Source organism: Salvelinus namaycush, chromosome 2, assembly GCF_016432855.1.
Source record: "Salvelinus namaycush isolate Seneca chromosome 2, SaNama_1.0, whole genome shotgun sequence".
In the NCBI taxonomy this organism is placed as follows: Eukaryota; Metazoa; Chordata; class Actinopteri; order Salmoniformes; family Salmonidae; genus Salvelinus; species Salvelinus namaycush.
In genome coordinates this window covers 65,096,288-65,206,713 of record NC_052308.1, presented here as the reverse complement: position 1 = coordinate 65,206,713, position 110,426 = coordinate 65,096,288, and the positions used below count along the sequence as shown (strand labels likewise).

Genomic DNA, 110,426 nt, shown 5'->3' with positions numbered 1-110,426 from the left:
ACCTTTGAACATCCCACGGAGCACCATTAAATCCATTATATAAAAATGGAAAGAATATGGCACAACAACAAACCTGCCAAGAGAGGGCCGCCCACCAAAACTCATGGACCAGGCAAGGAGGGGCATTGATCAGAGGCAACAAAGAGACCAAAGATAACCCTGAAGGAGCTGCAAAGTTCCACAGCTGAGATTGGAGTATTTGTCCATAGGACCACTTGAAGTCGTACACTCCACAGAGCTGGGCTTTACAGAAGATTGGCCAGAAAAAAATCCATTGCTTAAAGAAAAAAATAAACAAACACGTTTGCCAAAAGGCATGTGGGAGACTCCCCAAACATATGGAAGAAGGTACTCTGGTATGATGAGACTAAAATTGAGCTTTTAGGCCATCAGTGAATACGCTATGTCTGGCGCAAACCCAACACCTCTCATCACCCCGAGAACATCATCCCCCAGTGAAGCATGGTGGTGGCACCATTATGCTGTGGGGATGTTTTTCATTGGCAGGGACTGGGAAACTGGTCAGAATTGAAGGAATGATGGATGGTGCTAAATACATGGAAATTCTTGAGGGAAACCTGTTTCAGTCTTCCAGAGATTTAAGACTCGGACAGAGGTTCACCTTCCAGCAGGACAATGACCCTAAGCATACCGCTAAAGCAACACTCGAGTGGTTTAATGGGAAACATTTAAATGTCTTGGAATGGCCTAGTCAAAGCCCAGACCTCAATCCAATTGAGAATCTGTGGTATGACCTAAAGATTGCTCTACACCAGCGGAACCATCCAACTTGAAGGAGCTGGAGCAGTTTTGCATTGAAGAATGGGCAAAATTCCCAGTGGCTAGATGTGTCAAGCTTATAGAGACATACCCCAAGAGACTTGCAGCTGTAATTTCTGAAAAAGGTGGCTCTACAAAGTATTGACTTTGGGGGGGGGTGAATAGTTATGCACGCTCGAGTTTTCTGTTTTTTTGTCTTATTTCTTGTTTCTCACAATAAAAAATATTTTGCATCTTCAAAGTGGTAGGCATGTTGTGTAAATCAAATGATACAAACTCCCCCCAAAAATATTTTTAATTCCAGGTTGTAAGGCAACAAAATAGGAGAAATGCCAAGGGTGGTGAATACTTTCGCAAGCCACTGTATAGGAGGCGCACAGTACTACATGGAGCCATGACTACATGGAACTCTACTCCACATCAGGTAACTGATGCAACCAGTATAATCAGATTTAAAAAGCAAGTAAAAATACACCTTATGGAACAGCAGGGACTGTGAACACAAACATAGGCACAGACACAGACACATGCATACACACATGATAACATATGCACTATACATACACGTACACATGGATTTTGCATTGTAGATATGTGGTAGTGGAGTATGTGCCTGAGGGCACACACTTAGTGTGTTGTGAATTCTGTAATGAATGTACTGTAATGTTAAAAAAAAAAAAACAGACCCTAGAAAGAGTAGCTGCTGCCAAGGCAGCATAAGTCACCATAATGAATACAAATACAAATAACAAACAGCTTTCTCTGTGGTAGTTCAATGTTGGCAATCCTCAATGCAGAACTCTTTTACTTAGGAGAATCAAATCGCTAATAGCCTCAAATTAGTACTTGTGGACCTCAATGAGAAATACCGAAAAATGTAATGAAAGAACATGAGCTTTTGCAAAGGAGCCACCTGGTCCATTCAGAACAATATGTACTTTCTAATGAAAACCGCTGTATGATGTTCCATTCAAAAAACATGAATAGCTTTTCAGATGAACAAGACTGGAGAGGAGCACATTCCCCATCCCCACCCTCATAATCATAGCTTTTCCCCATTAAAAAAGAGTTGTTTATTTTGGACCTGTAATTCCCCCTTTGGTTTTGATGCTTACAGGTTTTGCAGTATTGCTGAAAGTTACCCAAGCATAGCTTAGAGCAGGGTTATTCAACTCTTACCCTAGAAGATCTGGAGCCTGCTGGTTTTCTGTTTTACCTGATAATGAATTGCACACACCTGGTGTCCAAGGTCTAAATCAGTCCCTGATTAGAGGGGAACAATGAAAAGATGCAATGGAACTGGCTTTGAAAGCCAGTTGAATTTGAACGGCTTAGAGTATCTTTAATGTAATTGCTATCCCTCCCTCCCTGTCTCTCTCTCTATCATGTGATCATTTTTAAGGTCAGAGTGGGTTGATGTTAGCTGTTTGTCAACACGCTTTAATTTAATTTCGGTGGCCTTCACACAGGTGTGATGGAGGTCCCTGTCACGTCCCTACACTTTCCGCTTGTTCATGAGTGACACAGCGTACTGACAGATGGCTACTGAACTACTACCCAATGTTGTGTCCTCTAGGCGAAAACAGTAACAGACAGACATAATTCATGCACACTTTGTGCCACACAGACTGTTTACTCATTGCAACACTCATTACAACACACATTTAAAGTGTTCCCATGATCTTATGTGATTTTTCACATACTGTCATTTATCGTTATGACGGTCTTAATTAAGACTGTCTTAATTAACCACGCATGGCCAATTGGGTTGGAGTAGGAGATCCCTGCTATAGGGTGTCCGCTCACATTAGCTCTGTGAATTGAACTGAACTGAAATGTGGATTTGAACCCTTATGAACGTATTAGGCTTCAAAGGATGCAGACAGACAGTATAATTGATCCATTTTACTCCCTGACCTCCGTAAACCACCTTCAGACTTTCAGGGTGTCTTGTCAGGTCTAAGCAGACAGCCCCAGGGACAGGGACATTTTAGGCTGTAGCCCACTTTTTATCTCACTAATTGGTCTGTTGATCAATCAGATCAGCTCTAAACAAGATCTGATGTGAAAACATCTAATGTGATTGGTCAAAATACCAATTAGTGGAAAAGATATCAGAATTGGCTGCCTGTCTAAACGCAGCCTTAGTCTTCTTTCCCCCTGGCTATCAAGTTGTTCACTTGCTCTGTGTGCAGTATTTAAAATTCAATTACACGCATCTACCCCCATGAATAGGCCTATTGGTCAATTTCTACCATTTCTACCAGTACGTACACTACAGTATCAAGGTTATCAATCAATCAATCAAATGTATTTATAAAGCCCTTTTTACATCAGCCTATGTCCCAAAGTGCTGGTTATTGAGGGACCAATCATACAGCGCTAATATAACTGTCTGACACTCCTTGTTGTAGCAAATAATTTGCTCTCTCCAGTGTTGTGGTTGTGTAAGACATGCTTGTCTGACCACAATCCTTGTAATGCTTTTGGGCCAGCCTGCACATATTGTTCTTTTAAGCCCTTAAAGCTAGAATCCATAGTTGAAACAATAACAAAGCCCTCACCCCTCCTCTGTTTTTGTAAAAGCTGAGGAATGGGCCTAGAGAAATGTATCCACTCTCAAATTCATAGACAGATCTACGGATGCAACAACTGACCATCCATGATATCAACATTATATTTTTAACCATGTTTTGAAGCTATACAGTGTTGGTTTACATTTACTTTGTTTATGAACATTGGGGTAAAAAAAACTTATATTCTGGGTTCTGATGGGGTACAACAGTTGAAATGACTCATGCGGCATGTATAAGTCATATTCTTCAAGAATCAATGGGTGCAAATAATTAATTGTTAAGTACAAAAATGGAGGTAGCAACTAAGGATTCTAGCTTTAACCAACTGACCAAGTTGAATTTATCAATTATAATTTAGGAAGGAATGGTTAATCCTAAATCAGTTGTGATGGCCAGAGGGTAGGCTAAACCAGATAATGTCAGTGCACACAGACGCCGCTCCCTACCTTTTGCTCTTCTGGCGACCCCTCCTGCTGTCTATGGATTGCCTTTGCCTTGACTTGTTTGGACATGTGTAAAGTATGTCCCCATCCTTGTTCAACAGAAAGGTGATGTCAGGAAAGTGTGCCACTCCTAGGTGTAATTGTTTTTCAGATCAACAAGGACTCCTAAACCCGGAGGCGCTTTCACAAAACCATGTCGAAGAAGATTATGATATGGCCTAATCATTTTTTGTTGTTCCTCTCTCCTCAGCTTTAACACTATAAGTGCACAGAGCGTCATGTGGACGCAAAACTAATTTACATGCCCCCCCCCCCCCCCCCCCCCATCCTTGGGTTTTCCTAAATAAGTCTATATAACACACCATCGTTGTTAGAATCTTAATATCACAAACAGAACCGGTGTTATGACCAGTTTTAGGAGGATATGTCATTTTTTGCATGGTTTTCCCCCGCTGCCCCTCCTACCCCCAAAAGTTGAAGGTGTCCTGCCCAGTTGATAATCACTGAACCTAAACAATATCAAAACTAATTTCACACATATAACAGAAATATAGTATGGTGGGAGAGAATGTGTGAGTTGATGAGCGAGGGGAAGCGAACGATGCATTATTATATAATCACCAATTGTGAATGACGAACAGGGCGGGCCATTCTATTGTGGTGGGCCGATGCACTCGGAACGCCCCTGTGTCACCTGCAAGCGACATGTTTGTGGGACGTGTGGCAAGCAAGTGAATGTGACGAAAGATTTGTCTCAAACAAGGGATAACAGCTAAATGAGATCCAACTGATGCCATTGCGTGAAGATGCACACCGTACTGTAAGACAAGCACAAGCGAGGCCATGAACAATGTGTCCAATAACAGACAATAAGGGACTATTTTTGACTGCTGTCATATCAACACTTACAGTGCTGGGAAAAATGTTCTCTACTTTTGCATATTTTTGATACTGAATGTTATCAGATCTTCGACCAAAACCTAATATTAGATAAATGGAACCCGAGTGAACAAATAACACAACAATTACATACTTATTTAATTTATTTCATAGACAAAGTTATGCAACACCCAATTCCCCTGTGTGAAAAAGTACTTGCCCACTTACACTCAATAACTGGTTGTGCCACCTTCAGCTGCAATGACTCCAACCAAACGCTTCCTGTAGTTGTTGATCAGTCTCTCACGTCGCTGTGGAGCATTTTGGCTCACTCTTCCATGCAGAACTGCTTTAACTTAATGACATTGGTGTGATTTTAAGCATGAACTGCTCATTTCAAGTCCTGCCATAACATCTCAATTGGGATTAGGTCTGGACTTTGACTAGACCATTCCAAAACTTCAAATGTATTGCTTTTTAGCGATTTTCCTGTAGACTTGATTGTGTATTTTGGATCATTGTCTTGCTGCATGACTCAGCTGCGCTTTAGCTTCCGCTTACTGACAGATGGCCTGACATTCTCCTGTAGAATTCTCTGATACAGAGCAGAATTCATGGTTCCTGTAGAATGCAGTGTTTGGTTTTTGCCAGGCATAATGGGACCAATATCAACCAAAAAGTTATACTTTTGACTCATCTGTCCATATAACATTCTTCCAAGAGTCTTGATGACATCCAGGTGCTTCCAGGTGCTTTTTGGCAAACTTGAGTCAACTTTTTGGATGAGATGGGTCCCGTTATGTCTGGCGAAAACCAAACACTATACTCCACAGTAAGAACCTCATACCAACGGTCAAGCATGGTGGTGGTAGTGTGATGGTTTGGGGATGCTTTGCTGCCTCGGGACCTGGCTGGGTTTTCCGTGCATCGGCAAGACAGAACAGCTACCTCCAGTAAGAAGAGGGGTGGTGGTCTGTGTCTGTTTGTCAATAACAGCTGGTGCGCGATCTCTAATATTAAGGAGGTCTTGAGGTTTTGCTCGCCTGAGGTAGAGTACCTCATAATAAGCTGTAGATCACTCTATCTACCTAGAGAGTTTTCATCTATATTTTTTGTAGCTGTCTATTTACCACCACAAACTGATGCTGGCACTAAGACTGCACTCACCGAGCTGTATAAGGCCATAAGCAAACAAGAAAGCAGAAGCAGCACTCCTAGTGGCCAGGGACTTTAATGCAGGAAAACTTAAATCCGTTTTACCTAATTTCTACTAGCATGTCACATGTGCAACCAGAGGGAAAAAAGCTCTAGACCACCTTTACTCCACACACAGAGATGCGTACAAAGCTCTCCCTTGCCCTCCATTTGGCAAATCTGACCATAATTCTATCCTCCTTATTCCTGCTTACTAGCAGAAACTAAAGCAGGATGTACCAGTGACTCGCTCAATAAGTGGTCAGATGACGTAAATGCTAAGCTACAGGACTGTTTTGCTAGCACAGACTGGAATATGTTCCGGGATTCATCCAATGGCATTGAGGAGTATACCACCTCAGTCAACCGCTTCATCAATAAGTGCATCAATGACATCATCCCCACAGTGACCATGGGTACATATCCCAAACAGAAGCTATGGATTACAGGCAACATCTGCACAGAGCTAAAGACTAGAGCTGCCGCTTTCAAGGAGCGGGACACTATTCCGGACACTTATAAGAAATCCCGCTATGCCCTCAGACGAACCATCAAAAAGGCAAAGCGTCAATACAGCACTAAGATTGAATCCTACTACACCGGCTCTGACGGTCGTCGGATGTGGCAGGGATTGCAAACTTTTACGGACTACAAAGGGAAACCCAGCCGCGAGCTGCCAAGTGACACGACCCTACCAGAAGAGCTAAATGCTTTTCATGCTCACTTCGAGGCAAACAACACTGAAGCATGCATGAGAGCACCAGCTGTTCTGGACGACTGTGTGATCATGTTCTCCATAGCCGATGTGAGTAAGTATTCACAAGGCCGCGGGGCCAGATGAATTACTAGGACGTGTACTCAGAGCATGCACGGATCAACTGGCAAGTGTCTTCACTGACATTTTCAACCTCTCCCTGACTGAGTCTGTAATACCTACATGTTTCAAGCAGACCACCATAGTCACTTGTGCCCAAGAACGCCAAGATAACCTGCCTAAATGACTACCGCCCCGTAGCACTCACGTCTGTAGCCATGAAGTGCTTTGAAAGGCTGGTCATGGCTCACATCAACACCATCATTCCAGAAACCCTAGACCCACTCCAATTCGCATACCGCCCCAACAGATCCACAGATGACGCAATCTCAATTGCACTCCACACTGCCCTTTCCCACCTGGACAAAAGGAACACTTATGTGAGCATGCTGTTCATTGACTACAGCTCAGCGTTCCACACCATAGTGCCCACAAAGCTCATCACTAAGATAAGGACCCTGGGACTAAACACCTCCCTCTGCAACTGGAACCTGGACTTCCTGACGGGCCACCCCAGGAGGTAAGGGTCGGCAACAACACATATGCCACATTGATCCTCAACACGGGGGACCCTCAGTGGTGCGTGCTTAGTCCCCTCTTGTACTCCCCGTTCACCCACGACTGTGTGGCCAAGCATGACTCCAATGCCATCATTAAGTTTGCTGACGACACAACAGTGGTAGGCCTGATCACCGACAACGATGAGACAGCCTATAAGGAGGAGGTCAGAGACCTGGCAGTGTGGTGCCAGATTAACAAACTTTCCCTCAACGTGAGCAAGACCGTGAGATGCTGACCAAACCGGACGGGCATCTGCGTCCACGTGCTCATGCACCATCGCGCGTACGTTGATTTTCTTCACCCTCACCAGAAGATATCAGGACACGCAGGTTGAAATATCAAACAAACTCTGAACCAATTATATAAATTTTGGGACAGGTCAAAAAGCATTAAACATTTATGGCAATTTAGCTAGCTAACATGCTGTTGCTAGCTAATTTGTCCTGGTATATAAACATTGGCTTATTATTTTACCTGAAATGCACAAGGACCTCTACTTCAACAATTAATCCACAGATGAAACCAAATTCATTTCTCGTTATCTATCCTCCTTCCTTCGGTCTTCTTTTTCTTCTTTGGACTTCATGTGGCGGTTGGCAACCAACTTTACAGCATTACTACAACCGACCGGAGTGTGGACATTAGTTCATTTTTCAATCACCCACGTGGGTATATGCTCTTAAAAGCAAATGAGGAGATTTTTATTTTATTTATTTTGCAACGCTCGCACACACGACGCAAGTGGTGTGGTCAGCATGTAAGGCGCTACAGAGGGTACTGCGTACGGCCAAGTAAATCACTGGGGCCAAGCTTCCTGCCATCCAGGACCTCTATACCAGAGCGCCAAGTCTAGTTTCAAAAGGCTCCTTAAACTTCTTCGGGATCGGTGTCCCGTCCACGGGACGGTTGAGCTAACATAGGCTAATGCGATTAGCATGAGGTTGCAAGCAAAAATAACATTTCCCAGGACATAGACATATCTGATATTGGCAGAAAGCTTAAATTCTTGTTAATCTAACTGCACTGTCCAATACAGTAGCTATTACAGTGAAAAAATACCATGCTATTGTTTGAGGAGAGTGCACAATTTTGAACATGGAAAGTTATTAATAAACAAATTAGGCACATTTGGGCAGTCTTGATACATTTTGAACAGAAATCCAAGATGGCGTAGCAGTCAGACGTCTTTTGTCCTCATTGTGTCCCGTGTATATATATTTTAATATCTTTTTATTCGCATATCTTTTTATATTTTTTTCTAAAACTCAACTTCAAAACATTCTCCTGCAACCCGCCTCACCCAATGTGCTGCGGATCATTTATATTATTCACCTCGAATCCGGAATCCCCCCCAACAGAAGCTAGCCAGCTCACTAGCTACTAGCTAGTAGTCAGCTAACCACTGCTAGCGGTCATCAGCTAACCTTTAGCCCGGAAAGCTCTCGCCAGTTTGTACAACGTGACTCAAACCAGAGCATACCGGACCTATTTTCTCTCCATATCCCCGGATTCCTACCACAAGCTCTGAACATTTTCACCTGGATCTTCGCAGCTAGCTAGCTGCTATCTGAGTACTGGCTAACGTCGGTCCCGGAGCAAGCACCAATTAGCCTGGAGCTAGCCCATGCTAGGCCCTTTCTCCCGGCTAGCTAAAGACGCCCATCAGCCACTCCTGGGCTACAATACCCGGACCCCTTCTACTGCCGGTACGGGGCACGGAAACCCGCAGATCCTTCACGACTGGACTATGACGTAATCTGCTCGAGGGGGTACTCAACTGGCCTCTACATCGCGACCACCCCTGAATGACCATCCGCCTGCTAGCTGCTAGCTGTCTAGAGCATATTGGAATGTTATCCATCGGCCAATTTCTTGGGCCAATATACCTATTTTGACAATTAGACTTGGACACCCCTGCTACTCGGAACCCTACTAATCCATCAAGACTGGTCTATCGACGTCACCGTACGCGGATTCCAAAACAGACTTTCCTCCGTCGAGACGTCCCTCTAAAGCCCTTCTGCTAGCTTGTTAGCCCCGGCCTACTAGCTGTCTGGATCGCCGTGTCTCCAGCCAGCCCAACCACTCACTGGATCCCTATTGATCACCCGGCTACGCATGCCTTACCCTAATATCAATATGCCTTGTCCATTACTGTCCTGGATAGTGATTATTGTCTTATTTCACTGTAGAGCCTCTAGCCCTGCTCAATATGCCTTAACCTACCATTTAGTTCCACCTCCCACATATGCGGTGACATCACCTGGTTTAAACGTCTCTAGAGACAATATCTCTCTCATCACTACTCAATGCCTAGGTTTACCTCCAATGCACTCACATCTTACCATGCTTCTGTCTGTACATTATGCCTTGAATCTATTCTCTCACGCCCAGAAACCTGCTCCTTTTACGCTCTGCTCTGAACGCACTAAACGACCAGTCCTGATAGGCTTTAGCCGTACCCTCATCCTACTCCTCCTCTGTTCCTCTGGCGATGTAGAGGTTAATCCAGGCCCTGCAGTGCCTAGCTCCACTCTTACTCCCTAGGTGCTCTCATTTGTCAGACTTCTGTAACCGTAAAAGCCTTGGTTTCAAACTTCTTCTGGCTGCAAGCCCGAGGCCGCCCACAATATGACAACAGCCACTTCAAGTGCAGGGCGCGAAATTCAAAATATATTTTTTAGAAATATTTAACTTTCACACATTAACAAGTCCAATACAGCAAATGAAAGGTACACATCTTGTGAATCCAGCCAACATGTCCGATTTTTAAAATGTTTTACAGCGAAAACAGCACGTATATTTATGTTAGCTCACCACCAAATACAAAAAAGGACAGACATTTTTCACAGCACAGGTAGCATGCACAAAGCCAACCTAACTAACCAAGAACCAACCAAACTAACCAAGAAACAACTTCATCAGATGACAGTCTTATAACATGTTATACAATAAATCTATGTTTTGTTCGAAAAATTTGCATATTTCAGGTATAAATCATAGTTTACATTGCAGCTACAATCAGAAATTGCACCGAAAGCAGCCATAATAATTACAGACACCAACGTCAAATACCTAATTACTCATCATAAAACATTTCTGAAAAATACATAGTGTACAGCAAATGAAAGACAGGCATCTTGTGATTCCAGCCATTATTTCCGATTTATTAAGTGTTTTACAGCGAAAACACAATATAGCGTTATATTAGCTTACCACAATAGCCAGAAACACAAGCCATTTCCCAGTAGCAAAAGTTAGCGATCGTAACAAACAAGCAAAAGATATATAATTTTTGACTAACCTTGATATACTTCATCAGATGCCAGTCCTATAACATCAGGTTATACATACACTTATGTTTTGTTCGAAAATGTGCATATTTAGAGCTGAAATCAGTGGTTATACATTGTGCTAACGTAGCTACTTTTTCCCACAACGTCCGGATATTTTTCTGACACTTTTTCTGACACACATATTCTGACCAAATAGCTATTCATAAACATAACTAAAAAATACATGTTGTATAGGAAATGATAGATCCATTAGTTCTTAATGAAATCGCCGTGTTAGAATTCTAAAAATAACTTCATTACGACATACAGCTTCGGTATAACTAGAGAGTACCCAAAAGCTGGGTGCCGACGACTAGTTCACATGTACGACAGTAATATGAAATAGCATCATAAAATGTTTCCTACTTTTGCTGATCTTTCATCAGAATGTTGGACAAGGGGTCCTTTGTCAAGAACAATCGTTGTTTGGATTTAGAACGGCCTCTTTCCCTCTCGATTTAGCAAGCACACTAGCCAAGTGGCACGAATCTCTCCATGTCAACAAACGGAAGAGAACGGAACACGGCAAAACTCCCGAAAAAATTTCAATAATCTGATTAAACTATATTGAAAAAACATACTTTACGATGATATGGTCACATGTATCAAATAAAATCAAAGCCGGAGATAGTAGTCGCCTATAACGAAAGCTTTTCATAAGGCAAATCCAGGTCCCTCCTCGCGCCTTCCTGAAAACAGGAAATGGGTGACACGTCATTCCAAGAGCTTGTATTCCACTTCAGACCAAGATAAACACTTAATTTCTTCTCTCACCGCCTCTTGACATCCAGGGGAAGGTGTATGACGTGCATGTATACTAATACGTATCATGCCCATTTATAGGCAGGACCTAGAAGAGAGCATCGATTTCAGATTTTCCACTTCCTGGTCAGGAAGTTTGTGCCAAATGAGTTCTGTTTTACTCACAGATATAATTCAAACGGTTTTAGAAACGAGAGTGTTTTCTATCCAATAGTAATAATAATATGCATATTGTACGAGCAAGAATTGAGTACGAGGCCGTTTGAAATGGGCACCTTTTATCTGGCTACTCAATACTGCCCCTGCAGCCCAAACAGGTTTTAACATTAGAAGCCTCCTCCCTAAGTTTTTTTTTCACTGCTTTAGCACACTCTGCCAACCCGAATGTCCTAGCCATGTCTGAATCCTGGCTTAGGAAGTCCACCAAAAACCCTGAAATTTCCATCCCTAACTATAACATTTTCCGACAAGATAGAACTGCCAAAGGGGGGCGGTGTTGCCATCTACTGCAGAGATAGCCTGCAGAGTTCTGTCTTACTATCCAGGTCTGTACCCAAACAATTCGAACTTCTACTTTTAAAAATCCATCTTTCCAGAAACAAGTCTCTTACTGTTGCCGCTTAGTGACCTTGTTGATTAGTGACCTGACAAGTTCATGCTTGAAAACCCACAAATGTCGCTGAGTTAAAGCAGTTCTGCATGCAAGAGTGGGCCAGAATTCCTCCACAGCGATGTGAGAGACTGATCAACAACTACAGGAAGCATTTGGTTGCAGTCATTGCGGATAAAGGTGGCACAACCAATTATTGAGTGTAAGGGGACAATTACTTTTCAAACAGGGGTATTGGGCTTTGCAAAACTTTGTTAATTAAATAAATAAAATAAGTATCAATTTATCTAATAATAGGTTTTGGTTGAAGATCTGATAACATTCAGTATAGAAAATGGGCAAAAATAAAAGGGGCTAATACTTTTTTTTATTGCATGAAGAAGGCAACTGAAAAAGTTGTCATGATTTAGCATTTTTTTACTCATGTTTTATCACTTAGAAATGTATCATATTCTATATTTAATTCAATAGCGATAGTGATGAGTAAATTCATTAATTTTATCAACCTTTATCGGCCCACTTATCATTTACAATTTTATTCTTGATATTAAAAGGTCTTAGAACCCAAGGAACTTTGGAACACTAAGTGAATAACTTTATCATGACTCAGTTGTGTTATATTTGTAACGGGTGTTGTCGTCGGATGTGGAGGAATCGGACCAAAGCGCAGCGTGGTGTGTGTTCATGACTTTTATTGAAACTGAACAATTAAACAAAAATAACAATGAGAATATACGAAACCGAAACAGTCCTGTCAGCTGAAGAACACTAAACAGAAAACAACTACCCACACAAAACATAGGAGGGAAAATGCTACCTAAGTATGGTTCCCAATCAGAGACAACGATAGTCAGCTGTCCCTGATTGAGAACCATACCCGGCCAAAACAAAGAAATACAAAACATAGAAAAAGGAACATAGAATGCTCACCCAAATCACACCCTGACCAAACCAAAATAGAGACATAAAAAGCTCTCTAAGGTCAGGGCGTGACAATATTATGTATTAAGATCAACAGTCTCGGTCATAAAACGGATATTGGTTTTACAGTCCACATTTATTGTCCGAGATCTGAATCATAAATTTACAAGAAAAGGAAGTAACAGATAAGAAGACATATGAAATAAAGACATTATAGTAGAAATATATATCTTTTGCATGTAATGGATTACAAAAAAAACGTTAACTGTAATCCGTTAAATTACCAGCAAAAATATTGTAATCAGATTACAGATACTTTTGAAAAACTAGATGATTACTTCGAGGATTACTTTTAAATTCAGAAAGGATGTTAGCAAAAGAAGCACGACTTTTATTGCTCAATCTAATTCATGTTGATTAAAAAAAAGAAATACATAGGCCTAATGGACACATAATCAAACTTGCACACTTTTGATAGATTTAAAGGGGCAATTTGTATTTGCTACATCCATTTTTGGACTTATAAATTATATATATATATATATATACAGTACAAATCAAATGTTTGGACACACCTACTCATTCAAGGGTTTTGCCTTTTTTTTACTATGTTCTACATTGTAGAATAATAGTGAAGACATCAAAACTATGAAATGACACATATGGAATCATGTAGCATCCCAAAAAATGTTAAGCAAATCAAAATATATTTAATATTTAAGATTATTCAAAGTCGCCAACCTTTGCCTTGATGACAGCTTTGCACACTCTTGGCATTCTCTCTACCAGCTTCATGAGGTAGTCACCTGGAATGCATTTCAATTAACATGCGTGCCTTGTTAAAAATTAATTTGTGGAATTTCATTCCTTCTTAATGTGTTTGACATTAGACCGGTGGAAATCTGTCCTTTGGTTTGATGAGTCCAAATTTGAGATTTTTGGTTCCAACCGCCATGTCTTTGGGAGACGTAGGTGAACAGATGACCTCCGCATGTGTGGTTCCCACCGTGAAGCATGGAGGAGGGGGTGTGATGGTGTGGAGGTGCTTTGTTAGTGACACTGTCTGTGATTTATTTAGAATTCAAGGCACACTTAATAGCGCTAGGGGTCAGAATTATTTTTATTTTTTTAATAACGTGCCCAACGTAAACGGACATTTTCTCTGGCCCAGATTGTAGAATATGCATATAATTTACAGATTAGGATAGAAAACACTCCAAAGTTTCCAAAACTGTCAAAATATTGTCTGTGAGAATAAGAATACTTATTCTGCAAGCGAAATCCTGAGAAAAAGTAACCCGGAAGTGATATATTTTTTTTTAAATCTTTGTTTCCTGGCCCGTCTAACCTCCATTTAAAGGGGTATCAACCAGATTCCTTCTCCAATGGCTTCCTCAGGCTGTGACCAGGCTTTAGACATAGTTTCAGGCTTTTATTTTGAAAAATGAACGAGTTTTTTCAAAACTAGTAAGGTGTCCTCGGAATATTTCCTGCGCGCGCGGGAGGAGCTCACCATTTTCCTTTTCTCTCTTAATGAATAGGTTATGCTCCGGTTGAAATATTATCGATTATGTTTGTTAAAGACAACCTGAGGTTCGATTATAAAAAACATTTGAAATGTTTCTATGACCATTTCGGATACTTTTTGGGATTTGTCGAACGGAACACGGCTTTTGTTTTCTCATCATAACGCGCAACCCAAATGGCGTTTTTTTGTGATAAAAGTAATATTTATCGAACAAAAAGAAGATTTCTTGTGTAACTGGGAGTCTCGTGAGTGGAAACGTCCGAAGATTATCTAAGGTAAGCGATTCATTTTATTGCTTTTCTGACTTTCGTGACCATGCTAATTTGGGGCTAGCTGATGTAGCATTGAAAGCTACACTCACAAAAGCTTGGATTTCTTTCGCTGTAAAATATATTTTCAAAATCTGACACGATAGGTGGATTAACAACAAGCTAAGCTGTGTTTTGGTATATTTCACTTGTGATTGCATGATTATAAATATTTTTAGTAATATTTTTGAATTTGGCGCCCTGCAATTCAGCGGTTGTTTAGGAAAGTGAACCCGTATTCGGTATCCGTAGCGCAGAAAAGTTAACCAGCATGGCTACCACAGCATTCTGCAGCAATATGCCATCCCATCTGGTCTGCGCTTAGTGGGACTATCATTTGTTTTACAAGAGGACAATGACCCAACATACTGTACCTTCAGGCTGGGTGATCTGTCACACCCTGATCTGTTTCACCTGTCTTTGTGATTGTCTCCACCCCCTTCCCCATTATCCCCTGTGTATTTATACCTGTGTTCTCTGTTTGTTTGTTGCCAGTTTGTTTTGTTTTGTCAAACCTACCAGCGTTTTTTTCTCTGTTCCTGTCTCTCGATTGTTCCCGTTTTCTAGTTTTCCCGGCCCTGACCCTGAGCCTGCCTTCCATCCTGTATCTTTGCCCCACCAATCTGGATGACTGACTCCTGCCTGCCCTTGACCTGTCTTTTGCCTGCCCATGTTGGATTAATAAACTGGTGTTAATTCGGCGTTGTCTGCATCTGGGTCTTACCTTGAAATGTGATAGTACGAACTGGCCATGACTGACCCAGCAGACCCGGGCCAGCTGTGCAACGCCATCTCCTTCCAAGGAGCCACCATCGGTAGGCACAAGGAATTGCTTTGTGATCTTATGGAGGTGGTCCAAACGTTGGCTGTACGCCATGACCGGGTGTTGGGCATTTTTCTGGAGCAATTCCGTGGGTTGTCTGGGAGACAGCCTACCATGGTGGTAACCCCACAGCCCCTCATTAACTCAGCTGCTAGCAGCGCCGTCTCATCGGTCACCCAACCTTCTCGGGAGCCCAGCTTACCTCCCCCGGAATGCTTCAATGGAGAGCCGAGTGTTTCTAGCTCAGTGTGCCCTCGTCTTCGAGATTCAGCCCTCCTCGTTCCCCTCAGATCGCTCCAAAATAGCCTACCTCGTCACGCTGATGTCTGGGAGGGCTCTCACCTGGGCTAATGCTGAATGGGAACAATAGCCGGCCAAATGCATTAGTCTGGAGGGGTTCATGGGAGAGGTGGAGAGGTGGTTTTTGATGCCCCGGTCTCCGGGGGAGAAGCTGCCTGGAAGCTAATCCAGCTTCAGCAGGACTCCTGATTACGAGAACGACGGAGGTAGAGGAAATTTGATTTCGCTCGCACATCCAGGGATTCCACCAGTCCTCCGAGTCATCCCCGAAGTCCCCGATGGTCCCGTTGCCGAGTGAACCCAAGGCTTCCTGACCTCCCCTGAGAGTCACCATAGAGGGCCGAGTCACCGCTTCCCGAGCCTATGCAACTAGGCAGAGCTGGGCTGTCACCAGTGGAACTGCAATACAGGATCAACACGAAGAGTTGTATGTATTGCGGGACTCTTGGTCATTTTGTGTCCTCTTGTCCTTTAAAAAGACCAGGCTCACCGGTGGGAGCGAGTACTCTGGTGGGCCATATGGAGAACTTTTCTGCTTCCCTTGCTCGCACCCCTTTTCATGCCATTCTGCTGTGGGGAAACCAGTCTAAATCTCTCCGGGTCATCATTGACTCTGGGGCCAATTAGAGCTTTGTGGACGCTACCCTAGCTTCCAAGCTGAATATCCCCACTCAGCCCCTCTCCATTCCCATGGATGTTAGAGCTCGATTTCTGCTCATCAAGTCTCCTCAGATTCCCGTGGTTTTGGGATTCTCCTGTCTCCAGCAACACAACTGGTCTACGTGTGCCATCATGGGCTGGAGTTCGTTCTGCCACGCCCATTGTCTGAAGTCAGCGCAACCTGCCTTGGGACATGTTCCTGGGGGCTCCGAAGGTGCCCCGGACCTCTCCGACATCCTCGCGGAGTGCCAGGACCTCCGGGAGGTGTTCAGCAAGGCCCGAGCCACTTCACTTCCGCCGCACCGACCCTATGACTGCAGGATTGACCTTCTCCCTAGCACCACGCCGCCCCGGGGACGTCTGTACTCTCTGTCGGGACCGGAGACCAAGGCAATGGAGACCTACATTGGGGACTCCCTAGCTGCAGGATTTATCCGTCCCTCTTCCTCTCCCGCCCGTGCATTGACTACCGGGGACTCAATGACATTACTGTTAAGAACCGTTACCCACTACCAATCATTTCCTCGGCCTTCGAGCCGCTCCAGGGGGCCACTGTGTTTTCCAAGCTAGATCTACGGAATGCCTACCACCTGGTGTGGATACGAGAGGGGGATGAGTGGAAGACCGCGTTCAACACGGCCAGCGGCCACTACGAGTATCGCCCCTGCTGTGTTCCTGGCTCTGGTAAATTATGTTCTCAACGACATGTTGAACCGGTTCATCTTCGTCTACATTGATGACATCCTCATCTTCTCCCGCTCCCCCCAAGAACACGTGCTCCATGTCCGGCAGCTTCTTCAACGCCTTCTGGAGAATCAGCTTTTTGTGAAGGTGCTGAAGTGCGAGTTCCATCGCTCCACCATCCCCTTTCTGGGTTACATCATCTCTTCTGGGAGTGTCCAGATGGATCCCAGGAAGGTGAGAGTTTTGGTGAATTTACCTCAGCCTACGTCCAGGGTGCAGCTGCAATGTTTCCTGGGGTTTGCCAACTTTTATCGACACTTTATCCGGGGTTAGAGCACCCTGGTTTCTCCCTTTCTGCACTCACCTCTACCAAGGTTCCGTTCACGTGGTCCTCTACCGCTGACCAGGCGTTCCGGGACCTCAAACACCACTTCACCACTGCTCCCATCTTGGTTCATCCTGACCCTTCCCGTCAGTTCGTGGCAGAGGCCGATGCTTCGGATGTTGGAGTGGGGGCTGTCCTGTCCCAACGTTCTGCCCTGGACCTTAAGCTGCATCCCTGCGCCGCCTTCTCCCACCACCTCAACGCCACGGAGAAGAACTACGATGTGGGGAATCGAGAGCTTCTCGAAGTGAAGATGACATTGGAAGAATGGAAGCACTGGCTGGAAGGGGCGGAACATCCGTTCATTGTGTGAACCGGCCACAAAAACCTGGAGTATCTCCGCACCGCCTAGCGCCTCAACTCCAGGTAAGCGAGATGGGCCCTGCTGTTTACCCGGTTCAACTTTTCCCTCTCTTACCGGGCGGGGTCCAAGAACGTCAAGCCGGACACCCTGTCTCGCCGCTATAGCCCCACAGTTACCACCCCGGAGCCCAAGACCATCCTTCCCATCTTGTGCCTGATGACGGCACTCAGCTGGGGTATAGGGAAACAGGTCAGGGAGGCGCAGCAGTCCCAGCCGAACCCTGTGGGGGGCTCAGACAACCGGATGTTTGTGCCTGATGCTGTTCACTCTGCGGTCCTGGAGTGGGCCCATTCCTCCAGGCTTGCCTTCCACCCGGGCTCCCGTCGGACCCTGGACTTCGCGCGACAATGCTTTTGTCGCCGCCTGCACAGTATGTGCTCAGAACAAGACTCCTCGGCAAGCTCCGGCTGGTCTTCTGCAACCACTGCCTGTCCCTCGCCATTCCTGGTCCCACATATCCCTGGATTTTGTCACGGGTCTCCCCCCGTCTGAGGGCAACACTGTCATCCTGACAGTGGTCGACCGGTTTTCCAAGGCCGCCCACTTCATTCCTCCTCAAAACTACCCTCGGCCAAGGAGACGGCCCAGCTCATGGTGCAGCACATCTTCCAGATCCATGGACTGCCCATGGACATGGTCTCCGACCGGGGCCCTCAGTTCTCGTCCCGGTTCTGTAAGGCGTTCTGCACCCTCATTGGGTCGTCAGCCAGCCTGTCCTCTGGGTTCCACCCCCAGTCCAATGGCCAGTCAGAGCGAGCCAACCAGGACCTCGAGACTACTCTGCGTTGCCTGGTCTCCGCCAACCCCACCACCTGGAGCCAGCAGCTTGTGTGGGTGGAACACGCCCGCAACACCCTTCCCTGCTCTTCCAAGGGCCTATCGCCATTTGATTGTTCCCTGGGGTATCAGGCCCGCTCTTCCCCAGGCAGGGAAAAGAGGTCGGCATACCTTCTGCCCAGATGTTTGTCCGCCGCTGTTGTCGTACCTGGAGGAGAGCCCGGTCGGCCCTCCTCAAGACCACCTCTAGGTATCAACAACAAGCGGATCGCCATCGGACCCAGGCTCTGCGGTATCGTCTCGGGCAGAAGGTATGGCTATCCACCTGGGATCTGCCCCTCCGGGTGGAATCCCGCAAACTCTGCCCCCGGTTTATCAGCCCGTTTCCCATCTCTAAAATTATTAGCCCCTCTGCTATTATTCTTCTGTTGCCCCGTACCCTTCGTATACACCCCACCTTTCTTGTGTCCATGAAAGGACACATATCTCACAGCCCTTTGTCTCCTGTTACTGACCCCTGCCTGCCTTTGACCTGCATTTTGCCTGCCCCTGTTGGATTAATAAACTGTTGTTGATTCGACGTTGTCTGCATCTGGGTCTTACCTTGAAACGTGATAGTATCAGATGACCTGGCCTCCACAATCACCCAACCTCAACCACATTGAGATGGTTTGGGATGAGTTGGACCGTAGAGTGAAGGAAAAGCAGCCAACAAGTGCTCAGCATATGTGGGAAAAACTTCAAGGCTGTTGGAAAAGCATTCCAGGTGAAGCTAGTTGAGAGAATGCCAGGAGTGTGCAAAGCTGTCATCAAGGCAAAGTGTGGCTACTTTGAAGAATGTAAAGTCTGAAATAAATTTTGATTTGTTTAACACTTTTTTGGTTACTACATGATTCCATATGTGTTTTTTCATAGTTTTGATGTCTTCACTATTATTCTACAATGTAGAAAACAGTAAAAATACAGAAAAACCCTTGAATGAGTAGGTGTATCCAAACTTTTGACTGGTACTATATATATATATATATATATATATATATATATATATTTATATAGATAGATATGTCTAAAACAGCATGTACAGCAGAAGGCACATTTATGCTCTAATGGTTTTCCGTCCTTCAACTCAACCACCTTTTAACACTTTCCCCATGTCAATTCAACATCACCTGTGGCTTTTGTCTGTATAGTGCACTGGAATGTGGTCTCTTTCCCTTGCCTTCGTCTCTAATATAAGTCTCTCTCGTGCAACAAGAAATACCTCACACACACAACACTCTGGCTGCAAATGTACGGAATGACTAGTATGTCTGCCACCTACAACCACAGAAATGGTTGGATCTCACCTGTCTGAATACCTGTCGTGGTTATCATTTATGTCTAAGGTGTGGCAGGGAGAGTAGATAAAAGCATGTACTATCTGTGATTCAGTAGAGTCATCTGATGGGTGTGTTCACCTGTAGTAGGATTATAAGGGGTTTAAGGTTAACGGCTGTCACTACAGTATATGCAAACTATCTGAGGTTCAGGGAACTAATCTGATAAAAGGGCGTTCACTCTGGATTAGAATGGGTGTTGGATTTAAGGGGCGTCGCTCCATGCAAGTGGTCTAAAACGCAACACCCCTGCACACTCCCTTAGTGACAGGAGAGATGGACCCAATGCATACAGTAGGCCTTACTCTAGCCTTTTGAACTCTCTCTTGATTTATTGACTAAACGACTGAAGCCCAATGGTTCATGATGAATTAAGATTGCAAACTAACTTGTGTGAACTTTCAAAGGTTTGTGGCCCACCAAGTGAAGAGATCAGATGTTTTCTAACCAGGACCCAGTCAGCAGCCGTGAAACGCTGCTCCATATGGTTGGCCTCGGCCAAGGAGACGGCCCAGCTCATGGTGCAGCACATCTTCCAGATCCATGGACTGCCCATGGACCGGGGCCCTCAGTTCTCGTCCCGGTTCTGTAAGGCGTTCTGCACCCTCATTGGGTCGTCAGCCAGCCTGTCCTCTGGGTTCCACCCCCAGTCCAATGGCCAGTCAGAGCGAGCCAACCAGGACCTCGAGACTACCCTGCGTTGCCTGGTCTCCGCCAACCCCACCACCGAAAAGACATCCATTTTCACAATGTGGTATAGCTTCGAAGTAAGCTATAACAACATATTTTACAGCAGAGCCCTGTGGAGCATTGCAGGAGGACTTAGATAGGTTTTAAATGAGCCATTTGGAAGTTGGGGATAATTAGGTGGCCATGGTAATATGGTAGGCCAGTTTAGGAATTTGGCCGAGACAGACATTATTACCCCTACTCTTAAAAAGTGTGTTTATGAAGTATTGTAAATGTATGTATGTCCCAAACCGTCTTCAACAGTATAATAATGGTTTACTGGTTTACAATGGCATGTCAGGTATGTGGAAGAAAAAACGTGACCAGTTACTAAGAGATAATGCTAAAGAGTTGAACTGCAGTTAATCCTTTGAACTGGTTTGGATTAATACCATAATAACCTACAAATCAGGGCTCTAGTCTCAGAGGTTGCATAAGGATATCATGCTCCGACAAAACCCTCTAGGCGTTAACACAGTACTGTGTGCTACAGTGTGTTTCAAATGATACCTGCAGGTCCCACTGTTGGTTTAATAAAGCTTAAATGCCTAAAGGAATATGTAAAAACAAAACATATGTCAGTTGTCAGAATTGCTTGTGCTCTTTTGCTGCAGAAAACATGTGGAGCAATGAATTTAATGTAAGAGGGGCAACGGGTTAAGGAGTATGAACTAAAGGTCTTCAGTAGCACTGTCAAGGTCAAGATCAACACTCGATCAGGTGTTTACTTGTTTGTCCCTGCAAATGTCGTGCGACGAAACTGCTTCCTCGGCTTGTGGGAGCAACGCAACGCAGTGTCCTGACTGGAACAGGCTAGGCCGCATTCCCGGTGTGCATTCACTCACATTTTGTGATCGGTTGTCCCAGGCACACACACAGAAGAGCTTGCTTCCTGTATTGTTTTCATCCTGTTAACGACGGCACTATCAATCGCCCTCATCGTAGACATCAAACCATCAACGCCCTCTATACCAGGGGGATAGGCTGCGGGCCAGCGCTGCGTGGGCGGGTGTGTGTGATGGTAAGAGCCCTAACAGCCACCTGCTCTAGTTTTCCCTTTGACATGCTTGTTAGGTCTCACCTGGTTTCACATTTTGGTCTGGTGGATGTGTGGGTCTAACCTTTCTCACCTCTCTCTTGTCCCTGTCCGAATAGACTGTCCTAGGACTCTCTCTAGTAGTATGCACTTGTTATGGACCAAAGCCAAAACCACAGCACTGGCAAGCTCTGAGGGAAACACTTCAATTTGAACCAAAAAATGTGATCATATTACTCCAGTGCTAGCCTCCCTACACTGGCTTCCTGTTAAGGCAAGGGCTGATTTCAAGGTTTTACTGCTAACCTACAAAGCATTACATGGGCTTGCTCCGACCTATCTTTCCGATTTGGTCCTGCTGTACATACCTACACGTACGCTACGGTCACAAGATGCAGGCCTCCTTGTTGTCCCTGGAATTTCTAAGCAAACAGCTGGAGGCAGGGCTTTCTCCTATAGAGCTCCATTTTTATGGAATGGTCTGCCTGCCCATGTGAGAGACGCATACTCGGTCTCAACGTTTAAGTCCTTACTGAAGACTCATCTCTTCAGTAGGTCATATGATTGAGTGTAGTCTGGCCCAGGAGTGTGAAGGTGAACGGAAAGGCTCTGGAGCAACGAACCGCCCTTGCTGTCTCAGCCTGGCCGGTTCCCCTCTCTCCACTGGGATTCTCTGCCTCTAACCCTATTACAGGGGCTGAGTCACTGGCTTACTGGTGCTCTTCCATGCCGTCCCTAAGAGGGGTGCTTCACTTGAGTGGGTTGAGTCGCTGACGTGGTCTTCCTGTCTGGGTTGGCGCCCCCCTTGGGTTGTGCCGTGGCGGAGATCTTTGTGGGCTATACTCGGCCTTGTCTCAGGATGGTAAGTTGGTGGTTGAAGATATCCCTCTAGTGGTGTGGGGGCTGTGCTTTGGCAAAGTGGGTGGGGTTATATCCTGCCTGTTTGGCCCTGTCCGGGGGTATCATCGGATGGGGTCACAGTGTCTCCTGACCCCTCCTGTCTCAGCCTCCAGTATTTATGCTGCAGTAGTTTATGTGTCGGGGGGCTAGGGTCAGTCTGTTATATCTGGAGTATTTCTCCTGTCTTATCCAGTGTCCTGCGTGAATTTAAGTATGCTCGCTCTAATTCTCTCTTTCTCTCTTCCTTTCTTTCTCTCTCTCGGAGGACCTGAGCCCTAGGACCATGCCTCAGGACTACCTGGTATGATGACTCCTTGCTGTCCCCAGTCCACCTGGCCGTACTGCTGCTCCAGTTTCAACTGTTCTGCCTGCGGCTATGGAACCCTGACCTGTTCACCGGACGTGCTACCTGTCCCAGACCTGCTGTTTTCAACTCTCTAGAGACAGCAGGAGCGGTAGAGATACTCGCAATGATCGGCTATGAAAAGCCAATTGACATTTACTCCTGAGGTGCTGACTTGTTGCACCCTCGACAACTACTATGATTATTATTATTTGACCATGCTGGTCATTTATGAACATTTGAACATCTTGGCCATGTTCTGTTATAATCTCCACCCGGCACAGCCAGAAGAGGACTGGCCACCCCTCATAGTCTGGTTCCTCTCTAGGTTTCTTCCTAGGTTTTGGCCTTTCTAGGGAGTTTTTCCTAGCCACCGTGCTTCTACACCTGCATTGCTTGCTGTTTGGGGTTTTAGGCTGGGTTTCTGTACAGCACTTTGATATATCAGCTGATGTAAGAAGGGCTATATAAATAACTGTGATTTGATTTGATTCAATGAGAGAACATTATTTTTGCCCATGAAGTGTTTCCATGGTGATATTGTACTATAGACTCTAGACAGATGCAGTGTTTGTAGCAGGTTTATGTGTGACCTTATATTAATGATCCCTAGATCCTGTCTGTGAATGGTACAATGCAGGCGTGGCTGTTTACACAGAAAGGAAGAGAAACCCTTTATTAATCCAACAAGTAAATCCCACAGTCATCTGCTGCCTTTATCACATAATGAGGTAGATTGGGAGTGCAAACGACTGGAAAGGACTTGAAAGTGCCTACTCCAAGAGAGAGAGAGAGAGAGACGAATAGAGATGACTATGAGTTGTGTTACCTTGATTCACATTCCAAACACCCTGTCAGAGTGGCTTAAACTGGATGTTTTATGTGCTTTTTCCGTCAGACGTTCACCGGCTCCTTTAGATGCCGCACCCACACCTTAACTACCGTAACCATACGTCTTATCTTATTACCTCACCTGACTTAAAGCTTGCATTGTTATGACGTATGTGCTGGAGCCAAAATGTCTAAGATCTTGGTTAGATTAATTGATCATGGAAATAACACCCTCACATTACTTACTGAGGTAAGTCATAAAAAAAAGTCAGTGAAAGACTGAAAGAAAGCTTGATGGTTGCCATGACGAATCAACACACATTTGGTATCTCCTATACAAGTAGAACATTGTTGTCAACTTCAAGAAGATGAAAAAGTCGTGACCTGCGAGAATGTCTGGTAAATGATCTCACTTGCCCCTCCCAGACAGACAAACACACACAGACACACACACACACACACACACACACACACACACACACACACACACACACACACACACAGACACACACACACACACACACAATCACAAAACAGGCCAATGAGAGGGTAGTGGTAGTCAAGGGAGGAATTGAGCAACCCATGTGACACAGCACAAAGTTCAGTGTTTATTACAGGCTGTTGATCTGATGAGTCAGTGGATAGACAGTCGTTTCTGAATATTAATTATTGGTAGATACTAGATATGTTGTTTACACACACACACACGTGCAAACAAATGCGCACATACGCAAACGCACACAAACACAGACACACTCACACAAACAGAGAGTGTTGTCGCAGTGTGTGCCTGAACTTTCCCTCCACACAGGGCTCAGTAATCCTGGATCAGAGAACACAAAGGGCCTCAGAGCGCTGGTGATGTATAAGCAACAGAGTGTCCAGCAAGTGAGCGCTTTGCTGTACCCCAGCACTCACCCCTACAGCTCTGCTGCAGGCTGTGTTCGGGGCAGCAAGAACAGGGACAGTACCACTGGCCCTGTCATGGCTGACCCCATGACAGCTGGCACATAGTTGGCGCGAGAGCGATAGCGAGACTTGCCCTAACCTTACCATTCCTATCTGATCTGTCACAGACAGGGGACCGTCTCTGACCTGGGACCCAGTGGGAAAGTGAAAGTTGTTGAAGCAGTGGAGAAGAATGTGGTCCAGCTCCGTCTGGGAGGGGAGGATCAGGAGCAGCTTGCTGCAGTGACCAGAGGCTACTGAGACTGGTGCTTAACTTACCACTGCCAACACATGGTGCTGCCGAGAGAGAGAGAGAGAGAGAGAGAGAGAGAGAGAGAGAGAGAGACCACATTGCCTCACGGGTGAGTATTGCTGGGTAAATATTTACCCAGTAACCACCTCATGGGTCTGTAATCTCACCAGTATCGGTGGCAGACAGGGTACCGCCTGGGGTTTAAGTGATTGTGGTGTGGACGTATGCTGCAATAGTAGTGAAAGAGTTTTTGGATAGCATAAGTAGTTACCGTACGTTTGGGTTGACACTTTGTATCAGACACTCTCCTGAGTTGGCGAGCCTGTAAGTGTTTGATAGCACCCCTGAGAGGATTCTGTGTGTTTTTTTGGGTGTACACTGCATAGGAGCACCATGGATTTGCTGCAGGACTCTCGGTGGACCATGCAGGGCCTCAACAGCCGTCTGAAGGGCTTCCTGGAGCAGGTAAACAAGCTGCAAGAGGCAAACTGGCATCTGGAGGGCCAGATTGCAGACTGGGGTCTGAGGAACGCCCCGCACCCCCAGGAATGGACGCAGCAGGAAAGGACTGTGGACGATCTCCGTGCCCAGGTGAGACTGGCATCTATTACCTTTTTAATTGGTCCAAACAATGAGCCCTGAGGGACCCCAACTCATTAGACAGTGTTTTTCTTATGTCCACCGACAGTACCTTTGTTTGCCAGTGATTATGCTGAGGTACTGTAATGCCTAGATTTGTTTGAGCTGCTGTGTTCTGGCCATACAGTAGCTAGTAGGACTGACTTGGACTAACTTGTATTGAATATTATCCGTATAATTTTTTACCAGAGTAGAGCAAAGCAGACGATATGTCTCTGAAATAGCTGGCAAAGCATCTTTACTTCAAAGGTGTTTTCTTGCGTGCAGAGTTTTGGCTTTGAGACAGATACAGCACTGACTGAGCAAACCAGTTATTAACGATTTTCAGTCCTAGCGATGATTACACTTAATAGCAGTCGAGTTAAAACAGACATTTGACAAGTAGTTCCTATCAAGATAATGTCAACTCTTCCAGAGGGTGAGAAATAGTGTCATACTGTATGTCAGGACATTTGGAAACAAGCCATCACTCCATTGTCACACTCAAGAATGTGGATCCTTTTATTGCTTTAAAGGCCGTTGCCCTAGTAGACCATTAACACAGGCTGCTGTAATTGTCAGCTCCCTCGCATGAGCTGATTGGAGGTTTTGCAACCGCTCCTTGATTTATGGTCTCTGAATGTGAATGGAGACAAAGGCAAAGAAAGCACCAAGATCTGACCTATTAGTATTGAAGCCAACGGGAGGGTTGACATTTATGCCCAATTTCACTTTCAGTGAGAGTGTTGCGTAAAATATGAGCGATTGCCAATCCATTGATCAATATAAAGATCCATCATGCATAGCAGCACTGATACGATACCTGCAGACTTTACCATGTGAGAACATGGCATGTACAAATGTACATATGTAGGACATTTCCTCACATTTTCGCCTGAACTAATACCTGGAATGTTGACTTCTACGGAACCCAGGACTCCCTGGAAAACAGTGGCAATTGTTACTGAGTGGACTATCCTGGCTAAATAAATCAAATCAAATGAAATAATGTGTGACTTGACATACACATAACTGATAACGTTCTTCAAATCTTCCTTTGACATGAATGCGTGATTGATAGTAACACTTGTCTTTGTTATGTGCATCTTCCTCAAGTCCGGTTTCAGTCCTAGACTACTGTTATTGTTGTGGGTTTAGGTTTTAAGACCTGGCGCCACCCTCATTCTATTGAGGGGAAGCATTGAATAACAAGCCATAATAAGGAGTACTGGTACCCGTGTATATAGCCAAGTTATCATTACTCATTGTGTATCTATTCCCTGTGTTATTATTTTTTTATTTCTCTGTTCATTATTGGGAAGGGCCTGTAAGTAAATATTTCACTGTTAGTGTACACCTGTTATTTACAAAAAATTTGATGTGATTTAATTTGAAATCAATCAGTTAATGTTCAGTTGGAGAAGTGCCCTGTAGGAAGAAAACGTGCTGATATCTGGTTTGTACTCTCTCATGGCTAGGAATCAACAGGGTCAGACATGAATAACTGGCAGAGCTAAGATAATGGAACGGGTACTTACAATGAAAATATGATTATAATCGTTGAGGCACTTCTGTGAGAAAAAAACACAATATTGTCCAAGTTATTCCAGGTTTTCCTCCTTCAAAATGGGTGTGTTTGTCTTGAGTAAGCATTGTGATATTGTGATTGGCAAAGGAAGAGTCAGCATTGAAACTCAAAAATGGCCCTAGGTTATACAGTAAACATTTCCATATCAAAGATGCAAGGGATTTTGGATAACATTTGTTTAGGTTTCATGTACTTACATTGCAGTTAACGCCAAACATTTGGGGGTTTTGACGTCAAGTACTAGAATTACTGTGAGAGGCTCTTTGGCTTTAATATCTGTGCCACAGATGCTTCAGGCCTTGTCTTAATGAACCCAAATCGTGGGACGTCATGATGTAATAAAACTGACTCACTGAGCTGGTGGCAATCTGACAAGCATGAACAGGCAGAATATAATAATGCAGTCTTTTAAATTAATGTGAAGTGGATCTATGGAATGCTGGTAAATACCCATAGACTTCCAGTCATTGCTCTAACGCTAGTTAGCGTTGGCTCGCAAAACTACCTCTAACTTCCTTCATACTAGACACAGAGACATAACAATGGTATCCACGATTTCATCTGACTCTGGGGAAGTAGATAAAGGGCCTCATTGCCCAAAATCCCGAAGTATCCCTTTATCTTATTCTATCTTATCTCTGCTCCAACTTCCTTTCTTTGATGATATTTCAAAGGCTTCTATCTTCATGCTTGTGCTAGTGTATTAGCCTTGTCCCATACTCTATGTGCTATAGCCAACTCTTCCATTGGTCAATGTCATGCCACACAGTATGAGACGAGGCCAGTGTAATTCAAGGAAGCAAAACCTTTATTACAGTTGTTCTATTGTGATAAGCCTCACCCACATGTTTTCATATTTTGAGAAAGACTCTGATGCAGCACCTGGTAATGTGAACTTCCAGTGTACTGAGGTGTATTCGTATGTGATTTCATGTTTCATTGTGTTTTTTTTCTACCTATTGGGCCAATGACATTAGATGGATCAACAAGATTGAACTCATTCTGAAATCGATCATGTTTTTCACGCATCTTATTCACTTCCTTGTTATTTTGTCTTGTGTGTGTTGACTGTGTTTTGGTTCTGTAGGTTGGTAAACTGCTGATGGAGAACGCAGAGCTGGTGCTGCAGTCTGACCACATGATGTCCAGGGCTTCTACCATCCAGGCCAGGTCAGTCGTGTTTGGGACATTATAGGTGAGGCCTAGAATACTATACTAATACAGTAACACATACCCTCATAGTATTTATTTTCATCATAATTAAAGAAAACACAGATATACCATAGCAGTTGTGAATGCCTTCTGGAAACATCTCTTTTAAGAGCAAAAATCCATGAAATCCTACACCTACTGTTAGTATAATACTAACAGTAGGTGTAGGATAATACTAACAACCAATTTCAGTCTATAACACTTTAAATGCACCTCTTGAATAACAATCAGATATTTTATTTTCCCCTGCAGCGATACTTGATCTCTTCTCTACTGTAGCAGCAGTACAGTCCGCACTTTGTTATAACTCGGCTAGTTCCCACTCCTGTTCAACAACCTGCATACAAATCGCAGCCTGGCTGTGTTGTGCCTGGTCGTCACTTTCCCATCTGTATTGATGCAGAGTGACACACCGGCCCCTCTGCTACTGCCAGAGATCTGCGTCCCAAATGGCACCCTAATTCTTATTTAGAGCACTACTTTTGACCAGGGGCCATCAGGGTACCCATAGTGTGTGGTCAAAATTAGTGCACTAAATAGGGAATAGGGTCCCATTTGGGACGCAGTTGGAGATCCATTAACCCCTGAAGGGCAAGGGAGGGCAACAACATGCAGGCAGCTATGAGCTATGAATATACACCTCCTCTATTTATATACTGTGTCCTACTGGCCTTACATGGGTCACTGTCATAATGTTGTCTGCAACTCTGTGTCGCAAGGTTTATATTGTATTTAAAAAATATTTAGATATTCTTTGTGTACTTTTTGACATTTTGCTGCATTGTTAGGAGCTAGTAACATAAGCATTTTGCTGCCCCCGCTATAACATCTGCTAAACTGTGTACGCAACCAGTAAACTTTGATTTGATGTCTGTGACTGTGACTTTAGCATCTGTTGGGAAGTGAGGACTATTGCAACTACTGAATGACTGTTGCACGATATTTTTCCCACTGTATGATAAGGTATTTTACAGGATTAGGTCAGATCTGATGAAGGGTCACTAAAACACATGGGAGCAAAGATTGCAGTGTGCAGTCTATTTACCTTGACCTGAAAACACTTGTATATCTTAAAACCTTTTACTAAAGTGGGCTAAATCAGGGTCACACAGAGTGATTCTTGGTAGTCTTAAACAAATCTACTTTGTAACAAAAGTATACACCTCACACACATGGATATAGGCTTAAGAAAAAAGAAAACACCTATACCATGTCAGACATATGAAATGTATTCAATTTTGAGTTTGCATCCCAATATTACACATTATATGCATCACAGAAGACTGAAATATAACAAAACCGTCTGACATACTGTAGAAACACTGGATTTTCGTCAGTAAAAAAAAAAAAATACTTGATTAATTAAGACATTTTGAAAAATATGAATAACATTTCAGCCGTGAGACCAAAGAGGGTGCTTTAAGTCATTGACTGAAGGAAAGGCCTAGGCACCTGCTTAGATACAATGGATGTGCCGCTGTAACATTTCCATATACTGTGTCACAGTGTTTACCTACAGTACATGCACAGTATGTGTAGCTGTTTCACCACCCATGTAAAGTACCCTGACTAGTTGACCCAGAGTCGGGTACATTCAGTAGCCTTACATTGAAAAACACTTCCCTATGTGACCATCACCACCTCTTGGTAAAGTGTAGGCCTATAGCTGCTTTGCATAGACCACTGTGGTCAAGGCTAATTACTAGTCAATATCGCCGACTGAAACATGGTAACAGGAACTACCTGTCCAGTAAGAAACACACTTTTTTTTTCAGTTTTCCCATTTCAAAAAGTTTTAAAACATTTTCTATTGAGTGCTCTAATGAACATGACCCAGTTAATAGGATGAGATGTGTTCTGTGTCCTGTCATAGATGTGAGTTGGAGGAGAGGCTGACCAAGTGTCTGGAGCAACAGGTGGCTCTGCTGAGGGAGAACAAGACGAGGGTGGAGCATACCAATGTGCAGGTGGAGGCGGAACTACACAACTCCATGGCAGAGCTGCAGGACATGCACCAGGACTATGTGGTACGGTCTTGTGCCAGTGTCCGTGCGGTTCCGTACACCTGCATTCGTTCAGTAAAGACATCCGTAGAAAGGTTGAATAAACGTGGCCATGGATGTGTTACTCATTTTAAGGTTGAACGTTACATTAGTTTGTAAGATAGCCTTAACATTAGGCTATTTACTGTAAAAGTAATATTGAATTGTGCTTGGTTGACAATGCAACAAAATATCAACATTTAAAGGAGATGTATCTACTGCTTGGATAGTTCAATCTGAGCCACTGGTTTAATCCCATTCTTCAACTTGTATTTTTGGTTGAGTTGGAAACATGAATCCAACACATAATTTGTTAACATGTCGACAAGTTAATAGGCTATTTATTGTATTTCAAAAGTAATATTGAATTGTGTCTGGCTGTTAACGCAGGACATGCACCAGGACTGTGGTACGGTCTTGTGCGAGTGTCTGTGTGCATGTTGCAAGGGTCGGTACGGTTCCGTACACCTGCATTCGTTCAGTAAAGACATCCGTTAAAAGGTTGAATATATACTGTTACATTCGTTTGTAAGACAGCCTTGACTTTTGGATATTTACGCTATTACAAAAGTAATATTGAATTGTGTTTGGTTGACAATGCAACAAAATATCAACATTTAAAGGAGATATATCTACTGCTTGGATAGTTCCATCTGAGCCACTGGCTTAATTCTATTCTTCAACTTGAGTTGGAGACATGATTCCGACATTATTTGTTAACATGTCGCCTATTGTATTTCAAAAATAATACTGAATTGTGTTTGGTTGTTAACGCAACCAAATATCAACATTTGAAAGAGATTTATCTCTTGCTTGGATAGTTCCATCTGTGTCAATGACTTAGTCTGGCTTTAATTCCAGTTTGTCTCCAAATTAATAATTGATTTGTTGGATTCACGTCTGCATCTCAACCAAAAATCTAAGTTAGAAAATAGGACTGAATCAAAACAAACTTTGATTAATGGGCATTTAAATGTTGGTTTGTTTTGATTCAGTCCTTTTCTTTAACTTTGATTTTTGGTTGAGATGCAGATGTGAATCCAACTTATCAATGATTCATTTGTAGACAAAATGGAATAAAAGTCTAACTAAGTCATTGGCACAGATGGAACTATCCAAGCAGAAGATACATCTCCTTTAAATGTTGATATTTGGTTGTGTTGACAACCAAAAACATTCCAATATCACTAAATATCATTACATTTGAAATCAACCAGAGCTTGAAGCCATTGGCCTATTTTATTGTCTATTTTTAGTTCTGGGTTGAATTGAAACAATAACTATTGATGAATATCGTAGCTAAGCAGGGCTGGGCTTGGGAGACCAAACGGTAGCTGTAGATATATACATTCTCCAGTAGGAGGTGCTGCCCAGCCTATAGTATTTTTTTCTGATACTGGATATAATGTTGAAGATCTGACATTGTTTTAAAGTTACAAATTCAACATATTTTAAACAAGGTTTGTCTACGCTGAAATTTGGTTTTCATGGTTACATAATCCTGTGGTTGATGTTTCACCCTCAAAACAACATATTACGTTGATTTCTTTTTTCAAATCCAATGTATTTCCCACGTAGATTCCACATCACAACATGTTGAAAAATGACATTGCACCAGTTTGTGCCCAGTGGGAAGTGACTCTGGCAGGGGTTATCCAACTCTGTCTTGTTCCAATTAGGAGGAAATTCGTTAACTTTTGACTGATCAGCATCCAGTGTGTTTGCACAGTATATTCCACCTTTGATAATTCCCATTGTCTCATTCTTTTTTTAATGTTTATGTGTGGAAGTTGAGAGAAAGGTGTGACAAAAAAGAGAGAAAAAGAGAGAAGAGAGAAAGAGAGAAGGAAGAGAGAGACACATTAGAGAGGTGAGAGAAGAGAGAGAGAACGCAAGAGACAGAAGAAAGGTGAAACAAGAGAGAAAGACACAAGACAGCTAGTGTAAAGAAAGAACAACGTCTCAGAACACCTTCTCCTTATTAGCCCATTAACCAGAAGAATGCCTACTCCTGTTTTCTCACACCTCCCCTATTGATCTCAGTGGAAAGGCGTGTTAGGTTTCACACCATCCTTTCCCTCTCAATGCTTTCCTGTCATCCTCCCGCCCTCTCTCTTTCTCTCTTTCTCTTTTACTAACCCCTTTTTATTCCTGCTGACTAATATTCCCCTTCCCTTCCTCCACTCAGATCTTTACGTGATCCAGCTTCTCTCTCCCACACACACACACACGCACACACACACACACACGTGCACGCACGCACGCACGCACACACACACACACACACACTGTCCCAGACTCACAGACTCAGGCTCAATAACAGACTCTACCCCTCCCCTGCATTGCGTGTGTCTGCTCTCCCACTGTTCTCTCTCTCTCGCGCTCTTCCTCTGCCCTCGTTCTCTCTCTGTTCCCTTTTCTCCTTCTCTCTCAGATCCATCCCCTCTCGCTGTCACACACACACTCTTGCATACTCTCTTATATTCATATATCTCCCTGTCTCTCTCTCCCTCTTCTCTCTCCCTCTCTCTGGTTGGCTCATTGTGCAGGCAGCCCGTGCTCTGCAGCAGCAGCAGGCCGACTCCTGTGATGCGCTGCTAGTGACGGCCACAGCGTGGGAGGAGGATGGCACAGGGATGGAGCTCTCCCAGCTCCTCGACCGAATCAGGACGCAGTGCGACCGCCTCAGCCTCACCGGCCTAAATCAAGTCCCAGATGACCGACACCCCGGCCTGGCCGCCGGCCCAAATCAAACTCCATACTCTGCTGCTGGGCCGAGCCGTTTCGGAGCCACACTCAGACCCCGAGCCCATGGAGGATCTCTCCCACAGGTACGCAGTGTCCCACTGCCTTTGTCCCTCCCCCAGTTTTTATTTCCTTCCTTCCATCCATCCATCCCTCTCTCTGTCTTTCCTTTCATCCTCCCTTGGCTTCCTGCCACCTAGTCACACCCTGATCATAGCTCTACCTCTGCTGTTTCCAGGCAACGCAGTGATATGTGGTAAGATAAGAAGAGTTGGTTTGTTTTGATATGTTGTACTGAATTAGTGTCGGAGCTCTGAGGTGGTCTGAGGTCTGAGATGGGTTGTTTACCTCTCTCCCTCTTTCTCTCTCTCCTTCTCTTTCTCTCTCCGTCCCTCTTTATCCTCATCACACCCCTACCAAACACAGAAAGGTGCCCCATAGACAATCCATTACCTCCAAAGAAGAGATCAACTTTTACTACGATTTTGAAACGCTGCTTTAGATATTGATACGTCGTCAACCACAACCGCAGCATTGTAATACATCACTTGTAACGGGCCTCTCTGATCTGCTTTCTGCTAAGTCCTTATAAGGCATCAGCTTAGGACAGTATTCTTTTCAGTCTTTGAAATAGGAGCATTTGGAATTCAGTTGGAAAGGATAACTTGCAATTGGCAGGTAGCATATAGCCACCTTCCATAGCTGTTGGTTTCGACAACATCACATCGGATGGGGACAGTATTTCAGGCTTTGAAACAGTAGCATTTTGATTTCAGGGAATATGATATATTTAGCAAATGACCTATAGCTTTCTCTCATAGCTATGTTGTCTTCCACAATAATGCAGCCCGTCTAGTCAGTTTGGCTTATTACCCATGAGATGCTATTTCCGCTCATGTTTCAGGTTTTGAAATAGGAGCATTTCGGTTTCAGTGGAATAGGGGCAATAGAATGAGTCACTCATCATGGCTGTGTTGTTTCCGTCTGGTCAGTTTTACCGTCTGTGGCACACTGGCTGCATCCAAATTGGCACCTTATTCCTTAGTTAGTGCACTACTTTTGACCAGAGCCCATAGGGCTCCTATAGGGCTCTGGTCTAAAGTAGTGCAATTTTTAGGGAATAGGGTTCCATTTGGGATGCAGCCAGTGACTTTGATGTGACAGGCATGATTAAGCATCTTGGCCCATGGCTCCAGGCAGGCAGCGACTGGTACTTAACCAGCGTCTGCTCTACAGAATGACTTTGTTTGTTGCGCTCCTAGTTAGAGGCCCTTTATGTCAGAGTGGACTGGAGTCTGGAGTGGAATACAGCCCTGTTACAGCCTGGTTCCAGATCTGTCGGGGAAGCAGAGTTGGATAAAGCACATACAATGCATTCGGAAAGTATTCAAACCCCTTGACTTTTTCCACATTTTGTTACGTTACAGCCTTATTCTAAATTAGATTTTTTTTTTTTTATAAATCCTCATCAATCTACACACAATACCCCATAATGACAAAGCAAAAACAGGTTTTTAGAAAATGTTAGAAATGTATTCAAAATAAAAACAGAAGTATTCAGACCCTTTCTATGAGACTTTGAGCTTGAGCAAATTGAGCTCAGGTGCATTTTGTTTCAATTGATCATCCTTGAGATGTTTCTACAACTTGATTGGAGTCCAACTGTGGTATATTCAATTGATTGGACATGATTTGGAAAGGCACATATCTGTCTATATAAGGTCCCACAGTTGACAGTGCATGTCAAAGCAAAAACCAAGCCATGAGGTCAAAAGAATTGTCCATAGAGCTCCGAGACAGGATTGTGTCGAGGCACAGATCTGGGGAAGACACTCCTCAGTAAAAGGCACATGAAAGCCCGCTTGGAGTTTTCCAAAAGGCACCTAAAGGACTCTCAGACCATGAAAAACAAGAGTATCTGGTCTGATGTAACCAAGATTGAACTCTTTGACCTGAATGCCAAGCGTCACGTCTGGAGGAAACCTGGCACCAACCATACAGTGAAACATGGTGGTGGCAGCATCCTGCTGTGGGGATGTTTTTCAGAGGCAGGGACTGGGAGACTAGTCAGGACCGAGGGAAAGATGAACGGAGCAAATTACAGAGATATCCTTGATGAAAACCTGCTCCAGAGTGCTCAGGACCTCAGAGTGGGGCGAAGGTTCACCTTCCAACAGGACAACGACCCTAAGCACACCGCCAAGACAACGCAGGAGTGGCTTCGGGACAAGTCTCTGAATGTCCTTGAGTGGCCCAGCCAGAGCCCAAACTTGAACCCGATTGAACATTTCAGGAGAGACCTGAAAATAGCTGTGCAGTGACGCTCCCCATCCAACCTGACAGAGCTTGAGAGGATCTGTCGAGAAGAATGGGAGAAACTCCCCAAATACAGGTGTGCCAATACCCAAGAAAGCTCAAGGCAGTAACCGAAGGTGCATCAACAAAGTACAGAGTAAATGTCTGAATACATAGGTAAATGTCATATTTCAGTTTCAAAATCTAAAATCTAAATAACAGTTTTTGCTTTGTCATTATTGTGTGTAGATTGATGAGGACATTTTCTTTAATCCATTTTAGAATAGGGCCTGAGTGGGGGTCTGAATAATTTTCCAAATGCTCTGTACATACTGTATGGGACAAATTAACTAGCTATTATGTTATCCTTCTTACTGTAAAATGACTGGTTAAGGTTAACACTTACAATAATTGCCCCTAATACGTTCTTGTTTACACGGTAATTACAGACTAATATTATGATGTCCACAGTTTCGAGGAATCCACTGAGCACAATCGTCAGTTTCATGTTTAACTAACCAACTTGATTCAACGTGTTTGTGCCCTGTGGGAATCTGTGGGGGAAATGATTACAGGTAGATGTATAAAGGTGTGAAGCCTATTTACAATGTTTCATCAAGTTTAAGTCTTGGTTTAGAGTTGTTTTACTTTGTGTGCCTGATAGTTCATCAGTTCGTGTCAACGCCTAGGGTGTCAGATTACCCTCATCGACCTGTCCCACATGTGCCCGGAGTCCTCTGGCTCTGTGCCAATGTGTGTGGGCACCAGTTTTTATGAGTGTGTGTGTGTGTGTGTGTGTGTGTGTGTGTGTGTGTGTGTGTGTGTGTGTGTGTGTCCCTGAGTTCCATGTGAACTGTTCCTGTTTGTGTGTGTGTCAGCATCTATCTCCATCAGAACTTTATTTTTGTGTTCTTCCATGTGAATGATGTGTGTGTGCAGGTGCGTGCATGCGTACTTGCGTGCGCACGTGTAGGTGTGTGTATGTGTGTGTGTTATATGACCTCCTTCTCTCTCCCCCAGCTCAATGCAGAAGAGGCAGCATGGACCCAGGTGAACCTCGGAGGGACTGCCCTGAGGGAGGCGCGGGCAGAGCTAGCCGAGGCCAGGAAACAGTGGCACTGCCTGCAGGTGGAGATCGAGTCCCTACATGCTCTGGTGAGCACACACACACACATGCACAGACACACCACTGTAGCCTCAGCATTGCGGCAGACACATACAGTACTTTTCTGTCTCTGCCACACACCCATAATGGATCAGTAGAGTTTGGAGAACATTCATCTTTATTGATTCTGAAACACTATTGGTGATTCTCTCACTCTTGTTCTCTTGCCTCTTCCCCCTCTACCCCGTCCCCTCTCACTCTCTCTTCTGTTCCACATTCTGTGTCATCCTCTCATCACCTTTTGTTCCTATCCACCCTCTCCTCTATCATATCCCCTCTTTCCCCTCTATGCTGTCCTCCCTCTCCATCGCTGTGCTCCACCTTCTTCATCCACTCTCTGCTCTCTCTTCCCCTCTCCATTTTTACAATGATTTAATCCCTCTGATCCTGCTATTTCCCTCTCTCCTCCATCCCCGCTCCCCTCTCCCCACCTCTCCCCTCTCTCCTCCATCCCCTCTCCCCTCTCCCCACCTCTCCCCTCTCCCCTCTCTCCTCCATCTCCTCTCCTCTCTCCTCTCCCCTCCATCTTCTTTCCCCTCTCTCCTTTCCCCTCTCTCCTCTCCTCCATCTCCTCCATCTCCTCTCCCTTCTCTCCTCTCCCCTCTCTCCACCTCTCCCCTCTCCTCTCCCTTCTCTCCTCCATCTCCTCTCCCCTCTCTCCTCTCCCCTCTCCTCCATCTCCTCTCCCTTCTCTCCTCCATCTCCTCTCCCCTCTCCCCTCCCCCCTCCATCTTCTTTCCCCTCTCTCCTCTCCTCCATCTCCTCTCATCTCCTCTCCTCCATCTCCTCTCCTCCATCTCCTCTCCTCCTCTCCTCCATCTCCTCTCCTTCATCTCCTCCCTTTCCTCTCCTCCATCTCCTCTCCCCTCTTTCCTCCATCTCCTCTCCCCTCTCCACTCTCTCCTCCAACTCTTCTGCCCTCTCTCCTCCATCTCCTCTCTACTCCTCTCCTCTCCCCTCTCTTCATTCCCCTCTCTCCTCCATCTCCTGTCCAATGTCTCCTCCATCCCCTCTCCCATCTCTCGTCCATCTACTCTCCCCTCTCTCCTCCATCTCCTCTCCATCTGCTCTCCCCTCTCTCCTCCATCTCCTCTCTACTCCTCTCCCCTCTCTTCTTTCCCCTCTCTCCTCCATCTCCTCTCCACTCTCTCCTCCATCCCCTCTCCCCTCTCTCGTCCATCTACTCTCCCCTCTCTCCTCCAATGTCTCCTCCATCCCTTCTCCCCTCTCTCCTCCATCTCCTCTGCCCTCTCTCCTCTATCTCCTCTCCCCTCCATCTCCTCTCCCCTCTCTCCTCTCTCCTCTGCCCTCTCTTCTCCATCTCCTCTCCCCTCTCTCCTCCATCTCCTCTCCCCTCTCTTTCCTCCTCTCCACTCTCTCCTCCAACTCCTCTGCCCTCTCTCCTCCATCTCCTCTCTACTCCATCTCCTCTCCCCGCTCTTCTTTCCCCTCTCTCCTCCATCTCCTCTCCAATCTCTCCTCCATCCCTTCTCCCCTTTCTCGTCCATCTACTCTCCCCTCTCCCCTCTCTCGTCCATCTACTCTCCCCTCTCTCCTCCATCTCCTCTCCACTCTCTCCTTCATCTGCTCTCCCCTCTTTCCTCCATCTCCTCTCTACTCCATCTCCTCTCCCCTCTTCTTTCCCCTCTCTCCTCCATCTCCTCTCCACTCTCTCCTTCATCTGCTCTCCCCTCTCTCCTCCATCTCCTCTGCCCTCTCTCCTCTCCCCTCTATCTCCTCTCCCCTCCATCTCCTCTGCCCTCTCTTCTCCATCTCCTCTCCCCTCTCTCCTCCATCTCCTCTCCCCTCTCTCTCCTCCTCTCCCCTCTCTTCTCCATCTCCTCTGCCATTTCTCTCCCTTTTCACCTGCTCCCTATCTCCTCTCTCTGTCCCACATCATTTTCTCCTGTCCACCCTCTCTCCCCCATCCTTCCTTTCCCCAGGAGAAAGGTCTAGAGAGTTCCCTCCACCATACCAAGCGTCAATACTCCAGCCAGCTGCAGGGCCTGTCAGAGGTCATCCAAGACCTGGAGAGCGAGCTGGAGCAGGTGAGGGGCGGCCTGGCCACACAGCAAGAGCGCCACGGTCAGCTGCTCAATACCAAGATGAGGCTGGAGAAAGAGATCGCCACCTACAGGCGCCTGCTGGAGCGCGAGGAGGGCAGGTGAGGGGGCTAACGGTCACAGACAAGGGCTATTAAATAGGATGCCATTTGGGACAGATCCTTGGGCAGATGTAGCAGAAGAGGTTTGGTGAACTACATGGTGATGAGTAACCTTTCCTGAGATTTGAGATGTTTAACTGTAACCCCCAGAGCAAAAGGCTTTACTCTAGAATGGAGCAGCTGAGTCAGATTTGATTTCTGGTCAATTACACAGACATAGATGCTCACAGATGAATACACACTTACTAAGGGTGAGGTAGCTGGTATAAAGGTATTACGTTATATTGTGATATAAAACCGTTTCAAGCTACAGGGCATATTCACAGCAATGAGCTGGCAGGTCTTCGTCCAAAACCGTAAACCTGAACTATAAATAAGAACTATAAAGCGATGAGAGGTATAAAATTGCATGACCCGAATGAACTTCTGCATTAAGAATGGAGATGGCTGAAATTAACAGGCAGGATAAGCTTTCGTACAACATTAAAATGTCCAAACAGAAATTGTATCACAGTGAAGTTCTTAGTTCTTAACGAGACAGTGAAGGAACTTGAAGGTATTTTGCTAGAGAAACTTTTTGAGGGCACTATACATTTTAAAGAAAAGGGATCGAAAGTGAAGGTTGTGAATCATTAGTCAAAATGAGAAAGAGGGTCTCCGGATCTATGAGGACATGAGGAAGGGTGGAGACCGTTTAAGTTGCATGAACTCTCTCCTTCAGTTTGCAAATGAAACGAAATGAAGATGCCCCAGTTGTTTTTAACAGATCATGAAAACATGCTATAAAAACTCTCCCATGAGCGTCCCACGCCTATAATGATCTATCTTTTGTTTCCCATGCACATTCAGACAGTCAAAACCTCATCAAAAAAGCACCACCTTGTTCTCAAACATTTTCAATGAAATTAAACATCCAAAACCGTCCAAAAGGAGCTTAAAGGATGAAGTTCATTTAAAAAAGGATTCCTCTTATTTTAACCCTTTTGTTTCTCTGTCAAAACAGCTACATTTATATGTTGTCTTTCTCTTTTGTTGAGGAGTGTGACAGATGACTTTCTTTACTGTTGCAGCTTAAGAAAGCCTTATCTGCATAGAGAATCAAGAATAATTGCAGGTTGAGACAGAGATGTTCTGGCGGTGACTCAATATAATAGCGAAACTGTTGGTTACTGGAAATTCCCCAGACTTGTGCTAATGTACACTGAGTGTACAAAACATTAAGGACACCTGCTCTTTCCATGACATAGTCTGACCAGGTGAATCCAGGTGAAAGCTACGATCTCTTATTGATGTCACGTGTTAAATCCACTTCAATCAGTGTAGATGAAGGAGAGGAGACCGGTAAAAGAAGGATATTTAAACCTTGAGTGGGGTATGGTAGTAGGTGCCAGGTTTGTGTCAAGAACTGCAATGCTGCTGGGTTTTTCACGCTCAACAGTTTCAAGAATCAAGAATGGTCCACCACCCAAAGGACATCCAGCCAACTTGACACAACTGTGAGGGTGTGCCCTTAATGTTTTGTACACTCAGTGTATTTACCTACATACAGTACAGGCAGACAGACAGCCATGCAGGAAGGCAGACAGGCAGGATGACAGGCAGGTAGACAGACAGGCAGGCATGCAGGAAGACAGGCAGGAAAACAGGCAGACAGACAGACATGCAGGAAGACAGGCAGACAGACAGGCAGGAAGACAGACATGAAGAAAGGCAGGCAGACAGACATACAGGCAGACAGACATACACATTTCTCTGCATTGTGTGTACAGATATAAGACAGTTTTAAACTGCCAGCTGTTCTGTACCAGACATCCCCACATTCACCTCAAGGCGTTCATTCACTCAGATCTTTAATGTTGTTTCCTCTTAACATTTATTAGGGAAGATTCCATTCAATTTACAAGCCTAAAGATAATACTCAATTATCATCACTGAGGCATTCAAAGGCTAGTCACACGAATGTATTCAAGCACAGACAGTTCACGGCCATTATGTTTGTACATCGCAGATCTGTCCCTCAATTTAGCACACTCACCCCAGCAGGCTCATAATTATGTTTTCATTACCACCTTTTATTTATCTGGGAGGTGCCCGGCATTATCTAGTTTTATGACCATCCAGGTTGAGAAAGATGACGCTCGATGATGCATCCTCGATCTTCTCCCAGTCTATTGGATTTATATCTATATTCTCAGAAGATCACAATGCACTTGCTCAACTTAAGATGCCAGGCTCTGTATTGATTCAATCTGCTCTGTCATATCATGATTCGGATGTGCTGACCGCACTATAAGATATCCTTCCGCCACGCAATTTCTTTGCGTGCACAGAAATGGCTATAGTTATCCATCAAATATGTAGACAGCATATGAGACAGCTGCCGAAGGAGTGTCCCCCCCACACAGATGCCATTGAGTCCTACTCACCATGTTTTCTCATCTATTCACAGGTACCCAGGTGGGCGTAACGGACAGGTCATGGGGCTGCGGCGCTGGAGGGGCCCCAAAAGAGAGCCAGGCCCCATAGGGGAGGAGCCCAAAGAGAATGGAGTGGAGGAGAACGGCCTCAGTGATCCCGCGGTGACCCCTGAGGAGCCACTGTCCGAGCCCCTGCCTGAGAGACCTCAGCGGTGGTCTGTGACAGAGAACGGCCTGAGGAAGAGCCCTGCACTAACTCTGCATAGGCAACAGAGCCTGGTCATCCTTACAGGTGGGGGACATGGTCAGACACATACACAAACAGAATGGTATACACATATTCATGTTAATGGTCATATACACACTCGTATACACACAATCAGGCAGGAGTACCATACACACACACACATTCAGTATGCTAAATACACTATATATACAAACATTTGTGGATTTGGATATTTCAGCCACACCCATTGCTGACAGGTGTATATAATCAAGCACACAGCCATGCAATCCCCATAGACAAACAGGCAGTAGAATGGCCTTACTGAAGAGCTCGGTAACTTTCAAAGTGGCACCGTCATAGGATGCCACCTTTCCAACAAGTCAGTTCGTCAAATTTCTGCCCTGCTAGGGCTGCCCCGGTCAATTGTAAGTGCTGTTATTGTGAAGTGGAAACGTCTAGGAGCAACAACGGCTCAGCCGCGAAGTGGTAGGCAACACAAGCTCACAGAACGGGACCGCCGAGTGCTAAAGCGTATAGCGAATATAAAGCGTATAGCGCATAGAAATCGTCTGACCTCGGTTGCAACACTCACTACCAAGTTCCAAACTGCCTCTGGATGCAACGTCAGCACAATAACTGTTCGTCGGGAGCTTAATGAAAAGGGTTTCCATGGCCGAGCATCCGCACACAAGCCTAAGATCGCCATGCACAATGCCAAGCGTCGGCTAGAGTGGTGTAAAGCTCGCCGCCATTGGACTCTGTAGCAGCGGAAATGCGTTCTCTGGAGTGAGGAATCCCGCTTCACCATCTAGCAGTCCTACAGATGAATCTGGGTTTGGCAGATGCCAGGAGAACGCTACCAGCTCCAATGCGTAGTGCAAACTGTAAAGTTTGGTGGAGGAGGAATAATGGTCTGGGGCTGTTTTTATGGCCCGGGCTAGGACCCTTAGTTCCAGTGAAGGGAAATCTTAACGCTACATTATTCAATGACATTCTAGACGATTCTGTGCTTCCAACTTTGGGGCAACAGTTTGGGGAAGGCCTTTTTCTGTTCCAGTATGACAAAGCCCCCATGCACAAAGCGAGGGTCATACAGAAATGGTTTGTCGAGATCGGTGTGGAAGAACTTGACTGGACTGCACAGAGCCCTGACCTCAACCCCATCAAACACCTTTGGGATGAATTGGAACACCGACTGTGAGTCAGGCCTAATCGCCCAACATCCATGCCCGACCTCACTAATGCTCTTGTGGCTGAATGGAAGCAAGTCCCCGCAGCAATGTTACAACATCTAATGGAAAGCTTTCCCAGAAGTGTGTAGGCTGTTATAGCAGCAAAGGGGGGACCAACTCCATATTAATGCCCATGATTTTGGAATGAGATGTTCGACGAGCAGGTGTCCACGTACTTTTGGTCATGTAGTGTATGTGTGTGCGACCAATCAAATTTGATTTGATTTGAGTATGTTTTTTATGTGCAGAGCCAAAGAGAGACAATGATCTGAGGATTTCCACAGTGAAGACCCAGGAGATCTTCCAAGGCAACGTGGTGAGGGAGAGTGCAGAGGGCACTGGTACCGTGGAGTAAGTATTTATCAGACCTAGGGCTGTCGCGGTGACCGTATTACCGCCACACTGGCGGTCCCAAGTCATGAGGACAGTCAAATTCCACATGACCGTTTAGTCACGGTAATTAGGCTTCTCTAAGCTCTGATGCTGCTGATGGTCATTAGTAGCCGACCAAACTTGCTAACTGCCTGGTACTCCGCACTCTATTGTCCCTCTAATCACTCTGACATCAATATAAATGTAATCAAACACTTCATGAGAGCCCACGAGCTCATGTTGCGCAAAATTTCTATAGGCTATGCAATTGTGTGAGAAAACAGAGTGATGGCCTCTATTAAAAAGAGGATCCCATCAGCTTTCTATAGGCTTGGCCTACTATATTTATTTCTCAACTTTCCTAATATTAAGCACATTGCTTCTCTTCACAACAGTATAGCCTACCTGGCTGGCATAAAAAAATTTACCACGGGAAACGCATCCTCCATTCGTGCACAGATAACATGTGCACAGATAAGTGCACAGATAACATGTATTTTTTCCCCTGCCTCTGTTTCGACACAAGCGCATAATAATGGTTCATTCTGAATCAAAACAAATTACACACATACACTACCATTCAAAAGTTTGGGGTCACTTAGAAATGTCTGTGTTTTTGAAAGAAAAGCTAATTTTTTTGTCCATTAAAATAACATCAAATTGATCAGAAATACAGTGTAGACATTGTTAATGTTGTAAATGACTATTGTAGCGGGAAACGGCAGATTTTTTTATGGAATATCTACATAGGCGTACAGAGGCCCATTATCAGCAGCCATCACTCCTTTGTTCCAATGGCACGTTGTGTTACCTAATCCAAGTTTATCATTTTAAAAGGCTTTGTCTTTTTTTCATCTTTTTCAAACCATAGCCACACACCTCATGTAGCCTTGCCCATAGGCCTATATTTTGATACGATTTGTATCAAAACTAAAGTGGCCAAATAACTTCCTAAAATTAAGCACATTAATCCACTTTACAAGGGGTATAGAGCCTAACTGGCATACATAAGCAGCGAGTGAGTTTCAAGTTTGGGGAAGATCCTTTTCATCATAAAAATGCACATTAATAATAAAAGCATTACATGCATAATCGCATTTGCGGTCACTTTTGATAATGGTGTTTTCCCGCTACTGGGGCATTTGCGCTTATAGCCTACTGCCATGTGTGCATTGCTGTGCTTATAATGTGAAGAAACAGCCTAATAGATTATCAACATTTTAAGCTAAACGTTCTGATCTGTTGCGTCAGCCTCAATGCGTAAAAAAGTTTTGATGCTAGTGGTTGCATTAATTTGGAATCTATCACATCCCACAACTGTCCCAGACTATGTTTGGAATATGTATTTCTTGCACAGAATAGAATATGTCAACTTTTGGACAATGGGGGATAGTAGATTGACATAGGCTAGTGCTTTTGCTTGTCGTTAGGCCTAGTCATCTTGTTGGCTGACAAAAAGTAAATGTGGACAAGGATAAGGACGTGTGCAGTTGCGTCCCCGATGTGTCTGTCTTCACTTGCAGCCTATGAGAAAGACCTGATCATGTGATTGAGAGCCATGTAAGTGAGAAGTGCTTCGGAGCACGCAGCACTTAGGGAGAAGGGAATTATAATTATTATATTTAGCCCAAGGGCACAACGGCCACAAAAAGCATGGATTTTTTAAGAGTGCATTACGGTCACACAAAGGGGATGCCGCCGGGAAATGTTAGGCATTATCAAGTGCCTCGAATTGAATGAGAGACTGATGAAGTGTGTACAGCCTCTGCATAAAAACAAAACAGAGCTCATGCCTTTCAAGCAACTTTTTTCAAATCATCATTAGAGTGGCGTCATGCAGCCTTACAATGTATTATGAATCAAAACATATAGCCCAACGTTTGTAGAACAACTAAATGTACATTAATAACTCTAAATTAAGCATATAGGAGTACCTATTTCTTTGTTAACCGCTCAACACAGAATAGCTGCATGTGCGCACTCCCTTAAATCGTTTGGAGAAAATATAATTTATATTTTATTCAGCTTTGTTCCATTGTATTCGTCATACTATAAAATAATATAAAATAATGCCACGGAATTCCAAGCAATTCTTGTCTGCTAAATTAACTAGTGTAGCCCATAGCTATATGGCATAGCCAGATCAGGGTCTAACATAAGGTCAACTCAGAGTTTGCTATTCTGTTCTTGTGAAATAGACAAAATAAATCTTCATATGAGGTTTCTTTATACCTGTCTAAAATAAAGAATGGATTTATTGTTAAGGTGTAGGCTATATTACATGGATTTATTAGACTTTTTAAAATGTAGATGTTCCAAAGGTCTGCATCAGTGGCTTGTAAGCTATGTGTGGAAGCCAGCAGATGCTAAATGTGTTTATGTTAATTAATGGTCAATTACCGTGAGACCGGCAGTTATTTGGTTGACAATCACCGGCTGACAAAATTTCGTCATCACCACATCCCTAATCAGACCTATTAATCGTGATCTTTGACCCAATGTCACCGCCTGCTTCAGTCAGTGTGAAAAGTAATCGTGCCTTAGTGTCAGAAAGTGTCAACTACAATGAAGGGAGCAGGGATGCTTTACTTATGATGTTATTCAAGAGACTATTATGGGATATGTTTACAAACTGTCAAATGAGGTATTCTAAGTATAATTCAGGACAAAGTGTTACCACTTTAGGTAGCAGCTGAACGCATCTTTCACATGAACCACCTTTCCCTGTGTATTGTCTTTGTTAGACTAATGATGACACCAATAGTCACACCCAACCACAGGGAAGTACCTCTGCATGCCTAAGCCAGGAGTGATTAACAGCAGTTTATTCAGTTGCGAAATGTGGCATAAATTTGTCATGAGCTCTCGGTCTGGGGGTTGTTGGGAATCTTTTTCATTGAGAGACATTCCTTAATGAGCTCCATTAGATGTGGAGACAAGAGGGAGCGGCGTCTGTCATTCCTAAATTCTTTGTGCACACATCTGGTGTTAAAACCACACACCGTACCAACTGGGATGGGAATGGCCGCATACATATTTTTGCTTTCAGAGTCTTCGTCGCCCAGTTGTTTTACTAACCGTGTCATCTCGTAAACTTTCCTTGACTCTGAATTAGATCATTATCACAATTAACTGTTAACGAGGCATGTACAATCCTTGTGTGTGTTTGGGAAGGGTTCTCTGACTTATACCTATACCTGTAAAAGTCCCACCCATACAATCATATAGGACTAATCATCAGTTAGAGATACCATATTACAATTTACCCCAGGTTTACTGTGGCCAGGGTACAACTCACAACACCAGCTTTGTAAAGGATGGTTTGTTTGATTGTTTATATACATGTAGTCTACATTTCTAGTTGTAGTCTAGCATCTATTGCATTTTAAAACCGAACCCATTGTTTCCCCAACCCCTTCCAGGACGGACAGGATCGACAAGGTGATTAAGCAGTGGGAGGGCTCCTTCTTCAAGGGGAACCCCAAGCTGCGGAAGAAGTCGGTGTCGCTACGATTCGACCTGCACATGGCGGCGGCGGATGAGGGCTGCGCCCAGACCAGGCAGGACAGCCTGCCTGACGTGGAGGTCCGCCTGGTGATGAAGAGGTCCCGCAGTATCCCCACCATCGCGGCAAATGTCGAGGCAACAGTATAGTCGAGGCAACAGTACACCTATCATTGATAGGTGATATCATCATTGAATTGCCTCCCTCATAAATGTTGTGATCTGGCAACAGCATCCCTACCCTTGACTGTGATATCACCATGAGATCAGCATTGCTTCCTATTGCCCTAGGTTGAAGATGGGAAGGTTAAGACAATGAAGTAATTCCATGCGGAAGCTTTCGAAAATATGGGACCGACCAGCTCCATTAATAACTATTAGCGCCATTGCTAACTAGCAATGCTGGTTTTATGAATTGCAAAGAGTTATGAAATATTATAAACTGGGTGGTTCGAGCCCTGAATGCTGATTGGCTGACAGCTGTGGTATATCAGACCATACACCACGGCTATGACAAAACATTTGTTTTTACTGCTCTAATTATGTTGGCAACCAGTTTATAATAGCAATAAGGCACCTCAGGATTTGTGGTATATGGCCAATATACCACGGCTAAGGGCTGTGTGCAGTCATTCCGCGTTGCGCATAAGAACAGCCCTCAGCTGCGGTATATTGGCCATACACCACACCTCCTCGGGCCTTATTGCTTAATTAGAATCCTCTTGTATTAACCTGTATATTTTGAACCTAGCCATTGACCAGAGTGGTATTGTCATGTCATCAATGCTCCTGCAACTCCACTATCACCCACAATCATCATTGTGACATCAGCATTACCAGCAGCCATTTTGCAACCCCCATGACCAAACCATCCTGGTGACATCCATACAAAACCACATACATGAGAGGTTAATGTGTGATTCAGAAAAGTGAATGCCATTAATTTGATATATCAGCATTTCTCAATCATGTATAAAAGTAGAAAGTCATATTGCCTACTTGTGATTTTGCCATCAAGGTAAATGTGACAACATGCCATGTTCAAGAGATTTCCCCTGTGGTCAATAATACATCATACCAGTGTATAATACTCACTGTTGTCACCACATTTAACAAATGTATAATCCAACCATCCCTCAGTAACAACTAACAATTTATACAGGTGGTGAAAAATATAAACATGGAAAAAGGCTGAGCCATCAGAGTTGTATGTGGCATTCTACTGTGGACTATTTAAGGGTGGTTATTTTCTTCTCAATTCGCTGTGTGTAAAATGCTAATGGTTTTGCTATGCTGTCATGGATCAACCCAGCACTGAGAGTTTGCCTATGGCTGAAACCTGCTTTTTACTTATAATGCTGTAAGTTAACTGTAGTCTATATATTATCTATATATGGACAATATGGCCACAGTCAAAACAAAGCAAAGAAGATAGAAATGTACAGTAAAGAAAATAGCTATTTATTTCCCCCATACTGCTCACTGTGACCCGAAATTGCAGTGAGGCTTCTTCCTGGAGAGCAACCCTCCTGTAGGTTTTCATTTCAACCCCAGTTGTAACTAACCTGATTCAGTTTATCAACCAGATAATTTTTAGAATCAGGTGCGCTAGAATAGGATAGGCGCGAAAACCTACAGGACGGTGGGTCTCCAAAAATTGGAGAGCCCTGTTCTAATCTAACCCTCCTCTTGTATCGCAGAGATATACCCTGGTTTAGCCAGCAGGGGTCGGTATTTGTAAATAGTTGTTCTACAGTATCCTGAATGCTTTATTTTGGTGTTGTTGTGTCGTATACATAATATCTATATGACTGATTACACTCTATAAGACAATATCTTTATTTTATTTTTTTGCTATGTTTTTGAGTTGGCACCAAATATATGACGTGAAAATAATACCATTGTGCATTGCAGTTGGGTCCCTCCTGTGTACAAATGTTAAAAACAATTATCTTCTTTGCAGTTCTTCATGCGCTTGATTTGCTCTGCTTCGTGGAGTACTTGGGACTAAATCTTCTTTTCGTTTTTGGGGCTCTTTAACTTTAGAATGAAGAATTATGCTTTTATCTAACAATGTATTCATTTAAATAAAACACCAAAAACGCTGTCTTTAGTCATTTTTTTTATCAATATAGAATAGTATATTTCTCTAGTCATGGGTTTTGTACAAATGCTGCGAATTTTTCAGATAATGTATTTCCACAGAGTCCGATTATTTTATGTATTTCCAGAATATTTAATGTATTTGGCAGGTATGTGTTTTGGATATAGGTGCAGCCTGCAGGGATATTAAAGATCCATTACAGGACAAGACACAAACACTCTTGTCACTTTAAGTTTATTACTATCCTAAATATCAAATAAATATGACAAAATATGAAATAGATACGTTTTGTATTTAATACACAAGAATATACAACGTCTGAGAAAATAGATATGATAAAGTTAGTGCAGGAAAAAATATAATTCTTGTCATGAAGCATAGCAATAGGCTATACATAATCAAATTACCCATATTAGGGCCGAATTCTAACTTGCATGCCCATAACTCGCATTTTCTCATGCATTAGTGTAAATGGGAGAGTTGTGCCAAAATGCAAGTGACACATGGATCTCAAGTTAGAATTTGTCCCTGAGAGGATATCTCTACTTATCTAATGAACCTCTAGTGCTTTTCAACCTCGTTATGATAACTACTACAGATTTATATCACAATTTCCTGTAGAAATTAAGATAGCTCCAGTTACTGTGCCCTCCACATAACCAGGGGGTGACTATTAAATAAGGTACTGATCTACAGTTCATCAGCAGTGTACTTTGTGGAACCCTTTCCATCCAAACTATAAAATGTTATAGCTTGCAACATCTATGACCTATCGATTTTGAAATCTACAGTATCTTCCTACCTTGTATGAAATTAATTGGGGTACCACATATTTATGAACGGACACCCCAGTCTTAGCTTTGGTGGAAATAAAGCTTTTTGGCCTCAGTGGGTCATCAGATCTGCAACATGCTACAGGAATCCCTGTTACGTGTCTTTATGACACATCAGAGTATCTGTATCAGGTCTGGCTCTGGGCGCCCTCGTTGACGGAAGTGACTTAAAGGGTTTCCGGCATTCAGTCTGGTGATATTGTCTTATCTCACCTTCCCAAACTGGACAGAGTGAGGTTATGGTTTGAAAATGATGCCCTGTGTCAACTCAATGGTCGGATTACAGGGCTGAAGAGGGTCGTATTCTGCGAAGACGTGGCACACATTCTCCATACCCGCTTCAGTGCCCTTTGCCACTATACCAAATATCCTGGAGGGGAAAAAAATAATCAAAGTTGGATATTTGCCTACATCGTTGTTAGCTTTCCTTCACAAAATCATACCTATTATAATATGCGCATATGCATGCTGAAGCTATCTAATAATGAAGAACATTACCTTGCTGGTTTGGAACTCTTGTGCCACCTGTGAAGATTAAAGGGGTATAATTAGAGATTAAAACTATGTTTAAAAATGGATAGGGATACAGTCCATTCAAGTGGACTTTATTTCTGATTTGTAGGCCCAGAGTTTTTCCTGACAACATGACCTTACCAGGAAAAACTCAGGGCCCTTAAAAACAAGCTTTTGAAAGAATCAACTCACAGTCTCTTGTCTGGATCTTCACCACTGTAGCTGAGCAGGTGTGCAGGGTAATGACGTCTGAAGAAAAGTCTAATGGGAACACACACATTCATCAGATTTCATTTAATCAAGAAAGGTCATTACCATAATTTGATCATCGTTAAATGCTCAAAAGAAAATTTAATTCAGAAAAATTCCATATTTTTCTTACTTTCTCTGGATGTCTGTCAAAGTGACACCTTTGGGTGACACCTTCAGGTTGACTATGGTGGGTGTGATGGTGCCCTGGGCCATCGTGAAGGTGGAGGACACAGCCTTTTGTACAGCACACGGCCCTGTCAACATCTCAGTGGGGATAGCACTCAGGTAGAGGAAATTGCAAGCTAGGGAGAAGACAAGGAAGATCATTAATTCATTTGAGAGAAGAGAAACCAGTGTGATGCTTTTTATCACAGCTGTCTACTGCGGCATGTAGGACAGGAGGACAACCACTACATTGCACTGCAGATTTCTACACTTACCAGTCATTTCCTAAATATTGTAGCGACCCGCACAGACAGCTGTGTGTTATGTGTTAGGCTAGTAGGTGGTTGTGTTGTACTGACCAGTACCCAGTGTTCGCGGGGTCCGACATGTCAATCAACCTGCTATCTGCCAATCACGGGAATGCCTGGAATGTTCTGATGCCGGGCATCCTGGCGGTTGGCGGAGTGTCGTGGAGGGGGGTTGGGCAGGGGGATGGAGCATTGGAAGTTAAGACCAGTTTTCGCCTTTGTTCTCTCTCTTACGTCTGGGCTTCACAAGAGAAGGTCACGATTGGCTTGTGGGTTATCTGTCATTTATTTGGCGTGTGCTACGGCCCAAACAGTAGCCTGTGTAAAGTTGGTTTAATAAACCGTCAATTCGCAAACTCAAGCCTCTGTCTGGACAATTGTTCATTTATGATCTAGTCAGGTCATTACAATATTATAGGAGTTCAAATGCTGTGTGCAATGTAGCCTACTGTGACTGTTTATAATGTAGCATAAATTATTTAATGCAAGAAGTTGCGACATTGTTGAAGCTTGTGTTGCACTCATACCACACTGTATAAAATCTGTCCACGTTAAGCAGATTCTTAATTAATAAGCAGGTGAGGAGTTTTTGTATGAGAGGCAAGGAGTGTTGAATTTAGTCAAGATAAACATTAATTGCTATTTTGATACGTGAGGCTTATTTGATCAAATATAAGTTTCATAACGTTTAGGTTGTTACGAGTGTACTGATATAAGTGTGATTCACGTGACATCCTGGCAACTTTGAGAAAACTTTATAGAGTTGTCCCTGTTGAAATTCGAGACGGTCTATGCATATTGAGGCGAGCATAGAATCTCACTCTCCATTGAACACAGGCGGTTGACGTCAATACCCCTCATCGAATATTCAAAATAATTTTTAAATAACTAAGTGTATCCACCAATCCAAATAGACGATTAGGTGGGAACTTGACAGCACGCCATTCCGCTCTGTGGACAACGAATTCATTGTTGAGCAGTAGACATAGGTATTTCGTCAATATCGTGCTTCTACACCTGCATTGCTTGCTTTTTGGGGTTTTAGGCTGGGTTTCTGTACAGCACTTTGAGATATCAGCTGATGTAAGAAGGGCTTTATAAATACATTTGATTTGATGATATACACATTTCTGGCTGAATCAAGAATACTGCCATGATCCAGATAATTAGCGGGAGTCGCGAGAGGTCAGGTGGTCACCTCACCTGTGAGCTTTCTAAAAAACATGCCACTTTGATTCAAGTGACTTTTTTAGCAGGTTAGAAAGCATTTTCGCTAACCCTAACCTACTACACCAAAGTCGGAGCTGTATCAAAGTGGCGTGTATTTAGGGAATCTCTGCACGGCTTACCTGAAGATGCCGTTCGCTAACTTTGTGAACATTTAAATATGTTCCTTAAGTATATTACGGGGAAAATAACAGTTGAACTGTAACAAGTTCAAGATAAACAATGCAGAAATGTTTACCCTATATGGGAAAAGATTGCAGTATAACTGCAGTATGCTGCAATTCTTTCTTCCAAAATACCACAGTCAACTGCATTTACTGTTCTTTTACTGCAGTTTCAAAACGGCAGTATTTTTTGTAAGGGCCAGTTTACTCAGGTAAGCCATTAACAGATCATTAGCTAATATTACAATGAAACGCTGGCTACTATAGCTAGCTAGCTTGGACTATTTCTTTAGCCAGTCACCATTAAGGCCTACCAAACTTGTTCATGAAATGATGTTGCATGTTATTCTTTAGAGACAGAATAATATAAAACTAGCTAGCTGATTGGCAAATTGATACCACAACTAGATAACCTAATGATGAATGCTGGGGGCACAATTCTCACCAGTCTTGGTCTTGTCTTCTGGTGCTGACCTGTCAGTTGTTCCCTCCTGTCCTTTGTTCAGATCTGTAGACCAAACAGATACCATTTAATTGCCTGGTTTTATTAATAAAAAGGTTGTCTTATATGTGGAATATGCGATTATTCACATCATCATACAATTTATGTAAACATCATGTGGCTTGTTGCCTAATAGATTTAGGCTATTTGTTAAATTATTATAGCATACCATGTGATTGGAGCAGAAGTTTGCAGGGTAGGGCATATGCAGTGATGGTGTGTTGGAAGACCAGGGCAGACAGACTACCTGCAAGGGGATACAAAACACAGTCCTGTTGTTTTGACTAAAAGTGGTTGAATATACATATCAAATGATAAAGTATTAATGTTGTTTCAAGGAATGTCCACAAGAGGGCGTGGGTGATCTTTCTGAGTCATGGCATTACATCCATGCATCAGAGTAGCCTTGATGATCCAAGGCAACAGCAAAGCAACCTCAACATCACAAATGTGTTTGAGATCTACATAGATTATCACAATCAGACTCAACTGTTGTTTTTCTATAGTGTGATTGTTTGATTTGCGGTACAGCCAATATAAATCTAATCTACTTTCTTTCTTACAGGACATAGGATAGAAGCCCACATCTCTCAAAACCCTGAAAAGCAATCAGCTCCATCCCCCTGCCTCACAGTTTTCAGGACACCGACCAGACATGGCTGACTCAAGTCTTGTGATTCATGCTTCTCCTAAACCAGGGTGTGGGCCTTTTGTCAAGATTGACAGATTGTTCATTCATGGTAAACAAAGAAGTATGGGATTGATAGATTGTCACACTATGAATGAACAAAGTTGACTTCTTACCGAAGTATGGTTCCTGTGAGGAGCCCTTGATACGGACGCCCTTGGCCGACGATTCAATGAGAAAGTGCCTCACGAGCTCTGAGCTGCCCTCCACTACAATGAAGAAGCCAAGAGTCAGTAAAAGAGACAAGGCAGATAGGCAGTGTAGTATTTACTGTGAATGAATCTGATATGAGATATGACAGTTAGACAACATACGGACAGATGCCTTTGATTCTACTGTGACTGTGGTATTGTTAATGATGTGGTGTTGTGATAATAGTATAATATTGATAATAGTTACTGTTGATATAAGAAGCCAGGATTTAAACACTATAATAACATTCTGGTAATTAAATGCTATGGAGTGTTTGCACTGCCACAGAGGTAGACATGAGTAATGAGCGGATAAACACAGACAGACAGACATGCCCACTCAAGTCAGCAGCAGAGAGAGTTAGGTAAGTCCTACCAGGTCTTTTCAAGACACACTGGTATTGATCGTGTGCTTTAGTTGTGTATACTCTGTTTATAGGACTGTGTGATGTGGTGTGTGTGTGTGGTTATTCTGAGTAGCAGTGTTGAATGGTGAGAAGGACTTCAGGATTGTTTACCTGGTTGGCCAGTAGGGGATATATTGATGGGCACCTGGTCCACCTTCATAGCCAGCCCGAAGGAGCCTCTGAAGGACGTGCTGTCTCTCACCACGAAGGTCCCCGGCTCCTTATCTATCACTATGGCCTCAGCTACAATCACACAGGTACCACAGATACAGCTCAGACAGTGCAGAGGTGTCACCATTGTTTGTCATTGTTGTAGACCGAGTATTAATAAAATCATTCATTTTAGTCTAAGATAAGTTTTGGTTTTCTGTTTAAACATACATTTGCTTTGCGTCTTTAACTTAATATAGGACATAAAATGCAACAATGTACATACAGTTGTGGCCAAATATATTGGCTCCCCATTTCTTCTCAAAATGCTTACCCTGAACTCTGTTGATGTGTGGGCGGAACCAGAACTGAGAAGTGTCCATGACAAACTTCATGGAGTGCTGGTTGCCTTGGAAATGGCCTTGGAAAGCTAAGGGACCATGAAAATGAAATGCACATTATTTTATTATTGAATACGCACAAATCTTTTCCCAGCAGAGGGCACTGGACAGAGATTTTAGATTTTAAACAGATTGACGAGGATCATCATCATCAAGACTCACAGTGAGAGGGAGATGGCGAGGATGGCCTGGAGCTGTGCCTCTGCTTGATCTGTACGCCTGGGACCATTGCCTCTGGAGGTGACTGGGGGCTGAGCTCCCGCTCTGGAGCTCCGTTGACCAACACCACAGGGATGTCTGTCAGTGAACCGGCCAGGGAGGCAGGGCTGCTGTGAGGGCTGCTGTGGATCCCCTGGAAGTGGCCGAGTGGTGATGGGCCGGTCGGCAAAGGCTTGTTGGTGAACGGCCTGGTCGAGGACCTGGACACGTCGCTGAAGGAGCTGGATGTGCGGTAGAGGAGGACAGACTCGGGGCTGTCGCCTTCACTGTCACTGAGCAATGACTGATAGCTGTGGAAGAGAGATGAGTTGAAGAGAAGATGTTTACGGCACTGTGGAGTCCAGACGGGATTGGTAGAACTTTCAAGTGTCAAGCTGTGACAACACCAGTTAGTGTTGCTCTATGGAGTCAAGGCTGGTCTAACTTGCCATTATCTTTGCATAAAACTAAGATATTAAAGTAATTTCCAAAAGCATGTATTAACAGAGTGTGAAGGGGTCTGACCTGCCCATCATGTAACTGGTTTCTGAGCCGGGCGACGTGGAGAGCATCGAGACGGCACTGTTCCTGTGAGAGTGTGACATGCGCAGGGTAACCGGGGATGAACACATGCCCACATCGCCTCCCTGCATTGAGGGCAGCCGCCGGCGAACGACACTTCCACACGGCAGTGGGGGGCGAGAGGAGGCATCAGAGAACACCAGGGAGCTTTGGGGGCTGCACCTGGAGCCAGAAGCAGAGGACAGTGGGATGGGAATGCTGCAGGAGGGGGAGACGGAGGAGAAGGAGGTGGAGATGTTCCTTGGAGAACAGCTTCTGGGGACCAGCACACAGTTGGAGACGTCTTCATCTGGAGAGAAGTCATCTGGAGAGGAGAGAGGGAGTACGCCAGAGGAAGTTGGAGCAAATGGTGCTAAATATCGAATAGATAAAGGGATTGGAAAACCTAATAGGTCTATGCAATTTCTTATATCGTTAATGTTGTGTTATCTGAGAGGAGAGAAAGAACATCCAAGAGAAGCGTGAGAAAGGAATGTTCAGTGGCTTAACCAGTGAATGAACTGAAGTTCCCTTTTCGGCAAGCAATACGTCACACAATTCGTGGTATTTGTTCTCCTATACAGTCACTTACGAGAAGTGATCACACATATTTAAAATTGGAGGTCTTAAACGTTTCCTTCCCCATAATATGAATGAGAAGTGTTGAAATAGTCTTCTTATGATCAAAAATCATATCCATTGCGTGCCGTTACAGATAAAAATGTATCGCCTTTTCAAGACCCACATACTCTACAGTCAGAGCAGATTGTGGAGACTCGTTTAATCTCATACGTGTACTCACTCATACATCCCATTCCTTTCCCTTCTATGGCTGTGTGTCTGTATTAGATGGGCGTGGCTTTATTATGTCAATACTACACTGAGTATACCAACATTTAGAACACCTTCCTAATATTGAGTTACACCCCCTTTTGCCCTCAGAACAGCTTTAATTCGTCAGGGCATGGACTACAAGGCATTGAAAGCATTCCACATGGATGCTGGCCCATGTTGACTCCAATGCTTCCCACAGTTGTGTCAAGTTGGCTCAATGTCCTTTGGGTGGACCATTCTTAACCAGGGACATCGATAAGGGATCATAGCTTTCATCTGGATTCACCTGGTCAGTCTATGTCATGGAAAGAGCAGGTGTTCGTAATGTTTTGTATACTCAGTGTATACCACACAAGTGTTTTCCTGGGAGGCTAAAGACGGAAGGTTGAAATTCCTCCACGTCATGCAGGCTTTTACTTGTTCAAGTGAGTCCCAACCCTCCCTATTCAAATACACCAAGCAAACACTGTGTTCTTGCTGTGAGGGTGAGAATGCAGTACTTTGCCATGGAGAATTTCCTAGATAAGTTTCAACTTGTCCCCCAAAAATTCTGTCTGACTGTATGATCTACCCGCCTGTCAGTAACGGCGGGAACCTATTGAAATAGATGAGTCTGTTGCCCCATGCCACTGAGGTGAGGTGTCCTGTGGTCAGGGTGAGTGAGACGGGCGGGTCACTGTTATGTAGTGATGAGAGTTAACGTGGAACGGTGACAAGTACTAAGGGGGATATCCATTGATGAGTAGGTAGTAACAGTAAATATATCCATCACAATTACTGTGACCTCATTCAGTACATCCCACGCCATTTGTTCTTTGGTTGTCTAAGAATGAATACTTCTATATATGGAATTGTGCTCACTTCTGTTTTTCAGTTCAGACCGTGTCAGACAGTGACTGTTAAAGGTTGACTGTATTTAAAGCACCACTGTGTGTCTCCCTCAGATGTTCTGGGTGTGGTATGTTTTTTTGTCTGGGCAGTAACCCCAGATAAATGTACTCTATTTTGTAACATTAAACTGATGTGAAATTATGGGTGGATTTTTACATAGCCCCGGGCCATGGGTACATGAATGGGGCACAATGGGAGTTGTTATTCAAGGTTCTCAGGCTTGGTCTCCAGCCAACGTAACTGCAGATGTTTCTAGCCATGTTTTACGATGGAAAAGTACCCTAGGTCTAAACTCCTTCATTGACTAAGTTTGACATTTTTCTATGTTCAAAACTGTTGAGTTGAATGACCGAATGTAATTCAGTAGGCGTAGGCATCCTGACAGGTCTACGTAGAAATATCAATTAAAAAAAATATATGTAGATAAACTACAGTTTAAATAAAGCATGTGAGCTTGTACTGAAAGAAAGTAAATAGGCCTAGCCTATATTACAGCATATGAATAACTATTGGGCTCTATATGCCCTCTCACTCATTGTCCTACCTGTGTGAAGGCTGCTGGACTGGGACCTCTTGTTGAAGTGCATGGGCTCAAACGTGGGGTCCAGTTCCAGAATGAGCTGGTTCAGGTTATCTAGGGAGATGTCCAGGTCGTCCTGTTCACTGCAACTCCCGTTGGGGTCCATCATGGCGCTCGGACTGCACCCCAGAGCCGCCTCATGAGCGGAGCCCAGGCAGGTACTCTGACCCACCCTCAGAATGTGATTGGGTATTATGTGGGACATGACTCCAACTATAGGCATCACGTAAATCTCTGAAACAGACACACCAGTAGGATTAACTCACTCTAATATATCTATTGCTGTAAATATCATTCTTAGTACATATTGTGTAAATTCATCCGGTGCATATACAGTACCAGTCAAAAGTTTGGACACCTACTCATTCAAGGGTTTTTCTTTATTTTTTACTATTTTCTACATTGTAGAGTAATAGTGAAGACATCAAAACTATGAAATAACACATATAGAATCATGTAGTAACCAATAAAGTGTAAAATGTATTTTATATTTTAGTTTCTTCAAAGTAGCCACCCTTTTCCTTGATGACAGCTTTGCACACTTGGCATTCTCTCATCCAGCTTCAGCTGGAATGCTTTTTTCTACAGTCTTGAAGGAGTTCCCACATATGCTGAGCACTTCTTGACTGCTTTTCCTTCATTCTGCGGTCCAACTCATCCCAAACCATCTCAATTGGCCCAAGCAAGTTTCTTCTTCTTATTGATGTTCTTTAGTAGTGGTTTCTTTGCAGCAATTGAACCATGAAGGGCTGATTCACGCAGTCTCCTCTGAACAGTTGATGTTGAGATGTGTCTCTTACTTTAACCCCTTGAAGCATTTATTTGGGCTGCAATCTGAGGTGCGGTTAACTCTAATGAACTTATACTCTGCAGGGTCTTCCTTTCCTGTGGCGGTCCTCATGAGAACCAGTTTCATCATAGTGCTTGATGGTTTTTGAAACTGCAAGTGAAGAAACTTTCAAAGTTCTTGAAATGTTCTGCATTGACTGACCCTCATGTCTTAAAGTAATGATGGACTGTCATTTCTCTTTGCGTATTTGAGCTGTTCTTGCCATAATATGGGTTTGGTCTTTTACTAAATAGGGCTATCTTCTGTATACACCCCTACCTTGTCACAACACAACTGATTGGCTCAAACACATTAGGAAGGAAAGAAATTCCACTAATTAACTTTTAACAAGGCACCCCTGTTAATTGAAATGCATTCCAGGTGACTACCTCATGAAGCTGGTTGATAGAATGCCAAGAGTGTGCAAAGCTGTCACCAAGGCAAACGGTGGCTACTTTGAAGAATCGCAAATAAAAATATATTTTGATTTGTTTAACACTTTTTTGGTTTCATATGTGTTATTTCATAGTTTTGATGTCTTCACTACTGTTATACAATGTGGAAAATAGTAAAAATAAAGCAAACCCCTGGAATGAGTAGGTGCTTCCAAACTTTTGACTGGTACTGTACATATAGATTGAATTTGGATTACTGTTACAGTGCTTTTTGAGTTGTTATTTGGTTTCGTTCCCACGTCCCATATTAAACTTTGATTTGATTAGCATAGGCGAGATCACTAACATTGGTGTGTCAATGGGATGAATGGCGGTTATTACACTGTGTCCAAACTGACCTAAATAGGACAGCTGTGCCTACCCTACACTTGACCCTTGCTACTGTACAAATTATATTTACACTTTGCTAAAATGTACATGTATGTATACAAATCTCCATTACAGATCAAATGTTTAGTAACCCACCGGGGAACATTTATTAAAACTGTCTTGTTGTAAGGAACGTAATTTCAACCAGAGTTGCCTACTAGGTAAAAGCTGTCAGTTAGAGGACATTGCAATTCAACAGAACCCAAGTAGAAGGCTCAGTACTAAAAGTTCAGATATTGTAGATGATTTACGCGTTTGTTTTATGATTCACATCATATTGCCTTTTCATTGGATTCACACACATTGTTATCGTGACACAATGTTATCTTGAGTGAATTAAGTTCAAATATCACTCTTCCACATTGTGTGAACTCCACCCAGCCTTTCCCAGTCTCAATAGACCTGCAGCTGTCCCGTGAACTATACGAACCTTCCACAAACTTTCATTGTATTGTTGATAGTATTGTCAACAAAGGTCAACTCTTTGTGAACCCAGTGAAAGGAGCTGCATCTAAATATGAGTAATACTTAATTATATGAGACCTGTTTACTGTTGGCTTAACAGCTACTGGCGATTAACAAATACTCATATCCTTCTCTTCAGGTTTTCTGCCTACCAGTTGCTTACCAATACTGTGGTTAACTTTACAGCATCACATATGCAAGAGTATAGGAAAGGGTCATAGTAATTTGGAAAGTTACATATTTGACCTAGAATTATGACGCAATCTCTTGAGAAAGTGTAAGGTTTGCTTACAGTGATAGTTGAGGGGATAAAGGAAGGGTGTGGAGTGTGTAAGAGGGAGATAGAATCTACCCCCTCCTCCCCCTCGTCTCAGACAGGGCAAGGCACCCAGTGAGTCACAGGGCCAGAGGGAGTCACCATGACAACACAACCCTTGTTGACCCCCCAACACTTCCATTGCTGATACAGCAATCAGAGACCATACGTTTTCTATCCTGATTTACCACTGGTATTTACAGCAATTAAAAGATGTGCAGATGTTACATCTAAGAACTGCTTCCTATTTTATTTTTATTTATCCTTTATTAAACTAGGCAAATCAGTTAAGAACAAATTCTTATTTACAATGAAGGGCTACCCCAGCCAAACCCTTCCCTAACCCGGACGATGCTGGGCCAATTGTGCGCTCGGGAGGCCCTATAAAGACCCCTTTAGTGTTGCTGTAGTGTACAGTAGCCTACTATTTCCATATTCCAGACAGAGTGAGGAAAGTTGATGCCTGAGGCTCACTGTTATGTGACACACTTCAACATCGTTCTATCAGCCTTGGGGGCAACACGTACTGTAGTTGCAGTAGCATGAGGTTGTAGCATTAGATTGCGACCCTGCGAAGGACGTCCAATCTCTATGTGCAGGTAGCGTGTGCATGAGGTCCTGACCCACCTTCACCACAATATACTTATAAGAATAATAGATATGTCTATTACTGAAAAATCACTACCCTAACATTTGGAAAGACACAATTATCTATCCTTGATGAATACAGAACTAATGTTTTATGATACTTGTTTGCATAAATCAATTTTTTTCTCCAAAGTGTAACAACAGAAGTATAAGTAAACACAGTATACATATTCTAATTAAATGCATTCTGAATCTCCGTCACGTATGAGATTCTGTATACTGAAATATAGTTGAGGTATCTTACCTGTTTTTGTTGTTCTCTTGTCCTCAATGTCTAAGGAAAGGGGTTGTCTATATCCCTGAGGTTTCAAAGTAAATTAATCCAAGAGTAGAATGCTTTTATTGATAGCTCCCAACTCCTCCTACTGTCATCCAGTCAGCCGACTGTTTCACACACCCTTGCTTGCAGCTCTAATATTCTGGGTTAGGTCTGATGATGTCATCAGTTGTAGGATATTAATTTGAGGCAGAAACAGGAATTATTCATTATTATGAGGAATATAATTCATGGAGATTTTGAATTTTCTAAGTGGATTTTACAGATCTAACTAGAATGAGTGACATTTAAAGGATGGGTAGTGTTCTAGAGAACACATTCGTGAAGAGGGCACGAGTGTAACCCATGTCTTTTACTGTATTTTTTGGTGCAAATTTTGCACTCAGAGATACAGTAAATTGGCCAACTTCCATAAGCTATACATTTTATGTTGAAAGCCAATAAATGTTCTATAAAACTTTATTTTGAATTATCCATGTCTTACAATTGCTCTCCATGTCTTTTAGCATCTGTAAAACAAAATGCTGTGGAATCAATAAAAGCTTATCTTATCACTATTACAGTTGTTAGAAAGGAGTATTAGGTAACTTTCAGAAAGGATGTAAAGGGATAACCCCTTTCTTACAAACAATAGCCTATTGTCATTTGCATTTCTTGGGAACCGAGTCATTTGCTTTTCTGGGGAACTGAACTCCCAAGGTTTGTTTTGAAACGAGTAAGTGAATGAGACGATGTCCGGCAATGTCTGACTTGTGCTAACCTCCTCTGTAACGCCCTAGTTTGAATGCAAACCATTTATTAACCATGCCATGTGATGTTCTTTTTGTCCTGTGGAAGACTTCAAGGTCACACTTTATTTGGATAGTCCATCTGTAGATGCTCTACAGATAGTTTGTTGATAGCATGACCATCTGTTGATAAGCAACTGCTTGCTACGGTTACGGTTAAGGGTAGGTTTAAAATATGGGTTATGGTAAGGGTTAAGGTTAGTAGATAGTTAGCTGAAATGTTACTGATAGTCTGTCGATAGTCCATCTGTAGATGCTCCACAGACTATGCAAATAAAGTGTTATGGGCTTCAAAGACCCATATTGAAGCAAGGTACTGTAAATTGGTTGAAATCTAACATGTCAAATAGCCTAGAAGCAGGGTTCCCACATGAAAAAATACTACAGTTTACTATAGAATACTACAGTACTTACTATATAATTCTATTGTAAACTGTAGTATACTGTTAATCAGTTCAGTGACTGCCTAAATTCAACACACCTGGTCTTCCAGGTCAGTTAAACCAAAAACATGAAGTGCCTGTGGCACTCCAGGACCAGGGTTGCTACCCCTGCTGTAGAATACTATACCACACTGTAGAATCCCTCGATCATGTGTAGTACTTAATATAGAATATTGTAGTATATAGTAAATACTACAGTATTAACCGCAAAAGAAGCACTGTAGTAAATACTACAGCAATGTCAGTAAAAACACTACAGTCCACAAAAACACAACTTTTTTTTACTATATTAAACACTGCAGTGTTTAATTTGCATATACCCTGCCCATTCCCCTCCCCTGTATCGCAATTTGTGCCACCCATAAGTGAGAAACATACATGCCAAGTATAGACCATATATTAATTTCCCTTCAGGTTACTGAAAAGAGCAGAAGCACTGAACTAGCTGTTCAGACCCCAGTCCTACCTACATACAGGTTATGAAAAATGTGCTGTTTTAGTATTTCTCCAGTAGGTTTCTTGAAGGAGAAAGCCTCCACTTCTATTTCAAAGTGTAACGCTCATCTGATGAAGACAGCTGCCTCTGATTGAGAACCACACCCGGCAAAACACAAAGAAATAGAAAACATAGAAATAAAGAAACTAGAATGCCCACCCTAGTCACACCCTGGCCTAACCAAAATAGAGAGTAAAAGCCTCTCTATGGCCAGGGCGTGACACAAAGATAGTAAAACAAAAACACCATGTCTGCAAAAACAGTAATACTACAGTATACTAGTCTTCGTAAATACTACAGTATACTACAGTCTGCAAAAACACTACAGTAAATACTACAGTATACTACAGTCTGCAAAAACACTACAGTAAATACTATAGTACAATACGCAAAAACACTGAATTAATTACTATAGTATTTTTTTTTTTTATACTTCAGTATTTATACTATAGTTAACTGTAAATACTACAGTAAAGTATGCAAAACACTGCAGTGAATACCACAAATCACTACAGTATTTATACCATAGTATACTTTAGTATTTTTTCATGTGAGTTGTTGAACAAGTGGTCAAATGAGACCAGAGTACACCTTTTTTAAATTATTATTTATTTACAAGACTTTGGAAATAAGACTCAAAACAACACAGAAATAATACAAAGACATTGAGTATTTACAGTGCTAGTCCTCCACTGGCAGCTCTATAACAGGAAAAAATGGAATGGTACAGACTTGATCTAAATCAATACCTGGTGGCGACAAGTAAACTGCCTGATACATTAAACATATATGTCCTTTAGACCTTTTCAGTGACCTATAGAACACTTACATGAAAACAATTTAAATATAATCAGAAATAAACATAGGCTGTGTACAAGGTCTTATCCATGTTGAAAAGGCTGACAGATTAGGCAGCATTGGCAGCTTTAGGGGGAGAAAGTGGTTGTGGTCTCGGTTTCCATGGCGGCCGCTGAGCTCCTCCTCTTTCCGCAGGTGTACTGGAAAAATTTCTCCTGCCTCATACAGCCCAGATCCTTCAGCAGCTTCAGGAGGTCGCGGCGGAACTTCACTCCGATGAACGCATACACAAAGGGGTTGAGGCAGCACCTCAGGAAAGCCAGGCACTGGGTGATGTCAGAGGCGTAGAGGAGGCTGTTGTCGTAGATGCACTCCTTGCTGCCACCCTTAGCCGCGTCGAGAGTGGTCAGCAGCAGTACCAGATTATAGGGCACCTGGCAGAGCAGGAAAACCGCCACCAAAGTGAAGATCACCTTGATGGCCTTGTTCTTCTCAAAGCTCCGGGCCTGGCACAGGGTCTTCACAATGGCGCCGTAACAGAAGGCCATGATTAGGAGCGGCAGAACAAACCCCAGGACCATCTGGCTCACCTGGATGGCCACGCGCACCTGGTCTGAGCCGGCGGTGTAGGGGGTGCAGGTATTGTTGCTGATGTTTGTGTAGGACATCTCGGGCACAGAGAAGACCAGCGCCATCACCCAGATGACCACAGAGGTCACCTTGCTAATGAACACTGCCATGGAGCGGTGGCGGTGGGCAGAGACGGCCTTGGAGATGGCGAAGTACCTGTCGGAAAAATGACAAAAAGTAGGCTTTATATAGCAGGCTCATATAATACTTTAGTGAACCATATACGAATATTTACAGAGATAGAAACAGATCAGCCTATTCGGTCACAGCAGAGATAAGAGCAGATAAGCCTATTAGGTCACAGCAGAGATAAGAGCAGATCAGCCTATTAGGTCACAACAGAGATAGGAGCAGATCAGCCTATTATGTCACAGCAGAGATAGGAGCAGATCAGCCTATTAGGTCACAGCAGGACGCACACTGCAACACGTTTCGATCAGGATTTTATTTAACCAGGTTAGTCTTTGAAAACGCTTTCTCATTTGCAGTAACGTACCTGTCCACGCTGATTGAGGTGAGGAGGAACATGCCGCTGTAGAAGCTGACCTTATAGATGGTGTGCATGGCCTTGCAGATGAACAGGCCCAGCACCCATTCTGTCATGGAGTTGGTCGCCCAGAGGGGCAGCGACACGGCGAACAGCAGGTCAGCGATGGACAGGCTGAGCAGGAACACATCGGTCCCGGTCTTCAGCCGGTTGAAGTAGACGTAGGTACCGATCACCAGGATGTTACCGACCAGACCGAGGAAGCAGATGAGGGAGTAGAAGGTGGGCATGAACCAGGAGCGGAAGTGGCGGTTGGATTCCTTCTGGCATTGCTGGGTCCAATAGTCATAATCCAAGTCAGTCTTGTCCATGGGGTAATCAGTGTAATCAGTGATGGACTCTGTAGTCATTTTTTCATTCTGAGAGAAGCAAGTCTGAAAAATAGACAATGGGACATACTGTAAATCAGGATAATTGATGATTGACTGGTGTAATCGTATGCCTTGAATTCTAATAAAATGTCATTCAAATAGATTAGTGTTCAGGTTCAGGTAACTGGGTCCAATATAAAGCAGACACAATGTACCCTGCATCTGGCCCCTTGATAAACTGCCATGCTTTCAGATAAGTATACCACTTCCTGAGAGGAAGTTGTTCTATACAGTATGCTCTTGAATGAAAGACTGTGGTTAGTACCAGTGTAGTGTTTGTGCGTTTCTGGGTAGATTATGTGTTATTAAGTGAGTTATAAACATATCAGTTAATTGATTGTCTAAAAAAAATTATATCAAAAGACTATTAATACTAAATACAAATGATATTGTATGATATGGTATACTGAAGACTGTTCATCCATTGTTCTTACCTCAAAGTAGGTCCAGATCAGCAGAGCTGGTACTAAGATTCGTATATCTGAAAATCAGATAAGGTGTGGTTAAAGCTCTAGAGTATCAGTTGATCGATAAATAGACTGATATGTTAGTTGACTAGTGCCCTGCAAAAGTATTCATCCCCCTTGGCGTTTTTCCTATTTTGTTGCATTACAACCTGTACTTCAAATTGATTTTTATTTGTATTTCATGTAATGGACATACACAGAATAGTCCAAATTGGTGAAGTGAAATTCAAAAAATTACTTGTTTAAAAGAATTCTTAAAAATGGAAAAGTGGTGCATGCAAATGTATTCACCCCTTTGCTATGAAGCCCCTAAATAACCTCTGGTGCAACCAATTACCTTCAGAAGTCACATAGTTAGTTAAATAAAGTCCACCTATGTGTAATCTGTGTCACATGATCTGTCACATGATCTTAGTATATATACACCTGTTCTGAAAGGCCACAGAGTCTGCAACACCACAAAGCAAGGAGCACCACCAAGCGGCACCATGAAGACCAAGGAGCTCTCCAAACAGGTCAGGGACAAAGTTATGGAGAAGTACAGATCAAGGTTGGTTTATAAAAAATATCTGAAACTTTGAACATCCCATGGAGCACCATTAAATCTGTTATTAAAAAAATGGAAAGAATATGGCACCACAACAAACCTGCCAAGAGAGGGCCTCCCACCAAAACTCACGGTCCAGGCAAGGAGGGCATTAATCAGAGAGGCAACAAAGAGACCAAAGATAACCCTGAAGGAGCTGCAAAGCTCCACAGCGGAGATTGGAGTATCTGTCCATAGGACCACTAAGCCGTACACTCCACAGAGCTGGGCTTTACGGAAGAGTGGCCAGAAAAAAGCCATTGCTTAAAGAAAATCATAAGCAAGCACGTTTGGTGTTCTCCAAAAGGCATGTGGGAGACTCTCCAAACATATGGAAGAAGCTACTCTTGTCAGGTGAGACAAAAATGTAGCTTTTTGGCCAAACGCTGTCTGGCGCAAACCCAACACCTCTCATCACCCCGAGAACACCATCCACACAGTGAAGCATGGTGGTGGCAGCATCATGCTGTGGGGATGTTTTTTATCGGCAGTGACTAGGAAACTGGTCAGAATTGAAGGAATGATGGATGGGCGCTAAATACAGGGAAATTCTTGAGGGAAACCTGTTTCAGTCTTCCAGAGATTTGAGACTGGGACGGAGGTTCACCTTCCAGCAGGACAATGACCCTAAGCATACTGCTAAAGCAACACTCGAGTGGTTTAAGGGGAAACATTTAAATGTCTTGGAATGGCCTCGTCAAAGCCCAGACCTCAATCCAATTGAGAATCTGTGGTATGACTTAAAGATTGCTGTACACCAGCAGAACCCATCCAACTCGAAGGAGCTGGAGGAGTTTTGCCTTGAAGAATGGGAAAAAATCCCAGTGGCTAGATGTGCTAAGCTTATAGAGACATACCCCCTCACGACGCCAGGACAGCGGAGTCAATCACCACCTTCCGGAGACACCTGAAACCCCACCTCTTTAAGGAATACCTAGGATAGGATAAAGTAATCCTTCTGACCCCCCCCCCCCCCCCCCCCCTTAAAAGATTTAGATGCACTATTGTAAAGTGGCTGTTCCACTGGATGTCATAAGGTGAATGCACTAATTTGTAAGTCGCTCTGCTAAATGACTCAAATGTAAATGTAAATGTAAATACCCCAAGAGAGGTGGCTCTACAAAGTATTGGCTTTGGGGGGGATGAATAGTATTGCACGCTGAAGTTTTCAGTTACTTTGTCTTATTTCTTGTTCGTTTCACCCCAAAAATTATTTTGCATCTTCAAAGTGGTAGGCATGTTGTTTAAATCAAATGATACAAACCCCCCAAAAATCAGTTTTAATTACAGGTTGTAAGGTTACAAAATAGGAAAAATGTGAAGGTGGTAAATACTTTCGCACGCCACTGTATAAGAATAACCTTTGGAAAGAGTTCAATACACGTCACTTATGATAATACATAGGAGTTGATGTCCCTTGTTATTAGCATATATTGTTTTTCTAAGTGTAAATAATGAATTTGAGTTGTCTCAACTGTTAGGTATTTAGCTTGTACCGCAGGATTCCCCAATAAGTGGCCAATAGGCCAAATTCATCCTACAGGTGATTTTATTTGGCCTCTCAAGTTTTCTGAGCATGTTTGTTTTTGGACATAAAACACTGGAAAATCACCAGGAAGTCAGCTCAAAGTGTTTGGGATTTCTGCAGTTAATTTGCAGTGTGCAAATCATTTACAACTATGTTCTGGACCCGTGACCATTCACTCAAGGAAAAATATTCACACGGATGAATGTAATTGAGGAGCCCTGTTGTCCAGTGTGCAACAAAGACATAGCAAGGACATCTGGTGGTAACAGAAGGGGATGCACCAATTGATTGGTTGTTCAAAGATATCATAGCATACCCAAATATGAAAAGCATTAAAACTATAATTTTTTTAGAGACAAAAAGAAACAAACAAACAAAAAACACGATCAAAAATACCCCTTTGGCTCGTCCCCCTGAGGCCCATCTGCTAGCCTGCTATCCCCGGCCTGCTAGCTGTCTGAATCGCCGTGCCTCCAGCTTGCCTAGCTACTCACTGGACCCTATGATCACTCGGCTACACATGCCTCTCCCTAATGTCAATATGCCTTGTCTATTGCCTTGTCTATTGCCTTGTCTATTGCTCTTTTGGTTCGTGAGCTAGCCCTTTTGTTCCACCCCCCACATATGCGGTGACCACACCTGGCTTAAATGGTGCCTCTAGAAACAAAACCTCTCTCATCGTCACTCAATGCCTTACCTCCACTGTACTCACATCCTACCATACCCTTGTCTGTATAGTATGCCTTGAATCTATTCTTCCGCGCCCAGAAACCTCCTCCTTTTACTCTCTGTTCCGAACGCACTAGACGACCAGTTCTTTTAGCCTTTAGCCATACTCTTATCCTACTCCTCCTCTGTTCCTCTGGTGATGTAGAGGTAACCCAGCCCCTGCAGCCCCCAGCATCACTCCCATTCCCCAGGCGCTCTCATTTGTTGACTTCTGTAACCGTAAAAGCATTGGTTTCATGTATGTTAACATTAGAAGCCTCCTCCCTAAATTTGTTTTATTCACTGCTTCAGCACACTCCGCCAACCCGGATGTGCTAGCCGTGTCTGAATCCTGGCTTAGGAAGGCCACCAAAAATCCTGAAATTTCCATCCCTAACTATAATTTGTTTCTGACAAGATAGAACTGCCAAAGGGGTGGAGTTGCAATCTACTGCAGAGAAAGCCTGCAGAGTTCTGTCATACTATCCAGGTCTGTGCCAAAACAATTCAAGCTTCTACTTTTAAAAATCCACCTTTCCAGAAACAAATCGCTTGTTATAGGCCCCCATCTGTGCCCAGGACATTGATCGCCCCCCATCTATCTTCAGAGTTCGTACTGTTATGTGACCTAAACTGGGACAAGCTTAACACCCCGGCTGTCCTACAATCTAAGCTAGATGTCCTCAATCTCACACAAATTATCAAGGAACCTACCAGGTACAACCCTAAATCCGTAACCATTGGCACCCTCTTAGATATCATCCTGACAAACTTGCCCTCTAAATACACCTCTCCTGTCTACAACCAGGATCTCAGCAATCACTGCCTCATTGCCTGCGTGCGTAATGGGTCCGCGGTCAAACGACCACCCCTCATCACTGTCAAACGCTCCCTAAAACACTTCAGCGAGCAGGCCTTTCTAATCGACCTGGCCCGGGTATCCTTGAAGGATATTGACCTCATCCTATCAGTAGAGGATGCCTGGTTGCTCTTCAAAAGGGCTTTCCTCTCCATCTTAAATAAGCATGCCCCATTCAAAAAATGTAGAACTAAGAACAGATATAGCCCTTGGTTCACCCCAGACTTGACTGCCCTTGACCAGTAAAAAAACATCCTGTGGTGTTCTGCATTAGCATCGAATAGCCCCCGCGATATGCAACTTTTCAGGGAAGTCCGGAACCAATATACTCAGTCAGTCAGGAAAGCTAAGGCTAGCTTTTTCAAATAGAAATGTGCTTCCTGTAGCACTAATTCCAAAACGTTTTGGGACACTGTGAAGTCCATGGAGAATAAGAGCACCTCCTCCTAGCTGCCCACTGCACTGAGGATAGGAAACACTGTCACCACCGATAAATCCACTATAATTGAGAATTTCAATAAGCATTTTTCCACGGCTGGCCATGCTTTCCACCTGGCTACCCCTACCCTGGCCAACATTTTAGCAACCCCTGCAGCAACTTGCCCAAGCCCCCCCCCCCCCCCCCCCCCGCTTCTCTTTCACCTAAATCCAGACAGCTGATGTTCTGAAAGAGCTGCAAAATCTGGATCCCTACAAATCAGCTGGGCTAGACAATCTGGACCCTCTCTTTCTAAAATTATCCGCCGAAATTGTTGCAACCCCTATTACTAGCCTATTCAAGCCTACTCTCTTTCGTATCATCTGAGATCCCCATAGATTGGAAAGCTGCCTCGGTCATCCCCCTCTTCAAAGGGGGAGACACTCTAGACCTAAACTGTTATAAACCTATTTCAGCCTTTCTAAAATCTTCAAAAGCCAAGTTAATAAACAGATCACCGACCATTTAGAATCCCATCGTACCTTCTCCACTATGCAATCTGGTTTCCGAGCTGGTCATGGGTGCACCTCAGCCACGCTCAAGGTCCTAAACGATATCATAACCACCATCAATAAAAGACAGTACTGTGCAGCCGTCTTCATCGACCTGGCCAAGGCGTTCGACTCTGTCAATCACCGCATTCTTATCGGCAGACTCAATAGCCTTCTCAAGTGACTGCCTCGTCTGGTTCACCAACCACTTCTCAGATAGAGTTCAGTATGTCAAATCGGAGGGCCTGTTGTCCGGACCTCTGGCAGTCTCTATGGGGGTGCCACAGGGTTCAATTCTCGGGCCGACTCTTTTCTCTGTATACATCAATGATGTCGCTCTTGCTGCTGGTGATTCTCTGATCCACCTCTACGCAGACGACACCATTCTGCATACATATGGCCCTTCTTTGGACACTGTGCTAACAAACCTCCAAACGAGTTTCAATGCCATACAACACTCCTTCCGTGGCCTCCAACTGCTTTTAAATGCTAGTAAAACTAAGTGCATGCTCTTCAACCGATTGCTGCCCGCACCCTCCTGCCCGACTAGCATCACTACTCTGGACGGTTCTGACCTAGAATATGTGGACAACTACAAATACCTAGGTGTCTGGTTAGACTGTAAACTCTCCTTCCAGACTCACATTAAGCATCTCCAATCCAAAATTAAATCTAGAATCGGGAAATTCTCAAACCTTCAAAACAGAAGTGACTCGGTTACGAAACGTATCATGAGTAAACCAGGGCTGTACCTGCAACCATCTCAGTCTTACAAACCTGGTTCCAGTTTCAGTCTTTCTACACTCAATTGATTTGGAACACTTAAAAAGTGAATTAACAGTTCAAAAACATGAATTAAACAAGTGCAGCAGATGTCAGCGATTCACAGATATTGTGTTAATAAGAAGTAGAAGCTCAATTGAATGATTACAGCCTACTGTAGCTATACAGCTGTATGGCTTGTTATCAGCCTTTCTATCTTAGCACCCTACACCACATACACTATGTTCACCTAACGGAAGCACATTTACTAATTTCGTATATCATTGTCTACATGCATGCAGCAATTGACTGGACACACTGTTTTGCTAAACTTCCCCCATAGTAGTGCTTTTTTAGTAATTTAATTCAATATAACCCATACTTATACAAAACATATTTATCTATTTATTTATTGGACAAATAAATCTTAGAACAAAACTTATTTATATTCCTTTTGATAAAAGTGTTAGTTGTTATTAGTTGAAAAATTGCAGGAAGCTAATATCCTGATCAACTATTTAAGATGTTCAAATCACTTTTCCGCAGTTATGAAATTGTATGAAACATTGAATGATGTGCTCACCTTTGACAGCGGTCATGTTGATTGAGAGTTACTACTGTGCATTCTCTCAGTACACAGGTTGTGAAAGTAGAGAGACAGCCCGCTAGTCTAGATGAGGCTGTGTGAGGCGCTAGTTTCCCCTTTGAACTATACTAAAAAAAGTGCCCCTGGTTCATAGTTACACTCCCGGTGTCTTGTAAAAAAACAATGATTAGGAATGAGAGTCAATGCAAATGTTGTTGGTTTTACGCATTGTGCAGGAGTGTGTGTGAAATTGACTGAATGAACAATTTGAGGTAGTATAATCTATATGACATTACAGAGAGATAGAACTGCATCCCGCTTGTAGTTGGTGATTTACTACCCATTGAACATTGCTGTTGAACTGTTGCATACAGCTATTGCACACTATGAGAGGAAATCGGTGTACATGTTGTTCAGCACAGACACTCAGACACACAAAGATCTCAGTGACCACTGTGGTCGAGGGAAAATGTATTGTCTGTTCTATTTTCAACACACAGTCACTAGAAAGATAACACCATTACACTTGTGCTGTTGACGCTTACTTTTCTTTGTAGTCTACAGTGAGGAATAGGCTACATCAGTTCATTGAGAACACAATATATAGGTCCTAAATTGGTATATATTTGGTTTCTCATCTCGCCATTACAACCCCATTACTTATCAATAGGCTTAGATGTTGATGAAATTGGCCATGCCGTCTCCGACTGAGTTTACAGCTGATGTTGGATTAAAGGCCATTAGACATTGATTTGAATTGTATTTTTTACTTTTGTCTACTATTTTCTATTGTCTGCAGTTTATCCCCACACCTGCATGTACTTTCAGGTGGAGCAGGGATGAAGGTGAGGAAAAGCTCAGTGTCCGGGTCAAACAGGGCATACTGCTTATCATTACAATACATGTACTGTATGTACTCTTAGAAAAAGGGTTCCAAAAGGGTTATTCGACTGTCCCCATAGGAGAACCCCTTTTGGTTCCAGGTAGAACCCTTTTTGGCTCCAGGTAGAACTATTTTGGGTTCCATTTAGAACCCTCTGAGACCATACGGGTTCAACATGGAACCAAAAAGGGTTCTCATATGGGAACAGACGAAGAACCCTTTTAGGTTCACCTTTTTTTCTAAGAGTGTACTAATATGTTGGATGAAAAGGCTGTTTTACAAAGTCTGTATTACAATGAAATCTTTAGCATAGCAAATAACCCACTTTGAGTTACATTTAGCTAGAATAAAAGTACAAATATAACTAAAAAACAAATACTGAAAAGTATTTATTGCACAAGTAAGTAACAAACAAGATGGATGCTCATTCTGTGAACAGCATGCATTGAAGGGACTATTTTTAAATGTCTTACCAATTCTGGGTGTTTGCCAAACCAACAGCTACAAAACAGGCCTCCCAGAGCAAGTGAATGATATGTAGAGTACTTCTAAGGTGAGATAGACTCATTACAGTCAACGCTTCATGTGTGTTTAATCCAAAATATTATAGATATACTAATGTTTCTTCATGTCCCCTTTGACAACTTCGACAAATAAGTGATTTACACAAAAGTCATTTCTCCAAAAGTCCCTTTCACCAATACTCATACGGTATACGTTGGTCATTGTGTTTACCACCACAACACTTTTGTTTAGGCAGTGGTGGCAGTTCCACTGCTGTCTTGGTTTATCTTGGTCAGTAAAGGGCACGTTCAGTCTTATTCTCCCCTACTCTCCACCAACTCTGCACAAGCTGCACACCTCTCTGCCTGTGCGGTTGCGGCTTTGAGTTTAAGGCGCTCAGGAAAAGAACCCAGCAAAGAAACACTAACCACAATTCTGTGCAACAGGTGACTGCTGCAGAGGGACGACTGTGCATATCTGCACCTACAGTAAAGTTGTGACAAATCTCATCACTATTGCAAAAGGCTGATCATAGAAATATAGTTATTATAACAGACAATTATGAGCTGCAACAATTTGACTGGTTCACTCATGGGTAAACTCAATAGGTCACCGGCCCACCCATCATGGATGTTGATTTGAATGAGAATGTCTTTTCTACCAATTAAAATTATATGGGGCTGCTGGTATGGTTCCTGCACATGGAATCTAGCTGCAAAAGTGACAGACATTTTTTAAGTGTGCTAGCAGGAAGATGACTGTAGCTGTACCTTTATCTAGGGTGTTAACCCAGAAGCCAGCCACACCAATGTGTCAGAGGAAACACTGTACACCTGGTGACCATGGGACAAGGACATCCCTGCCGGCCAAACCCTCCCCTAACCCGGACGACGCTGGGCCAATTGTGCACCGCCCCACAGGTCTCCTGGTTGCGGCCTGCTGCAACAGAGCCTGGACTCGAACCCAGAAGCTAGCACTGCGATGCAGTGCCTTAGACCACTGCGCCACTCGGGAGGCCACAATCATCACGTTTGCAGACGACACAACAGTAGTAGGCCTAATTACCAACAATGACGACACAGCCTACAGGGAGGAGGTCAGGGCCCTGGGAGTCTGGTGCCAGGAAAATAACCTCTCACACCAACATCAACAAAACAAAGGAGCAGATTGTGGACTTCAGGAAACAGCAGAGGTGGCACCCCCTATCCACATCGACAGGACCGCAGTGGAGAAGGGGGAAAGCTTCAAGTTCCTCTGCGTACACATCACTGACAAACTGAAATGGTCTACCAACACAGACAGTGTGGTGAAGAAGGCGCAACAGCACCTCTTCAACCGCAGGAGGCTGAAGAAATTTGGCTTGGCACCTAAAACCCTCACAAACTTTTAAAGATGCACAATTGAGAATATCCTGTTGGGCTGTATCACTGCCTGGTACGGAAACTGCACAGTCCGCAACCGCAGGGCTCTCCAGAGGGTGGTGCGGTCTGCCCAATTCATCAACGGGGGCAAACTACCTGCCCTCCAGGACACCTACAGCACCCGATGTCACAGGAAGGCCAAAAAGATCATCAAGGACAACAACCACCCGAGCCACTGCCTGTTCACCCCGCTATCATCCAGAAGGTGAGGTCAGTACTGGTGAATCAAAGCTGGGACCGAGAGATTGAAAAACAGCTTCTATCTTCTATAAGGCCATCAGACGGTTAAATACTGTTAAATAGCCATCACTAGCACATTAGAGGATGCTGCCCTATATACATAGATATGGAATCACTGGCCACTTTAATAATGTAACACTTGTCACTTTAATAATGTTTACATATTTGCATTACTCATCTCATATGTACAGTTGTCGGAAGTTTACATACACTTAGGTTGGAGTCATTAAAACTCGTTTTAATTTAAACAATTTAAAGGCAATGCTACCAAATACTAAATGAGTGTATGTAAACTTCTGACCCACTGGGAATGTGATGAAAGAAATAAAAGCTGAAATAAATCATTCTCTCTACTATTATTCTGACATTTCACTTTCTTAAAATAAAGTGGTGATCCTAACTGACCTAAGACAGGGAATTTTTAGTAGGATTAAATTTCAGGAATTGTGAAAAACGGATTTAAATGTATTTGGCTAAGGTGTATGTAAACTTCCGACTTCAACTGTATATACTGTACTCTATCGTATTCTACTGTATCGTAGTCTATGCCGCTCTGACATTGCTCGCCGAAATATTGATGTATAATTCCATTTCTTTACTTTAGATTTGTGTGTTGTGATATTGGCTAGATATTACTGTTAGATTTTACTGCAGTTAGAGCTATAAACACAAGCATTTCGCTACACCCGCAATAACATCTGCTTAACACATGTATGTGACAAATACATTTGATTTGATTTTAATTCCAAAATGGAATTATCCTGTCACCTCAGCCTGAGTGTGGGAATAACTGTTAATATGAACAAACACGCCACCTTAAATGATTACCTTTTCTATACGCAACGCGTGAGACATTGAAAACAAACCTATCATCAACAACTACATGTCAGGGTAGAAAAGTTTATTGGTATAAATATGTCAAACAAAATCGATTTTAAGACAGTATGTTGATGACTCACTCTGCTCTTCCAGTTGCTTTAGGATGAGATGGAAAACCACTCACGTTCACGCAAACCTTGCAACCCTGCTTATTACATTGCATATGAACATTTAAGAGTTTGTTCTGGGTTGAACATTGTACTACCGGTCATAATCACATAACACTGAAAGGTTGTTCTAAGCGTACAGCTTTTGATTTGATTGAGAGCTAGCAGACTTTGGAACACTGACTGGTAGAACTGTACAGCATGGATGAACTCGTAGCGTACAACAGGTTGGTGGACGGATGGACTGGGCCCAGGACTCTAAATACACAAGAATAATAATAAATAATGAAAACAATTACTTATTTCTATTAACTCCTGAGACAATACTGTCACTTAATACTGATACTTAGAGTAAACATGAAAGAATATTGGGCAGAGGAGAGTCGCCCCACCCCTTCCGCTACTAAGCAAACTCTTCCATTTGAGTTGCGACACCATGCAAAAATAACATTGAAAGCAACAATAACATTACACTCCAAAGAACAAGTAATTAAACATTGAACAACTTATTTTTTTGCGACAGTTTTTACAACCAGCCTCAATTGGTAAGATCTGGTGTCTGCCAGATATAGTACCATAGAATAAGACAGGAGATATGTTTTGATATATTGACAGGTGATGGATGGTTGCTTTCGACTGGCACTGTGGTCTGTGATGGAATTACGGTGAATTCACGTGGGCTTATTGTGACTCGGTTTAGATGTCATTCACTTTAGTTGGGATAATTACTTTGCTTTGTGGACTTGAAGCGCTTTGCAAATTGACAGCAGGTCTATTTTGACCCTGCCAACAGAGCTCTGAAGATTCAACCAATTGCATAAAACTTCCTAGCAGAAATAAAAACCCATCTAAACACAGCTTTTGTTCACATAGATACTAATGTACAATGTGTTATCATCAAAGTGTGACTGTAGAGATGGAGTGATGCATCATGGACATTTCTCGGCCCAAAGGTCATAGGTCGAAACCTCAGTGGGCGGTAGGGCGTGCCCTGCTCGGCCCCTCTGAGGCTGCTGGCTCGCTGGGCGGGGCGTCCTCCGTCACGGCAGAGGTGGTCTCCGACCCCGTGTTACTGTCACTGGTGCCCTCCTCCATCACCCCTTCCGGAACACTCTCCTTGTCCTCCGACGGCGCCCCCTCCTCAACCTCACTGGCAGGACGAGCCATCGACTCCTCCGAGGCCTTTGACTTCTCTGTAACCAAGAAAGCAGGAAATATTAGGAGACAGCAAACACGTTTGGACCAATGTAGTTTCAAATATGAAAATAACATTGTAAAATAGAGAATACCTAACTCAGGGGACCTGACCAGAACCATACATTAAAAGACCATACGGTTTAGTGATTAATACTGTTGGGCCTCACCACCAGTATCCATGGGGCTGGGTTCCGTCTCCTCTCTCTCCTTGTTGCTGCTGTCACTGAAAGACTCCTGCTGGCTCTTGCTGCCGTTTGACGGGCCAACTGGTTTCTCCTCCTCCTCCAGGCAAGAGGACGTGGACGCCTCCTTCTCCTGCTCCGACATACGCCTGCGGGATGCATCCTCTGCCGCAGCGACCTCTGCAGATATCTTCTCCATGTCCACCTCCACTTTCATACAACACAGCTGGGCACAGAGTGGCAACATGTTGAGTCTCCCCACCGGGGGATTAATTTTGGGGATTAATGCTCTTAATTTCACAATCAATCTCACACCTGTGCAACTGTGATTAGTAACATTGCTTGTGATTAGTGAGTACACCGTGATTAATGTTGACACCTTGATCAGATTTGGCACAGTTCCTGTTTCCTCTACAATGATACTACATTGCAAGGCAGTTAACCCACTGTTCCCTGGGCGCCATGGATGTCGATAAAGGCAGCCCTCCGCACCTCTCTGATTCAGAGGGGGTTGGGTTAAATGCGGAAGACACATTTCAGTTGAACGCATTCAGTTGTACAATTTACTTGATATTCCCCTTTCAATCATTTTATTTCATTGAATTGCCCATTGTGAAGCATAGAGGAAGTAAATTGACTAAGTAAATGGCGCCACCTGGGGTATGGACTACACAGTGCATTCACTATACAGTGCAGTATCTGGATTCAGAACTGCAACGAGTCAGTCGACAAATTACAAGTGATGACGCCGCATGTTAGCCAGGACACATGGATAAAGTTAGCAGCTGCGGATCTCTACAATGCAGAAGTGGTCTGAGGTCAACACTGTAATATTTACTATGTGCAACACAATGGATTGCGTACAAGTTCCTGGATGATGATCCCATACCCTTTTCAGCTCGCTGGTGAAAGACTCTGTGGCATCGATGAATTTCCTTTTCTTGTCCTGGTGGCGGTCTTCAATCTGAAGTAGCTCCGCCTCCAGCTTCCTCTGTGGACCAGACACACAGAGAGAGACCTGCCAATTTACCTGACTGATTACCTGTTTTTAATGATTACTCAATTATCAAATAAGAAGAAAGGATCTGATATCCAGGTTACCATGACAATAACACCATGACTGGGAACATCCAACTTAATAGTGCTAAGTAGAGTAATATCTGCATTTATGTAGGAAGACTGATAGACGACTGACTGAAGACTGACAGACCCAGCTTAGCGTACCTGGTGCACCATAAGAGACTGGACCTGCCGTTTCAAGACCTGCATGCGGGCGGTAGTGACGACGGAGCGCACGTCGGGGACCACGCTCTCGCTCAGGATCTCGCTGATCAGTCGGTGGTTGCGCTGGAAACGGGCGGCAGCCGAGTGCTTCATGGAGAATCCGTCGTCGTAATCTGGGAAGGAGAATGGAAAAGGCCTGTGGCGGGTGCTATGTGTCTATCAGAGCTCAATGAATACAACTGTCAATGGGTAAAGAGCGGAGAGTTCCCACCCAACAAGTATAGATGTGGTCGGCCTCAGGAAAGAAATCTGATCTGGCATATCTTAATCGGACATAGCTTAACATTGACATACCTACGTTTGGTTAAATCATTTATAGCAGTAGGAAATGTCTGCATATTTGGCTGTTTGTATGTTTGTTGTATGAATATACTTTAATATACACATTTGCAAAGGAAGTTTCAACATTGTTGTGGTGAATGGTATTGATATTCATGTGTGGGTAGAGAGTTAAAGATACATCTTTCTCTCTCTCTAACTCTGAAAAACCTTACTCATTTACTCCATAAACGTCTTAGTGTTTTTTACTGGCGCTCATGCTCTTATTATTTCCCAGAAAAAGTAGAGAATATTGCGAAACTAAGTGAACATCCAAGCTCTAAGTACATGACACTTTTCTTTTAAATCCAGAGTCAAATGAAGCTGTCCTCTATAACACTCACATCAAAGTAAGTCATAAATGTAGGAGAAGAAATTGTCTCTTTTAATAAGGTCAACTTCTTATTGAACACATGGAGAATTCATTCATTCCACGTTGGACCAAAAGTCATTCAACTGACAAAAAAATCCCAAACTGCAGTGAGTAAATAAATAAAGTGATTTATTGTAGTAGTCAAACACCCATTTCATTTGAAGTCTGTGAAGGATGCTACCCTTTGAAAATAGCAGTGGGGGTAAGATGGTGCATTTGATTGTCTGTGCATTTGGGAGCAAGAAATACAATTTTGGCTTCATAATGACATCGTACATTTTATGGTGGAGAAAGACGTCATTCGAAAATGATCATCTCCATCCAACGCCCCGTTCCATCGGTTGATCTTCACTTATGATTCTTTGGGTGCTTTTTCTCCCAAACCAACGGAACAATTTGTTCAGACTCTCCCCATTCTCTGCATCTATAAAGCAACTGATGTGGTAAATCTTTTTGAAGTCATCAATGTACAGCTTGTTGAGAAATTAACCCATAAGGATACTAACTATCGCATTTTTATATCTTGGGTGTTTCCAATTACCACAAGATTTTTGATCCATTTTCTGTATACCATTATCCAGCTCGATATGAGACAAGCATCATTTCCTATAGGGTGTAATTCAGAAGTCCAGTTTTGATGTATGTTTCTATGTGATATGTGTTGCCTTCTTTCTTACTGGAACTCAGTGAAGCCACTGATCTCAAATACAGGGCCCAGACTTATACTACAGAACTGAAATGGAGTGTGGCCTATAAGGTGAAGTAGCAAGTGTGACAAACATGAAGAGGTAGTGAAGGGATAGAAATTGACACCAAGGTGATGTCACAGTTGCTGAAACATGGTGTGGTAACCAGAGTGTGACTGACATGGTAATACTAGTAGTGCTGAGAGCGTCTTACCATCTGGGTCGTCTGCTGGCTGGATGCTCATGTACGGCTCGCCCTTGTCGAGACGAGACTGGCGCTGTCGGCTTTCCTCCTCCAGAGCGGCTTCGGCGCGGCTCTTAGCGTTGACGTAAGCCAGGTAGGCTGGAGAGTTGTGGTAGGCCTTCATGCTCTCATTGTACTCAATCTGTAGAGGAGAGACAAACATGTGACACGTGCCCCTTCAATGCAAAACAAACTATTCAACATTGAAGAAAAGTTACTCAGTGTTTTTACAAAGGAATGAATGATGACAGGAGGGACCCTTCTGACAACTGCTGGAGACACTTGTTACTGGTCACCCATAACAACCCCGTAAATAAACACCCCGGTAAAACAAACCAACCTTCTCTGCTTCGTAATCATTCAAGTAATCCTGTTTCTCCTCATCAGTGAGGTCCCTCCACATGCCACCGATTATCTTCCCAATTTCCCATAGCTTCAGATCAGGATTGGAGGCTTTTACTTGATCCCAAACCTGGTGATGAGAACCAGACAGGGGCTCATTATCTCTAAGCAGAAAGGTCACAAACCTATGGAGGCCGTGTTTAAACTCCATCTCCAGGGAGATATCCCATAGTCTGTCTGTAGTGCTCTTAATGGCTAGGCTGCTGTATGTCTAGTTTCACAGTTCACACCTACCTCCATGGACAGGCAGATGATGTGTAGTGTACATTAAAGAGTGCTCGTCCCTAACCCTGGCTAAAGTGCTGCGTGTTGTAAGGGTATAGTACAGTATTTTAATATGTCTTGCAATGGTGCACACGATGGAGCAGTTTGGGTGTAAGTAATGTTACGTGTAGACAACTTACCTTGCGACTATATCGCATGTACGGCATCAACGGCTTGTCTGGCGGCTTGGGTGGCTTTGGAATGTTTATTCCTGAAGAATTCTGGGAAATAAAAAGGCACTTATTAGATTCAAAGTCAAAGTTAGGACACCAACAGGTGCTAAAAACGTCTAGTCATACAATTTTACACTATGCAAAGTCTCGACTGAGAACCACCCTGCAGGAAAATATGCATCCGCGTAGTTGATCATCCAAAGTACATGTAAAAATCCCAACAAAGACGCATCAAACTACAAAACCATCAGTTCAATCACCTTCATTTAATTCAAGCCTGTTTGAGCCCAGCCAGTGCACAGAAGTCACACAGAGACCATGATTGAGTAACGCTGATTGAAGAAAATACAAAATCTCCCTAAAGCTGAGATTTGCACACTGCGTGACATGATGCCATTATTAGAATCCGAATGCCAACAACAGCTTACATGCGGCGACTGTATTATTCCCGTAGCAGCCCGAAACCCATGCCAAGCATTGGGTCTATAATGCCATGGCAACGCTGATGGCATGGGTTACTTAGCATGGCTATCAGCAATGCAGACTTTGAAGGGCAGGATCGAGCGATTTTGAATATACACAGATGGACACTTGGCCAGTCTGCACTAGTATGATGAAGGCAGCAGAGGAACGTTGGGATGGCATACATCTCAGAAAGCCTTGGTAATGGAATGGGTTAGACGAATCATACTGTCTGTCTGTTCAAGAATGTCTGCTCTTATTAGCCCTGGAAAAAGTACTATTTCTAAACAAAGCCAAAGAGCAAAGTTGTCAAGAGCTGTTATAGCTCATATCTGCATATACGTTATTACTGGGTTTTACTAAGCAAGCTAGATTAGGCTGTTTCAATCAAACTAGATAGTTATTTTCAATATTGATGTTAGTTTCCTTCTGTGTCTCGTGTTTTATCCCGGTGTTTTCTCTACGGCATTATTCCTACCGTTGCCCGGCTGTTGTTGCTTGTTGTCCCTCCCAGCCTGTAGTTGTTGTAAGCCAGATGGCTGTAGGGGTTGTACCCCACAAACCCGGGGGTGTTGGGCAATTGCTGATGGAAACAAATGAGACAGAAACACAGATGAGAAATGACCATAAAATAATGGGGTAAAGCATGACAAAATCAATGAAAAACTGGTGAAAACATGAATGTTGAAAAGCTGTAAAAATCAACCGAAAAAGACTTGCACTCATGCTAAACCAACAAGGATAATCAAGACAGCAATGCTATCTATACATTAGTGTTGTTTGTAAGGAAAATAATGTATAGTCTACCGTATGTTGTATATGGTACCTCACATCTTTGGGAGTGGAGCTTATTATCTGAGACTGCAAAGCTTATTGCAGTGACCAATTCTACTGTGGTAACAGGACTATCTGCAGGGTATACCATATTAATTGGGCAAATGGATTCCACTTTTAAAAACAAGTTAGCCACCAAAAATGTGTGCCTCTCAAAATGGACAGTAGCAAGTTAACATTGAAAGATAATAGCTGGCATGAATGTTATTATTGGACATCCCTTTCCAAATGGCTTCCCATGTGCCATCAGAAATACTTACTGTTGTAGGGGCTGGGGGAGGGGGAGGGGCATATGGCCTTTCTCTTTCTCTTTCTGTTATGAAAGAAAAGGTGAGATGTTAAAATCAGGCAGAAAGGCCCCTTTTACATCTCTCAATGTTCATTAAATCAATTCCATCAAGGTAGATCTGAATTTTGTGATTTTCTATTTCTCTCTCAGCAAATACATGACGGATAATTATTAACCTATCAATTATAATACAAGGAAATCATATAGCCAACCAGAAACTAATATTTCATGCAGAAACTACATTTATTTTATTGTGATAACTTTTGTAGCCATATTTGCTCAGCTTTGTCAGAGACCTAACAAAAGTACTCATATTTTCATTATCTGATGGCTAACTTGTATAATTGCAAACAATTCCTTACTTGACATCTTGGCAGAGAGGAAGAATTCTATCAGTTTATTCCAGTCATTGGGTCTGTAATAAACACATTATAATGGGGGAAAGCATTTAGGTGTTTCATTAACTTCATTTGTTATTACAGTACTTTTACAATTGAATAGGAAAGAAAGCAAATAGCTTGAGAGGGAGAACAAAAGAGATGTTGGTGCCAAAATGATGTCAGGCGACGTATGTGCAACATCACAACAGTGCCAGTGGACAGGCATGAACATGACAGAGGTTTGATGTGACGACTAGCAAGCTGTTCGCGTCCAAAAACATCGCTTACACTATTTGGAATGGCATTTGCTTATAATTGCACATACGCAAATAAATCAGATAAATGGAAATGCATTTGCTGAAAAATAAAGCGCTGTCATCTTGCGGAGTTGGCTGACACCCAGCTGTGCTAGCTAGCGAGGCTAGTAACGTTGAGCTAACTACTTCATCAGTAGTATGCAGCTACTAGCTATAGCTATCCAGCTGGCTAACTTGGACCATCTGATCAATAGATGATGAGCATGCAAACGTAGATAACACAATCAGTTAGCTTGCTAACTTGTGGAGAAGGCGAATAATCTGCAGTTTAAATTATTTAACAAAAGCTAAAATACAGAATATTGTATTTGATACTCCACATACGTTGTCAGGTAGCTAGCATTAGTAGCTAGCATTAGCTAGCTACTAAGCATTCAGATTTAAGCAAGCTAACGTTTGATATCTAGCTGTCACTGAAACATTTCAATTTTGATTTGAGGCGTTCAAACAGCAGATTAACAGTGACTATACCCGAACCGTTTTGGATGTGGATTTTGCAGTGGAAAACCTTGGATCAGAGAATTTAGCAAGCACCATGCTAGCTTGATAGCCACTACCTCATACGCTATATATGAATAAGCGCTATTTTCTAGCTTGAGCTGTCACAATGTAGTCATATCATCACCTTGCATGTATCTGTAAATCTGTTATTCAAACAAAAGTGGCATTTTACATAAATTCTTGACATACAATTGAAAGACTATTCAACATAAATCAATTAATGAATATTACTGCTTTTCATATTTTGGTTAGTTCACATAGCAAGCAAGTGAAAGTAATGGCCAGCAAACTCACCCCAAAATCCTTTGTCCCCCACCAGTGTGTGTGTGTGGCTAGAATCAGGTTTAGTTAGCTAGCTAGCAGAAACAGTCCTCAAAATGAAAAAATAAATAAATAAATGATATGGGGTTCACACAGATTTCAGTCGAATTTTCCAGAACTATTCCTTTCTCCTCTGTTAAGGGCATCATGTTTGCATTACACCCCAAGGCTAGCCTACTCTAAATTGAATCATCTAATTTAATTGCTAACATCTTTCAATCAATCTATTACTAAAATAATTGCTACGTCATGAATACACATTTGTGATGATTTTGCATTATAATACTGAATTTGAGACTATCAAATTCATAATTAACCAATTACTGATTTGGAATCAAATATTCTGAATACACGGGTTTAATATAATGAACTATGAATGAATCAGTGATGAACATGAACATACAATAAGGAGGACAGAATTCAATAACAATGTATAATTTATACATAACCCATATAAACTGCACTAATTAACCTATGCTGCTGCAGTTACATGATGACAGGTCTTGTCATTGGTGCACTGATCCAAGGTTGAGCTGCTGCTGATTATGGCAAAAGAATGCATCTTGCTAATTCATTCTGACCATACATTTTCATATTCCATTGCTTGCAAAGAGCTATTATCCTCAGCTTCAAATTCCATATGATAAAAATGCCCAAAAATATTTATTATGTCACCCAAGCATGAAATTTAGCTGCATTCATTCTGCATCACTGACAAAAAAAGGGTTTTGAGAAAAGCCAAGGCTGGTCCATTCGTATCTTCTATATTGTTAGCAGTGGTGACCCGTTTTCAGGGCAGGTGGGGCTTACCTTTTTTGTATGTTATTTTGGCATTAATACGTGTCACATATCAGTTTGCAGACAATGTAAGAAGTAAAAATAATAATTATTGAGTTCATAAAGTCGCATACAAACATGGTCTCTTTTTTGCTTTCTTGAGTAAGGCAGCTCCAAAATACAGGTGTTTCAGCCTAGCTAAATGCTTTCTGTGGTGGTGGGGCAGCCAGCAGAAAATACAGAGCGTAGGTGTTGGTAATGTTCTCGAGTTGCACCATGATTAGCTCAGTGTTCTGTCACTCGTGAGGACAGTACGTCACCGCCAAGTTTAAGGGTAGACCTCTAAAATTCAAGATCCTTGGGTGCTGCCATAGAGTTACATTAGAAGTGCCGATCCAAGAAGGCTCAAGGTCATCGGCCATTGGACATAAACATTGGAAGTTGGAAATCGCAAATTCAACAATGAGTGGTTTGGAAGGAATCAGTGACAGTGGCTAACTGCAAGCATTGCAAAGCAATCACTAGCTTGCTATTCAGCGAAGTGGCTGTGTGGTCCCAAATCTGGGATTAAGTGTCTCTTTTCCAAGTTTAAAATGGTAAACATTCAACATTGGCCATGCTGTCATTGAAGCATGATTGGTGCTGCACTCAAAACAACTATTAACTCGGAACAGAGGAAACTTGACTTCAGTGAGTTCAAGACAACTGGGAATTCCGGAAAAAACAAATGAGAAATATGTTTTGAACGGTCATCCAATTCGGAATTGTAAGTTGGGAACTCTGGCCATTTTCTAGAGCTATGACCTGAAGATCAATGATGTCATCATGATTCAACCTTGTTCTTTTTTCACCAGTTCCCAGTTGTCTTGATAGCACCATAAATCCAAAGAATGCCAGACTTTGATGACGACATTTTCCTACGAAGGACAGCCATACCACCTTCCTGTTCAAGTGAGCACAGAGCCCAAAAATGTCTTGTATGCTGTTGCATAAATGATGTAATATGCCAGGAAGATACAGTTGAAGTCAGAAGTTTACCTACACTTAGGTTGGAGTCATTAAAACTCGTTTTTCAACCACTCCACAAATTTCTCGTTAACAAACTATAGTTTTGGCAAGTCATTTAGGATATCTACTTTGTGCATGACACAAGTAATTTTTCCAACAAATGTTTACAGACAGATTATTTCACTTATAAGTCACTGTATCACAATTCCAGTGGGTCAGAAGTTTACATACACTAAGTTGACTGTGCCTTTAAACAGCTTGGAAAATTCCAGAAAATGATGTCATGGCTTTAGAAGCTTCTGATAGGCTAACTGACATAATTTGAGTCAATTGGAGGTGTACCTGTGGATGTATTTCAAGGCCTATCTTCAAACTCAGTGCCTCTTTGCTTGACATCATGGGAAAATCAAAAGAAATCAGCCAAGACCTCAGAAAAAAAATTGTAGACCTCCACGAGTCTGGTTCATCCTTGGGAGCAATTTACATACACCTGAAGGTACCACGTTCATCTGTACAAACAATAGTACGCAAGTATAAACACCATGGGACTACGCAGCCGTCATACTGCTTAGGAAGGAGACGCGTTCTGTCTTCTCGAGATGAACGTCCTTTGGTGCGAGAAGTGCAAATCAATCCCAGAACAACAGCAAAGCCTTGTGAAGATGCTGGAGGAAACAGGTACAAAAGTATCTATATCCACAGTAAAATGAGTCCTATAACGACATAACCTGAAAGGCCGCTCAGCAAGGAAGAAGCCACTGCTCCAAAACCCACCATAAAAAAAGCCAGACTACAGTTTGCAACTGCACATGGGGACAAAGATTGTACTTTTTGGAGAAATGTCCTCTGGTCTGATGAAACAAAAATAGAATTGTTTGGCCATAATAATCGTTATGTTTGGTGGAAAAAGGGGGATGCTTGCAAGCCGAAGAACACCATCTCAAACGTGACGCACAGGGGGTGGCAGCATCATGTTGTGGGTGTGCTTTGCTGCAGGAGGGACTGGTGCACTTCACAAAATAGATGACATCATGAGGGAGGAAAATTATGTAGATATATTGAAGCAAAATCTCCAGACATCAGTCAGGAAGTTAAATCTTGGTCGCAAATGGGGCTTCCAATTGGACAATGACCCCAAGCATACTTCCAAAGTTGTGGCAAAAGGGCTTAAGGACAACAAAGTCAAGGTATTGGAGTGGCCATCACAAAGCCCTGACCTCAATCCTATAGATCATTTGTGGGCAGAACTGAAAAAGCGTGTGCGAGCAAGGAGGCCTACAAACCTGACTCAGTTACATCAGCTCTGTCAGGGGGAATGGTCCAAAATTAACCCAAAGTATTGAGGGAAGCTTGTGGAAGGCTACCCGAAACGTTTGACCCAAGTTAAACAATTTAAAGGCAATGCTACCAAATGCTAATTGAGTGTATGTAAACTTATGACCCACTGGGAATGTGATGAAAGAAATAAAAGCTGAAATAAATAATTATCTCTACTATTATTCTGACATTTCAAATTCTTAAAATAAAGTGGTGATCCTAACTGACCTAGGACAGGGCATTTTTACTAGGATTAAATGTCAGCAATTGTGAAAAACTGAGTTTAAATGTATTTGGCTAAGGTGTATGGAAACTTCCGACTTCAACTGTATGTATACTGTAGCTAAGAAAGTAATACTAAGTGTATGTTGTGTAGTAAGCTGTTAGTAGCCCATGTGCCTCACCCTAATAATTTGGTCTATTTACCCCTCTTCATTTTGCCTACTGTTCTGACTTGGTGGTGCACATGTAGCCTATAATCTGTTTTAGAGAAATGTAATCATCGAATTTTGTAAGAGCTTTCATTGTCTGCTTATATACTCCCTTTATTTATCCTATGGTTCTGACTTGGTGTACAGGGAGAACACTGTAAGAACGGCCCATGTTCTGAATTTTGTCGCTGTACATTTCAAAAGTGCTAAACAAATAGTTATATTGATTACGTCCGTCCTAGCTCGCTCATTCATGTCTTAATCGAAATTACAGATTGCCTCTTATCTGCTTGTCATCACCTTATTCCATTGTTTGTACATCTCAATTGTCATTAGGAACCACATTTGTTTTTAGCAAGTCAGCCAAATCAGTTATGTTTTTTAAAAGGCAGTAAATGAGGCTGAATTAACTGTTTCGCTGCCAGCAAAGGCTCCGCTGATCGCCAGGTGTTGGGACTGCTGTTGGGACAGCTTTATGTAGGCCTTAACAGTTTGTGGTCACCGTTAAAGTGCAATTAATGTATTGTTTAGTGTTGTGTTGTGTAGTGGCTTTGATGGCATGCATCCCACTGTTTCATTTTTTTTTTTTGCCCCACCAAGATTTACATGCTAAAATCGCCACTGATTGTTAGAACTCAAATACTTTGCATTCTTGCTCACATTCTTTGCAATCTGTACAATGTCAGCAGTAATGCTTTATTTGCTTGTTGCCATCTTTATAATAACACAGTAAGCCTCTTCTGACCTGGATTGACATTTTTGTCATTTTTTCTTTATGGCTCTGCCATAATCCACTTGTTGTTTGATTTGTCAGGCTATTGATCATGGTGCGACCCTCTATTTGTATTGTCTTCCAACACGACCTTGAATACAGTTCAAATACCTTGAATACAGAAAAAAAAAAGATTTTCTCTGCGACAGTTATTTAGATAGGCCCATTGAGATAGCACTGTTCGATATCTATGGATAGGCCAGCTTGCGTACATTGACCTCCATCACTGCATCACTTACTTGATGTGTGACACCTGTTATGCAGTACTCCATTATATTTCATAAGTATTTCATATAGCCTATTGTTCATGTACTGGGCAGAAGTGTGCAGAGATGGATGACCCCTAGACTAAATGCCAGATGTAAGGGGCTTAACTGACACACCCCCAGGCCTCCTAGGCACAGCTCTGGGATTCTGGATGCCTGCAGGCTGGGAAAGTCCAATCCCATTTTAAATCAAGCAGAGGATTCCACGTAAATCCCTATTGACTTCCCATTTTGGATTAGGCACAGGAATTTTTTCTGAAACTTCTGGGGTATTCTGATTCAGGCTCAGTTCTTCTTAAGCCTGTAGGGCTCACCAATAGACTCGGGCAGTGGAACTAAGCAGCCATGAAAGTTTACTCTGGTGGTGGACCATGCAGGTATTTTTAGAAGCGATGGCAGTCACATTATTATGATGTATCATTCCTACGGTATTCGTTGGACATGCCTTGAGTATTACTGTTAACGACGTGTATATTTAAGTGGAGTTAGAAAATATATTTCTGTTAACAAGTCTTCAAAAGTTACATCCGGCAAAATACATTCTTGAGATTTTTCAGATGTTCAGTTGACAGGAACTTCAGCCTTTCTGACTCGGTTGGTTGACCTGTAGCTATGATTGTGTGGTGGACCTGGAAAATAGTAATGAGATGATGTTTTTCTTAGCCTTTGATGGTCCAGACATAATGATTGAAACAACCCGTTTAGAAGTGCACCCTCAGTTCTTGTGCAATCAGTATGGCCTACACTTAGCACAGTATGCACTTTCCCTGAACTCAGTATTTGATTTTTATTTAACTAGGCAAGTCAGTTAAGAACAAATTCTTATTTTCAATGACAGCCTGGGAACAGTGGGTTAACTGCCTTGTTCAGGGGTAGAACGACAGATTTTTACCTTGTCAGCTCGGGGTTTTGATCTTGCAACTTTTCAGTTACAAGTCCAACGCTCTAACCACTAGGCTACCTGCCGCCCCAGTATCTCCTGTGTGGTGGAATATTTTACATGCCATGCAGCCGTTTAGAGAGGAAAAGAATCAGGCAAGAGATCAGATGCTACACGTTTATGATTTCATTCAATCTAACACAATGTATACAATTCTCTCATAGACTAAACATTTCTAAGGTAACCAAATCAAGCACAAATGCTTGGTGCATGTTCTTCAATGTTTGTAAAGCATGGCCCTGTTCTGGACCAGACATACAAGATCCTGACATGTTTAAACCCAGTATATAGTTAGGCTACACATGCAAAAGTTACTTTGAATCTTTTTACAGTAGAATTAACAGGTAAAGTCCAAGGCAAACAGGAATATCCCTCAGAAATACAAAGACAGTAGAGCAAAAGTTAGAGATCAAGTAATATAGTGTACGTATACACAGTTGAATGTAAATTAAACACTGAAGGTCTTGGATCCAAAAGGAAAACCCGGACCATTGACTTGAAACACAGCACTATTTTATCTAGAGATAATATCTACAGTAGCACAGAAATGGAATGTTCATGTGACTTTATTTTAACCTTTATTTAAGTAGGCAAGTCAGTTAAGAACAAATGTTTATTTACAATGACAGCCTGCTTGTAAAGATAAGGCCTTAGATTTATGTATAGTGTTTTTTCATTCAGTACATGACAAGGGAATATAATGTAATGTACACAAAGCCCTCCTATAGTTTTTGGGGTTTCATGCCTCAAACTACCCTCGTTACATCTTTGGAGATGCCTTTGATTGTTCATGTCACTTCATTGTGTTTGGAATACAATCAACTCATCAGCTACAGTATATCCTCCTTCCATAATACCATTTCCTATGTCTTTCTAGTTGGGAATGACATCATTAGCTTTGTTGAAGTTATGTGTGATTACGGTTAAGAACAAGGAATTTTTAGAATGACAAGTAAAATATGACCAGCTTTTGGAAGATGGGCTTTTCATTGGGGGCTGCTGGGGCGGAACTGCTCTTATGTAGTCTAGGGGAATAGTGGATGTCATGGTGGAATGTGGTGGAAAGTAAGAGCATCCCGTTTTATTGAATAGCCTAAGAGAGCCAAAATTACATTTTAGGGACTTGTCTATTGAGAAAAAGCTAATATGAACTATTAGTGATCATCAAGAGGCTCAGTGTCAAGGTTAATGACCCAGAAGCAGGCATAACTGGACGTCGGTTCAACCAGCCCACTGGGGATGTTTGTTTGTTGGTCACAGTTTTGGTCAAAGTTTACCATATGTAGGTTAAGTAAATGTCTACAGGTTAGTAATTAGTTCAGAAGATAAGTCATTGATTGAGGGACTGCTAGGTAAACTACAACAGTATTACCATACAATATCCCATAGATCCTTTGGATAACTTTGGCAGTTTTTTTATTATATATATTTTTTTTACAAGGAAGCAAGTTACAGATACAGTACAGTTGGCTAAGTCCGCAATAATTGTCTTTGGCCTGGCTCATGTCAGGTCATGTCACACATCGACCCAAATGTCTTTGATATTGTGATTCTGAATGGCAATGTAATACAGCTGGTTTTCTATCTACAGGCCCCGTGTGGCTCAGTTGGTAGATGCTTGCATGGCGCTTGCAACGCCAGGGTTGTGGGTTCGATTCCCACGGGGGGCCAGTACAAAAAAAAGTATGAATGTATGTACTTGTAAGTCGCTCTGGATAAGAGCGTCTGCTAAATGACTTAAATGTAATGTAAATGTACTTTGTCCCCGGGCTGGGAGGTGTGAATGTTCAATGTTGCCTAATGAAATGAGATGTTTCTGTCCCAACATTTACTACCCATGGTAGCAATGACAGCACAACCATGATGAAGGGCGTTGCTATGTTGGGCTTAGTTGGACTTGCTACAGTATGTGTTCTGCTGCTCTGGATAACAGCCAAAGGAAAGGCCTTGAATGACTTCTAGGCTCCTCTGTCAAACCAGAGGGGTACGTGAGAGAAAGAGTGAATGGTAAAAGTTGTGTGCCTTACAGACACAATGTGGCTTTGTGAGAGCAAATCAGTGCAATCCCAATGTAGCTTGGACTCTCTAGCGCTCTATCACTCACACTGTCTCCCTCTCCCTCTAGTCTATCTACTCACATCTCTGCTGACAAAAAGAGCTGCCTATCATTTGTAGGAGTCAGTTTTCAGACAACCTGTCCTGCACTCTTCTTTCAGTTCTTGAAAGAGGAAGCAGGACAACTGCTGCCCACGTCCGTCTGGTTTACCCCCTCGGCACTGTCCCCTCGCCTCGCTCTACATGAAGCTAACTGTGCCAGTGTACTGTTAACACCAATAATGAATGTCCAGGCGAGATGAATCCTTCCTGGAGTCAGTTAGTAACCCAACTCTCTCAGGGGAGGATTAAGTGCACTATCCATTTCTAGAAATGACAAACGACCGACCTCACTGAACTCACTGATCAGACTGTCCTGTATTCAAGGGTCGTCTTCTCTCCTGTACTCCCTGTGGTCCACAGGTTTAGCCTGAGTCAGTCAATCAACCAATCACATCATATATCATAGCCCGAGGGAACCAATCATGATCTTTTCCACCCATTTGCAATACAGTACAATCAAATCGCTGTAGGGATGTTAACAGTCTTGTCCATGTAGTATATGTGGACGGTATGTAGAGTATGATGCACCAGTAAGTTTGTCAACATAATAATACAAATCAATGATTCCTTGGCTCATATACTGCTTCATCGATGATGTCAAACCTGATAACTGGCTCTGCCAGAGTAAAAGTCAAGGGTGTTCACTTATTTATACTGGAGGGAGTCCATGTATGACCATGATGCTATCTCTCTGTGAGGTTTCTAATGTTATTATATAGACATCTGATGTTTCTCCAAACATTTCAACTAGCTAGCAATTACAAAGGCTGTCTAGAGCGTGTTTTTTCATCATGCAGTCATTAAGTCCTCTTCTCTTATAGCCGTAAGAAGTTTTCACTAGCCACACATGCTACAATCATGCAAAGTCACTACATTAGTCCATGAAACAGTCAGGCGGTTAACTATAGTAATGCTCCCACTGATATCTGTGTATTTACTTGGATGTTTTATTTCATCAATGTAGTATAAAAACTTGGAGATATTTGTGTGACAGCTAGACAGTATTTGTGGTCAGTCACACATTTAGGCCATTCTAAGATTGTCCCCCTCATCTCCTTCTAAAAACAATCCCCCAAAAAGCACAGGGGGAAAAAACATTTTTGGCACAATGAGTGTATAGCACCACTATAAACTACACAATACTGCCAACAAGCAGTCTCTTGGTTGGAAAGAAATCCTGTATATAGAAGCATATTCATACAAACATGAGAGCAGCAGCACTGGCGTCTTAGCACTTCAGCCCCAGCTGGAGAAACAAGATTATCCTATCAGCAGTGTACAGAGTCGTGAGCCCAGCTATGCTGCCAGTCCCCCTGGACAAATAAGCCAGGGAGAGATCTCCCAGTCAAAGAGAAGGGGGGATGCGGAGAGGAGGGAGAGAAGGGGGATAGCGATAAATCACATCTATTCTGGGCTCCTCTCAGAGGTACAGTTTATTCTTTCAAAAGTAATCTCTCTTTTCACTACATTTCTCCCAAGTGTTGTGAAAAGCTGCGGCTTATCATCAATTGGTAATTCTCTCTCTCACAGACTCCCAATATTCATTTTTTTCTACATCTGCTGCTGAATGGTCGATGTTGAGCCATGTTAGGACACTTAACTCATGCGTAAAGTTTTTATGTTTTTTGTTTCAAAGATGCTAAGAGATGGAAATCAGAGTTCAACTAAACTATACAAAACCAATGTTGTCCTGTTTTGAGAAGAATGATTACAACACTTTTATTCGGGGGCCTGTTGTTTGCCACCTGTTATTTAAAGCAAGAGCATCTTCCCAACTTCACCGAATCGTAAAACACACATGTGCTCAAAAAGATGCATACAGACATACACTCACACACGGAAACAAACAATAATAAAATAACTCAATTCTATGGTTTCCTTTTATCTTTTTCATATCAAGCAAGTACCGTTAGCCTCACGTGAAGTGAGGCTTTAGGGTTAAGTCCTTTCCTTCCATAGTTGTAACTAAACAGCACCAGTAGAATTTGGCTGGCCCTAAGCCCTAGCCCTGGCCCCCCAGGGGCCCCGCCGGTCCCCTCCTCACTCTCTCATGGTTGCAGTCATTAGCTGGTGGCAGTCCAGTTCCCCCCGCAGCTCCAGGGGCCCCGGCAGCCTCATGCCCGTCTTCTGGTCGACACACCAGCACTTTCCCCGCTGCCCGTCACGTGCTGGCTGGCACTATAGACACAGGAAACAAGACAGGTATCAGTCACAAGCCAAATGATATACTAGTTTATACTAGTTGACAAAAACAGAATCATTTCAAACCTTGATTACATTGTGATACGATCACATACGCCTCTCTATGTATGCATGGGAATACTTGGGAACAGATTTCCTAAATTAAAATCTCTTTGAGCTGATTTCCTGGTGATTCTATAGTATTTTATGTCCAACAGCGAAATATATATTTTTGTCTCAGAAAGCTTCAGCACAGCATGGAGCTTGAGGAAGACCAGTGGAATTAGTCGTAAATCTGTTAAACAATCATTCCGCTCCTTGCCACTCCTGTCATGCTAATCTTTGGCATATGACACGGAGTACAAGGAGTGGAACGTTAGCTAAACAGACTGGTACCCAGGCTAGTGTGGCCCATGTACAGTTGAAGTCAGAAGTTTACATACACCTTAGCCAAAATACATTTAAACTCAGTTTTTCACAATTCCTGAAATTTAATCCTAGTAAAAATTCTTAGGTGTCTTAGGTCAGTTAGGGTCACCACTTTATTTTAAGAATGTGAAATGTCAGAATAATAGAGAGAATTATTTATTTCAGCTTTTTTTTCTTTCATCACATTCCCAGTGGGTCAGAAGTTTACATACACTCAATTAGTATTTGGTAGCATTGCCTTTAAATTGTTTAACTTGGGTCAACCTTTTTGGGTAGCCTTCCACAAGCTTCCCTCAATAAGTTGGGTTAATTTTGGACCATTCCTCCTGACAGAGCTGGTGTAACTGAGTCAGGTTTGTAGGCCTCCTTGCTCGCACACACTTTTTCAGTTCTGCCCACTAATTTTCTATGGGTTTGAGGTCAGGGCTTTGTGATGGCCACTCCAATACCTTGACTTTGTTGTCCTTAAGCAATTTTGCCACAACTTTGGAAGTATGCTTGGGGTCATTGTCCAATTGGAAGACCCATTTGCGACCAAGCTTTAACTTCCTGACTGATGTCTTGAGATGTTGCTTCAATATATCCACATCATTTTCCTCCTTCATGATGCCATTTATTTTGTGAGGTACACCAGTCCCTCCTGCAGCAAAGCACCCCCACAACATGATGCTGCCACCCCCGTGCTTCACGGTTGGGATGGTGTTCTTAGGCTTGCCAGCCTCCCCCTTTTTCCTCCAACATAACGATAGTCATTATGGCCAAAAAGTTATATTTTTCTTTCATCAGACCAGTGGACATTTCTCCAAAAAGTACGATCTTTGTCCCCATGTGCAGTGGCAAACCGTAGTCTGGCTTTTTTATGGCGGTTTTGGAGCAGTGGCTTCTTCCTTGCTGAGCGGCCTTTCAGGTTATGTTTATATAGGACTCGTTTAACTGTGGATATAGATACTTTTGTACCTGTTTCCTCCAGCATCTTCACAAGGTCCTTTGCTGTTGTTCTGGGATTGATTTGCACTTTTCGCACCATCTCTAGAAGACAGAGCGCGTCTCCTTCCTGAGCGGTATGACGGCTGCGTGGTCCCATGGTGTTTATACTTGCGTACTATTGTTTGTACAGATGAATGTGGTACCTTCAGGTGTTTGGAAATTGCTCCCAAGGATGAACCAGACTTGTGGAGGTCTACAATGTTTTTTTCTGAGGTCTTGGCTGATTTCTTTTGATTTTCCCATGATGTCAAGCAAAGAGGCACTGAGTTTGAAGGTAGGTCTTGAAATACATCCACAGGTACACCTCCAATTGAACCAAATGATGTCAATTACCCTATCAGAAGCTTCTAAAGCCATAACATCAATGTCTGGAATTTTCCATGCTGTTTAAAGGCAGGGTAAACTAAGTGTATGTAAACTGACCCACTGGAATTGTGATACAGTGAATTATAAGTGAAATAATCTGTCTGTAAACAATTGTTGGAAAAATGACTTGTGTCATGCACAAAGCAGATGTCCTAACCGACTTGCCAAAACGATAGTTTGTTAAAAAAAAATTGTGGAGTGGTTGAAAAATGAGTTTTAATGACTCCAACCTAAGTGTAGGTAAACTTCCGACTTCAACTTTAGATGTTTGGAAATGTACGCCCATGTTTGCTCATATACGTCCATGTAGGTATCTGGAAATGGCAAACAGTTTTATACTACCCTTTGTTGTTGGTTTCAGTGAACACCTGGGTTACGTTTCATGACATGACCATTAAATGTTGATGGCTGCAAATAACGAATAGGTTACATGCCTTTTGTAACCTAACTGCTAAGCTCATGGATTTTGATCTGTAAAATAGTCATTGAAAACACCTGTTAGACACAAGAAACAAGGTATCAGTCACAAGCCAAATGGCACTTATTGCATGATAAGCATATGATAGAGATAAATGGAATCAGGTATGGTGCCCAAATACATTCAGCCGTGGACCGATTTTTCTTTGAGAGGATGGTCGGAGGCTGGAACATAGTTATAAATAATTTGTACACTGCAAATTGCCCGCAAAAATCTCAAACAGATATACTATTTGACAAAAACAGAATAATTTCAAACCTTGATTACATTGTGATACGATCACATATGCTTCTCTATGTATGCATGGGAATGCTTGGGAACAGATGTCCTAAATTAAATTCTCTTTGAGCTGATTTCCTGGTGATTCTATAGTATTTTATGTCCAACAACGAAATATATATTTTTTGGCTCAGAAAACTTGTCTCAGAAAACCACAGGAACTCTGACGTAAGGTATTGCAGTTTCTTAATAGCACTTAGGTCCCTTAAAGCTGGATTACTTAATGGTGAAAGAGCCACGTCCGTTTGTGATATTACAACAACAAAGAAATTACTGCAAACAACAAACACTTTTTGTCATCCTCGGACATCATTGCACGCACGATAGAAGAGAGCAATATGTACTGCAATCATTTTTTTACCATGCTGCACGACTCTCCTCAGCTCAGAAACAAAAACAATAACAATAACAACGGTGGTAGAGCGGCCAGTGGCGATGTTTCCCCCTACTGCGGATTCCATCTTTAAGGTACCTTAAAATTCAAACCTGAGGTACCTTAAAAATCAAACCACTGTTATATTTGACATTGTTCCCTTAGTTAATAACTTTCTCTCAAGCACCTCATTCTCACCAGTGCGAATATGAATCAATTGAATAGAAACTCAAAGCTGTATGAATCATAACCACTGAGTGATAAGTTTCTGTACATAACCTTGGGTGGTTTTGAAACACCCCATCAGCTTGGCTCAACTTTCCTATTGAGATTCCTCCTGTGCAATGAAAAGATGCCAGATGACCTCTCATAACCTTAGTTATGCTCACAAAGGGTGCCGTAAAGTTCTACCACAATGCAATTATAGATAAACAGTAAACAGATGCCTTTTACACACTATACCGAGCAGACGAGGGTACTTTAACTGTGTTACACAATCAAGCCTAACCCCAGACTCTGATGCCCTTGGCAGGGTAAGCCTTTTATCACTGACTGACTCTGCTACGCCTGTTGCTTCGTAGCGTTTTCAGCTCTACAGAGCAACAAGCCTTATCTAGCTCCATGTTCTCAGATTCGTCCCAGTCTTATCTACAAAGTCGCCCATTTCAGACATAGCAAGAAATAATTGCTTCGAAAAGCTAATGACATCTATCACAGCAATGAAGCGATTACTGTCAACCATTTTAGGTTAACCAATGTGTTGTGTGTAGACGGTTCAGCTCGAATTTTCTTTGATAAATCACTGCTTGTCTGTAGATGTAGAGTCTTGGCAGGAGAAAATGCTCACATAAAACAATGCTGTTACACAGACATTTTGTGTTTTGGCTAATAGAGCAGTGACGAAGTTAGAGGGGATTGTTTGCGTAGTGTGTTTGTATGTGCCTGTCTGATACCAGACCGAGTGAATGATAGATGATCGGATCTCGCTTGCTAAAGACCTTCTCCACAGACTACCTGGATAAATGTCTGCATCCAAAAAGGCACGATATTCCTTATAGTGGTCTACTTTTTTGGTTGTGCCCAATATGGCTCTGGTTAAAAGTAGTGGACTGTATAAGGAATAAATAAGGTGCCATTTCGGAGTATGTCAAGGAGTACTTCCTGAATAGTGCATAATATAGATAACAGTGGGATAATGACTACTTGTCAGTCGACAAACCTGCTTGGCATGGAAGTCTCCGTTCTTGTCACAGTTGGGTATGGGGATGCTGTAGAGATCCTCGTGAGTGCGAGTGTTGGACACCAGTCGGTCCAGCGCTCTCTGCAGCTCAGCACGACATGGAGCCTGAGGAAAACCAGTGGAATTAGTCGTAAATCTGTTCAGCTATCATTCCACTCCTTGCCACTCCTGTCATGTTAATCTTTGGCATATGAGACGGAGAATAAGGAGTGGAAGGTTATCTAAACAGACTGGTACCCAGGCTAGTGCGGCCCATGTAGATGTTTGGAAATGTACGCCTATGTATGTGTAACAGTATTACTTTAATCCCTCCCCTCGCCCCGACCCGGGCGCGAACCAGGGACCCTCTGCACACATCAACAACTGACACCCACGAAGCATCGTTACCCATCGCTCCACAAAAGCCGCGGCCCTTGCAGAGCAAGGGGAACCACTACTTCAAGGTCTCAAAGCGAGTGACGTAACCGATTGAAACGCTATTAACGAGCACCACCGCTAACTAGCTAGCTATTTCACATCCGTTACACTCACCCCCCTTTCGACCTCCTCCTTTTTCCACAGCAACCAGTGATCCGGGTCAACAGCATCAATGTAACAGTATAACTTTAGACCGTCCCCTCGCCCCAACACGGGCGCGAACCAGGGACCCTCTGCACACATCAACAACTGACCCCCACGAAGCATCGTTACCCATCGCTCCACAAAAGCCGCGGCCTCTGCAAGGGGAACCACTACTTCAAGGTCTCAAAGCGAGTGACGTAACCGATTGAAACGCTATTAGCGAGCACCACCGCTAACTAGCTAGCTATTTCACATCCATTACATATGCTCATATACGTCCATGTAGGTATCTGGAAATGGCAAACAGTTTTATACTACCCTTTGTTGTTGGTTTCAGTGAACACCTGGGTTACGTTTCATGACATGACCATTAAATGTTGAGTGCTGCAAATAACGAATAGGTTACATGCCGTTTGTAACCTGACTGCTAAACTCATGGATTTTGATCTGTAAAATAGTCATTGAAAACACCTGTTAGACTTGTGTCGGTCTAGTAACTAGACTCAACTAGACTCTAGTTGAAAGTTATGGGGCGACATTATTTTTTACATCCAGCACCTGCTCAAATACTTTAAATGTGCGTATGTAATGTTTTCCTATAGGTCATCTTTATGTGTAATCTTTTCTTATACGGAGGTGAACAGTGGTTGGTGCGCTCACCAGGGCAGCCTTTGGGTCCTCCCTGGCGTTATTGCTTCTCTGATTGGTGGATTTGGCAGGGTGGCGGGCCAGGGTCTTCTGGATGCAGCGCTTGTCCTGGGGACTGCAGCGGATGTTGCTGTTATTGGGGTGCTCAGGGATGATCTCATCCTGTCTGTCAATCGCTGTGGGACACAAGAGTTAACATTGAGTCACAGCACTACAAGTCACAGACTTTTTATTTAAACCTTTATTTATCCAGTAAGTCCTATCAATGTCAAGAGACCTCTTTTACAAGGGTAACCTCTAGAGCTACAACCTACACAACACATGAAAGACTCGCAATCCCAACCCGTACAAAGTCGCAAATCATACATGTCACAACACAAGAGTTAAAACAATAGACCATGCCATTTTTGGCAGGCTTCTCTGTAAATTACACTGCCTCTCAGAGGCTTTACGCAATTTGTTGATTGCATGAAAATTTATAATTTAATGTACCTAATTTACAGCATATTACTGATCTGACCCAACGCAAATGTTGTCATACCAACACAGAGCTATCTTTCCATTAATATGTGTATGGGACCAATAACACTTGATTTGATGTGATGAAAACACAATGGGGAATTGTAGGCTAAGAACCGGGCTTAGCATCAAGGACAAACAGTGGTGTTCCCACTCAGGGGGGTAAAGTACAGTAATCTCAATTTGGACCTCAGCTCTCTTGGTCTTCCTTTAACCACTGGCACCATACTTCTGCCAAGGAGAGCTATTGATGCATTTGAAATGACTACCCCCTCTCTCCTCATTGCCTGCCTACCCATTGTGGCCTGTGCCACATTTACCTTGCAACAATCCTCCAGTTCTTTGGCCCTGCAGGCAGCCAGCTGTTTCCTAAGGAAACTGTCCCCCCCCCCCTCCACCTCCCCTACAGCAAAAGAAACCCTCACTGTGCCAGATGGAGATTGGAAGAGGGTATTTTGCAGTGTCACAAGATGCCGGTGGGCAAAGGTATGGAGTGTGGAGAGATTTACAGCTGTTTTGTTCTGGCTTAACTGTTCACCTGTGGCCTTTGCAGGGTTGGTTGGTAACCCAAACAACTTTTTCTCCCACCAACTGTTCTTTGCTGTTCTGCTTGTGACCTGTGGCATTTCATGGGTTGGCACTGCAACCATAGCACCCAGAGCCTGGGCTTTAGTGCTGCCTTGGGCTTTGTCTGTCAGATCACTGGAAAGATCAAAGCACGAATGGCGTCTCACGTCAGTGTGGCATAATACCAGTTGCTTCTGGGATCCTACTTTCTCTCATAGTCAGATCTTCTGCATTGCCCTCTCTGACCTTTCCACGTTTTCCAAGGGAATTCACTCTGTAATTAGGATTAAATAGCAATTAGCTTTCAACAGGTTTTGTTGTGAAGTTATTTTTGTTATTGAACAACTCATGAGGTAAGGTGACCTTTTTCTGTTTCAGACTTGGGGTAAAGGGCTTTGCCATTAGCTATTCTAGTCATATTTTAGTAATGAGACGAGAGGTTTACATTTCTATACCGTACCTCTCTACATGAGGTTGAGGTGAGGGAGTTGCTCTGAAATTGATTGACAGGCTGTGCTCTGCTGACCGGGGGTTTGTATATTTCTGTTGGCCTTACTCATCAGCACTTTCCGCCAGACCCAGTACGACTTCAGCTGTTTTCCCGTCTCCTCATAAGTTGTTCTTTCCCTCCATTTAACGGTTTGACGAATCCATGCTCTTTTGGAGTGCCATTTCATACAAGCCCAAAGTTATTTAAAAGTAGGTCAGGGGTGCCATGTCCTGTTTGCTGCCACCTCTGTTCTCCGGGGAGGAAGCTGCTGCTTCATTGTGTGGTTTCTGGTGGATTGTATCAACATCTCAGTTTCAAACACAGGCAGGCTAAGGCACAAGGCAGGCTGCAATGATGAGGAATAGAAAGGGTGGGACGCACTCCAGGAAAAAATCCAAGTATAATCTTCTTTCAATTCAAAATTATAATGTTAAACAAACAGAAAAAAAATCCAGGGCCAACCATTTCAGCTAGATTCCTTTGTCAAGAGTTATGATGGAGAACACAGGTATGGACAGTGTGCAGTATGCACTCGCATCCAACCCCAGCCACAGGTGCATAGCCAAGATAAAGAAAGACTCGATTTTACGACTGTTCTGATAAAGGTTCTATCATTTCCCTCTGTTTTGACAGCGTTTAAAAACCAAAGGCCATGAACATGTCAACAGGGAGGTTTATGTAAAGTTAATGTGTGTTCAAGAGCCCGCTGGATCCCTCAAACCATTGTCATCTTCCATCATATGATTGAATTAGTGCAGACTAGTCTACAACCGACCGAGTTGCGAACCATTTTTCAGTCATTTTCTCTGACTTAACCTTCCTCCAGTGAGGTGTTTGCCAGGGAATGTTGGTGGTGTGTTCCCACTCCCAGCCCACAGAGGTTCAGAGGGTGGCATGGAACTCCAATGTTCCAGTTGCAGCTGTCACTGGGAGTCTGGATGGAGCATGTGTACTGGTCTCAACACTGTCCTGGGGGACATGTCTTGCTCCGTAGGCTGGACTTTGTTACACTATATAGCAATATAGTATGTCAGCTAGCGAGATGCTTATCGTCAGCCGTCATTGCGTCAGTGGAAATCTGGGTGAGGAGACAGTGGGCGTTTGGCACGCTTAAATGTAAATAGTGCACGTTTGACACAACTTGTCTCCCACATGTATATCCTATGTCAATTCATTGCTCTATATGTAAGCTGGCATTAGCAATAATGTGTACAATCTGTTTAACTAAAGTGTTACCCTCCGTTTTGGGGGGGTATTTTAAGCGTATTGGTCCATAGTGCTTTGTGTGGCATATTTCTATACTGTAAAATAATACATGTGGACATTATTACAATAAAAAGGGTAGTGCTCAACTACCCTTCACTTTTTTTTTTTTCAACTTTCATTTGACTTCTCTGCTTAAACCATGTAGCAGCCATAAATAGAGGTAGGTACCCCACAAAAGTGGGCCGAAATGAATTATCCATGAAATAACAACTGAACCATAATCACTGGTTGGTTGGGGTTGTTTTTGCTCATCCACAGTAAGAATATCCCACAAAACAGGATCACGCACCAAAATACAACAACATAAAACATTACAGCAACACACTACTCGTGCCAATAGCAACAGTGTTCGTAGTGATTAAGCACATTTTGATTGCAGTATATTTGAGGCTCTAGTGTGCAAACCGTGCGTAAATACATAACAGGCTCAGTTCAAAATGAATGAACGCCTGTTCAAACAATGCACCATTGGCTGAATCCCCTGCCAGATGTTTGTAATATAAGTGTTTGCATTGGATGTGTCGAAACAAAGCATGATGGGAGCGGTTGCTGTTTAATACGTTCACACATGAACTCACACAGTTCGAGGGACTTTGATTTCACTGTGCTCCGAAAGATTAGGCGTATTTGAATTCGACGGCCAGCTAGCGAGCGCTCACCATCGCTCTGTGTTGTTACTCAGCGTCAGTTGGTTTGCTTGTGTATCTCTGTCTCCACAGCTCCAACACCAGGAGGGGGTCCTAAATCCATGGTTCCATGGAGGGATCAATTAGCTAATCACATTTACTGAGTTCTGCTGCAGAAGGCCCAGCTGTACAAATGGGATAAATACCCAAAGTAAGCAAATAATGACCAAAACATGCCATCAGGGACATCTGCAATTGGTTTCCCCAACATATCCTCATTGGCCACAGAGAAATGATTGAATCAGTTTCATAATTCCAGTGAGCACACAGACAAGTGTTTTCCTCACATCGTAAGAGTTGTGGATGGTTGACAAAAACAGATGGTTGACTAGAAGTGCCACTGATAGGCCTTCCTAAAATGCAGATACATACTGTGCATCAGACACATGGAGCTCCTTTAAGCTTATCACCAGCGTGAATGGCATTCTCAACACCTTATTTCAGTAATGACATTTCCATTGACATCTGTATCTGCTTGTAAATACTATACATGTCCAAGTTTAAAAGGTTCGTGAAGCATTTGAATATGACACCAAAGGAGACCCAGTCGGAATGTTTGAATGGATTCCAAGCCCTCATAATGATTTCTAAGAATTAGAATTGAGAGAGCGTTTCTAAGAATCAGTTATTAAGGAAGGAGGACATGATAAGATGCAGACTGTACTCCAGTACTTACAGTTGCTATGGAAATTGAGTTTACGAATACTGCAGCTTTGAACTTGAAGGAAAGTAAAAGTACAGTAGATGTATTCCTCAGATTTAAATGGTCTGTGCGTCGGTCCATGGAAATGGCAGGCTAGCTTTGGGAAATGTTTATTGACAGAACCTATGAAAATGTTATATTCTGAGTATTGACCGTTTCATTTGGGATATGAGGCAACGTCTCAGTCTCTGGGACTGCTGCTTGATGGTAGCATTTCATCTGTACACATACTGTCAATTCAGGATCAGTCATACACCTTCCCCCTACGGTGTCCTTTTCTTTGGGAATCCGTTCCATTTTTTAAAAACCCTCTTCTATTTTTATCAGACATGTTCACTGTTGCTAGGTCTGGGGCAGTGCGGGAAGCGTCTCAAGGAGATGTACCCCTCGGTTTAATAATGGATAAACCCGGCAAATGTGCCACAAAGGAACTCGTATACTTGTGGCTTGGGTTTTTCTCTTCCTCCCTCTCTCTTCCTCTCTCTCTGTTCTCTCTCTCTTTCCCTTTTCTTCCTGTCTCTCTGGTGCATGGGGTTTCAAAGGCGCTGCACCGAAGTGTTGATGTAAGACTTATTGAGTAGGGCTACGTTGGGGGGTACTTTCCTTCATGACAGGACCCAGGGGGGGTCAACCAAAGCTCAACACTGGGATAGTGGGATTCCAGAACACTGAAAACAAAACATCCAAACATTTCGACACCATTTAGCATTTCATCAATCACTGACACCCCCTATCTTGTTGAGAGAGTTTACGAACTCCCAAACCGCTGAACATTCACACTTTAGCCCACTTCTGCTTCAGCGCTGCTCGCCTCAAACAGACAACACAATGGTGTGGATGGCGAAGTCAGTCAGTAAACAATGTTTAGGGAAAAACATTCAGCTAGATTAAGGAATGCAGAGGACAGTACGAAGCCAAAACCAAGACAGTCAACCTTTTATCATGCACTAAACAGCTTTCCCCCTCTCTCTGATTCCGTTTAGTCACGCTATGTGCTGGCCTAACCTAGGCTGGCCTCGCACAGAGCAGAAGGCTCTCATTTCTGCTCTGGCAGCAAGCGTGCCGATGAGCTCATCCTAGCAGAGCTGGACGGTGGGCGATGCGCTCCGGGGCAGGGGGGGGAGAGGAGCAGCAACTCACCCAGACCCAGGCGGAAACTGATGCAGCAGTGCTGGAGACGACTGGAGACTTGAGTCTCTGGAAATGCATCCAAAATGGCACCATATTCTCCCTAAAGCAGAGCACTACTTTTGACCAGAGCCCTGAGAATAGGGTGCCATGTCAGACGAAGCCTGGAAGTTGAGGGCTGTTCAAGTCTGTCCAAAGTCTTGCCTTGCTGTGCTGCTTGGAACTGGGAAATAGTTCACCTTCATTACCGATAACCGTTGGAGGTCCCGGCAGCAGCGGTGCTGGTGGAAGAAGCGATGTTGGAACAATCAGTGTGGATGAGATCTGGAACAAATGAGTGAATTGCTTCGTTCGCGGTGCGTTTTTACGATCGCTACTAAACTTCTTTGGCATAATGGAAATCGCCACCGTGAAAAACTGCCTACGAGTTCCCCCTGCTTTGGAAGGGGAGAGAGGATTAAAAAGCAGGAACAGTTTCATCTGCTGCAATCTGAAGAATACGATGGAACAGGAATAGCAGATAAGCCATACAGTATTAGCTGTTAAAGTGGAACCAGACCTCTGCTGCTGCAGTAGGAAGAAGAATGTGACTACCGTGAGAGGAAAAAGACAGGAGTTGTATCCAGATGTCTGCAGAGGGAAGTGAACAAGACATCTCCAGTAAAAGAGGAGTCAGTCAGTCAGACATCTGCAGTGCCAGTGAAGAGGAGGAGGAGGAATGGGGCCATGAAGAGAGTGAGAATGAATTACTGATTGCAGAGAGCTCTAATAGCCTGAGACTGGCCGCACTCCATTACAGAGTAATTTCATACAGGCAGACAGGCAGCTTTTATTACCTCCTCTTGTTAAACACACACACACACACACACACACACACACACACACACACACACACACACACACACACACACACACACACACACACACACACACACACACACACACACACACAGTTCCCTGCAATACAACACGCATGACCACGTATTAACATGCTGAGATCGATAACAGGATACACACAGAGATGGTCATACATGGTCACACATATGGTGCGTACACCCACATACAGTATACTGCAGCTACATCAATACACAAACGCATGCACTCACAAATATATACAAATACACTTATAATGCATTCTCACACATTCACATTCAGTTCACACTCACACAGACACTACATGACCACAAGTATGTGGACACCTGCTCGTTTGAAATCTCATTCCAAAATCAAATATGGAGTTGGTCCCCCCTTTGCTGCTATAACAGCCTCCACTCTTCTGGGAAGACTTTCCACTAGATGTTGGAACATTGCTGCAGGGACTTGCTTCCATTCAGCCACAAGAGCATTAGTGAGGTCGGGCACTGATGTTGGGCGATTAGGCCTGGCTCGCAGTCAGCGTTCCAATTCATCCCAAAGGTGTTCAATGGGGTTGAGGTCAGGGCTCTGTGCAGGCCATTCAAGTTCTTCCACACCGATCTCAACAAACCATTTCTCTATGGATCTCACTTTGTGCAACAACGCGGCTGAGCCGCGTCACAATAACAGCACTTACAGTCGACCAGGGCAGCTCTAGCAGGCCAGAAATTTGACGAACTGACTTGTTGGAAATGTGGCATCCTATGACATGCCCTGTTGAAAGTCACTGAGCTCTTCAGTAAGGCCATTCTACTGCTAATGTTTTCCTATGGAGATTGCATGGCTGTGTGCTTGATTTTATACACCTGTCATCAACGGGTGTGGCTGAAATAGCCAAATCCACTAATTTGAAGGGGTGACATACTTTTGTATATATAGTGTACGTACACACACACACACACACACACACACACACGCAAAAACACATGCATACATATACAAACCCACACACATAGAGCACGGAAATTTGATCACGCTCTCTGATGTGAGTAAGACCTTGAAACAGGTCAACATTCACAAGGCCGCAGGGCCAGGCGGATTACCACAATGTGTACTCCGAGCATGCTCTGACCAATTGGCAAGTGTCTTCACTGACATTTTCAATCTCTCCCTGTCTGAGTCTGTAATACCAACATGTTTCAAGCAGACCACCATAGTCCCTGCGTCCAAGAACACTAAGGTAACCTGCCTAAATGACTACCGACCCGTAGCACTCACGCTTGTAGCCATGAAGTGCTTTGAAAGGCTTTTCATGGCTCACATCAACACCATTATCCCAATAACCATAGATAGACCCACTCCAATTTGCATACCGCCCTAACAGATCCACAGATTATGCAATCTCTATTGCACTCCACACTGCCCTTTCCCACCTGGACAAAAATAACACCTATGTGAAAATGCTATTCATTGACTACAGCTCAGCGTTCAACACCATAGTGCCTTCAAAGCTCATCACTAAGCTAAGGACCCTGGGACTAAACACCTCCCTCTGCAACTGGATCCTGGACCTCCTAACGGCCCGCCCCCCAGGTGGTAAGGGTAGGTAACAACACATCCACCACACTGATCCTCAACACGGGGGCCCCTCAGGGGTGCATGCTCAGTCCCCTCCTGTACTCCCTGTTCACTCATGACTGCATGGCCAGGCACGACTCCAACACCATCATTAAGTTTGGCGATGACCCAACATCGGTTGGCCTGATCACCGACAACGACAAGAAAGCCTATAGGGAGGTGGTCAGAGACCTGGCCGGGTGGTGCCAGGACAACAACCTCTCCGTCAACGTGATCAAGACAAAGGAGATGATTGTGGACTACAGGAAAAGGAGGACCGAGCATGCCCCCATTCTCATCGAAGGGGCTATGGTGGAGCAGGTTGAGAGCTTCAAGTTCTTTGGTGTCCACATCACCAACAAACTAACATGGTCCAAGCACACCAAGACAGTCATGAAGAGGACACAACAAAACCTATTTCCCCTCAGGAGACTGAAAAGATTTGGCATGGGTCCTCAGATCCTCAAAAGGTTCTACAGCTGCAACATCGAGAGCACCCTGACAGGTTGCATCATTGCCTGGTATGGCAACTGCTCGGCCTCTGACCGCCAGGCACTACAGAGGGTAGTGCGTACGGCCCAATACATCACTGTGGCCAAGCTTCCTGCCATCCAGACCTCTATACCAGGCGGTGTTAGAGGAAGGCCCTAAAAATTGTCAAAGACTCCAGCCACCCTAGTCATAGACTGTTCTATGACTAGGATGGCAAGCTGTACTGGAGTGCCAAGTCTAGGTCCAAGAGCCTTCTAAACAGCTTCTACCCCCAAGCCATAAGACTCCTGAACATCTAATCAAATGGCTACCCAGACTATTTGCTCTGCCCCCCCCACACACACACTTTACACTACTGCTACTCTCTGTTATTATCTATGCATAGTCACTTTAATAACTCCACCTGCATGTACCTCGACTAACCGGAGCCCGCGCACACTGACTCTGTACCTGTACCCCTTGTACGTATATGGCCTCACTATTGTTATTTTAATGCTGCTCTTTAATTATTTGTTACTTTTTTTTATTTATTTTTTAACTGCATTGTTGGTTAGGGCTTGTAAGTAAGCATTTCACTGTAAGGTCTACACCTGTTGTATTCTGCGCATGTGACATGACATTTGATTTGATACTTCCATACACACACACGCCCAGCCATACTATCCCCACAGTGCTTCTCTCTCTGACTGATAGCTTTTCTGCTCTGTCTAAGGCAGAAGGTGTCCTTTTACTGTGTACGGCCGGGCGCAAAACAGCGGGGGGACTGTGTGCTCTCGGGTCAGGCCATGCGTGAAGAGCTGGTGTGTGTGCTCTGGGCCGAGGCTTAGCGGAGATTAGAGCAAACAAGCTGCACATTGCCACACCCTCCCCAGCTCAGGTAAGAGCAGGGAGCAGGGAGAGAACACTCTGGCCCAGCCCCGGCACCCTGGCCCTCTTAACTGCGTATGGTCCAACCGGACCAGCTATGATCCAACATGAGAGAGGGAGAGAGAGGAAGAGAGAGTGTGAGAGAGATACCAACCAGTCCGCCAGGCTTGATTTACAGTTACGTCATATTATATACAGTACTAACCTGGAAAACGACTGAGGCTATTGTTGAGGTGTCCTAATTCTGGGTAGGCGTGCCAGTGCGCCACTAAGAGTGTTGCGTACAGTAGCCTAAAATACAATATGGAGAGTCGGACCGCAACTGAAGAAAAGAAGGTGGGATAACATAATGCATCACCCATTTTTAACAGAGGGTGACCACCAGTGATGCCACCTGCACATACAGCCACATCAGTGGACAAACGTTAAAGATACCGGTAGCCCACAACCACTCCTTCCCTCTTGTCTCACCTGAGTTCTCTTCCACATCCCTCTCGTCGGTGCACACTCCCTGGCCATGCATGAGCGAGTGGAGGGGCCTCTCCACATTCCGCGGTGGGTAGCAGCGGAGCCCCGTGCCGCAGCGGGGCGAGTAGACGCCGCAGTGCACCCCCTTGGCCAGGGCGCAGGTGGGGCAGCAGCCGCAGCCCGCCTCCCTCACCGTCTCTTCGCAGCTGCCATCAGGCAGTTGGCAGCTGGCCAGCCGCTCCTCGGAACACACGGGGCAGCGGATGGCCTCCTCCGTCAGACACAGGGTCGCCAGCGAAAGGGCACCCACCGCCCACAGGCCCCAGCAGGGCGGCGCTATAGCCGCACCGCCACCTCGCACCATGGCAGTCCCGAAGGCGTGATCTCAAATCTTTGCCCTCGATTTCTCTTGCACTTTCCCGCAGTTCGTTTGTTAGTATTCCTTCTGTTTCTCTGCTCTCTCACCCACAACTGTTAGGTCTCTGCTTTAGTTTTGGAGGGTAAGGAGGAGGAGGGAGGCGGTTGGAGTGTTTGGTCTTTGATGTTGCCCGCTGGTTGGTGTTTCGGGTGGCAGGGGTTTTGGCAGGAGTTGGAACACAATGTCCCCGCTGTTTTACCTCGCCTTTTCTTAGGCTCGATTTCCTAGCCCTAGGATGTTTGGGAGGTTGGAGAAAGAATGCAGGTAGATCAAAGAATGCTAAATATCTAGTCCTTGCTCTCCCATGCGACGAAAGTCTTTAAGTCTTTGAGTCGCACAAAGTGGTTATTTGTTGGGAAGTAGAACAAATGTCTATTTAGGTGAGTCTTTGTCCCTTCAAGTATAATTCACACAGAGCCCATGAAGCCTCTTATAGTGCAAAGAGAAAAGTCTGTGGTTTGCCAATGTCCAGGTGTAGGGAAGGGGCATCAAGTTTTTCAAGTCGAGTAGCAATTTCGTCTTCCATATGGGGTGCAGTGCAATGGGTTGCTCCTGAGAATGGCTCTACACGAGTGGTTCCTCTTGGAATTTATACTGCTGGCCAATGGACACGCCTCCTTCTTCAGGGGGAGAGGAGCTGAAAGGCACAGGGAAGAAATGCCAGGCTAAAGCGCTCTCGCTCTCTCTCTCTCTCTCTCTCTCTCTCTCTCTCTCTCTCTCTCTCCCTGACTCTCTTTTTCTCTTGCTGACTCTCACTCATGCTCTCACACAGAGACACACACACATACTCTCTCCCTCACTTTTTCTCTCTCAATCTTGAATGCTCACACAGAATTGCAGGGAAGAAATACTGGGCTGAACCACCCTCCACAGACACACACACACACACACACACACACACACACACACACACACACACACACACACACACACACACACACACACACACACACACACACACACACACACACACACACACACACACACACACACACACACACTTTCACTCTCTCTCTACCCACTCTCACTTTCTCTTTCCCTATGTTGAATATTCACACAATGAGTATCTCACTTTTTGTCCCTTTATAACACAGAATCACAGGGACAAAATATGTAACTAAAGCCTTCTCCTCTCTCACATTCAGACTCAAGAGCTGGCAGCACCTTCACCCTAACACAACGACTGTGTACACAAACTCGCATCATTACAATAGCTTGCCTTGAACCACTAACCCCTACCCCCCCCCCCCCCCCCTCTCTCACCCCCCCCTCTCTCGTTCTCTCTCTAAATACTCACTAGCCTGAACGTGCAC

General features: G+C 43.4%; 5 protein-coding genes across 6 annotated transcripts; 1 reads left to right on the top strand and 4 right to left on the bottom strand.

Annotated features, from left to right (window-relative positions):
• The first annotated feature begins 25,316 nt into the window (after window positions 1–25,316).
• On the top strand, window positions 25,317–47,210 carry LOC120027504 (keratin, type I cytoskeletal 18-A-like). The gene is made up of 9 exons (XM_038972459.1): window positions 25,317–25,711; window positions 28,414–28,496; window positions 30,412–30,565; window positions 33,130–33,411; window positions 36,641–36,775; window positions 38,729–38,949; window positions 41,399–41,658; window positions 43,073–43,175; window positions 46,619–47,210. Exons 1-9 carry the CDS (start codon window positions 25,514–25,516, stop codon window positions 46,848–46,850), a joined length of 1,668 nt encoding a protein of 555 aa, XP_038828387.1. The 5' UTR covers window positions 25,317–25,513; the 3' UTR covers window positions 46,851–47,210.
• Window positions 47,211–50,338: 3,128 nt separating this feature from the next.
• Window positions 50,339–57,874, bottom strand: LOC120022802 (tensin-4-like). Its single transcript, XM_038966804.1, has 10 exons — window positions 57,634–57,874; window positions 55,329–55,689; window positions 54,768–55,114; window positions 54,539–54,634; window positions 54,166–54,297; window positions 53,573–53,665; window positions 52,938–53,015; window positions 52,712–52,774; window positions 50,533–50,704; window positions 50,339–50,411 (listed from the first exon to the last, which is right to left on the bottom strand). The coding sequence occupies exons 1-10, from the start codon at window positions 57,872–57,874 to the stop codon at window positions 50,339–50,341; spliced, it is 1,656 nt and encodes a 551-aa protein (XP_038822732.1).
• Window positions 57,875–63,680: 5,806 nt separating this feature from the next.
• LOC120027493 (C-C chemokine receptor type 7-like) lies at window positions 63,681–65,097 on the bottom strand. Its single transcript, XM_038972447.1, has 2 exons — window positions 64,680–65,097; window positions 63,681–64,339 (listed from the first exon to the last, which is right to left on the bottom strand). The coding sequence occupies exons 1-2, from the start codon at window positions 65,078–65,080 to the stop codon at window positions 63,682–63,684; spliced, it is 1,059 nt and encodes a 352-aa protein (XP_038828375.1). The 5' UTR covers window positions 65,081–65,097; the 3' UTR covers window position 63,681.
• A 10,403-nt stretch (window positions 65,098–75,500) lies between these two features.
• Window positions 75,501–83,929, bottom strand: LOC120066184 (SWI/SNF-related matrix-associated actin-dependent regulator of chromatin subfamily E member 1-like). Its single transcript, XM_039017373.1, has 11 exons — window positions 83,801–83,929; window positions 82,671–82,723; window positions 82,280–82,332; window positions 81,664–81,768; window positions 80,691–80,771; window positions 80,225–80,356; window positions 79,855–80,026; window positions 78,204–78,376; window positions 77,869–77,970; window positions 76,965–77,205; window positions 75,501–76,793 (listed from the first exon to the last, which is right to left on the bottom strand). The coding sequence occupies exons 2-11, from the start codon at window positions 82,675–82,677 to the stop codon at window positions 76,570–76,572; spliced, it is 1,290 nt and encodes a 429-aa protein (XP_038873301.1). The 5' UTR covers window positions 82,678–82,723; window positions 83,801–83,929; the 3' UTR covers window positions 75,501–76,569.
• A 9,266-nt stretch (window positions 83,930–93,195) lies between these two features.
• On the bottom strand, window positions 93,196–109,642 carry LOC120027477 (insulin-like growth factor-binding protein 4). Of its 2 annotated transcripts, none has more exons than XM_038972436.1 (4): window positions 108,680–109,642; window positions 99,055–99,203; window positions 97,808–97,941; window positions 93,196–93,673 (listed from the first exon to the last, which is right to left on the bottom strand). In XM_038972436.1, exons 1-4 carry the CDS (start codon window positions 109,057–109,059, stop codon window positions 93,536–93,538), a joined length of 801 nt encoding a protein of 266 aa, XP_038828364.1. In that variant the 5' UTR covers window positions 109,060–109,642; the 3' UTR covers window positions 93,196–93,535. The 2 variants fall into 2 exon arrangements, with proteins under 2 accessions (XP_038828364.1, XP_038828355.1); XM_038972427.1 differs by having other exon boundaries at window positions 97,808–97,933; window positions 99,050–99,213; window positions 108,699–109,642.
• Between the last annotated feature and the right edge of the window lie 784 nt (window positions 109,643–110,426).

Bases quoted from the DNA above. Each gene is read 5' to 3' on its own strand.
- LOC120027504 (XM_038972459.1), top strand. From the start codon at position 25,514: ATGGATTTGCTGCAGGACTCTCGGTGGACCATGCAGGGCCTCAACAGC. The intron at 33,412-36,640 runs GTACGCAGTGTC...TCTCTCCCCCAG, and splicing joins ATGGAGGATCTCTCCCACAG to CTCAATGCAGAAGAGGCAGC. The intron at 43,176-46,618 runs GTAAGTATTTAT...AACCCCTTCCAG, and splicing joins GAGGGCACTGGTACCGTGGA to GACGGACAGGATCGACAAGG.
- LOC120022802 (XM_038966804.1), bottom strand. From the start codon at position 57,874: ATGTCCCACATAATACCCAATCACATTCTGAGGGTGGGTCAGAGTACC. The intron at 54,298-54,538 runs GTAAGCATTTTG...GTGTGATTGTAG, and splicing joins ACACATCAACAGAGTTCAGG to CTGAGGCCATAGTGATAGAT. The intron at 50,412-50,532 runs GTAAGAAAAATA...TGTTCCCATTAG, and splicing joins TTGACAGACATCCAGAGAAA to ACTTTTCTTCAGACGTCATT.
- LOC120027493 (XM_038972447.1), bottom strand. From the start codon at position 65,080: ATGACTACAGAGTCCATCACTGATTACACTGATTACCCCATGGACAAG. The intron at 64,340-64,679 runs GTACGTTACTGC...TTTTTCCGACAG, and splicing joins ACCTCAATCAGCGTGGACAG to GTACTTCGCCATCTCCAAGG.
- LOC120066184 (XM_039017373.1), bottom strand. The intron at 80,357-80,690 runs GTAAGTTGTCTA...TCTCATCACCAG, and splicing joins ACATGCGATATAGTCGCAAG to GTTTGGGATCAAGTAAAAGC. The intron at 77,971-78,203 runs GTACGCTAAGCT...TCTGGTCCACAG, and splicing joins AGTCTCTTATGGTGCACCAG to AGGAAGCTGGAGGCGGAGCT.
- LOC120027477 (XM_038972436.1), bottom strand. From the start codon at position 109,059: ATGGTGCGAGGTGGCGGTGCGGCTATAGCGCCGCCCTGCTGGGGCCTG. The intron at 97,942-99,054 runs CCCTGGTGAGCG...ATTCCACTGGTT, and splicing joins CAGGGAGGACCCAAAGGCTG to TTCCTCAGGCTCCATGTCGT. The intron at 93,674-97,807 runs GTTTGTCGACTG...CTGTGTCTATAG, and splicing joins GAGACTTCCATGCCAAGCAG to TGCCAGCCAGCACGTGACGG.